The sequence below is a fragment of the Archocentrus centrarchus genome, unplaced genomic scaffold (genome assembly GCF_007364275.1).
Source record: "Archocentrus centrarchus isolate MPI-CPG fArcCen1 unplaced genomic scaffold, fArcCen1 scaffold_52_ctg1, whole genome shotgun sequence".
Taxonomy (NCBI): domain Eukaryota; kingdom Metazoa; phylum Chordata; class Actinopteri; order Cichliformes; family Cichlidae; genus Archocentrus; species Archocentrus centrarchus.
The window spans coordinates 807,916-923,633 of NW_022060274.1; the positions used below are offsets into that span (position 1 = coordinate 807,916).

Consider the following 115,718-nt stretch of genomic DNA (forward strand, 5'->3'; position numbering starts at 1 on the left):
TAAAATGTAGCTCCAGGGCTACGTAAAAAAACATGGTATATCATGATATTTCCAGGTCCCACTATTTCTGTGTAGATTCTCAGTCATCCAGGTCATAGTAGTCTCTGGAGCTTGAAAAAGGCGACTGGACTTCTTTTTGTTTCTTGAAGACGTTTCACCTCTCATCCGAAAGGCTTCTTCAGTTCTCAACCAAATGGTGGAGAGACCCAGGTATTTAAACCCCTGTGGGCGTAGTCCCCTGGAGGTGGTTATGACCCTCTATTGAGCATGTGCGTGAACACATGTGCCCAGGTGTGAAGGGGGCGTGGGTCCCCTTCCCCCGCTTACAGTGCTGTCCTGAGCTCCCTTCCCAGACGTCTCAACCCCCATTCACACCTTTGTTCCAGTGACCTCAATAGGCCACAGGAAACAATGGAGCGGAGTCCTAAATTGGTTTCAACTGAAACCACTGATTAAATATGACCCACGCCCCCTTCACACCTGGGCACATGTGTTCACACACATGATCAATAGAGGGTCATAACCACCTCCAGGGGACTACGCCCACAGGGGTTTAAATACCTGGGTCTCTCCACCATTTGGTTGAGAACTGAAGAAGCCTTTCGGATGAGAGGTGAAACGTCTTCAAGAAACAAAAAGAAGTCCAGTCGCCTTTTTCAAGCTCCAGAGACAGGTCCCACTATTCAATTTCAATTCAATTTTATTTATATAGCGCCAAATCACAACAAACTGTCGCCTCAAGGCGCTTTGTATTGTGGGTAAAGACCCTACAATAATACAGAGAAAACCCAACAGTCAAAACGACCCCCTATGAGCAGCACTTGGCGACAGTGGAAAGGAAAAACTCCCTTTTAACAGGAAGAAACCTCCAGCAGAACCAGGCTCAGGGAGGGGCAGTCATCTGAGGGGAGAGAAAGACATGCTGTGGAAGAGAGCCAGAGATTAATATCAATTAATGATTAAATGCAGAGTGGAGTATAAACAAAGTAAATAAGGTGAATGAGAAACAGTGCATTATGTGAACCCCCCAGCAGACTAGGCCTATAGCAGCATAACTAAGGGAGGGTTCAGGGTCACCTGATCCAGCCCTAACTATAAGCTTTATCATAAAGGAAAGTTTTAAGCCTAATCCTAAAAATAGAGAGGGTGTCTGTCTCCCGAATCCAAGCTGGAAGCTGGTTCCACAGAAGAGGCGCCTGAAAGCTGAAGGCTCTGCCTCCCATTCTACTCTTAAGTATCCTAGGAACCACAAGTAAGCCAGCAGTCTGAGAGCGAAGTGCTCTATTGGGGTGATATGGTACTATGAGGTCTTTGAGATAAGATGGTGCCTGATTATTCAAGACCTTGTATGTGAGGAGAAGGATTTTAAATTCTATTCTAGATTTAACAGGGAGCCAATGAAGAGAAGCCAATATGGAAGAAATCTGCTCTCTCTTTCTAGTCCCTGTCAGTACTCTAACTGCAGCATTTTGGATCAGCTGAAGGCTTTTCAGGGAGCTTTAAGGACAGCCTGATAATAATGAATTACAATAGTCCACCCTAGAAGTAATAAATGCATAAATTAGCTTTTCAGCATCACTCTGAGAAAGGATGTTTCTAATTTTAGAAATATTGCGCAAATGCAAAAAAGCGGTCCTACATATTTGTTTAATATGTGCATTGAAGGACATATCCTGGTCAAAAATGACTCCAAGATTTCTCACAGTGTTACTGGAGGCCAAAGTAATGCCATCCAGAGGAAGTATCTGGTTAGACACCATGTTTCTAAGATTTGTGGGGCCGAGAACAAGAATTTCAGTTTTATCTGAATTTAGAAGCAGGAAATTAGAGGTCATCCAGGCCTTAATATCTTTAAGATATTCCTGCAGTTTAATTAATTGATGTGTGTCATCTGGCTTCATTGATAGGTAAAGCTGAGTATCATCTGCATAACAATGAAAATTGATGCAGTGCTTTCTAATAATACTGCCTAAGGGAAGCATGTATAATGTAAATAGAATTGGTCCTAGCACAGAACCCTGTGGAACTCCATAATTAACCTTAGTGTCTGAAGAAGACTCCCCATTTACATGAACAAATTGGAGTCTATGAGATAAATATGATTCAAACCACTGCAGTGCAGTACCTTTAATACCTATAGCAAGCTCTAATCTCTGTAATAAAATGTTATGGTCAACAGTATCAAAGCTGCACTGAGGTCCAACAGGACAAGAACAGAGATGAGTCCACTGTCAGAGGCTGTAAGAAGATCATTTGTAACCTTCACTAATGCTGTTTCTGTACTGTGATGAATTCTGAAACCTGACTGAAACTCTTCAAATAAACCGTTCCTCTGCAGATGATCAGTTAACTGTTTTACAACTACTCTTTCAAGAATCTTTGAGAGAAAAGGAAGGTTGGAGATTGGCCTATAATTAGCCAAGACAGCTGGGTCAGTGATGGCTTTTTAAGTAGTGGTTTAATTACAGCCACCTTGAAGGTCTGTGGTACACAGCCAACTAATAAAGACTGATTGATCATTTTTAAGATTGAAGCATCAATAATTGGAAAGACTTCTTTGAACAGTCTAGTAGGAATGGGATCTAATAAACATGTTGCTGGTTTGGAGGAAGTAACTATTGAAGTTAACTCAGAAAGATCAACTGGAGCCAAAGAGTCTAAACAAATACCAGCAGTGCTGAAAGCAGCCGAACATGAAGAATAATCTTTGAGATGGTTATGAATATTTTTTTCTCTAATGTCTAAAATTTTATTTGTAAAGAAATCCATGAAGTCACTACTAGTTAAAGTGAAAGGAATACTCGGCTCTACAGAGCTCTGACTCTTTGTCAGCCTGGCTACAGTGCTGAAAACAAACCTGGGGTTGTTCTTATTTTCTTCAATTAATGATGAGTAGTAAGATGTCCTAGCTTTACGGAGGGCTTTTTTATAGAGCAACAAACTCTTTTTCCAGGCTAAATGAGCATCTTCTAATTTAGTGAGACGCTATTCCCTCTCCAGCTTTCGGGTTATCTGCTTTAAGCTGTGCGTTTGTGAATTATACCACGGAGTCAGGCACTTCTGATTTGAAGCTTTCCTTTTCAGAGGAGCCACAGTATCCAAAGTTATACGCAGTGAGGATGTAAAACTATTGACGAGATAATCGACCTCACTGGGAGCAGAGTTTAGGTAGCTGCTCTGCACTGTGTTGGCACTGAAGAGCATAACAATGAAGGAATTAGATCCTTAAACTTAGTTACAGCACTTTCAGAAAGACTTCTACTGTAATAAAACTTATTCCCCACTGCTGTGTAATCCATTAAAGTAAATGTAAATGTTACTAAGAAATGATCAGACAGGAGGGGGCTTTCAGGGAATACTGTTAAGTCTTCAGTTTCTCTGCCATATGTTAGGACAAGATCCAGAGTATGATTAAAGTGGTGGGTGGGCTCCTTTACATTTTGAGAGAAGCCAATTGAATCTAACAATAGATTAAATGCAGTGTTGAGGCTGTCATTCTCAGCATCTACATGGATGTTAAAATCACCCACTATAATGATTTTATCTGAACTGAGCACTAAATCAGATAAAAAGTCTGAGAAATCAGACAGAAACTCTGAGTAAGGACCAGGTGGACGATAGATAATAACAAATAAAACAGGTTTTTGATTTTCCCAATTAGGATGGACAAGACTAAGAGTCAGGCTTTCAAAAGAATGAAAACTTTGTCTGGGTCTTTGATTAATTAATAAGCTGGAATTGAAGATTGCAGCTAATCCTCCTCCTCGACCTGTGCTTCGAGCATTCTGACAGTTACTGTGACTCGGGGGTGTTGATTCATTTAAACTAACATATTCATCCTGTTGTAACCAGGTTTCTGTAAGGCAGAATAAATCAATATGTTGATCAATTATTAAATCATTTACTAATAGGGACTTGGAAGAGAGAGACCTAATGTTTAACAATCCACATTTAATTGTTTTATTTTTTGGTGCAGTTGATGAAGCTGTATTATTTATTGTTTTTGAATTTTTATGCTTAAATAGCGTTTTGCTGATTTTAGCTTTGTTTTTTGGTGGTCTGGGAGCAGGCACCGACTCTATGGGGATGGGGTTTTGGGGGGATGGCAGGAGGAGAGAAGCTGCAGAGAGGCGTGTAAGACTGCAGCTCTGCTTCCTGGTCTCAACCCTGGGTAGTCAGGTTTTAGGAGGGTTGATAAATTTGGCCAGATTTCTAGAAATGAGAGCTGCTCCATCCAAAGTGGGATGGATGCCGTCTCTCCTAACAAGACCAGGTTTTCCCCAGAAACTTTGCCAATTATCTTTGAAGCCCACGTCGTTTTTTGGACACCACTCAGACAGCCAGCGATTCAAGGAGAACATGCGGCTAAACATGTCGCTCCTGGTCTGATTGGGGAGGGACCCAGAGAAAACTACAGAGTCCCACATTGTTTTTGCAAAGTTACACACCGAGTCAATATTAATTTTAGTGACCTCCGATTGACGTAACCGGGTGTCATTACTGCCGACGTGAATAACGATCTTACCAAATCTACGATTAGCCTTAGCCAGCAGTTTCAAATTTCCATGAATGTCGCCTGCTCTAGGTGGCACTCTAACGTTTAAGGACTTTATGCATATCATTGTGTTCAGGGCAGGAGGCTTGAAAGTATGACGCAGATTGGGCAATGTGACTTTGAGTTCCAGCCATTTTTGTCTTCATGGCAAAACATCGAACTTTAAAAAGTAATGTTTGGGGCCGGAGTGCCCTTCTTCAGATTTGTGACTAGAGGAAAAAAAGGAGTCTACAAAAGGAGTGCTGTGTAAAGAGATAAAATACTTAACTGAAGAAAAATACGCACATCCAAAAATTAACCACGGTTCTGGATCCAAGCAAAACTCAAACAAAAAAGAGGAGGTCCACACACCAAAGAGCTCCTTGGAAAATTTTAATCCATCATAATGTTAAAATAGTTGAAGTCTGAAGAAGGACACTCTGGCCCGAAACGTCACTTTGCCCTGGTGTCCATGCCCCTAACCTCAAACATCCTCTTCAAACCATCTCTTATAGATACAACCTTTCTTACGTGGTCTAGAAAAGGCATAAAATGTGTGGGGACCTCTTTGTAAATGGGACATTCATTCCTTTTGATCATTTGGTAATGGAATTTGGTTTACCAAAGTCACATTTTTTCAGCTATTTACAGGTCCGGGATTTTGTCCGTGCACACTTTCCTTTATTTCCTTTAAAGCCAGAGGTTTGCCCTTTTGATGATACTCCTCCTCTGATACTCAAATCCGAGTGGTCCGGTGTTGTGTCCCAGTTGTATGCTGTCATTCAAGCCATAAAATGTCCATCTCTTTGCCTTTAAAGATGCAGTGGGAGGAGGACCTAAACATAGAATTGACAGATGAAATCTGGCAAAGGGCTATACATAAAATATACACATCATCTATATGTGTTAGGCACAGATTAATACAATTTCCATCCATCCATTCTCTTCCGCTTATCCAGGGCCGGGTCGCGGGGGCAGGAGCCTAAGCAGAGTAGCCCAGGCTTCCCTCTCCCCAGCCACCTCCTCCACCCAAAAGCGTTCCCAGGCCAGCCAAGAGATATAATCTTTCCAGCGTGTCCTGGGTCTACCACGGGGCCTCCTCCCAGTGGGACATGCCTGGAACACCTCACCCAAGAGGCGGCCAGGAGGCATCCTAATCAGATGCCCAAGCCACCTCAACTGTCGATCTCCCGCTCCCTTCTCCCATCACTCGTGAACAAGACCCCGAGATACTTGAACTCCTCCACTTGGGGCAAGAACTCGTTCCTGAGTTGGAGAGGGCACTCCACCCTTGTCTGGCTGAGGACCATGGCCTCAGACTTAGAGGTGCTGATTCTCATGCCGGCCGCTTCACACTCGGCTGCAAACCATTCCACTGCGAGCTGGAGGCCACCCCCTGATGAAGCCAACAGAACCGCATCATCTGCAAAGAGCAGAGATGTGACTCTGAGGCCACCAATGAAGAAGCCTTCTGCCACCTGGCTACGCCTAGAAATTCTGTCCATAAAAATTATGAACAGAATCGGTGACAAAGGGCAGCCCTGACGAAGTCCACAACCCACAGGAAACGAATCCGACTTATTACCGGCTATACGGACCAAGCTCTCACTGCGGTTGTACAGAGATTGAATGGCCCGCAACAATGGGCCAGACACCCCATACTCCTGCAGGACCTCCCAAAGGATACCCCGAGGGACACGGTTGAATCCCTTCTCCAAGTCCACAAAGCACATGTAGACTGGTTGGGCAAACTCCCACGCACACTCAAATATCCCTGAGAGGATAAAGAGCTGGTCCAGCGTTCCACGACCAGGACGAAAACCACATTGTTCCTCCTGAATCCGAGGTTCGACTAACAGACGGACCCTCCTTTCCAGCACCCTGGCATAGACCTTTCCGGGGAGGCTGAGGAGTGTGATCCCCTGAAAGTTGGAGCACACACCCTCCGGTCTCCCTTCTTAAAGATGGGGACCACCACCCTGGTCTGCCAATCCAGTTGCACTGCCCCAGATCTCCACACAATGTTGCAGAGGCGTGTCAACCAAGACAGCCCTACAACATCCAGAGCCTTCAGGAACTCAGGGTGACTCTCATCAACCCCAGGGGCCCTGCCACCAAGGAGTTGTTTACCCACCTCAGTGACCTCACCCCCATGATGGGCAAGTCCCCAGACTCTGCTTCCACTACAGAAGACGTGCCAGTGGGATTAAGAATGTTTTCGAAGAATTCCTTCCACCATCCGACTATAGCCTCAGTTAAAGTCAGCAGCACTCCACCCGCACTATAAACCATGTGAGTGGAGCACTGCCTGCCCCTCCTGAGTTGCCTGATAATTTGCCAGAATTGCTTCAATGCTGTCGAAAAGTTTTTTTCCATAGCCTCACCAAACTCCTCCCACTTCAGCCACTACCCAAGCCGTGTTCCGCTTGGCCTGCCAATACCTGACAGCTGCCTCTGGAGTCCCACAGGCTAACCAAGCCTGATAAGACTCCTTCTTCAACTTGATGGCTCCCTTCACCTCCAGTGACCACCATCTGGTTCAGGGGTTACCACCACGACAGGCACCAACCACCTTGCAGCCACAGCTCTGAGCAGCAGCCTCAACAATGGAAGTGTGGAACATGGTCCATTCAGACTCAATGTCTTCAGCCTTCCTCGGAATGCTGTCGAAGTTCTGGCGGAGGTGGGAGCTGAAGATCTCGCAGACTGGGGCTTCTGCCAGGCGTTCCCAGTGCACCCTCACAGCACGTTTAGGTGCGCTAGGTCTGTCCAGCATCTTCAGTTGACAGCTCAGCTCCTCTCTTCACCTGAGTGTCCAGAACGTACAGCTGCAGATCTGGTGATATGATTACAAAATCGATCATCGACCTGCGGCCTAGGGTGTGCTGGTGCCACATGCACTTATGGACATCCTTATGTTTGAACATGGTGTTCATTATGGACAAACTGTGGTTTGCACAGAAGTCCAATAAAAAGACACCATTTGGGTTCAGATTGGGCAGGCCATTCCTCCCAATCACGCCCCTCCAGGTCTCAATGTCATTGCCCACATGAGCATTTAAGTCTCCCACCAAGACAATGGAGTCATCAGATGCAGCACCCTCAAGCACCCTGCCTAGCCACTGCAAAAAGGGTGGGTACTCTGAACTGGCATTTAGCACATAAGAGCAAACAACAGTCAGGACCCATTCCCTGGCTCGAAGCCGTGAGGAACCAACCCTCTCGTCCACCAGTGAAAACTCCGATGTACAGACAGCAAGCTGAGGGGATACAAGAATACCCATCCCAGCTTGCCGCCTCTCACAGAGGGCAACTCCAGACTGGAACAGAGTCCAGCCCCTCTCCAGGAGACTGGTTCCGGAGCCCCGGTCATGCGTTGAGCCCAATTATATCTAGCTGGTATCTTTCAACCTCACGCACTAGCTCAGGCTCCTTCCCCACCAGAGAAGTGACATTCCATGTCCCAATAGCCAGTCTCGATAGCCGGGGATCGGTGCGCCAGGGCCTCCATCCTTAGCCATCACACGACACACACTGCACCCAACCCCTACGATGCTTCCTGCGGATCGTGGGCCTACAGGAGGGCAGGCCCATGTCATCTCTTTGGGCTGCACCGGGCCGTGGACCACGGGTTAATGCCTGGCCACCAGACGCTCTCCCTCAAGCTCCCTCCCCAGGCCTGGCCCCAGGGTGCAGCCCCGGTAACCCTATCCCAGGCAGGGTAAACAGGTCCCTTGTTGGTATTTCCATGGGAGTCTTTACGTGGGCTTACAGCTTTAAATGTGCACCCCACCTGGTGTTCCTGGAGAGTGAAATGTTGGAGGCTGGGGGGATTGGCAGGGCACAAGGGTGTGGCTGGTCTGGATGACTCGAAGTTTATCTCAGAATCCTGGCTCATCCCCGATGCTGCTGTTCAGCTAACAGGCCACAGCATGTATCACTACAACTGCAACACAGAGTCCAGTAAGAGCAGAGGAGGGGGACTTTGCATCTACACACACAATGACTGGTGCAGAAAGAGCAGAATGACTTACACCCACTGCTGTCCCAATCTAGGTGGCTTTAGTTTAGGAGGTAGAGCAGGTCACCTGCTGATCGGGCATCCTGTGGGAGGTGCTGCGGGAGTATGGGGTGTCTGGCCCATTGCTGCAGGCTATTCAGTTCCTGTACAAGGTCACCTACCGATCAGAAGGTCGGCGGTTTGATTCCTGGCTGCTCCAGGCTGCATGCCAAAGTATCCTTGGGCAAGATACTGAACATCAAGTTGCTCTCTGATGCAAGCGTTGGAGAATGAATGTGTGTGTGAATGTTAAACAATAAAAGCACTTAGCTTAGTTACTTATGGAAGTGCTTGTATGAATGGACAAATGTAAACATGTTGTATAAGCGCTTTGAGTGCTCAGACAGAGTAGAAAAGCACTATATAAGAAGTAGTCCATTTACCCTTCTATCTGCCCAGAGAGCTCACTATAGTGGTTATAATAGCAGTCTACATCCCACCCGATGCTAACGTTAGCGTAGCCCTATTGGTCCTGCATGATAACATCAACAATCTGATGCAGGCTTCAAAGAGACTTTGGAGCAGTGAATCTGAGGGAGCCTGGTTCCTGGGCTGCTGCCAGGTAGGTTCACCTGAGACTTGTTGGAGCTGGACTAGTCTCAATGCTTCCATCTGTTTCCAACCCAGATGGCTAAAGTGTGAAAAGCTGCTTGATAGGTTATTGTAGGTTCTGAAATGTTAAATGTTTCTTCAGTGTTTCTGTTTGGAGTATTTAGTTCTGTTTCACTGGTTTGGGTTTTCCGCTGTGTTCCTGCCTCTCTGTGTTGTCAAGTCTGTGTTTCTGTTTCTTTGGTTTCACACTTCCTGGTTTGTTTTGCCAGTCTCCTGTTCCATGTGTGTTGTGTTCTGTTTTGCTTCTTCTTGTCTCATTACTGTTATTCTGTTCACCTCTTTTCCCCGGATGTTTCCACTGTTGTCTCGTTACTTCACGTGTGAACATTGTCTGTGTCTTCTTCAGTTTGTTGTGTCGTTGTCAATGTTCCCCTCATACTGTGTGTTCTTCGGTTTAGTGGTTTCCCTCTTGTATCAAAGGCAGGACTAGAGTCAATAATACTAATGGGGACTCCAGTCCTGCCTTGGTTTGGGTTTTTGTATTTTTGACTCTGATCTTCAGCATTAAAGCTGCCTTTTGCGTTAAGTTTGTTGTCTCCACATCCTGCACTTCTGTCCAACTGCCACACAGCCATCATATGACATCTTGTACTTATAGCACTAAAAGGCCACACACTGCTGCTCGCAGGCTCAGAACTTGTTGGTTGTTCCTTGTACAAGACTGAAGACTAAGCAGTTAACAGCATTTTTATTTAATGAGGCCTCTGTTGAGATTCTTATTGATAATCACTTCTTTTAGTTATGTTTTCCTTTATTCTATTTTGTTCTGTGTATTTAATTGTTTTTTCTTGCTATTAACTGTATTTTATTTTCTATTTTACTGTGACTATTCCTAGTCTTTATTATTTTGGTTGTACAGCGCTTTGTGACATTATGGCTGTGAAAAATATTATAAATGGACTTTACTTGCTTACTTGGGGTGGCTGTAGCTCAGGCGGTAGAGCAGGTCATTTACTCATTTGTAGGTTGTTGGTTTGACCCTTGGCCTCCCCAGTCTGCATGCCAAAGTGTCCATGTGAAGGATACTGAACCCCAAGTTTCTCGCCGATGTGTTCATTGAAGTGTGAATGTTAGATAGAAAGCACAAAAGTGCCTGAGTGAATGGGTGTCATGTTGTAAAGAAGCACTTTTAGTAGAGTAGTAAGGTGCTGTATAAGAACCAGACCATTTGCTGACCTTCTTTTGGGTGTTAGACAGATTTCATGTCTGCATGTGCACTAAGGACCTGTATTCAGGGCATGGCTGACAAGCAAACCTAGAGCAGGAAAACTTGCTCAGGGGCAGTGTTAACAATGTACATAAACGTCTGTGTACAGATTAAATATTTTGAGATGCAACATATTAAGTAAGTAAGTGAAGTTTAGAGGTGCTGATTGGTGTATTTTTCACTTTGGGGCAGAGCTAAGCTAGTTATTTCCACATTTTATCCATATGATAAGCTAGACTAGCCATAGTTTGACTATAGAATAGTCATGTTCATGAATAGTATGTTCATGGCTGAACATATCACTATGAAACTGAAGTCTGTCTGATTTCATGCAAACAGCCTGATCATCTAATTTCAGCCTTTTGTAACCTCTGTACACTTTAGCAGTAATGTCACCAGCAATGGGTCTGCACACAGTGCTGGGTATAAAATATGACAGTTGTCTGGATAACACAGTGATGTATGAGGACTGAACTCAAAGGGGAACCTTAAGGGCTCATTCATTTGATTAGATCGGTTTGTTGAGTTAAAGTCTTGCGTTTTTCAGCAGAGGTCTATCTAATTAATACTTTTGTGGGCCTACTTAGTTCTTTACATAGCTTGCTTTCATTGTTATGTATTTTTGATGCCATTTTGGGTTCAAATAGACCCACTTTTTTGTGTCTATGTGTCCTTTGGCTGCTTGGTCACATGCAGGCAGGCTGAGGGGTGGATTAGGTCAGCAGGAACAATTCGTCTGTTAAATAATAAAAGAGAGCTTATGTAACTGCAGGTTAGGGTGTGAAGTTAGGCTGATCAGTGACTGCAGGGCTCATAGTAAGTGGAGTACTAAATGTTCCTCCTATTCTTCAGGAAACAGAAATTAGCACTTATGTTACTCATTAACTTCTAATTTCTCCTTTTAGTTGGTTTCTACAACAGTCAGTAATTAAACTAATGTAGTCTCTGTCTCATTGCTGTAGGTCACCTTTTTTTTTTTTTTTTGGAAACTGGCATTTTGCACGTGCTGCAGAGGAATCTAAAAGTTACAGCCAGTACAGGGTTGACTTAAACTTCCTGTGTAGACTTCAAAAAAAGCAAAACAGGACAAAGACAAAAGTCTGAGAAAATGCATCTGCTTCTCACTTGATTTATTTCATGAGAAATTTTCCTAAGAATTTATGCTCCAGCGTACTAGTTTCAGTGTCATGTGTTTCTTATTCATTCACCCATTTTCACTCTTATTGTTAATCTCTGGCTCTCCTCCTCAGCATGTGTTTTGTCCTGTCTCCCTCCCCTCAGCCCCAGCCAGTCACAACAGATGACTGCCCCTCTGAGGTCTGCTCTGGATCGTTCCCTCTACAAATTCCTCAGAGCGAGTGAAGCCATGGCCCCTCCTACATGTGAGCCACAGTGACCTCCAAAACTGTGCTCAAAGGACAATGGCTGAATGCATAACAACATTCATGCATGCGCCATTCCCTACACCTCTGCCCCACTATAGTGACCCCCCCCCCCCCCACACACACACACACACAGAGCAAGAGACAGCAACAGGCTCTTTAAGGTATCAGGAAAAATGTATATTTCCATGTGTTCTATAGCAATAAAAGCAGTCTGAGTCTATGGTGCTGTTTACACGAGACCGTTTTCATTTTGAAACGGTGTCGTTTTGATGCGTTTCGGTCTTACGTTTACACGACAACGGTGTCGTTTTGATGCGTTTCGGCCTTCTGTTTACACGACAACAGAGTGAAAACGATGTGTTTCAGAAACGGGGTCCAGAGTGGAGCGTTTCAGAAATGCACCGGCTTGCGTTTTCGTGTAAACACTTGAAACCGGGATGATTTGAAAACGCTCGACTCGCACATGCGCACTATGGTTGCGACGGCCACAGTTTTTCGCGCACGCGCAAACTGATAAACAGTACTGGTGGATTCACGAGTGCTTCTTATGCTTTTCCTGTGTTTTTACCGTTTTGTAATTCAGCGTTGTGTGCAGCAGCGATCCAACCTCATCATCGGTCCACACAAAACCTCTCACATTGGCCGTTTTGTAAGTAATGAACAATTTGCCGCACTACCTACTGTGTCACTCCACGCATGCGCGTCTTGCATAAACAAACTTTGCAAAGAGAAAACCAACGCCAACTTGTGGCCTGGCATGAGAACTACATCGTTTTCATCGTTTCACATGTCCTCGTGTAAACGCGGATCGTTTCTGAAACACCATCGTGTAAACGAAAGGCTGAAACGCATCAAAACGACACCGTTTCCAGTGAAAACGGCTTCGTGTAAACGGCACCTATATGATTGGCTGTGTGGCTGAAGGTTACCTGATTCAGTCTTAACTGTAAGCTTGATCAAAATGGAAAGTTTTAATCCATTCATTCTCTTCTGCTTATTCTTTTCATGGTCACAGGGGGGCTGAAGCCTATCCCAGCTATAACAGGACAAGAGGAGGAAACGGCATCGTTTTGATGCGTTTCAGCTTTCCGTTTACACGATAGTGTTTCAGAAACGATCTGCGTTTACACGATGACACGTGAAACGATGAAAACGATGTAGTTCCCATGCCAGGCCACAAGTTGGCATTGGTTTTCTCTTTGCAAAGTTTGTTTACGCAAGACGCGCATGCATGGAGGGACACAGTGGGAAATTGTTCATTACTTACAAAACGGCCAATGTGAGAGGTTTTGTGTGGACTGACGATGAGGTTGGATCGCTGCTGCGCACAACGCTGAATTACAAAACGGTAAAAACACAAGAAAGCCACAAGAAGCACTCGTGAATACGCGAGTACTGCTTATCAATTTGCGCGTGCGCAAAAAACTGTGGCTGTCGCAACCATAGTGTGCATGTGCGAGTCACCCCGTTTTCAAATCACCCCGGTTTCAAGCGTTTACACGAGAACGCAAGCCAGTACGTTTCTGAAACGCTCCAGTCTGGACCCCGTTTCCGAAACACATCGTTTTCACTCCGTTGTCATGTAAACGCAAGGGCGAAACGCATCAAAACGACGCCGTTTTCATTTTGAAACGGTGTAGTGTAAACGGGGCCTTAGAATCACCAGTTAACTTAACCCCACTAACTGCATGTCTTTGGACTGTGGGAGGAAACCCACGCAAACACAGGAACATGCAAACTCCACACAGCAAGAGGCCCGGGCCAAGGTGGAATCAAATCCAGACCTTACTGTGAAGCAACAGTGCTAGCCACCACACCACTGTGCTGCATGCCTTTAATCCTAATCTTAAAAATAGAGAGGGTGTCTGTCTCCTGAATCCAAGCTGGGAGCTGGTTCCACAGAAGAGGGGCCTGAAAGCTGAAGGCTCTGTCTCCCATTCTACTCTTAAGTATCCGAGGAACCACAAGTAAGCCAGCAGTCTGAGAGCGAAGTGCCCTGATAGGATAATTAAAGATCTCATTGTACCTGAGGTCCTTAACATATCATGGGGCCTGGTCATTCAAGATTATGTGAGGACAAGATTTCAAATTTAATTCTGGATTTAACAGGAGCTAATTTAACAGCTCACCGCAGCACGGTGGCGCTGCGCTGCCTGCGCCACCGTGCTGCGGTGGCGCAGTGGTTAGCACTGCTGCCTCACAGTTAGAACAACATCTGGAAGGCCTGGGTTCGATTCCACCTTGGCCCAGGCCTCTCCCTCTCTCTGTGTGGAGTTTGCATGTTCTCCCCGTGCTTGCGTGGGTTTCCTCCGGGTACTCCGGTTTCCTCCCACATTCCAAAGACATGCACTTACTGGGGTTAGGTTAATAGCCTACCCTAAATTGCCCATAGGTGTGAATGACAGCGTGAATGTGTGTGTGAAAGGTTGTTTGTCTCTGTGTTGGCCCTGCAACAGGCTGTCGACCTGTTCAGGGTGTACCCCGCCTCTCGCCCTATGACAGCTGGGATAGGCTCCAGCCCCCCCGCGACCCTGAACAGGATGAGCGGAAGCGAATGGATGGATGGATGGATGATCTTTCTTTTTAGTCCCTGTTAGCCTGTTAGTCCCTGAGCTAGCGAATAATAAGGTCATGGCATGTTCTGCTCCACCAGCATCATTTGTATCTACATCATTTGCATCATCTTGTCAGCCACCTGGGCCATCTGCATCATCCCCAGTGCTGCCGGCAGCCATGCCTTCAGAGTCTTCTGTGCAAATTGCATCATCCCAGCCTGTGAATCCAAAGCATCCTAAGTGTCCTGAGTCTTCAGAGTGTTTCAAGTCTTCTGTCCTGGGCCGGGTCTGCAGAAACAGCCCTGCATGCCCTGCAAAACCTGACTGTTTTGAGTATCCTGACTGTCCTGAGTGTGCAGCCCCGGTCATTGGATGAGACAGCTGCACGCTCTGCATAGCACCCTAAGGGTTTTGGGCCCTACTCTGTCTGAGAGTCCTGAGAGTCTGGAGCTGATGAGTCCCCCATCCTCTCAATCGTCGGCCCTGGAAGAGGTCCCACCATCTTCACCCATGTTGGCCTCCAGTCATGCCAACTAAAGATTTTCGCTTCCAATGCTGGACTGCCACTGACCCTGCAGTCGGCCTCCTTTATCTCAGTCTGCTCCACTGGACCCCTGAACTGTTTGAGAGTGCAGGTTGTCTCAGCCAGGGCTGAGAGGAAGATGTAGTGTGTTTGTTTGTAAAAGTGGCAATACAGTCCAATACAGTGCAAATAGATATAAAACTGTTAAAGGTCCTCAGTACTCAAGCTTGAGCAAAAGTCCAAATTGCTCAAGCCAGAGTTTTTAAAAGCAGTGCTAAAGTCTACAGCACTTGAAGGGTTAACTACGTGCAAACATTGCACAGAGGATCTTCGATTTACAGCAGAGCTGTTGTAAATAAAGCAGGAAAGTGATTACTGTAGGGTCTTTACCTTACAGTATAAAGAGTCTTGAGGTGACTGTTGTTGGCACTGTATAAAAATTGAATTGAATTAATCTGATATATCTGTCACGTTTCCAGGGGTACAGTTTGTTTTTAAGCCCTGAGTTTTCCCTGTTTTCCCTTCTGACTCCAAGGTTAATGTGATGGGTGTACGTATTTGGGATTTTTGTAAAGCTTGATTAAAGCCAGTTCTTCGAGTTGAGCCTATCTCCTGTTCTTGGGTCCTACCCTGCCTGCCACACAGCTGACATGTTCTCCCGTGTCTGCGTGGGTTTTCTCTGGTACTCCGGTTTCCTCCCACAGTCCAAAGACATGCAGTCAGTGGGGTTAGGTTAACTGGTGATTCTAAATTGCCCATATAACATACACTGCCTGGCCAAAAAAAAGTCACCACCTGGATTTAACTAAGCAAACAGGTACGAGCCTCCTATTGGATAATTACTGCAAGGTCAATTATCTTTCAGCTGGCAACAAGTTATTTAACCCCAACTGGTGCACTGAGTTGCTTCTCATTTCTTAAACAACCATGACACAGACACATCTCATGGGTGTGGAAAAGATGTCAGTCTGTTTGAGAAGGGTCGAATCACTGGCATGCATCAAGCAGAGAAAACATCTGAGGAGATTACAGAAACTACTAAAATTGAGCAGAACTGTCCAACACATTATTAAAAACTGGGAGGTAGTGGGGACCCAATGTCTTTGAGGAAGAAATGTGGCTGGAAAAAAATCTTGAATGATCGTGATCGGCGATCACTTAAAAGTTTGGTGAAATCAAATCGAAGAAAAACAACAGTAGCACTCAGGGCAGTGTTTAATAGTGAAAGTAAGAGCATTTCCACACACTACATGAAGGGAACTCAAAGGATTGGGACTGAACAGCTGTGTAGCCTTAAGAAAACCACTAATCAGTGAGGCTAACTGGAAAAAAGGCTTCAATTTGCAAGGGAGCATAAAGATTGGACTCTGGAGCAATGGAAGAAGGTCTTGTGGTCTGATGAGTCCAGATTTACCCTGTTCCAGAGTGATGGGCGCATCAGGGTAAGAAGAGAGGCAGGTGAAGTGATGCACCCATCATGCCTACTGCCTACTGTACAAGCCTGTGGGGGCAGATCTGGGGTTGCTGCAATTGGTCAGGTCTAGGTTCAGCAACATTATGTGCTCAAAGAATGAGGTCAGCTGACTACCTGAATATACTGAATGACCAGGTTATACCAGCAATGGATTTTTTCTTCCCTGATGGCACGGGCATATTCCAAGATGACAATACCAGGATTCATCAGGCTGGAATTGTGAAAGAGTGGTTCTGGGGGTATGAGACATCATTTTAACACATGGATCGGCCCCCACAGAGTCCAGACCTCAACCCCATTGAGAATCTTTGGGATGTGTTGGAGAAGGCTTTGCACAGTGGTCAGAATCTGCCATCATCACTGCAAGATCTTGGTGAAAAATTAACGCAACACTGGATGGAAACAAATCTTGTGACATTGCAGAAGCTTATCGAAACAATGCCACAGTGAATGCATGTAATCAAAGCTAAAGGCGGTCCAATGAAATATTAGTGTGTGAAGAGAATGGGTGGGTGGATGTGTATGTAGTTTCTTTTCCACAATGGTATTTTCCAAAATAAAAAAAAAAATCTGTACTGCTTTTTAATCAACTACTGAAATATAGATGACTAATTAATTTTGCCAACACTGTAAAAAAAAATCTGTAGGTTTCTGGGGTTCTCAGTACATAATCTGGCTGCCTGTGTGGATTCGGCTCAGTACAATGGAAATCGTTGAAAGTGGACCTGATAATAAAGACTAATGCCTGACTGTCACTGATGGAGCCCACTGCTACTTCCATCAGTAGTGGGACATATTGGAGATGGAGCACTAAAATAGGCCACACATACTGTTCATGCTGTATGCGCAGTAACCCTGTAAGCCTGTCAAAGCAATGGATTCTTCGTATTGTCAGTAAATGTGCCAATTACTGCTGTGATCCATCCCAAAAAGTGGATTCAAACGAGCCTCTGACAAACCTTTTTATCCCTCGTAGTGATGCTGATGTTTTATTCAATCACACGGGGATGACAGTATTGCCTCATAAACAGGAAACACATAAATAGACTCCATTTCCCATGACCCTCTGCAACCTTACCCTGTCAGGAGGCCCTGTTGTATACACTGAGATGCAACCTTTTCCCAACAGAAGACAGCACTATTGCTGCCAGTGTAGAAGCTGCCCATTTTATGAGCAACAAATGGATGGTAATGACAGTATCAGTACAACGGCACTGTGTGTGTGTGTGTGTGTGTATAAAGGGGAGTTGCTGTCCCCAGGCCAGGCTCAGCCCATTAGCTGAACAGCAGGTAAATCTGGTTCCATTAGCTGCTTCTAACTCAGTGTGAAATGCAGTCTGGTTTTTATGGTAAATGGACCTTAAAGCTCAAAAAGCTTTATTAAGGTGTTTTTTCTTTTAACAAATGCACCACCAACATCATGAGGGCCAGCGCGAGCACACAAGAATGAATGTATGCAAATGTAAAATAGTCACTAGAACACTACAGAAAACTAAGACAGAGAGGATAATCTCAAATATAGGTTTGTGTAGTTTTGTTTAGGCCTGAATCGTCTGAGAGAAGCAAAATTTTCATACAAAATGTTTTAACAATTTCTTCCAATTGTATCTTTCCATCAATCAACTCATTAAAGGCTTGCTCTGCAGTAACTGGACACAAAATATGACTTCTAGCAGAACATTGGTATAAAGGATTGTAGTAACAGCATCCGCACTAAATGGAAAAGTCAGAATTATTACTCTGAACAAAGAGAAGCTTTCACAGCATCACAGCATGGTCAGACTTGTTGATTTGATTTACTGGATCTAATAAACATGTTGCTGGTTTGGAGGAAGCAGCTACTGAAGTCAACTCAGAAAGTCTAAATACCAGCAGTGCTGAAAGCAGTCAAACATGAAGATATATCTTCGAGATGGTTATGAATATCTTTTTCTCTAATGGTTAGCAACACACACACACACAGCTGTCTGACTCCCTTCTCCTAACAGCACAGCCACAGTGATGGAGGACAGCCACCTGTGGGAGAGATTTATTGATTTTTATTTTTAGATTGGTCTAAACTATAAACTCCAGATAAAAGCTGAAGCTGCTCCACACAGTATTTGCTCATCACTAATGAAAGGAACTCTTAATGCTTCAGCAGAAGATATTTTGGACAGTTTGATGCTCCCAACTTTGTGGGAACAGTTTGGGGATGACCCCTTCCTATTTGGTGTGGAAAAACTCTCCTGACCTCAATCTGAATCTTTGGGATGAACTGGAGCAGAGACTGTGAGCCAGGCCTCCTCTCCAACATCAGTGTCTGACCTCACAGATGTGCTTCTGGAAGAATGGTCAGAAAACACTCTCCTAAACCTTATGGTAAGCCTTCCCAGGATAGCTGAAGCTGTTATAGCTGCAAAGGGTGGGCTGACATATTAACCCTTATGGCTTAAATATGTCACTCAAGTTCACGTGCGTGTGAAGACAGATGAGCTAATACTTGTGGTAATACAGTGTAGCATTTTCACTCATCCAAGTCACTTTGTCGATCTGAAGATGGAGTACAAACTCCCTCTGGTGGTCCTCTGAAGCAGACAGACCAGAACCTGCACATTACATCAGCAGAACATCCTGGACAGTGAATGCAGAGGAGCACGAATCCTTCTGTAGATTTCAACTGTGAGCTTGTATAACGTAATAATGCAATAATGTAATCTTTGACAGACATTTGGCTCCTCTGACAATTCAACACTACAGAAATTCAGAGACCACCTTTACCATTGCAAACTTGTAAAATGACATTTTTCTTCAGTCCTGCAAAGTTGTGCAGAGCACATGTACATGTTTGAAAACTGAATGCAGAAGAAACAGGCCATGAGCATTTTCCAGGGAAACATTTAATTAGAATTTCCAAATTTTCTAAGGACAGGAACTGATAAAACAAGACTGATGTTTCTACAGAGGAAAATTTCATCAGACTCAGCCAAGAGTGACGGCTCCATGGCTCCTTTTTCTGTTTTTAAATATACATGAGAAGTGGCACCCCCATGCTCTGAAGAGCAGAAGGAGCTGAGGACATAAATACAGAAAACTGCTGTGCGCTGTAGAAGTTTGGGGGGGTGTTGCCTCTGGAGACTGCAGCTCAGTGAAGTGGGCGTTACTCTGAAAGACCAAGCTTCTTCTTCAGGGACTCTGGCATCTCAGGTGGAGGGGGGCGGGGCAGGCGGAAGTACACCTTCACAGAATCATAGATGAACCACTGCAAGGCTGTCAGAGTACCAATCATGATGATACGGGCAAACAGACCCTTCCACACACCTGAAAAAGACAACAGACACTTCTCAGCTCAGAAACGGTGGTTCAGGTCACTGAAGCACGATTAGATGATCTCTACATGTTTAGTATGTTAGCAGTGCATGCACATGCATTTTTGGATTGGAGAATACAACTGAAACTAAACAGCACAGGTACACGGATACATCTACAAGACAAGCTGCTGTACAGAAGAATGATCGAGCCACACAGTCATCATCTAACCCTACTTAAATGTAAAACAACCACAACCAGTGAGCAAGTCAAACTAAATATTTCACAATTACAGTTTGTTCTTCTGTACTGCTCAATGGAGTGACTGATATATTTCCAGCAGCTGTAGCTCCCTGCCTGATGACCGGTGGGTGGGGGGACAGGTAGATTGTACACACAATGACTAAAGCACCACCAACTATACAGCAACAGCTGCTGAGAACCTGTGTTCCTCCAGAGGTGGAGGTAAGTAATGTGTCAAGTCTCGGTTCACATTGCAGCTGCTGCAGAGATGACTGAAATAAGGCTGATACAAACCTTTGGGTCCAAGCCTCTTGAGGACCTGCATAGCAGTGCTGCCCTTCTCTTTGTTCAGCACAGACACCACAGAGTCAGCAGGGTGGGACACGATGGCACAAAATACTCCAGCTGCACACAAAGACACACATAATTGGTTTTCTGGCCTTAAAGAGCAAAAAGAGTTCCTCAAAATACAGGATATCAACCAGCAGCAGTGCAGACATCCTGATACTCACCGATGTAACCAGCCACAAAGGTAACGACCAGCTGTTCAGGTTTGCTGCACTCACTGCGGGGCTTAGGAACAACATACTTGTAGAGCATCTCCACAGTGCGCTCGAAGCAGGCAAACTTCATCATGGTGTAGGGGATCTGCCTCATCCACAGGGGAGCCACACCTTTATAGAAACTGGAGTTCCAGGACAGAACAAACAAGGAATGAGCTCACAGAGGCACCAAGCACTGGAACTTTGTATATACATATGTAACTACCAGGGGAGACCAGTGCCTAGTCCCTTATCTCAAAACTAGTCTTTCCTCTGGTCCCCAATGTAGCCTACACATTTAACCAGCAAAACCTACCAAGAAAAGAATACTACAGCAAAGTATGAGTGTTTTCCTAATGTGATTTAGTGCTCCAAACCGTTCAGTGCTTTTTCCACCACGAACTCACTCATACCACATTTCCACCGCCAGTGCTGGTCTCAGTGAACCAGTGAAACGCTTAACGGGCCTGCGTTTCCACCGCGCTTTGTGAACTGATCCTTTATGTGTGAGTGTGGGCCCGAGTTGAACCCGTTTTTTGGCCGAGCACTGAGTACGTCTACGGTGGAAAAACCGCTGAACAGTTCAAATACTGGCAGCAGCACCCAGTCAGTGGAAAAAGGGCCTCAGTGCTCGGCTGAAAAATGGGTTCAGTTCCAGCATCGTACACTAGCTGGTCTGCAAGCAGCAGGGTGACTGCCATCTCGACGTAAAGTTTTCCACCGACGTTTCACTGCATGGTGTGTATTACAGGAGAAAATCGATGTGATCTTCTCAGCTGTGAATTGTGTTCGCTGGTTCCTTGGAACTGGCACCAGCACTGGCACTTTTCAGTGGAAACATAACAGACACACACAGAGCTAACAAAACAATTCCAGTTTCATACCCGTGCAGAGACCTTTCATACATACTTATCACCAAGTATGACATGAACAGAAACCGCACATGAACTCAAACCTCTACATCGCTGCAACTACATCAAGTGTGTCCGCCCCCCAGGCTCGCAGCACTGGGAGCTCCCTGCCTGATGGCAGGGTTGCCAGTGCAGCAGGTGGGCTGGGGGACAGGTAGACTGTTATTGCACACCAATGACTCAAGCACCTCCAACTGTACAGCCAGGAAAGCTGCTGAGGAGCTCTGCTCAAAGAACAGTGCCCTCCAGAGGTGGATCTAAGGAGTGTGCTGCCATTACAAACTGGGTTTCTGTTTAAGTATTCAGTCTAGTATTTTAAAGTATTTACTGAGAGTGACAGGGTCACTCCATGTGACAGAAACTTACGCCCAGAGGCCCTCCTCTGCATACATCTTGGGGGCGCACTCTCTGAGGGTGTTAGCGTAGCCCGGCTGGGTCTGGATACGAACTTTGGCAGCCTCCATGGGAGCCAGAGCAATGTCAGCAAAGAACTCTGCGCTGGCTGAGGCAGCCAGATACAGGGAAGTCCTCCACAGGTAGGTATTCTCCTGTTGGGTCAGATGCATTAGTGGCAGCGAAAAGGAAGCCACAACAATCTAACACTAAAGTCTACACTGGAGCTGGCGCAACATATTCTGCAAAAGAATTTGGCAACTTAACTCAAAGCAGCTTGTCTGGACAGGTTTATGCTAAATAAAGTGTTATAAAGCACTATAATAACCAGTTCATTTACCATGCTGTATACATTAGGTGAGAACTTTACTGGACCGGTAGAGTGTTACTCCTGTGATAGTAGTTGTGTGTAGTAGACACACAACTACTATCACTGCACAGTTTCACTTTCAGTGACACTGAATCATTCATTACTAGGGCTTCCTAGTCAAGTGTCATCAAGTACATGGATAAAAATCACAGACAGCACAAATCACTAATTGATTAAAAAGAATATCCACTGGTGTGAACTCCAGCGATGTGCTGAGGATTCACTGTGTTTACAAGTCTCACTCAGATGTTCCCGTATCAACAGCAGAAACAACTCAATGCCGTGTGTTCAGCACAGCAAACAGATAACAGAGCAAACTGTCAGCAACTGTGTTCCACTCACCTCTCCTAGCAGGTCACTGTAAAGGATCTTGAAGACTTCATAGAATCCAAACTTGCACAGCCCCTGCATGGAGTAGCCAATGAAAGTAGGGGCCCAGCCCTTTGCCAGACCTCTGAAGCCGTCTTCCCTCACTGTGACTGCGAAGCCATTGCCAATGCTCTTGTATTTATCAGGATTCACCTGAGGAACAGAAATGCTAGAGTAATCATGCCAGGTCTGTTTGGGATGGGGTGGGTGGGTGGGTGGGGGGGGGTATAAGGCTACAGCTGGTTTAGAAAGGTAATGTGTCCAAGTGCTCTGGGTGAATAGCACCAAAGATATACCTGAATCAGTGAAGCAGAGGCACCATTTCATATTCCAGTGATTAAAATTTCCAACAATACAAGGTGACTTTGTTTTAATGTCAGGCTGCTGTTATTAAACAGATTTTGGTCTAAAAGAAAGCTGCTGTTAAACTTGTCTCCATTTTTCAGCAGTTTCTGTGGTGCTCAGTTTAAATCCTTGTATACTCAGGCTGCAGACTCAAGGAGCAAACAGCTGTTGAGCGTTTGTTTGCTCATTCAGTCGCTGAAATTCTGTTTAATTTTAATACCATAACTCAGGTTATTTTCTGACCTACTCTTTTATTAGTCCCAGGAAGTCAGAGGTTGGAGGAGCTGCTGTCTACTGTGAGGTTCAGCTTCCATACAAACCTGCAGACGGCACTTGACAAGGTCGAGGGGCACCACTGCTGTGTGTGTGAGGCCGCAACTCAGGATCCCCCCAAAGCCACACAGAGCATAGTACTTTGAGGAGCCAAACTCGCAGCTGACGTCCTCTGTGGTAGAAGGGAGGGGACAAACAGACATGCAGCATGCAGGATCACATGCAACACAGGACAAGAATCAACACACCAGAGGCAAATAATGGAAGGAACTGCCACCAGACTAAGTAAACGTAGATGATTTTTCTCATCACAGGTCACATCCGGAGACCGTCTCAATGCCTGTACCCTTCCATTATGGATGCCTCTGTCACCAACATGCCACCATTTATTAGAACAATATGACCAAATCAGTGTAAAAATTCAGTATGAGCTGTCAGGGTCTACAGCAATGTTTTGCAGTCAGGTCATTCCCTGCAAAATAACCTCCCCTCTGAATCCTTATCCAACTCAGAGCACAATCTTCTAGCATGTCCTACTGTAGACGCAGCCAACGGCTCCTTTTCTTAACAGAATTGAAATTTCAAACAGTCAATATGTACTTTTACTAATCCAATGTGACGCCAGATAGAAGAAATGCTGATTTGAACATTCCCTGGCAAAGTGAGTCACAAAGGCTAAAACAAATGCAAAACATCAGCAAGATCCCTCAACTCTGATTTAAAAACACAGCTTGATTAAACTTAAAACATAAAATATTCATTACACATATAAAACCCATCTCTTATCACATGTCCTCTTGACTTTCCAGTCCTGTTAATGAACAGGCAGTCCATGTGATTCGGATACGTGCTGAACTGAAAACACTCTCCCTCAGACCTGCTGACCTTCAGACACTAGTCCTCTTCTGTGGGCTGAGGGGGTTGAGGGTCAGCGAGGTGGGCAGGTGGCAATCATTTAACAACAGCGATGCAGAATCATGCAGCCATGTTACAATCACTCCAACACACCAGAATCATGGAAATTAGTGACAAACACAGGTTCATCAGACCTATGCTGGTGCCAATTCTCCCATGAAAGGGGTGGATTTAAGGGGAGAAAAAAAAAAAAAAAAAAAAGGACAAACACGGTTATGGTAGGTGGGGCGATGATGGTACCAAGGCACATCGACAGACCTGCATTCTGCATTTGACCAGATCGAGGGGAACGACAGCTGTGTGTGTGGTGCCACAACTCAGAATCCCACCAAAGCCACACAGGATGAAATACTTCTGTGAGCCGAACTCACAACTGTCTCCCTCTGAAGAAACACAGGATAGTTTTTAAGAACAGGGCACAGGAGATCTGAGAAAGGACGAAGTGAACTGGATATAAAACCTGTCATCTGGAGGCAGCTTCTTTACAACCTGCAAAGATCTAACATTAATCTGAAAACAAGCTCTTTGATATCCTTCTAGTCTGACCAAACTCATTTCAAATGAAGCTACAAACACTAAAACAAACTGCTCTTTATAAAAACAATAACGACTGAAGGTCAAATGGCTTTTTCTAGACTGAATAAAGTTTAATAAGCAGGTTGAAAATGTAAAAGTTGTGCCGGAGACTTGCTGGCCTTTGAGAACATGTCAGCATACACCTTGATGACTCAAATAAGGACACTACTGTACTTCGCACCCTACAGTCATGCTGCCATCAGCTTTTAAAAGGTGTCCAATATTTGTGGGTGACCCCTGTGCAGCTTAGTCAGGGGTCATGCATTTGTGGCCTAGTTTATAATCTCTGCTCATCACATTCTGAAACAGGCCAAACACCCTGCGCTGCTCTGCAGAGGCATAGCCTGCTGTGTCCTTCCGTGTCCTCCACGGGCGGCCTGTGCGGAGCAGGTCCGACTGCTCCAGCACAAACATCAACACCCGCTCATGACCATCTAACCAGCCTACATCAGATACAGCGCGGACACGGACTTCTGCACACAATAATAAGTACAACAATAAATAATTTGGGCTGCAGATCAGTACATCTGTTAGGCTATGCTAATGCAGCTAACGCTAGGCTTGTAGCGAGGCTGCGGGCTCTTTACCGTCTGCGACGGCGGCTGCCGCCAGTCTGCGGGTCGTCTGTCCCTCACGGCTCCGGTGGGGTTCTTCCACTTTCTGGAGCGCGAAGAGGGGAGCGCTGAACGGGTTGGCCCTGGCCAGCTGCGTCAGTGAAGTCGGGTACATGGTGTAGTGCTGCCGGCGGAGCTGCGGAGAGCAACAAGGTTGAAGGTTTGCTAACAGGTAACACAATCAGCCCACAGGTCACGTGCTGCTCAGCTTAGCCTGACCGTCCACAGAAAGCCCCATAACCTAAAGTAGCCTCTCTCACTCTCACTCACACACACAACACTAAACTGGAACAATCACCAGCTAATGTTAATACAAGTCACGCTAACAGCCGGCTGTACATGAGCTCAAAATGCCGGGCCGCCTGGGAGCCCTCCAGCTAGCAGCGCTCTGACTGCTATGCTACATTAAGCTAAGTCGACCTCTCCGCGGTGGAGGCTTCACCACAGACACACAAACGGAACAAATTGAGCTCTCAACACGAGGCACACTTTAGCAGCAACACATCCATAAGAAACAGCTCGTCACACATTATTTCCTCTGTGCGCTTTAGATAAATAACAGCACTCACTCTCAGTGTCCTAAGATGGCGCCTCCGCTTAGCTGCAACCGGCTGCTCGAAGAGGCCGAATGACCTCGCGGTAAAACAGTTTGTCCTTTCGTGACGTCAGCAAGGCTCATGGGCGGGGCAAACTGTGGGTCCCGGAAGCGGAAGCCGTCTTGTCATAGAGGCGGAGCTTGTCGGGAAGTCAGAGGTCGCCGCTGAAACAGGCTGACCCTGTTCGTGTCAAACTTAGCACAAAAGTGAAGTAAATGTGTGTTTGGTGATCATTGCTTTGTTGTAATGATGCTTCTTGGCCGTAAATCTGATCCTGGTGGATCAGCCTGTTTAAAGCTGCCACATTTGGAAGGAACATGAGCAGCAGAGTTCAGTATGTGGGCTGCACCTATTAAACACTTGTCTGCCAATGCCACACAGCTTATTCTGCTATAGACTTTGGTTTTGAGCTTCTGGTATTCCAGCTGCTGTCAATCAGGATTATCATTGTTGGAGGTAATCTCAATGCAGAGATGGTTCTGCAACCAGTGGCAATCCCATCCCTCGCAGTCTGGGACTGAACTCTATTCTCCAAGAGGACAACGCTCACCCCCACAGAGCATGTTTATCAGAGACTACCTCCTGAATTTGGGAGTGGAGAGGATATGATGGCCTGCCTGCACTCATGATTTAAACCTCATTGAACAGATGTGGGATTAGCAGGGCATAGATAAACTGTTAAATTATTTCTTCAGACTTCAATCATCCAATCCAATAAATGACACCAAATCAGAGTCAGCAGCAGAATAAGCTGTTTGGCACTGGCAGAGACGATTGAGCAAGTTTTTCATGGGTGCAGCTCACATACTGAACTCTGCTGTGGCAGCATTTAAAGGGAAATAAACAGGCTTTAAATCCAGGATCAGATTTACTGCCAAGAAGCATCGTTACAACCAAGAAATAATCCACCAATCACACATTTCCTTTATTTTCAGTATTCATGTTAAATAATGTTTCCACATGAGTCAGTCAGAAGTGTGTTGGACAGAACAGGGACCTATCAGTGGAGTACTTTTTGGCTTATGCTTCTAGTCCTGCCATAAGTAGTAAGAGTGAATCCCCCTCCCTCAGAGGTAACCTTCTAAGCAGCTATCGATATTAGACAACAAAGAGCGCAGTTTACTTGGACCACTGAGTGAGCCTGTGGAGCTCCACAAGGATCATCTTTGGAGTGACACTTGTTTGATCTGTGAATATGTCTGAAACACTAGCATGTTTAAATCAGGGGCTGATTTTAAAGTGTGATTAGAAAGGAATCTAAATGTAATGTTTAAACTCAAAATACGGCCTGATCAAAATAAAATCATACAGAAACGAAGGCAGACTGAGTCGTGGTGTTTGATTAGTGTCCTTGTGTTTAATTGCTGTTATTAGTACAAACAGATAAGGGCTGCTCGGGTTCAGGGATAGCTCGAGTGTTTGCCACAGACGACATTCAAGTTGTAAGCAGAGCTAAAAGGATTTACTGATAAAATACTACAGAAAATAATTTCTTATAAATTACTTTTAAACTTACTAAAGCTCTCATTTGATGCTTGTCATTACTGTAAAACTGTAAGCTGACTTGTTTTAAACTGGAAAGGCCCTGAGCATGACTCAATGCATTGATAACTGTCTGGAGGAAGATTGATAACATGTAATTATGGGCTGAAAATAGGTAGCGTGTGACAAAAAACTGAACCAAATATAGAAAATATGATTTAGGCAAAAAATACAAATTTATGTTAAAAAGGACTCACGCCATTATTTTAAGAGGGTGATGAAGTACATTTAACTCAATTAAGTTACAGGAGTGTCACTATCTCTGGATCACTGGCTTTAAATTTACATTTAACTTTTACTATTATTAGTATAATTATATGTTTATTACTGTAATTAATGCTCTTGCTATTATTGCTCTTATGACCACTACTACTTGATTTCAAATGCTGTGATGGAGGAATTTCCCACATATGGGATAAATAAACAAGTTAAATGGCTTTACTCTTTAGCTTTGGACGTTTGGGATTTGCTGCCCATTCACAGTTTAACTGAATCACCACTCTCTCTGCAGTATTGATCAGAAGTTCATCAAACTTACACATAATGATCAGCTAATGGGTCTTCATCCAAACGGTGTGGTTCTCAGCCCGTGCAGCACAACTAACCCATGACAGAAACTGATCTTTCTCTCTGTACTTCACACATGCTGTGAACACCCTGTCGGTGTCGATGGAGTGGGAGCTGGATGAGCTACGACGTCATGGACATTGTGGTCTCAACAAAGTCAACATGCGGCACACTAGCATTAATGTTTCCATTATGGCAGCTTTGAAACAAATTGAATGGTACTTATTCTTCCAAACTGCCTGTTTTAGCTGTGAGTAATGGGTTATCTGTGCCTCACCTAGTTTTTCTGCTGCTAGGTGTGGGAACAGCTGCCTGAGCACCACCTGCAGTGAGAGTCTAGCACAGAAACACAGGGCAGAAGCAAAGAGATGGAGCTCAGTCATTCTGAGCAGAGCTGCCAGTCCTTCACATCAGAAGGAGCTGGTTAAGCTAGTTTGGGCTCTGACTGGGATTCCTCCTGGGTGAAGTGTTCCAGGGATGTCCCACTGAGAGGAGACAGCAGACACAGGACACGCCGGAAAGATTACATCTCTGGAGCTTTATGTGGTTCACATGTTTCTCAAATTTTCTGATTATTGCTAAACATCACTGCAGATATCATTCATTTCAACTGATAGACATTCATGTTACAAATCCTCTAAAAGAAGCTGCAACAAGGAGTGCAACGCACCAACTACCAGCTCACAAAGTGTTCTTTCAGGTGCAGTGATAGCATCAGTGTTTATTGACTGGATATTCAATATTTGTGACAGTGAATACATTGTTGAGAAGAACATGTTTTGGAATATTACATTTTATTATAAGAGAAGAATAGGAAAATATTGGGTCAGGTTTAAAAAAGTTTAAGAAGCATCTGAATTGTAACAGCAAGCCTCCCTGTCTCAATAACAGAGATGGTCCAAGGTAGAAAACAAAATTACAGGTTCAGACACCAAAGCTGTTAATGACCCACAGAGATGCTGAGGCACAGTGTAAAAAAAAGTCACACACACATTCACACCATGTAGGTAGGACTAAAAGAGAAGGCAATAGAAAGTGAGTCCTCATGATTCTTTGAAAGCTGTGTGGTTGGCTTCATCATTACCTGAGGTCAAAGGTTAAGGATAAACCACACACAAAGACAGGGCTGCTGTCTGCTTTCACAGCGTGTCACAGAGGTCCATGAGTGTCTCTGAAATGTGCTTCTTCACACAAGACTGATTCAGAACTGAAGGCGAGAAAAGAAAAGTAAGTTTTTGATGTGAGGAGCAAATGCAGATTCACACATAAACCTGAAAGAAGAAGCAGACTGGCTCTTTTTCACTTCTCAGTCTCCAGCTGTGCTCTCTACGCTGTGCTGTCAGTCGCCACCTCGGTGCCTGAGGTCTGAAACGGGCTCATGGGGTTAGTCTCCATGGCCTGGTAAATGAGGAAGAGGAAAGTGGCCACAATGGCCAGCAGGAAGAGCTTTATCCACAGAGACATGCTGTGGTGCGCTGCTTTGATCTGACCTGCAGGGCGAGCTGCAGCCAGGAGCCCGGAGGACATGGTTGGTGGGGGCAGGCTGGAGACTCTGTTTGCAGTGTAACTCTGCACGTAGGAGGAGCTGCTGGTCTTGGTGGTTTTTGGAGAGTAGAGGCTGTTTTCATCACTCCACGGGTCACTGGATGTCAAAGGGCGCCCGGCTGCTCCTCGGATGGGGCGTCGACAGGTGGCACTACAAAAAAACATTGAAGAGTTCTTAATTCTTAGAAGTCTGTGTTTCACAGAGACCTCAGTTCACAAATGTCATACAGACTGGCAGGTAACTCAGTGAAAGGATGCAGTGGGTGGTGTCAGGATTATTGCCTTTGATGGTTTGTTAAGTTTATATATGACTGTATAGACTCTCCTCCTGAACAGGTGGGTTAATCTGATCTACCATTGTCACACATACAACAAATATTAACATCTATATGTTTTTCAAAAAGATTTATTATAAATCCCAATTCTTTGGATTTCTTTTCCTTATATATTATTCTATTCGTTTTATGATGCTCCTGCGAATGTGAGGTCATGGTCTTCATTAGTGTTTGTTTCATGTGTGTCGGTCAACACGTGGCGTCCACATGTAGATTTACAGCCATGAACCTTTGTTTCCATGGAGGAGGTTTGATGGACTCCAATAAATGTGGAATGAAGAATTTGAATTTTTTGTGCTGCAGCGATGACTTATGTTACAAACCAAGAACAGGCTGTCCACTTTGACTGTGTCTCTTAAACAAAAAGACACCGCCCTGAAACCGCTTTTTAGTTTTACTTTCCTCCATTGTGCATGTTTCACAAATCTGATGCTAGTTTTGTGTGTGCACTTATTTTTGCACAGGATAAGAACATTTTTACACACACACACACACACACACACTGGTGAATGATGCCCAGTGTCCTTTAGTGAGACGAGGACAAAGTAGTGACGTCTGGCCAAATGCAGTCACATCTGGAGAAAACTGGGCTTGTTTTGCAGCCACTGAGTCGATCATCGCCTCCTCTTTGTACCAAAGCAGTCTAGTGTGTGAGGTCACCTGTCTCACAGCTAAAGCTCGGCCCAAACTGGGTCATGCAACAAGACAATGATCCTGAGCACAGCAGCAAATCTACAACAGTAACAACAATGTAATCTGTCATGTGTTCATCCAAGGTTTTATTTAAATTTTAGTTGTAATGTATGATTTTTTATTATGTCCTCATATGTAGAACCTTAAACTGAATGAAGGTGCACTCTTTCACATGACTAACCCTTTACTCTTCTTCACTTTCAACATTATATACTAGCTAAAGTAATCATTTTATCTTTTGCAACCCTGTCTAATGTTTCAATCAGTTCTGGGGTTCAAAGTACACAGTGCATGTCCTTTCTCTTGTCCTAAGGTTATAGTAATATAACACCAGTGAGTATTGGCTCAAAGCATCCATCTTCATTTACAGTAAGAACTCAACAGCTGACTGCACTTACATGATTCCCGTTGGACTGCTCGGATTAGGAAAGAGGTCTTTCAGAACATCCTTCTCTGCTTTCAGGATTTGGTCACTGGCTGCGATTTTCTCCACCTACACACACGAGAACAACCAAGGAGAGCAGGATTTACATGAGAATTTATTGATCTAATTATCTAATTACTGTGAGGTGTAACCCTCTGCCTCTAAAGCCTGTCTCACCTGCAGTTATCACCCTTTTTAACAGTGGATCAGTATCTAATAAATTATTTATTCTTAATAATATTGTCACCTCTCAAAAGTTTTGAGAGTCTTATGTTTCACTGAGACTTGGCTTGAACCAGGGGCCTGCTGCCCACCACATTATAAATCAGGCCGTGGTCGGGGAATAGCAGAGGTTTAAGAGTCAGTTAACTCCCAGTTCAGTGTGAATATCCAGTCTGCTGTATTGATTTCTACAACCTCCCAAATTCCTGCCATGACGTTCTGAAGCAATTCTCTGATCTTCTCTCATCTGTTATTAAAAAAACTCATTTTGGTAGGTGACCTTAATCTTCACATTGATGATCCCTGCCATAGAATTTCATTTCATTCAGTGCAACATGTTACTGTCCCCACATATAATGGTGGCCACACAATGGATCTCGTTTTTACTTTTGCTTTAGCTATAAACTTCTTGCATATGTCTGATCACAAAGACACTGTTTTACAGCCAGTGTTTCCACCCAGAAGAAAACCATCTAATCTTTAATGAGCACTCATCAGCTGGATTTTCAGCTCTCCTGACTAACGTCACTGCACCAACACATTTTTCAGATATCATTGACTTAGTAAATTGGTTTAATAGTGCATGTATGTTTATCAATTCTGGACAGGATAAGAAAATAAGAATAACTTTATTGATCCCAGAGGGAAATTCATATGGCTGACAGCTCATCTGCTATTTGTATGAGAACTGAAAAAACTGATGGCTGTGGGTACAAATGATTTTCTGTATCTCTCTGTAGTAAAACAGTGCTGGTACTGGTCATAAAATTCGAATATCATGAAAAAGTTGATTTATTTCAGTAATTCCATTCAAAACTTGTATATTATATTCATTCATTGCACACAGGCTGATATATTTCAAATGTTTATTTCTTTTAATTTTGATGATTATAACCGACAACCAATGAAAACCACAAATTCAGTATCTCAGAAAATTAGAATATCACTTCAGACCGATACAAAAAAAGGATTTTTAGAAATGTTGGTCAACTGAAAAGTATGAACATGAGACGTATGAGCATGTACAGCACTCAGTACTTAGTTGGGCTCCTTTTGCCTGGATTACTGCAGTAATGGCATGGAGTTGATCAGTCTGTGGCACTGCTCAGGTGTTATGAGAGCCCAGGTTGCTCTGATAGTGGCCTTCAGCTCTTCTGAATTGTTGGGTCTGGTGTATCACATCTTCCTCTTCACAATAGCCTATAGATTTTTTATGGGGTTAAAGGTCAGGCCAGTTTCCTGGCCAATGAAGAACAGGGATACCATGGTCCTTAAAGCAGGTACTGGTAGCTTTGACACTGTGTGCAGGTGCCAAGTCCTGTTGGAAAATGAAATCTGCATCTCCATAAAGTTGGTCAGCAGCAGGAAGCATGAAGTGCTCTAAAACTTCCTGGTAGACGGCCGCGTTGACCTTGGACCTCAGAAAACACAGTGGACCAACACCAGCAGATGACATGGCACCCCAAACCATCACTGACTGTGGAAACTTTACACTGGACCTCAGCCAGCGTGGATTCTGTGCCTCTCCTCTCTTCCTCCAGACTCTGGGACCTTGATTTCCAAAGGAAATGCAACATTGGCTTTGATCAGAGAACATAACTGTGGAGCACTCAGCAGCAGTCCAGTCCTTTCTGTCTTTAGCCCAGGCGAGATGCCGCCTCTTGTTCAAGAGTGTCTCGACATGAGGACTGCGACAGCTGAAACCCATGTCTGCATACGTCTGTGCGTGGTGGCTCTTGAAGCTCTGACTCCAGCTGCAGTCCACTCTTTGTGAATCTCCCCCATATTTTTGAATGGGTTTTGTTTCACAATCCTCTCCAGGGTGCAGTTATCCCTGTTTTTGTACACTTTTTTCTACCACATCTTTTCCTTCCCTTTGCCTCTCTATTAATGTGCTTGGACACAGAGCTCTGTGAACAGCCAGCCTCTTTAGCAATGACCTTTTGTGTCTCACCCTCCTTGTGCGAGGTGTCAAAGGTCGTCTTTTGGACACCTGTCAAGTCAGCAGTCTTCTTGCAATAAATCAACTTTTTCATGATATTCTAATTTTATGACCAGCACCTGTATATGTTACCCTTGAGCCTTTTGCTTAACAGCTTTCTATCATTGCTATGCAAATGATACACAACTGTACTTTTCTGTTAAGCCCAACAACCTTCAGAAATTCAGAATCTGCTTTAATATCCTGTTACTAACACATGAAGCTCTGCATGGACAGACCCCAGCTTATATATATGAGAGCTACTGAGACCTTCTCGCTGTGGCCAGCCTCTCCAATCCTCTAACCAGGGTCTCTTAACTTTCCATACTCTAATTTTAAAACCAGCCTGCTGAAAACATAAAGGTTAGATTTCCCTTAATCATTTCATGTATGTAAAGTGTTTATGTTGGGATGAATGTATGACCATATGATTGATGATGTATCTGTTTATGTGTCTATATATTTGTAACATATATGTGGCTTTAATTCAAACTGAAGGGCTTCGTAAGTCAATGTTTTGAAATGTGCTATAAAAATAAAGTTGATATTATTTCTGACAGTACCATCAGAGAGTCAAATTACACACCCACATCATCTTTGTGGGTCAGTTTGTTGACTGTGTGTTTAATGTCCTGTTTATTGTCAATAACAATTTTTTATTTTGTTCTCTGCTAGCAGCATAAAACAAATCTATCTAAAATTTTAACTTTGTTTTGCAGATGTTAAATGAAGAAAAGGAAATGATATGAAAATACAGGTTTTACTAAATCTGATTACATCAATGAGAAAATTAGGACATTCACAACTGTACCACTGTACTTACTGAACTCAGAATAGCAACACTGTTTGTGTAGAATTAAAATGGGAAAAACACACACGTCACATCAGGTTATTGGAATTCACATGGCCTCAACTCAGCAGGTGCATGTGAGCTGTCTGAGCAGAAGGAGGCGCTGTTGGCACATTCAGAAGCGCAGTGCTGGATCACAGCAGAGAGGTGAGCTCACAGTGCTGTTATTTTTCAAAGGAGTTTAGTCACACGGCTCCATAAGGCCTTTGGTTCTGGGGGAAATGTTATTGGGCTAAAACTTTATTGTTTCGGGTGTCTCGTGACACGAACACATTAACAATCATCAGAAAAACAAATGGACAGACTTCAGAGCTGTCGAAGAGAAAAGCAGCTAATCCACATCATGTGCTTTGAGTCTGACATGCAGCAAGCAGGGCTGATCCACCAGTCCCACAGTGAGCTGTGTGTGACTGCACTCCAACCAAATGAAGGCAAAGATTAATGCCAGTGTCAGAGGAAACTGTAATTAAAGACAGCTGCAGGGTGTCCCGTCCTACCTGCTTTATTACACTCACTGCATCTACTTCACTCTACTCTGTCCTGCCTCTCTTCCCCCTCAGCAGATGACTGCTGCCCCCCCCCCCGAGCCTGGTTCTGCTGGAGGTTTCTTCCTGTTAAAGGGAGTTTTTCCTTCACACTGTCTCCAAGTGCTGCTCACAGGGGGTCGTTTTGACTGTTGGGTTTTCTCTGTATTATTGTAGGGTCTTTGCCTACAATATAAAGCACCTTGAGGCGACTGTTTGTTGTGATTTGGCGCTATATAAATAAAATTGAACTGAACTGTTTTAGCTTTTTCCTGACAGACATACTGGTCTAACTGCATCTTTGATTTCAACATTTTATTAAAATCTTCTTTTATTTGTAAATTTCCCTCTTGAACTCCTTTTCACACAGCCACTTTTATTGTGAGTCCCCTCATCCCCAAGCTCATTTTCAGGAACGTGAGACAAACACAGAGCTTTCAGTCATCATGGAGAGTTGCAGGTTTTCGGTTGCCCAGCACTGAAAGTCCACATGGCCAGTGCAAAGCTACAACCATGACAGAGAGTGATAACAGTCACAGCAGTCCCTGTTAACTAACCTACACAGACCTGTATTACCACACACTAGCACAACACTTACATTTGCACCAACCAGTCCAAGTGGTCTCCGTTTGTTTTGCAGGTAGTGGCAGATATAGAGTGTAAAGACAGACAAACTCACTGTTAACTGAGTAAATCAAATGTGTTTGTTGAACAGCCCATCTCAGGATTGTAGCCAGAAAAATTTCACAGGCCTGCGCGATCGGGTGCCAACCCTGCATCTTACCGTGTTGTGCTGGCTGCTGTGGGTGCGGGTGGTAACGGGGGTCTTCCCTCTGCTCCTCACTGGTCTCTCCACCACAGGAGCTGGCTCTGGTTCCTCCGCAGGCTCTGGATCAGCTGCTATAGTCACTTCTGGCAAAATGCAATATCACCACACATTATATCAGTTAGCCATTGTACAGCAGGGCTCTGCACAGTCTAGTAATGCAGAAACAAACTAATAGTTCTCTTTAGTGCTAATTGTTTTCCAAGGTGTGGCTCAGTATTTGATTTCTGACCCTCCACTGGCTCACAGGCTAGCCTATTTCATAGACCTTTTCATAGCCACAACACCGTTGAGCCAAACAAATGGAGGACAGACTAGAACATTGCCTCCTCTACTGTGCTCCAAGCACTCTTTAAGCCACAGCAGCCCTCTGCATACAGATGCACTGAAGGATCCTTCTTACCGTCCTCCTTGTCGCTGTAGAGGTCAGACTCTGGGTTGCCATTGTGGCTCACTTGTATGTCCGTGAGAATAAGCTGTAGTGGCAGCTGTGGAGGACCTTCATCCAGCAGCTTCTGTAGCTTCTTCTCATACAGCTTCCGGGTGGATGCTGGCAGGAAAAGCACAAGAGTGCGGTTTTAAACCTGCATAGAGACCTACTCTATGAATGGCAGTGAAATCATGTACTGATCATGTGCTGATCTCTCTTGGTCAGATAACATCACAGCTGTTATCAAGACGGCTCAGCAGCAACTTCACTTCCTGAGGGTCCTCAGGAAGAACAACTTGGACTCAAACCTGCTGTTGACCTTCTACCACTCATCCAGTGAGCGGTAGAAGGGAAGAAACGGTTCTGGAGTCTGTTTGTTCTGGCTTTGACCTGCTGCCCTCTGGCAGGAGCTACAGTTTCTTCACCAGAGCAATCACCACCCTGAACTCACACACTCACCCACTGTGACTGTGCAACACCCACATCTCTGTGCAATATTATATCATTCATACTGAACAATACCCATCACTCCTATATTGTGTAATATCCAATATTTATTCACCAATACTCACCATCTTCATCATTATATGTATATACTTATTTTATTTCTTACAATGTATATATTTTTATACATTGTTTTATTTTCTGTATATTTTTAGAAGTTCTATTTTATATTTTAGAAAGTGTGACTTCCTACTGCATGGCACTGAACAGGAGTGACCCTCCAATCTCATTGTACATTCTGTATAATAACAATGAAGGCATTCTATTCTATTCTATATATTTCTGTGTAGGTTCTCAGTCATCCAGGTCATAATATCTCTGGAGCTTGAAAAAAGGACGACTGGACTTCTTTTTGTTTCTTGAAGATGTTTCACCTCTCATCAGTTCTCAAACCAAGAAGGTGGAGAGACCAGGTATTTAAAACCATCTTATCTCCACTTCTAAGCAACACACCTCATCACATTGAAAACTCAACAGATTTGACCAACAAGGTCGACAACCTTACACTGGATCCAGATGAAACCATGGTGTCCTTTGATGTGGTTTCATTTTTCATTTGCATACCCACAACTGAGGCAGTGGAGACGATCAGCAAACTTTTAGATCTCTGCCTTACCACAACATATTTCAAATACAGTGATGGATTCTACAGACAGAAGCATGGATGCACCATGGGCTCCCCAGTGTCTCCCATTGTAGCCAACCTTTACATGGAGGAAGTGGAAAATAAAGCTCTTGGTTCTTTCAAAGGGGTGGTACCTAGCCACTGGTACAGATATGTGGATGACACCTGGGTCAAAATCAAAACCCAAGAAGTAGAAGCCTTCACTGACCACATCAACTCAGCGGATAAAAATACAAGGTTCACCAGGGAGGACACCAGAGATAACAGGTTACCATTCCTGGACTGTGGGGTGCTTATTGAGGAAGGTGGAAACCTCAACACTGAAGTGTACTGGAAGGCCACGCACACAGACCAGAACCTCCACTTTGACTCCACTCCACCCACTGGAACATAAACTTGGGGGGATCAAGGATCCTGCAACACCGGGCAGAAAGTGCTCCCTCAAAAAGCCCTCAGACTGGTTCATCCCAAGGACAAACCTCCCCCCCCCAAACACAAGATCAGCAATGTAGTGTCTGCTGTCCAGTGCAGTGAAGCATGCTCGGACCTTTACATTGGAGAAACCAAACAGCCTCTTCACAAACGAATGGCACAACATAGAAAAGCCACCTCGACAGGACAACACTCAGCCGCACATCTGCATCTAAAGGTCAAAGGTCACCGTTTTGAGGATGTCAATGTTCACACTTTGGACCAGGAAGACAGATGATTTGAAAGAGGAGTAAAAGAAGCATCTATGTCCACTGTGAACAACCATCATTGAACAGAGGAAGTGGATTATGTCACCAACTTTCCCCCACTTACTGATCCTGAGCTCCCTCCCCAGGCGCCTCAACCCCCATTCACACCTTTGTTCAGGTGACCTCAATAGGTCACTTGATACAATGTGGCAAAGTCCCAAATTGGTTTCACCTGAAACGACTGATTATAGTGACTCACGCCTCCTTTCTCCTTGGCACATGTGATTATGCACATGAACAATAGTGGGTCACAACCACCTCCAGGGGACTGCACCCACTCGGGTTTAAATACCTGGGTCTCTCCACCTTTGGGTTTGAGAACTGAAGAAGCCATTCGGATGAGAGGTGAAACATCTTCAAGAAACAGTCGCCCTTTTTTCAAGCTCCAGAGACATGTACATGTACATTAGCACAGTGTTGTGAAAAAGTATCTTCCCCCTTCCTGATGTTTAACATACACTTAAAGAGAGAAATTAGTCTCAAAAAGGCCTCGGATGTTATATCATGTGGAAGAGTGAATGGCCAATTCACATACAAACACAATGCAACAACGAACACACATCACTGAGAGGACCCTGGTTCAAATCCTCGGGCTGGCATCACTGTGGGTCCCTGAGCAAGCCCACCCCCCCAGGTTGCTCCCCGGGCGCCCTTTGGCTGCCCCCTGCTCCATGCTGTGCTGTGTGTACTACATACTCCATGTGTGTGATGGGTTAAATGCAGAGAATGAATCTCACTGCATGTATATGTATGTGACAAATAAAGCTCTTTCTTCTTCTTCTTCAAACCATCTTACCATTGTACACATCAAAACCTGAAAAGTGATAACCTTAATCTGAATTTTAAATAAATTTGTAATAATTAGTCAACCGTGAATAAATTCCAGCACCTGGATGAGACAAAATGTTCTTCCATGGCAGTGAAGTGTCCCCTTTACTGAGGGCAGATGGTAGTTCAGTCTTTAACCTGCTACTTTCTCTGCTATGGTGAGTACTCACCCACAATCGGCCCCACTTCCACTCCATGCTTGAGCAATTCGCCCCTCAGGCTCTCATCAGTCAGCAGCGTCACATCGAGCTCCGCCGGTTGAACCTTGTCGGTTTTCCTGGTGGCTTTCTGTGGGAAAACAGCAGGGCAGCCCGGTCGGTACACAAAACAACTAATGAGAGTCAGATCAGAGGCAGTCATGGATCACTTTAGCCCTGAGGTAAATTAATCACAACGCAATGACAAAAGTCAGGCAACACAGTTTTGTTTCTGGGACTGTGCTGTCTTTACTCAGTAAAAGCAAGCGAAGCTCTTCTCCTATGATTAAGAAGCCAGCCCAACTCCTGTGTGCAGCATTCTGTCCCTGGATTGTTGCTGTTGTTGTGGATGAGTTCATGACTTCTGAGACTGTCTGTTTCTTTATAATCGTGGGGCTATAACTGACAGCCTGGCTTGTTTCACTCTGTGTTGAGTAAATTACAGATACACTTCAGTACTTTCATATAACTGTTCCATTAACCCAGATTTAAACTGCCTTCGTCCATCAGTCCAGAGCCGAGACAAAAAGTGAGACAGCAGATGTAGTCAAAGCTGGAAGACGAACTGGATGTAGAACAGCAAAGGTACCCGGAGTACTTTTATCTCTCTCCAGTCAGTCAGTCAAAACTGCACTGCATTTACCTATAGCTCTGAAGAGCAATTAAAATAAAACTAATACAATATAAACTATAATAATTAAATTCAATTTGACTTATATAGCGCCAAATGACAACAAACAGGTGCCTCAAGGTGCTTTATATTGTAAAATAAAGACCCTACAATAATTACAGAGAAAACCCAACAGTCTAAACGACCCCCTATGAGCAGCACTTGGTGACAGTGGGAAGGAAAACTCCCTTTAACAGGAAGAAACCTGCAGCAGACCCAGGCTCAGGGAGGGGCAGTCTTCTGCTGAGAGGGGAGAGACAGAGATTTAATACCATATGATGCATCTGCTAAAAATCTTGGTGACCTTGACCTCAAGGTCAGAGATCAAGTTTTCTGAAAATCTTGTGAACCTGATAACTCAATAACAATGTCACCTAGGATTTTCAAATTCATACCACAGATGCATCTACTGAAAATCTGAGATGAGGTAGTTTTTACCATAATAAAGCCAATCTCATACAGTGACGGTATTCACAGTGGTTTATATTTATTATGATTTTAGCATTTCTTACTCCTGGTTCTTTCTCAGCCACTTGATGTGGAGAATAAAGTCACTAAGAGTCATATGAACCTCATTAAGATCTATGAGGCCTGGAATTATGTGTTCTAGACCTCGTGCTTCCAGGGGATCTGAGCCACCTAAAGATGCTAATGCCAGGAGGCAGAGGGTTTTTTTAAACCTCACTATTTTGCATTGTGCTGTGGGTTAGCTCACAGTTTGACTTGCTGTCACAGTACAGCATCCGTGCTAAATAGCTGCCAAAAGTGTAATACACATGGTATTTACTTCCAAATGCACTGACCTATGGAGTGTGTGGAGAATCATATGTGGCCATGAACAGAGTGGTTTGACCCAAAGCTATGAAGAAACTTGGGCTTTCAGCTACACAAAGAGCTCTGCCCACTATGACACGATTGCAGGCTTTTCTGCAGTCTTTTAGAAATAAGAGGTCCCTGCTGCACTCAGATTGTACCTGAGCAAAATATTTAGTCCATGTTTATTTGATCTGCTCCAAGGCAGTCATCTTTGGCTCTGATCCAGTGAGGAGGCACAGCATCATGTGAATGTACTGGCTGCACAAGTAATTTCCTGTAGGCTGGCGTGTGAGGGACAGCTTCAGCCCTGCATACTAGGCTGAAATGCCTCCAGCTCCTTCAGACACTGCCGCCTTTCCTTCAATATTTCCCCTCTCTGGGCACCTGCTTTTTAGGAAATTAAAAAATGTGTTTGTGTACACGTGTGACTTTTCACTTTTCACTCATCATCTGTTTAAAGATGACTCATGAAAATAAGTATCAATAAAATAATGAATCCTCTTCCATATTAGTCCTGCATTAAAAAAAACAAACAAGTTTTTGGTTGTGGTCAGTGACAGCAGTGTTTTCTATAACTTACAAATCGGTAAGCAGGTCTGTGTAACTGAAAGCTCATTAAACAACTTTCCCCAGAGAGAAACTGAGCCAGCTGAAGGTCCGAGTTTAAAAGTGGTCAGAGTGGGACCAAGTGCCAATGACTATTTCTCCATTTTGCCTTCTGTCCATTTCAGCGTGTCCAAGCGAGTTTCCATGTTATGGCCAGGCTATTTAACGAGTGAAGGAGCAGCGACGTTGGCTCCTATTTTTTTCTCCCATTAATATCAGCGTTCATTCTGAATAGTAAACCTTCATGAACTGAATCATCTGTAAACTTTTCAGCTGTTTTGGACAGAAAAATCTTTTTCATTTAAAGAACAAGAAAGCCTATTCTGAAGGGAGGTGTTGAAAGGAGCAATGATGATAACTGCAAACACTCTCTTCAGAGACGAGAAGAACGGTCCTGGTGTCATCTCCACTCTCTACGATGTCCAACTGGGGGAAAGTACGATGGTTAGAAGGGTGTCAGCTACGTCTGAGAGTTTGACAGAGCAGCTGGACCAGGATCTAATGAAGTGCAGGCGGTTCAGCATTCAGTGTGATCAGTCTGTGGATAACAGCAGTACATCGCAGCTCATACTGTTCATGGCCAAAGCCAAACAGCACAGGATCTTCAAGGTGCTATTGGAGGAACTTCCAGCTGAATATGGTGACCTGCTGCTACACACAGGAATCCGATGGCTCAGCAGGGACGAGTTTTACAGTGTTTTTTGTCACTTTGGGCTGAAATCAAAGAGTTCATTGAAACCAAGGGGGAAGACACCTCCCTGCTCCAGGACACTGAGGGGATACTCGACCTTTAACTCATATCACTGGGAAGCGGAACCATTTGAACTGTGAGCTGCAACATAAAGGTAAGACTGTTGCTGACATAAGTGCTGTAAAAGCGTTTAAAGCTAAGATGAACATTTTCTCTGTGCAGTCAGCGCTGAATGGCGATGTTTGTGCATCTGGGGCTTTGACAAAGCCGCAGAGAGGAACTGAAGTCAGAAACAGACCTGGGCAAGAGTTTGAGAACAGCTTTAGGGACTTTGATCAGCTTGAGCCATGTGTGTCCTTCATTTCAAATCCTTTCATGCAAGTGGACATGACACGCACTACTGAGCAGCTCAGTGCAACGTTGAACTTGATGCTGGACAGGTAGAGACTGAAATCCTAACGCTGCAAAATGAGCTCCACCTCAAAGCCCATCAGGGTGCACCAAACCTTTGGTGCCTTGTAGATCCAGAAAAGTCCACAGATGGATGCACAGCAGCTGTGAAAGATGCCTTTTTGGTTCAGCCTGTCTCTGTGAATCAGCTTTTTCTGACATGAACTTCATCAAGAACAAACAGAGAACACACCTTACTGATGCACATCTCCAACACTCACTCAGAGCTGCAGCGTCAGATTATCCCCCAGCTTACAGAACACTAGCAAACAGCATGCACTGCCAGGCTTCCCACTGACACACATTTACAAAGATGCTGTCAGTGAGACTGTAGTGCTGTTAAATATTGTGCAAAAATGTGAAAAATAATTTGTTCAAAAACTGTAAGAGATGTAATAATTTGTTAAAATGCTTCTGATTTGGTGATTAGTACAAATGTGGTGATCAATGACAGAACTGATCATTTGTAGAAACATGGGACAGCATTCATGATTAGTTCAAAAATTTATAAAGCTTTGATTGTTACTTAATGATTTTCTAAAAAAAAAAAAAATTAGTGTTCATTTGTACAAAATAGGACAGGTTAAAATGTTTAAAATATGTTCATACAAAACTGTCAAATATTTACAAAAATATTAGATGTGGTAACAGAAATAAATACTGTTGCATTTTAAATATATTTTTGTCATTTATCATTAATAGGAATGAATAACACTAACGTGAGCAGTCCCTTCAGATATGTTTTTATTATTAATATCGCTATAAATTAACGTGAACTGTGCAACTTTGTTACTCGGTAAGATTTGTATCAAATAAGTACTTCCTCGTATTCCTCAGTACTCTTGAAGTAGCTCTGAGTGTCTAAAAGGTTGGAGAGCCCTGCTGTAGAGCATTTTAGCTGCTAACGAGGAGACTGAAGGGAGTAACCCCCCCACCCCACCCCACCCCACCCCAAAAAAAACAAACAAACAACTGAAAGAGGCTGCAGTGAAATCACAGAAGAACAATGCAAAAGCTCAGTGGGTCACAGGCTTGATGCAGCTGTTGTAAGCAAAGGATTTGCAACTAAATATGAAGTCTAGATATGTTCCTGGTCACTAATTTCTTAGTTGACTAAACAAGGTGGAAAATGAGGCTGATGAACTAGTCTAAAACTATGAAACACTCAGATATCAAATTAAATGTGAGAACTATTTAATCGACAATGTCAAAAACTGTAAACAAAGTTTGTTCTATAATTCATGACACCCATCTCAGTAAAAGTTAAAATTTAAACCATAAATCATCCATCCATCCATTTTCTTCAGCTCATGTGGGGCTGGGTCACGGGGGCAGCAGCCTAAGCAGAGAAGCCCAGAAGTCTTATTCTGATCCTTCTGCTGGCATCAGACGACGGTGCTGATCTGTGTATCAGAGCCAGATATAAATACCTGGAAATAAAAGCTGAGATGTTGAGCTTAAGTCTTATATTCATCTTTTAATGTCTACAGCAAAAATAAAGGGCTGGCCTCACAGTTCCAGTACTTTGGGAGGGGTGTGTGTGCTGTGACTGAACAAAGTTGGTGGAGGTGGAGCAGCACCTCCAGCCTGAGGCACCAACCCAAAACTATTCACAGCAATTGTTTACACTCTCCAAGTGACTGTGGTCTTTAAATGAACAAGTGGGCCTAAAAAAGAATGAAAGAAAAAAAAAAGAGGGAAGAGAATGTGAGGAATTCAATGGTGAGGTCAGGCCATGGTTCACAGCGTGATATCAATGGAGGGCACATGGAGAGGCAGTCTTCTTCAGTATCTGGCCTCAGCAGGGCTTGGTCTGGACGTGTGCCCAGCTGTTTCATAATCGCAGCAGCCTGCTCCGAAGAGCGGAGAGGAGGAGGGGAAAAAGTGCCTCTGCAGATCACACCCTGGCCTTTAAAGCCAGAACTGTACTACAGAGCTCACTGCAAACTGACAGACCGCTCACAGTCCTGGATAGAGTCTGATAGCTCATATTAGAGCTGCTGCATGCTGAAGGTTAGCCTGAGTCTACTTCGTCCAGATGAACCTGTTTGCATTACTACAGTCTTCATGTAAATCTCATTCACACAGACTTTGTTCAAAAGAATAAACGTCATGAATACACAGACTCACACTGAGCAGCCTCTCTGACTCAGAAATGTCAGGAATGAATCTACAGGCTGCTTCCCCACCAACACCATCACCTCTCACCTGCAGCCAGTTACACACATACGCACGCACGCACACACACAGAGCATGAATTCTTCCTCAGAAAAACATTTCCTCAGTGAAGAGGCTGAGCATAAATGAAACAGCTGCAAGAAAATATCTGTCTGCTGCAGCATTCCAGCTGTGAAACTGCAGTAAAAACACACTCAGCAGCACACAGTGGCTCACAGTTTGTCTCCCACAGAACATCCTCACAGGAACGGCAGAGTTAGAAACAACACGCTGAAACACTCCTGATCTCTGGATGACTCCATCCTTCTTCTCTAACGTCTTACTGTCTGCACTTTAGCATCGGTAAACCACGAGCCCTCTGAACACTGTGAAAATGTGTACTTTTATCAAACTAAGAGCATACTTACACCAAAAAAACTGCCTTATTTGTAGTAAAGTGGGTATGCAGCCACACTAACGCTAAAACTGTAGACACACAGCCAAGGATTACTGTTTAGGTTCTTATTTGCTACCTGATCATGAAACTACCTCAGAGTCGTGTTAGTTTTAGAGCCAAGCTCAACACATTTTCTCAGAAAACCTGGTGGCCCAGATCAATTGGGAGGCTTGCATCAGGAAGGGTATCTGGCATAAAATCTTTGCCAAATTTCTCCATGAGAATATGGGACTGTCATGTAGGGCTGGAGCAATAAGCTGAACTCAACACCCAGGAAATGTCTCAGGCGCAGGCTCAAACCCATCATTAAAGCCCAAAATGAGTGTATGTAAACTGAGCACAGCGGTACACGTACCAGTGATGTAAACATGCTATAAACAAGCTGCATCGGGTTTGGGGCCCCGCCCCAGCACTCCTCTTACAACACCGTCACATTACCTGACTCATATTGGATTCTTTCCAGCTGACAGACTGCTTTCATCAAACAGGCATCGCTGCACAATCGATCAGTGAAACCCACCTGCTCTGTGACCTTCACACACTTCTTCTCATTCATCAAAACTGAAACCTCATGAAAGCTGGATCATCTCCCACACAAACAGACCTGAGCTGAGTACAGCCACTGCTCCTAACTGTCCCCATGGACCCGGCCTGAAGCTGCTTCGTGCAGCAGCACACCTCTACTCACTGTCGCTGCTCCAAACTACCAGCAGCAGTGACTCACAGTCTCCTCCCACTAACATATAATTTTTCAGTTGCCAACTTTTTGGCTCACACTGATCATTCAATCATCAAGTACACACCTCCCTGCTCTAAAACAGGCTGGATCCTCTACACACACTGCTCCAGATTTGGTTTGGAGCACTCTCAAAGTTCAATATAAATAAAGCTATTTAGCAGATCATGCTGTTCCCAATCCATCACAAGACAGTATTTATCTGTCTGTGTGTCATCAGCACAGACAGATAAATACTGTATAGATCCTGTATAGGGTGGCTGTAGCTCAGTAGGTAGAGCAGGTCACCTACTGATCGGAAGGTCAGCGGTTCGAATCCTGGCTACTCCAGGCTACATGCCAATGTATCCTTGGGCAAGATACTTAACCCTAAGTTGCTCTCAGACCGTTCTGTCGGAGTATGAATGCGTGTGAATGCTAGTTAATTAAAAAAAGCACTTAGCTTAATTAATGATGGAAGTGCTTGTATGAATGGGAGTGCATGGGTGAATGCAAAAACAGGTTGTATAAGCGCTTTGAGTGCTCTGATTGAGTAGAAAAGCGCTATATAAGAACTAGTCCATTTACCATTTACCATCCCACAGGAGAAATGACTGAATAATATCATCTACTATAAAAACAACATTAGTAAATGTAAACAAACCACAGGCTCATAGTGAAGGCCTTAATGTGAGGCAGGGCAAAAGATTTTCATATAAACAGTAATAAAAGAAAAATGCCAAAAATATGCCCGACACACTGTATTAACCCCCTTATTGAGTGGGCAGCATTTTTCTATTTTTAGTAACAGTGACCTTGACCTTAGTGACCTCATGTACAGTCCCAGCTTGATCTGCTCATGAAGTTTGGTAAGTGCAGGCTGAGCAGTTATTGAGCTGACACTTCAATGGACGCCGCCTGCCACGGGTGATCACATGAACACATCGTTTCTCAACAGGCGTATGAAAATGAAGTTAAAAGAAAAAGCAAATATAAAATACATGTAGAAGTCAGGATCACATTCCAGCCCCATTTCATAACACAAAAACCAAATGATATTCTAATATAACATCATATTCTGATATACAAATACATATCTTTAACATTTCTTCAAATACCACATCCTTGAACAGACATTTCCATGACAAATTAGAGAGTACTGCACTCTATCCATAGGTGTATACTACATAATGTCTTTCTAATAATCTATAACAATAAACCAGATATGACGCATTCATTCAAGGTAGTCACATCATATTATACTCATGTGTACAGTAAATGGTAAATGGACTGGTTTTTATATAGTGCTTATACAACATGTTTGCATTCACCCATTCATACAAGCACTTCCATATGAAACTGAGCTTAGTGCTTACTGTCTAACATTCACACGTTGGAGAATCTTGCCCAAGGATACTTTGACATGCAACCCGGAGAAGCCAGGAATCGAACCGCCAACCTTCTGATTAGTAGGTGACCTGCTCTACCTCCTGAGCCACAGCCACCCTCAAGGGACATTACCACCCTCAGGAATATTAGTACATAATGCACCCATACTACATAATCTGCTGATATCAAGGCATTATGTATAACATCACTATAATCATAAGGCAACCTTATGCAAAACATAATGCAAGCATGTTTACATTTGAGCAATATTGCTGAGCAGTAGGTATGGCTTTAATATTGCTCAATGATGAGTCATAGTCTGTACTATTTATGTCCATAAGACATCCCTGACCAGCATGATCGACAATGCTCAGCCAATCAGAAGTTGGCATCACAGGCTAATCAATAAGGCTGCAGCCTGAAAATCATATTCTTATAAACAGACCAGCTCTTTACCTGGAAGTTTCTCTCAGCTACTGCCAGCTGTTCAGGGACCGAGGTCAGCTGCTACATATGAGAAAGAGGCTGCATATCATTAGCATATATTATCATAGCATTAGCATCCTGACATCCTCCATGTAGTACATCAGAAACACAACTAAGGTGTACAAAGAGTACTAAACATCTAGGAATATGAATATCATGTTGCACACATAACACGACACACCAGGGTTATAATAGTTTTGGATTTTACATTATAGTTTAGTTTTTATTCATTTTTCCTTTGTTTTCTCTAATTCAGTTAGTTTTGGTTAGTTTTCAGTGATTTTGCGTGTTTTTATTCGTTTTTTCTTTTTGGTTTAATGCTTAGTTTTAGTTTTTTCACACGATCAAATGCAACAGTGACTATTGTGTAATAAAAACTCAACAAAAGATACCGTTTAAAGAAGTGTATTCAATAACCAACTGTTCACAAGACAGCAGGACTACGTGCTAAACGTGTGTAATATTAAGGACACACATGAACATGAAGAAAAACAAACTCCAACACCCAATAAACTCTACAATAAACTCTACAATAGAGTTCAGCATCAGTGCAGTAGATTATCAACACCTACATGTGGTGTTGGACAAAAACAAACTCTTTGAAGGAGTCAAAGCTCAAATCCAGCTGCATCCTGATGTTATGAAGCTGCTTCTGGTTTGGAGCTAGCTTGGTTAGACTTGCAGGGTCTTTGCGTCTCTGCTACACAACCTACAAGTGTCCGACCTCATGTCCACATTCATGCTTGTGTAGCTGGATTATGTATGTTAATTTCCTTGTGGTCCTGTGCTGGTGTTTTATGTGCGGTGCCGGCTGGGACTTTTTTAGGTCCTCGCTCTTTATGCTCAGTTTTTTGGCTGCAAACATATTTGTCCCTGTTTTTTCACTTTCTTCATTCCCTCACGTCCATTCCGATAGTTTCAGCAGCTCCCTCCAGGAATTTGCTGACATTTGTGAGTCCTTATACTGATGCTTTATTATTCCTGATTGTTATTCTCTGACTGATAAATTCAAACACTGTGGTGAAAAGCAGCCGGAAACGCACAAGCACATGGCACAGGTTAATCACAATGTTGCGGCTGAGTGGACCCGACCTCATGTGTCTCCAGAGGTGCATCAGGTTACGTCATAGGTTCAGAGCAGTTTCTGTTCTCAGGTGGACTTTGGTGTTGGTGGATTTTTCCTGACAGAGAAGCGTTCCGCACATTTTTCATCATCCACAACAACACACTGGCTTCTACACACAACAACACACTGGCTTCTACACACAACAACACACTGGCTTCTACACACAACAACACACTGGCTTCTACACACAACAACACACTGGCTTCTATCTGTGATATTGCACTCAAAGAAACTCCATATGGGACTCGGCAGACCGCTGCCTTTACTTTGCAGACCAGCGCAGCACACACACACACACACACACACACACAACCGATGGCGCTCCCAACTTAAACTGCTAGAGCAGAAAAAATGATTTCCTTTTAAATAAAATGACAAACACGAAAACTAAGTCATTTTATCTATAATTTCAGTTCATTTTTGTTTTGTAAACTTACAATACAGTTTCAGTTACTTATTGGTTTTTCCTTTTAATTATAGTTTTTATTTATTTCAGTTAACAAAAATGTTTTTTCAATTTCAGTTTTTATTATTTCCTTTGTTTTCGTTAACTATAATAACCCTGTGACACACACATGCCAAATTTCATGGCTCAACTCAACTTTTTCTTCCTTGGAGGACAGACTGGAAAGTTAAAATGTCACAGACAGATGGACAGACGGACAGTATGACAACAATATCCACCCGCTTTATTTTGTGGGGGAAGGTAATAAAACCCAGTTGAGCCGAGTAGGTACTAATGGAAATGAGGAATAACTGTTCCAGTTACTGTGCCTGCTGCAGCTCTGCAGACAGTCTGCACTTCAGCCGGCTGTAACTGATGTCTGAGCACAGGATACACACACACACACACACACACACACACACACACACACACACACACACACAGCATGTGTAACCAGATAACTGAACTTTTTTTTCTTCTGCATGGAAAACCAACATCAGTCCCAAATCATTCCTCAAAGTACTGCACATAATCAAATATGTCACGACACCAAAGAACATTTTATGCATGTCTGACTGATTATTACACTGACTGGTTTCTTCTGTCACAGCAAATCACTTCATGAATCATATCAGATGGCTGACAGTATCTGCTGATATTGGCCTGCCACATATGCAATGCAGTGTTTCAAAGTACTTACTTGGAGTACCTCTCAGGTACACTAACAACCATCCAAGTATTTTTTTGTAATTTATTTTTATGCTTTCATTCATCTGGGACAACAACGCCATCAGTCTGGGCGATCCCCTCCTCTGCTTCTAACCAGGCAGCTCTACCGTTTCCCCGCAGGCCGTCTGCTCAGGTTGCTGCTGTAGTCTTTGTGCACTGTGATCAAACAGACCCAACTCGATCGTGTTGGACAACAGCTGGTAAAAGTAGTCCTTATTCAGCTCTGAGATCTGCTGCAAGCTGGAGGGCCACCAGAACCCACAGCAGGTAAAGAGACTGTGAATCTATACTGAGTTCTCCAAGACTGAAGACCAGCACAAGAACTACAGTCACCAGCTGCAGTTCTACAGGGAACCATCCATCAATTTCTCTGATTATCAGCTGATTATCACTGTTATTTACTGTCACTCTATTATCCCTTTATCTTCTTTCACTCCCCAGGCTCGGGGTGGGTGGGAGTTACACCCTGGACAGGTCACACAGAAAGACAGACATTGATGTCCACATTCACACCTACAGCCAGCTTGGAATCACCACTGAAGCTGACATGCATGTCTTTGGACTGCTCAGAAATATGTGGGCACGCTTTCAACCTTCAGCGTGTTTCAGGGGAAAATCTCCGACCTGCTCCCACTGTATCCGAGGATTATTGCTGTTCTTACTAAAGCAGAGGAGGAATGCAGAGGAACTTTGTCCCTGCCTCTAACTCAGTGACTTTAAGTTGGGAGCAAAACATCTGCAGCTCCTCTTCAACAGAAACTGCGTTCATTCACAAACAAGCTCAAAACACAGCAGCATCCACATCTGTACTCCATCACCGTCTGGATCTGGCTGTGATTTCACTTCCTGCTGCAGCCGCTAAAGCTGCCATCCAGGTTCTCATACAAGCCAACCAGTTGCTACTGTTGCTGTTATGATTGTTGCTGCTAGAAACAATGAAGCCAGTGTTCCTGTGACAGGCTGCGTCTGAAGCAAAGTGGGGAAACTTTGTGGGGAAGTGAAACCCATGAACTTGGTTTGTGGGAAGTGCCATTCACGAGACTTTAGTGTGAAACTACATGTGCAGAGTGGTATTCTGAGGAGCCGTGAAAGCGGCCGGTTTGTGTGCACTGAAGCACAGCTGCACTTCATGCTGAGTGTGTTGCAGTTTGAATGGTTTCTGAGGGCCTCTGGGAACTCTGCTTTAAACATTTACAGGAGTTTACAGACGAGTAATCGGCTGATCAGAAAATGAGCAGATTTAGCAGTGGGGCGCTGCATCCTCGCTGCTGTGCACAACTTAAACGGACACCAAAGTTACTGAGAGTGTTAGAGCGCACTTACTCTGCCGGAGGAGCGGCTTCTGCCGGAGAGCTCGGGTGGAGGCAGCTCCTCGTCGCTGGAGAAGGAATCCAGAGCCGCGGCCGGGACGCGCCGCTCGTTCTGCGCCGTCAGATGCTGCAGATAAAGCTGCACGTACACGTCCTTGGTCGGGTTGCCGCTCGGCAGCTCCACGCTGTGGGCCAGCAGTTCGCTCTTTAGCTTCTCTTTGGTGAGCACAGACGGGTCTTCCAGGTACTCCGGCATTTCTGCGTGCGGACGGCCGGTCAGTGAGCCAGCAGCTAGTATCGAGGGGGGCGACAGAGACGGCGCCCACAGCGCCTCCTGCTGGATCGAACCGAGAGCAGCGGCGCTGCTCAGCTTAGAGACGCCTCAGAGGAGGGAAAGGAAAGGAAAGGAAGCGGACCATGACTGCGACTGACTGCCGCTGCTCTCGCTTCCTCCTCCGCTCTGAAGGACGGAGAAACAAAGAAGAAATGGGAGCCCCGGAGCCGCCTTGACCGGAAGTAGGTAGCGTGACCCGTCGCTGTCGCCTGTTAGTGACGCTGGTCACTAAACCCCGCGGAACATCGCAGGGATCAGTTCATCAGTACACTGTTACAGACATCGGTGCTTATGTTAGTTTCAGATTGAATTAAAGGTTTTGTTGTAGCTCCAGAGCGGCTCTGCTCATTTGAAGCCTGAAACTAAACGTACCAAAAAGCTGCATTGAAGCGACTTCCTGCATATCACCAGAATCGTTTTGTTTTTCAGGAATGGAGTCGTTTGTGTTATTGTTCACTTAATGAAAGGCTGCCTTTAGTTTTAGAGCTAAACTTTACCCGTGTGGAAGCTGGATTCTCCAAGTCTCTGAAACAATTTTATACTAAAAGCAAGAAGTGTGTAACTTATATGTATAACTGTTGACCCAATGGTTTGTGTTCAGGAAGGGAACAGCCCGATGCACAACAGCATCACAATGACAGGTTATTGATCCTTTCAGAGTCTTCAGGAACCACAGATGGAAACAGTCTGTACAAACGGACCCAGCTCATCTCAAAGAGGTCAAATCAAATCAGCAGTTTTTTCTTAGTGCGCTTGTTTATTTCATCGATGGGCACAAATGAAGACAGAAACCAAACATGGAAAATAATTTCTTCTCCTTTGTCACTAAACTATATCTGCTTTTATTCAGACACTGAACTTTAGATACTCAAATAGGACAACACCAGAAAATACTCAAAGCAACGTTTAAGAAATGAAAGCCTTTTAACTTCAGGACAAACTTACAAATTCCTGTTACCATGAAGTGAAAACAAAAGCCTTGGTCCAGCTCATTAAACACCTCCACACTGAAAGCAGAGCTGATGATGGCGGCGTGTGGTTACAGAGGGACGATAAACATGTTTAAGGGCACAGACAGAACTGGGCTGATCAGAGAGAAAGCAGGCAGCAACAAGCTCACACTCACAGCTCTACTGCTTTGCTCTGCAGCCCATACTGTCCACACCACTGTCAGCCAATGTGTGTGTTAGTGGGTGTGCGGGACTGTTGGTCTGACAGACAGGCCAGTCTTAGTATCCACATCAGCTCCCGATGGATGAAGATGCCCTGGACTGTGCTCCGATCGATGTCGTCAGGGTTCCAGATGTGGCGCTTCGTCCTCAGGCTTTGATCTCAGGGGTGGAGGCGTACAGCTGCTCAGCGCTCTCTGTCCCCAGGTCCTCTGAGGATAAAGACAGCACGGAAATGAAGGAACATGTGATACATGGATACAAGGCCGTGCAATATGATGACATGTTGGATGAAATAAAATCATGAAATAAAAATGCATATTGTTTCATATCCTCACCCTCTTAAAATAATGGCCTAAGCCGTTTTCTAACGAAAGTTTTATTTTTGCCTAAATCATCATATTTGCAATGTTGGGTTCAGTTTCTTGTCTTTTCTGAACAAAATGACCGAGGCCATTATTTTAAGAGGGTGCCGATATAATCTATTGTTTATTTTGCCATGTCTGATATGCTCCTTCAGCAGTCACTGTTCACCAGTTGAATGACAGTTTGCAGTCTCAGAAGGCCCCACATGGATGCATAACTCTCCAACTACGTTCATCACTGGGATGAAGAGCTCAGTTACGCCTGCGCCTTTAGCGGAAACAGAAGTAACGGTCGAGGGTGAAGACACTGCACCACCTGATGAAGAGGTGCCTTCAGAAGCTAATGCTCTTCTTGGCTGAGCAGTACTGTACATTCATCTCATCGTCACCACCTTCATCACATCAGTACTGCACAGCTACATAATTCATCATCATCATTGAAGTTGTAGTGAGCGAGTGGGAAAGGTTTATAGGAGTGTGGGAAAGGTTTATAAAGCCTTAAAATATATAAATAAAATAATACAACGCTGCTACTTCGTGGATTTTCACCTGTCGTCTGGTCTGTGGAACATAACCCTGTGACAGGTGAGGGGTCACTGTATAACATCAGGATGCAGCTGGATCTGAGCTTTGATTCAAAGTTCAGTTTGTTTTTGTTCATAATGTCACTGATGTTACACCACATGTGAACTTTATTGGGCACTTATTGGGCTTCTCCCTGTTGATGTCTCATGATGTTCATGTGTGTCCTTAATATTACACACCTTTAGCATGTAATGCTGCTAACGTATGAACAGGTTTTTTAAAAACGTATCTTTTTACACAATAGTCACTCTTGCACCTGACAAACTATGAAAAAAAACTACAACTAATACTGAAACTAATGAAAACTAAACTAAGCATTAAACAAAAAATAAAAACAAGCAAACCCACTCTAAAACAGGTTGAATGGGTCACCTACTAATTGGGAGGTTGGTAGTTTGATCCCTGGCTGCTCCCATCTGCATGCCAAAGTACCCTTGAGCTAATACTGAACCCTGAGTTGCTCCTCATGCGTTCGTCACAGTGAATGTTAGAAAGTGTGTGTGTGTGTGTGGATGTGTGACTGAGACATGCTGGATAAAGTGCTTCCACTTGTACCACATTTCACATTAACACAGTGATGTCACTTGATCCATGATGATGTTCACTGAAAGCATTTTTCATGTTTGTGCTCAGAGGTGGAGAGTTACCAGGAAGGACACACTTCCACAGGCCGTAGGTTTTTCCCACCGCCGTCTGCCACAGTCGGAGCGTGCCGTCCTCAGAGCCGCTGGCGTACAGCTCCCCGTCAGGACTGAAGCGAACACAGTGCACGGGACCGAAGTGACCCTTATAGGACTCTGCAGGCAGAAGAGCAGCAGTAATATTAAACAACAAGAAACCACGCGCTGCAGTTTGCCTCATTTTACCATTTCTCATCTATTTTTTTGGTCCTTTATATTTTAATGGAATAAATGCAATCAGGGTTCAAACTTTTTATTTTTTTAATTTAGAAATAAGGCTCAGGGTTAATGCTCCTTTAAAAGCTTACAACCCCACACACACACACACACACACACACACACACACACACACACACACACACACACACACACACACACACACACACACACACACACACACACACACACACACAAAAGAGATCTAACACTGTCACACCTACTTGGTTCCATGAACATATTTGACATTACTGTAGTTGTGATTATTTATTTTTGCATTTAAGAAAATGTTTTCTGATTTTACTCTGGCTCTCAAACACAGGTGTGGTTGTTTTGGCAGCTACTCTGCAGTTAAACCATTCAAACGGAAACCAATGAGCACAGTTTTCCTCTTTGAATATTTACTGTGGTTCATTAATGAGATAAACTTGCTTATTTGATCATTCAATGCAATGATGAGAGAATACTCAATTACTAAAATAATGGATACCTGCAGGTCTGGACACTGCAGCCACCCACTGTGGAACCATTTCACAATCATCTTCCTCAATGTGAACCTGTGAGGACTTTAAATATCTCATCATCTACAGTACACAATACACGTCACCAAAACAGACCCATCAGTCCCCATCAGTGAGACCCATCACTGATGGGGACTTCCTCCACCATGGATACAAATATAAAATACATGTGGAAGTCAGGATAGCATTACAGCCCCACTCCATAACACAATCCACCGAGCTTAGTAAACACAGAATACATATTCTAGGTGTGATGACATCCTCCCACTTTATTCTGTGCAGGAGGATAAAAATGGGCCTGAAATCACTGCATGGGCTCAGGACCATTTTCTGGAATCGCTGTGGTCACTGTGCCATCCACTAGTGCAGGTTAAAGTGACCATCACATACAGAAGCAGCCATATGGTCCAGAAACAGCACGTCTCTTGGCCAAAGCTCATTTAGAACGGACTGAGGATCAGTTTAATTAAACATCATTTTTGGAGAGCATGGACAGCATGTCCTCTGGACTGAAGACAAGAGGGACCATCCAGCTTGTTAAGCGCCTGCTTCGGTGATTGTATGGGGGGTGGGGGGGGTACTGGTGGAACTGGCAGCTGGCTCACCTGGAAAGGCTCTATCATACCACGCTTCCACCGCCGAGGTGCCGGTGCTCGTGCCAGTGCTGGTTTCAATGAACCAGCAAAATGCTTAAGAACGGGCCCGCGTTCCCACCACACTTTGTGAACTGCTCCTTTACATATGAGTGTGGGCGGGTCCTCGTCTGGATACAGAAGCCGAAGGACACAAACGTGGGAGAACACGCTCCCCTTTCTTGTGCTGAGAGCACATTTTACGGTCCAAACCAAACTACTGCAGCATCTGTGTGCAGCACAGAGGGAAACACAGACAGCGATTAGAGCAAGACGACAAGTACGCACTTTGTGTCCTTTTATCTGTGATATGAACTGATACAAAGCAGCAAGTTCAGCCTTAGAGCCCAACCTAATTCACAACCATGAAAATCATATCACTTTTCTCCTGTAATACACATGTAATATAGTAGAAACTTGATGTTGAGACGGCAGAGTCACGCCCTTCTACCGCTGCGTCACACGTTCTTGGTTCCAGACCAGCTAGTTCACGGTGCTGGAACGGAACCCATTTTTCGGCCGAGCACCGAGTGCATTCACGGTGGGAAAAAAAACGGTTATCCAGTGTTTGAACGGTTGAAACACTGGTACAGGCACCTGGTGGGTGCAAAAAGGGCCACAGTCAGTGCTGAAAGGCATATACAGGTACATGTGCTCCAACCAGGTGGCGTCTGTTTCAGGGACCGGCTTCATATTTCAGCAGGACGATGTTAAACTGCAGACTGCAGCTGTTCCAGCAGCACAGTTTCATAGTGAAGAGTGTGAGTGCTGAACAGGCCTGCAGTCCAGACCTCTGACCAGTTTAGAACATCTGGAGCATCAAGAAATGAAAAAATAGAGCAAAGCAGCCCCAGGACTGCTGATTAGCTCCAATCCTCTGACAGAACAGGACAACATTCCTCTCACAAAGCCCAGCAGCTGCTATCCTCAGGTAGAAGGTATCCTGAGGTTGGGTTTATTACATTTCCAAATCACTGTTTTGTTATTTACATTTCAAAGAGCTCACCCAGTTCTTCCTTGGTGCTGTAGTCAAATTTGTAGAGCTTGAAGTCGTCACCACCAGCAACAAAGAAGTCCTTCTCTGGGTGCAGCGAGGCTGAGTTGATGGACGCCGGGGCCTCCACAGTCTTGATCAATTCCAAGCTTGACGATTAAAAAAAAACTACATTAAATTATCATCCTGACAACTGTTCCTGATAACAATGATCAGACAGAAATGTTCAGGTCACCTTCTCCTACAATGATATAATGAGCCATTGTGTATATGAAATAAGGTTAGTAATGGAAATTAGCATTAACACATGGAGGTGGAGGATCACCTCTGTCACATTAGAAATGCTATTTTGTTGTTTGTTAAGCAGAAGAAGAGACTGATGTGACTGCACGGTGAGAGCAGCGTACCTCAGAGCGTTGTAGAACGCGATGGTCTTTCCGTATGTGATCACAAGAATCTGTCCATCAGCCACGTACTCCATGCTGCTCACTGACGTGTCAAACGTCAGGGTTTTCACCTCCTCCATGGAGCTCCTGTCCCAGAGCCTACACACACACACACACACACACACACACACACACACACACCGAGGTTAGGACATGCACAAAGTTACTGGCATGTCTACTGTCAGAGAAGTGACATGTAAGAGAGGCGAGTGAATATGTGACAGCACAGTCACAGTAAGGATGGAGTGAAGGCAGGGTGTGGGGGCACTGACCGGATGGTTTTGTCCTCAGCAGCAGAGAGGATCTGTTTGTCATCGTTGCACCACAGAGCCTTTTTTATGGCTGAGGTGTGACCTGAAATCTCCTGTGGAGCTGAAGGGACACACACACACCTGTCAATCACAGTTCATTGTTCATCTGTCCTGGCTCAACCTTTGACCTCTTGGGTATAAAATGTCAGAAGATCCTTTCTCTAAAACAAACTGTTTGGAGAAAGGTGAAGGAGGGAAACTGTGGGAGGGCAGTATAACCAACAGGTGCCCAGTGATGTGTTACAATGCTGTGTTAAAGCAGCTGTAAATGGAATCATTTTGTGGCATCTTTTCAGTGTGTACACTGTGTACTCGTCCCACTGTGACCTGTCCCACTCTGAGCGCCTTACTTTGATGCTAATGTGTTCCTGGCTCACTGATACTTTAACGTGTGCATCTACATGGAAATCTGCATACTCGTGTTTTTCTGCAGCGCGCTCACTCACCTGCATCAGGGTTGCTCAGATCATATAGGCGCAGCAATTTGTCGTTTCCTCCCGTCAGCAGACAGTTGCTGTCCTGACAAACAGAAGCAAAGATTCATGGGAAGCACTTCAATCACATGCAGACAATGACAGAGTGTGGGGGTGCATGTGTGTATGTGAGCCTGTGCAGATGACACAAAATCCAAAATAATTCAAACTTGTTCAGTCCTTGTGTAAAATCATTAAACGTGTTTGCTGCACCAGCACTCACTTCAAACAAATCCTTAGAAGCTCAAAATTAGCATGACATTTGTGTGCATGATGGAAAATTCTGACCACAACTGTGTGTTTACTGAACATGTGTTCACTGTGAGGCTTTCAACTCTGAGCAGGATTAAAAAGGCTGGATCAGAAAGGCACTTCTCTATGAGTAAATACAGTGTTTGGATATGAGGATGGATAAAATGATCAAATCCTAAGTGTAATTTCTAATTCTGCTGTCGGTGTCTGCATGAATCTCAACACACAGCGTGAGCAGTACAGTGTAAACAAGCAAAGAAACAAATCTGACACAGCAGCATGACTTTTCATCATCATCCAGGAAGTGCACTGACCTGAGTGAAGTTGACAGTCTTCACAATATGTTTGTGTGCCAGCGAGAGGACCTCGTCTCCGCTCACAGCGTCCCACACCTTTCTGCAAAGCACACAAGGCTGTGAGAAAACACAGCTAATAGGAAGGAAACACTCTGGCATAGCTGTGATGGATGATTCTCTTCACATGCACCAACATATCAGCGAGACACTAAGTGCTGCTAAATGTCATCTTTACTAACTGGATGTTCTGTCACTTCACTTTTGTGGCTGAATAACAAAAATGTCTGCTTTGCTGGAACGAGGACCAAATAACGAATTTCCCAATCATCACTAAATGTTTTCATTTTCTTCAGCTGCCTCCTGTTGCTCTGCAGACAGCAGAGATCGATCACCATGGTATTGCAAAGGCTAAATTAGGCCCAAGCCAAATTGCCCACAGCATTGGTGACTGATTATTTATTTGCATTAATCGGCATGAACCCAAACAATGGTTTATCTGAGCTTTTTAATGGAAATCTAGTTAGTGATCAAATCACATGACCCGAGGTTTGAGAGCACATACAACACCACACTGCATGCATGATGAATTAGTCTCAAGGAGGTGCACTGCTTCTTTTAGGCTTGGTACATGACAAACAGGCTGCAGTCGGCTAACTCCACACTCACGCTGTGAAGTCAGCGGCGGCGGTGGCAGCTTTGGTGGCGTCTGTGTTCAGAGTGGCTCCCCAGACAGCGCCCTTGTGACCCAGAAACGTTCCTATCCAGTCCCCTGTGTCTCCCTGGCGCAACATGGGCTTGCCATCTGAGGGAGAGAAGCAGGGAGGGTGTGAGTGTCACAGTGTACAGCAGAGCCTGTGCAGGCCTCGAGCCTGGCTGGTGACTGTCTGACAGCCGCTGCTCACTCGGGAACGATGAGTCTTCCCTGACCAGCCAACAAGTGGGTTTAGGTTGCTGTGTGCTGTTGCTATGTGAAACAGGTTGCAGTGAGATCGTTACAGTTGCCCACAAAAGAAACACATGGAAGACACTGACTTGTGTGCAGTGATGGCCTGCCAAAGGTTTTCCTTCAAAGTAAAAGTCATGCCTTTTGAAATGTGTTGATTTTAATGGTAAGGCACAACTTTTACACTGAAGGGAAACATTCCTCATTTCCAGTTTGTGTCTCCCTTTTTCAAGTTTCCTTACTGCTTGGTGAATGCTGAGTGTTTGCAGACAAGTTGCCATCTTCCAGGCAAACTATGAGTGACCACGGCAATCTGCTAGCAACCAAAGCAATCACATTTTCTGTGCAGCTCCCTGTCTGCAACTGATTCCACCCAGCAACCTCCAGAAACCATCAGAGAAGACACATTTTCCCCTGGAGAACAGTGGTTGTCAGGGAGCTGCTAACCAGTCTCTAGGCATGTGTGACTGAGTCTGAGTCAGCATCACAGTGGCTTCTTTCACAGATGCCCGTAGACTTGCTGACAATGCCATTTGTTAAAATGTGTACACAATCAAACTCCAACCAGATGAATAAGGTTCAGAGAGAAGCAAGTTATTTGTTAATATTCACGTTATTATACAGAAAATCATCAATGTCTGCACCTAACAAATTCGCACTGTTTGTTAAACACTATTCAAACAACTGGCTCAGTGTTAAAGAGTGTTTCTATGCAGTTTGAACACATTTTCCCATATTTTTCTAATTATTTCATAGTCTGTCAAAAATAATAATCCCCTTCATCTCAGTGAGTGTAACTTCACTGACAGCGAGCAGCAGAATCAGGAACTACTTTCACTCTACAGGCATCATCTCAGCAACATTTGTAGAGCAAACTCAGACTCAGAGCACACTGAGGTCAGGATCACAGAGGACACAGTCGATACAATATGATCAGGACGCAGATCTTTCTCACCATCGAGAGCAATTTTAAAGCCAAGAATAAACACACTCTCAGACACATACATCTGCAAGCAGCTTATTTGAACCTCTGTGCTGTCTAAATGTTTATCCTGATTTGAGCTGCCCATCTGGCAGTGGTTTCAGACACTTATACAGGACACGGTGACCACCTGATGCTTCACTGACACAGGTGGAAGAATCTGACGGCCGATGACTCATTTGAAATGGATCATTCTCATTGGTGGGCCTGAGTTTCCTCTCTCTCGATTAGTGGACCCAAGACAGGGTTTTCACTCTGTCTGTCAGACAAACTGTTCAGTTAGCTCATTTATCCGCCTGTGGGTTCGTGTCTGTTAGCGTGGACACAGACTTTCAAATAAGCCGCAAAGCAAATCATCCGTTTCAAGCAGTGAAGCTGGCCGTGTGTGTGCATCTATCACACACACACACACACACACACACACACACACACACACACACACACACACACACTAAGAGCCTTTTAAACACACACAGAGAGCCACATACACTGAGAGGAAACACGGAGCTCTCTGAATGGAGAGCAGCGTGTTGTTAGAAAAAGCTCGTATTAGAGCAGCGGATACTGCAGTCTGTGCCCGCTGCTCTCACCCTTGCAGGCGCTGATCAGGAAGTAGCCGTAAGGAGTGATTCCACTGAAGGCCAGGTCCACCACAGGCCGGGTGTGACCGGAGCAAGTGAGAGGAGTCTGTCTCATCGCCATGGTCCTCCGGCTGGCCAGGACACGGTTCGTACCGACGGGGGAGACGGTCTGATGCTAGCCGCTAGCTAGCAAGCTGGGTATGCTAGCGAGGGAGGGCGAAGCCGAGACACCGAGCTCGCTGTGCGGCTATTTCCCACCGGACACGCGGCTACTGAAAGTCGGTACGAACTAACTGTGGAGCAGCTTTGCCTTCCACGGAGGAGCGGCTGTCGTGCTAATAGCTACAACATTGCAACTAACTAGCAACGTGCGACGCGGCCTAACAACCACACATGACGATGTTGCCGGTGTGTTCCGCCACTTCCGCTAACTGCACAACACTTCCGCTTGGATGCCTTTCATAGTAAAAGCGTCACCAATTCAAACTGAGCAGAGCTGAATGAATGAGACATACATGGGAACACATAGCTGCATATCTGTCTTAAGTATATGAAATCATAAGATTATTATAAGATGATATTAGGCTTCAGTAGTCCTGTGCAGCGCTCTGTCTGTGATATTAAATAAAGTAGTTTTCATGAGTCTTGTTCGGAGTTCAGTCGTTTCAGTCTGTCTCAGGTTTTGGCATCTTTTACTGATTCAGCTCCAGCTGTGAAATGAAGGCAGCGTGGAACAAAGAGCTTCAGGGTGTTTCCGCTCCTGCCGGACCGAACACACAAAACCATAGACATACATATGCATATGTGTCTATAGACCGAACTACACATCGAGACACACTAAGAAATAGGACTTGTGCTTCCCGCTTAGGGACCCGGCTGTCAGCTTGCTTTGTCCTCATCGTGCCACAGTTTCCAGACTTTTCTCCTCAATTTTTCCGGAAACATTTCCTTCTTATTCGTTCGGGGTTGTGCGCTAAGCATCTTCTAAAAGGTGCAATTAAATGTCACTTCAAAATTGTGAGCAATATTTCAAACTACACGCTGATACCCGGTATTGATGCAGTATCCTATCAGGTGACCGTGAGCTGTGATTCTTTGTAGTTTTTCTGGAGATTCACGCAGGTCTGACACCGAGAATAAAACAGAATTATTAAGAACTCTTTTCTGCTTTTTAGCCTTCATGAAGCAGGAAGACTGCGTTTATCGACTCTCATCTGCAGAGGGTGCACTCTGCTCGTGTAGCGCGGCGTCGATCCTGCGCACGCTCAGTCCGCAGCTGCATGACAGGGACACAGGGACGTGCCTTGCTTCGCGGCCGCGGGCAGAGATGGCGTCCTGATGCCGGTGAATAAGCAGAAAAGCAGAGCAGAGGGAGGGGGCGGGATGAGAGGAGCGCCAGTAGCATCCCAAGCTTCAGAGGAGGACCGTACCCGTCATGGCTGCAACGCTTTAAGGAGACCTGCGGATGTTTTTCGGTCCTGATTGAGCTCCGGGACGTTTAAAGCACCGGTGTGATTCCTCGGGGGAGGCGGCGGTGGGGGTTTGTTGTCTACCTCAGCCTTTTCTCCCTCTGGCGGGGCTCTCTGCTAGTCCGACGCAGGGAGGAGAGGACAGAGGGAGGGAGAGGGGCGATGGCTGCTGGTGGAGCAGGATGCGGGGACACGGTAGAGGAGTATCGTGCCGAGGTGGAGCGCCTGACCCGGGAGCTGGCGGAGGCCAACCGCGAGAAGATCCGGGCGGCGGAGTGTGGACTGGCTGTTCTGGAGGAGAACCAGAGCCTAAAGCAGCAGTACGCCGAGCTGGAGGCCCAGCAGGAAGCTCTGAGAGTGGAGCTGGAGCAGCTGCAGGAGGTGGGCTCAGCAGGGGTATGGCTCCTTACTCGAAAGTCATGCAAAGTCATCATTATGATGATTAGTCACGATGTAAGAGCTCCCTATCGTCTGCACTGCTCACAAAGCGGTTAAAGAAAAATCATTTCGCGGTGTGCTTTAAGCAGACTCTTCACCTGTAGGTTCACCTGGTGGACACGCCCAGCTGTGTGTGGGTCACACAGCCTGCACTGAGATTAAACGCGGTGCAGTAATGCAGGCTGATACATGTTTCTGCTCTTTTAGCACTTTAGCGTTTTATTCTGTTTGTTTAATCAGCAGTTATTTCACACAGTACAGACTTTTTGACCAAAATGTTCCAGTCACCCCCATAAACCCTCATTTATTCATACACTACTCAGAAAACAAATAATTGAAGGAAGACTTTTTAAAACACATCAGATCTCAATGGGGAAAAATCCTGCTGGGTATCTATACTGATATAGACTGGCTAATGTGTCAGGAATGAAAAGCTGCCACATCGTTAGGTGGAAATGAAAATGATCAACCTACAGAGGCTGTATTTAAAGACACCCTGAAACTCAAAGTGAAAATGATGCAGCAGACCAGAACATTTAGCCCGAATTTCACTGCAGCAGCTTTAAAATGGAGCTCAGTAGTTTGTATGACCCCCCACATGCTTGTACGCATGCCTGACAGCGTCGGGGCTCCTAATGAGACGATGGATGGTGTTCTGGGGGATCTCCTCCCAGATCTGGACCAGGGCATCACTGAGCTCCTGGACAGTCTGGGGTGCAACCTGTTGGTGTCAGATGGACCAAAATATAATGTCCCAGAGGTGTTCTATTGGATTTAGGACAGCGTGGGGGCCAATCAATGGTATCAATTCCTTCATCTTTCAGGAACTGCCTGCATACTCTCGCCACATGAGGTCGGGCATTGTCGTGCACCAGGAGGAACCCAGGACCCACTGCACCAGCGTAGGGACTGACAGGTCCAAGGATTTCATCCTGATACCTGATGGCAGTCAGGGTGCCGTTGCCTAGCCTGTAGAGGTCCGTGTGTCCCTCCATGGATATTTCTCGCCAGACCATCACTGACCCACCACCTCCCCGGTCATTCTGAGCAATGTTACAGGCAGCATAACGTTCTCCATGGCTTCTCCAGACCCTTTCACATCTGTCACAGGTGCTCAGGGGGAACCTGCTCTGATCTGTGAAATGCACAGGGCTCCAGTGGTGGATCTGCCAGTTCTGGTCTTCTATAGCAAATGCCATTCAGGCGCCACGGTGCCGGGCAGTGAGCACAGAGCCCCCTAAAGGATGTCAGGCCTTCAGGCCACCCTCATGAAGATTGTTTGTGGTTGTTTGGTCAGACACATTCACACCAGTGGCTGCTGGAGGTCCTTTTGTAGCTCTGCAGTGCTCATCCTGTTCCTCCTGCACAAAGAAGCAGATACCAGTCCTGCTGATGGGTTAAGGACCTTCTACGGCCCTGTCCAGCTCTCCTAAAGTAACTGCCTGTCTCCTGGAATCTCCTCCATGGTCTGAGACTGTGCTGGGAGACACAGCAAACCTTCTGGCAATGGCACGTATTGATGTGCCATCCTGGAGGAGGTGGACTACCTGTGCAGCCTCATGCTGCCTGCATTGACATTGACCCTAGCCAAATGCACAACTAGTGAAAAACAGTGTTCTAGCCAGCGGTTGATCTGAGAATTTCACCAATTTGCTATCTCTCTAATTCTGCAGTTAGCAAGTAGGCGCAGCAGTTAGCATTAGCAAGGAGATACACCTGGGGGGGCAAAGATGAGGAGGAAAAATGTCAGCGGATTCCACCTGTAAAATTAGTTTGGGGGGGTTGTTTCATTGTTGCCCCTCTAGTGCACCTATTGTTAATCTCTGTGAATTGCCACATTAGGGCAGTTTGCAGAGCTATGTTATGTGGGGGCTTTTGCCCCCTTATATGGTCTCCCAAGGCAAATTGGTCCTGGGTGGGGGGACAGACAAAGAGTGATTTCAGTGACCAAATCAGCTGAAACTGATATTTAACTGACCAGAGCAATAATCCCAGAAGTTTAATGAAGTTAAAAAGTGTTCCTTTATTTTTTTTTGGGCAGCATATTTTTGTTTTTAAGCAGCCAGACACTCTTGGATTTTTTTTAGAAGGTTGTGATCAGTAGTTCTTCAGCTGTTTTGAAGGTCTTCTTTGGACATTGGCTGCTTTTTCACTCATTTTCAGTCCAGTCCATATACCTGACCATTTTTTTTCTTTTTGCCCATAGCAGCTTTATTTGACAGTGAGTGTAGAGAGACATGCAGCAAACTGCGACAGGTCGGGATGCGAACCTGCGCTGCCTGCTTTCTGCCTTGCAGCATATATGGTCACCTGCTCTTCCACTGAGCCACCCCAGTGCCCTACCTGCTCGTTTTGACAGGAATGTTTTGTACTTATTAAGCCACTGACCTATGAATCATTCCAGCATATAAAAGCTCCAAACTCTCGAGAAGAACAGATAATTTACAGAGTTCTAGCCAGAAAACATTTTCAGCCTGCTTGCTAAGTAAGTGATGTGAACATTTAGGACTGAATTAGACTTTTGCCTCAGGTCTTTGCAGGACCTACGTAACCGGAAATCACCTCTGAAGCCTACATGGTAATCACAATCCTTGTGGATGTGTAGTTACATTTCTCGAGAGGTGGACGTTAGGTTACCTCGTTTGTTACAATGTAGGGTTCAGAGGGGATTTCGGACTGATGCAGAACTCTTAATTCAGGCCTATAGACCCTTTTACAGCCTACATCATCAAAGAATGTGCGCGCATTTTGGCAGCGGAAGTGAACTGCTACTCCATTCAAATCAGTAAGAACAACGAGTCTTCACAGCGTTTAAACGTGATTTAAAAGTGATATCTGCATCAAAATGTTTGGCTGTTGCACGTTTGGCTGTCAGAATTTCTACTCTACCAAAACTGGACTGATGTTGTACCGAATCCCACGGGATCACGGCTGTTTGAGAGAAAACAGAGGCATCTGTGGTTGCAAGCCATCAAATGTATTGATAAAAATTGGACTGAGGACACGATCAGAAATATTCACGTTTGAAGCGCCCATTTTATATCAGGTAAAGTTATTTATCTTCCGTTGTTTATACCGGGATGTCAGGTATCTAAAGTAAACAGCATTAGCTGGTAGGTTATTTGGCTTTTAAACTGTAGTGTGGCTATTTACAGGTGAGGCATCGCTGGACTCAGAGTCCTGATGTTTAAATTAATATTTAATCGCACCATAGATTACAAAATGCAGTGCCAGTCAAAAGTCTGAGCAGACTCACATATGAATGGTTGAGCATGTCTCACAGTGTGACTGGAACAGTATATATTTTTTTCATTGTAAATCAATAATATCTGCAGTCGGAAAATTATTAGCAAGCTACAAAAGCAGATTGACGAAGTATTCACGCTGCCATGCAGGTACAATCCGCTGTGAGGATGTAGTTCTCTGACTTGTTTACAGTGACCTGAGCCTCATACACAGCGCTCCTGTTTCCTTGTCTTTGACTTGGAAGAACTTCTGCCTTCAAGACACAAAACTCCAAGTCTGTGTCAGGATATTTGATGTTCGGTACACGCTGCAAACAACATAATTGTAAGCATCCAGTGACTTCTATGTGCTGCAACTTCTCTCCGGTGTATACGCTGGGTGTCTCCATCAAATACACGTATATATCTGCCCACGGATACTGGGCCACTTGCTAACGTACCACAGGGATTGGAGTCGGCTGCCGGTGGTCAAAATAAATTTTTGCAGGTAGTTTTCACGATCTTTCGTTGATAATCCCTTCTCATAGATTGAAACGATATTGAACTCCGCCGTACTTCCGTTTCCAAAATGCGTGCGCATCGCTACCTACGTCATCATTGTTTACAAACAGTAAAAGGGTCTATTAGATAAAGCAATAATTTTTTTTGCATATAAATGACAAGGTTTATATTTACATATTTACATATGATGCATTCAATGTGTCCCAGAGCACTGTTTCCTTCCACTAATGGGTTTGCAGAAATCACATAAAAAGTGTACACAACAAAAACATTATAGTCAAGATGTTTTACCGATCTGATCAGATGTTAAAAGCACATCCTACATTCGAATATCCGTCATCACATTTTTAGGACAAGGCCTTTCACAGCTTCAAGCCCAAAATTGTCCTTTGAGCTCCCTTTTACCTCTTCTTCCCCCTCGTGTTCACGCTGGTCGCCATTTTGCTTTCTGCAGCCCTGTGAAATCAATTGTGAACAGGACCGTCTTGAGATTGCGCCTGCACATTGTGAACAAAACTGGCTTTGCCCGGTGGTAGATTGCAAAATGCTGTGAAATAATACTACAGTGCAGCGATCTAACGAGAGGAAAAAAAGTCAGTCTGGTATTGGCGACGGGTCGGAGTGTGGGGGTGCACGCTTGCTAATTGAAGCGATAGCGAACCGGTGAAATTCTCAGCCCAGCGCAAGATGACCTCAGCAGTGCTGGGCGATCAACCACTGGCTAGAACCCTGACTTAGCAAAAACGATTTTAAATGGTCTCTTTAGACACTTTATTGTTAGCAGCCTGTCACAGTCAAATGGACTTACAGCACCATTCTAGTTAGTTGAGCACTCAAAGTGCTTTCGACTGCATCACACACACCATCACACACACATTCCTACAGCACTTTTATCTATGTGTAAGTGCTTTCAAACATCAGGATCAGTATGTTATTCCCAAAGAGCTGTTAGCTAAAAACTTGGCACATCTCAGCATGGTGAGCAGCATGTCTTTCAAAAAAATTGAGGACACTGGATGAGTGAAAGACAAAAGAAGAAGTTGCAGACCTAAAAAACTATCTCCAACAGTTGATCAGGATCTGAAAGTCATGTCCTTAAGAAACAGGAAAGAAAATCCAGTAAAGATCTGACACAAGACCTGAGAGATGCATCTCCTGTTCACTGAAGCCTCAGTGGTCTCAGAAATGATCTCAGTGGAAGGGTGGCTGAAGTTCTTAAGGAAAGGAACCAGAGAGAACAGGCTGAAGTCTGCCAAGAACTGGACTAAATCCGGGCCAAAAACAAAAGCCAAAGATAACACAGTCCAGCTCTTGTAAATGGACTAGTTCTTATACAGTGCTTTTCTACTCTGAGCACTCATACAGCACGTTTATATTCACCCATTCATACAAGCACTTCCATGTGTAACTAAGCTAAGTGCTTTTTATTGTCTAACATTCACACACATTCATGCTCCAACGCTTGTGTCAGAGAGCAACTTGGGGTTCGGTATCTTGCTCAAGGATACTTTGGCACGCAGCCCGGAACAGCCAGGAATCGAGCCGCTAACCTTCCAATTGGTAGGTGACCTGCTCTTCCTCCTGAGTCACAGCCACTCCTTATGCCACACCCCTTGTTGTGGAGAACTATTCTAAAAAATGTCTGATGGAGCGATGAATCCAAATTTGAAATGTTTGATTGGTTTATTGTCAGTATTTATAAGAGAGGTCAGCAGAGAGGTGCAACAGTGAGTGTCTGCAGCCTTCTGTGATGGAGGCTTGGTCATAGTTTGGGGCTGAAGTTCAGCCAGTGGTGTTGGAGATCTTGTTGACATTTATGGAATTATGAACACAGAAAAGTATGATCAGATATTGATCCGCCTGGATGTCATGTGGAAAACGTCTGATTGGCATTGGCTTCATTTTTCAGCCTGTCCGTGATCTCAAACACACAGCCAATGCACTAAAAGCATACCTGGATAGGAAAGCACACAATAAAACACTATCAGTCATGAATGGGCCTCCTCAGAGCAGTGTGGGATCATCCTGACAGAGACAGGCTGGAGAAATATTCCTGAAGACTGCCTAAAGAAACTACACGAAAGCTGCCTCAGAGAATTCAGACTGCGCTGAAAAATAAAAGCGGTCATAGAAATATTGGATTTCAAGCTCATTAGAATTCTACAGGCTCTATTTTTGTTTTCATATTTCCATGTACAGTGCCCTCCATAATGTTTGGGACTAAAAAACAGAATTGCCTCTGTACATCACCACAGTGGATTGTAAGTCAACCAATCAATATATGATTGAAGTGCAGACCTTCAGCTTAATTCAAGGGGTTTTATACAAATTTTGCACAAACGGTTTAAGAACTGCAGCCATTTTCAGAAGTTTCTGTACAGATTAGTGTGTACACACTGTGAATGAAGCCCAGTAACAAATTACAGTCACCTTCACCAACTCCTTTGGCCAACTGAGGGCAGCACAGAAAGACACTAAACACAACAAAACTGGCACCTCATAAAATCTGTGTTTTTGTGTCCACATGTGAGATCAGTATTTGCTCTCCTTCAGTCATTGGGCAAGATACTGAACCCCCAAATGTCCAGTCCATCCCTGTCTGAGTGTGTGTACAACAAAGTGCTGCATGAATGAGTGAATGTGGCTTTTTGGGTAAAAGTATTTGTAGTGGTCAGTAAGAGTAGGAACCTGCTTTATAAATCTCACCCATTTACCAGAAATAGATGTTCCTTTATGACTGTGTCACTTTACCAGCTCATCTCTCATGTCACGCTGCAGTTTGTTGCTGATCCGATGGAACATGGTGGCTTTATTGGAGCTTTAAAAAAAAATAAATCAAACAACTGCCTGCTGCTGCTGCTGTTGTTGCAAACAGGGGTTATTGAGAGCAGTGTGAGCTGTGTGGAGGCTGTGAATCCAAAAACAATGACCTTAAAGATGCTGGGATAATTGGGATAGGGGGAACTCCAGGTTTGCTGAGGATTCTCGTAGCTTCTTTCACATCACAGTAAGTTGTGCAACTTTGTGCTACCATAAAAATGTTGATAGAATTTGAAGGAGCCATCAGGACTTTTCACCTCCTGCAATTTGTTTGTCTTTGGCTGACTGTGGCGCAGGAGGTCGAGCAGGCCAGGCAGCAGGTTAGTGGTTCGATCCCCGGCTGCTCTTTTGTGCATGCCTTCAACAAGATAGTGAAACCTGAGTTGTTCCTTATGTGTTTATTGGAGTGTGAATGAAGATAGAAAGCAGTTGGATGAATGAGTGTGTGTGACTGAGACATGCTGTATGAAGTGCCTTGAGTACTTGTGCAGAGTAGAAAAGTGCTCTATAAGAACCAGTCTGTTTACTTTAATTGTAGAGACACTTAAGTACTACACTTTATTGTTAAATATATTTTTATAGTATTATCTAGCACTCACTTACCAGTTTGTTAATATGGACAGGACGGGAAGCTGAGGGTTACTTCCTGAAGGTCTCTGTGTGTGTGTGTGTGTGTGTGTGTGTGTGTGGGGTGGCGCGTGTGCGTGTGCCCTGCATGACCTGCATGACCTCATGTGTGCGTACCTTGTATGACTGTGTGGCCTGAAAACAAAGTGAGTCATTTCAAGTTAAATTAACTAGAAATTTACAACAAATGAAATGTGAGCATTTCTGTGGTCAGTCCATCAGTTCAGAATCAGGCAGTTCAGTTCTTCTAATAAACCTCTGTTAACAGCAGGAACCATCCACTAAAGAAACAGTGTCACTGCTTGAGTCTCATCCACATTAATGATGCCAGCAATAGATACAATCAGTAAATCATATTGTATTTGTGTTTCTTTTATGTCCATGAAAGGGTAATGTTTCTTTCAGCTGCACACTTGAGTGATGAATCTATAAAAGATCCATCTGTCCATTTTGTGATGGTTGTCGGGGTCTGGGTCATGGAGCCAGCAGTCTTAAGTAGAGCTGCCTGACCTCCCTCTCTTCCAGCTCTTCTTCAGGGGGAAACTGAGTTGTTCCAAAACCAGCCAGAGATCTCCTCCCAATAACACCCTCTCTATTTTTAAGATCTATATTCATTACACATAAAGTGAACTATTTCAAGGCTGTAATTCTGCAGCTACAGTACTGACAGGAACTAGAAAGCGAGAGCATATTCTTCCCATATTAGCTTCTCTTCATTGGCTCCCAGCTTAGATTCAGGAGACAGACACCCTCTCTATTATTAAGATTAGGCTTAAAACTTTCCTTTATGATCAAGCTTATAGTTAGGCTGGATCAGGTGACCCCGAATCCTCCCTTAGTTATGCTGCTATAGGCCTAGGCTGCTGGGGGGTTCCCAGGATGCACTGAGTGTTTCTTTTCATTCACCTCTTTTCACTCTGTCTTTACAATATGAAGCACCATGAGATGGCTGAGATATATAAATAAAACCGAATTGAATGTCACATTCTTCCTAATTCAGTTGCACTGGCTCCTGATTAACTTCAGGGTCCACGTTAAGATGTTAAGAAGTTTTGAAATATAAAGAAATGAGGGGTGCCTCAAGACTTTTGCACAGTACTGTAATATATATTCAGTAAAGGTTGTAAAGTTTGTACCTGAAGTACTGAAGTAGCCCTGTGGATGCTGAGAGCCCAGAAAAGAACTCCTTCCAAACGCCAGCGTGAATGTGTGGGATGTGTGACAAGTGAATGGTGATGAAAAATGTAGTGAGTGCATCAGTGCAGTTGACGAGGCTAAAAACAGAGGAGGACTGAGTGGTTCTCGGAGACATTCAGTTATTCCTCTGTGATGTCATGCAGCCAATGGGACCCTTCCCTTTATGGCTTACAATCACCAGATATTTCTCGTCAGCTTACTGCCACCCTTACTCACCCTGGTTTCAGATGTAGTGGGATGGATCCTTTTTTTTCTGCATTTACTTTGGAAGAAAAGTCTACATGGCAACAAAAATCATCTGAAATATGGTTCATTTCAATGTTAGCATGAGAAGCTGTGATAACTTGGTTCTGCTCTCTGTCAGTTATGAAAGGGCCAACCACAAGCTCAGGTACACTTAAAAGCAGACTTGAGGTCTAAAAGATGCATGCCTGCACAAGCGTTTGCAGACACACGCACACAACTGGAGAGGATGTGATGAATTATTCATTAAGTATGAGGCCATGAGGGTTTCATGATGATTCCTGAATAAGACAGCCGTGCATAAAAATTACTATTTGTTTTTAAGGCGCTGCACGGGTTAGCGCCTTCTTACCTCTCCGATCTTATAAGCCTGCATACTCCCACTAGATCACTGAGGTCTGCTGAGCAAATGCTCCTAACTGTACCGAGGTCAAGATTAAAGCACAGAGGTGCTCAGGCCTTTGCAGCTGTTGCTCCAAAACTCTGGAACAAATTACCCCTTCATATCAAGACCTCTCCTACAGTTGACACCTTTAAAACCTGTTTGAAAACCCATTTTTATTCTTTGGCTTTTAAGTCAGAATGAGTCCTGAGTCCTGGATGCATTAGTGATTATTGTTTTCTTTTACTTGTGTTTTATTATTTTATGTTTTTTGTTTTAACTGTCTCCTTATCATGTGTTTTAAGTTATTTTATTTATTTTAAATGTACAGCACTTTGGTCAACTGCTGTTGTTTTTAAATGTGCTTTAGAAATAAACTTGACTTGACTAAAAATGACCCTATAGGTTGTTTGTGCAACAGCTTATTGTAACCCATAATTATGTTATCTTGTTAAATGGCCTCTAATGGTTGCATCAAATGATTAAAATGACTTCTGTTTACATTCAGGTGATGGTGTCCTCTTGTGGTCATAGTAATTATGATGGGAGCAAAGAAGGTGGTACAGTGAGGTACAGCCACATGAAAATGAAAGGTTCCCTCTTTTAGTTTAAGGTTTTATATTTATCAGGACATAAAAAAAATAATCTGGTCGTTGGCAGGTCTTAAAATTATTTAAATACAACCTATGATGAATAACAATACATGATATATTATATCGAATTGTTATTTATTTAATGAAAACTGTGCCGAAGTTGCACTAAAACTGAGTACACCCTCAGTGCTTCCATAGGAATTAAATGGACTGGGTCTTAAATAGTCTTTTTTTATCCTATTTTGAGCACTCAAAGAGCTTTATATAACATACCTCATTTACTCATGCACTTTCACACACATTTATACGCTCACAGTTGCATCAGTCTTGTCCAAGGATACTTTGGCATGCAGACTGGAGCAGCCAGGGATCAAACCACCAACCTTCTGATTAGTAGGTGACCTGGTCCACCCCCTGAGCTACAGCCAACCTGTAAGAGAGAGTAAGTGGCAGCCAGTTGCTACTAATGAAATGCACTTGGATAACTGATCCAAGTGTGAGCACATAGGTTTGGGCAGTTTGCTCTCGTGGAGTAAATACAGTGATCTTGGAGAAGCAATTGTTGCTGACCATCAATCTGGGAAGGGTTATAAGATCATTTCCAAAGAATTTAAACTCCATCATTCTGCAGAGAGAATGATTATTCACAGTTGGAAAACATTCAAGACAGTTACCAAGCTTCCCAGGAGTGGATGTCCCAGCAAGTTCACCTCAAAGACAGACCGTGCAGTGCTCAGAAACTGCAAAAAACCCTAAGAACTCCATTTCGGACTCTACAGGGCTCAGTTAGCATGTTAAAGGTTAAAGCTCATGACAGACCAATTAGAAACAGACTGAACCAGTGTGGCCTGTGTGGAAGGGTTTCTGGGAGAAAGCCTCTTCTCTCTAAAAGAACACGGCAGCACAGCCTGGCTTTGAAAAGCTGCATCTGAACAAACCGCAAGACTTCTGGAACAACGTTCTTTGGACAACGAGACCAAAGTGGAAACGTTTGGTTGTAATACAAAAACCAAACACAGCACATTAGCACAAACACAGAAACACACCTCATACCAACTGTCAGCACGGTGGTGGAGGGCCGAGGATTTGGGTTTACGTGGCAGCCTCGGGACCAAAGTGATTATCGTTAATGAAAATGAACAAAATAACAGAAAATGAAAAAACATTTTTGTTAACTGTAATAAATAAAAATTATAATTAAAAGGAAAAAACAATAACTAACTTAAACTGAATTGTATGTTTACCAAACTAATTAAAACAAACTGAAATGATAGATAAAAAGGATTAAATTGATCCGCCAGACCGGAGGCCATATTGCTGCAAAGGTTTTGGTAACAATTCTGTGACCCCTTTGGTAGATCTGGGCTGTCTGGCACAGTATCTCAAGCCAACAATCACAAACTTAGGCGTTAAAATAGATCCTGACATGAAGCTCGATAGCCACATTAAGGCTGTAGTCAAGTCAAGCTTTTTTCACCTGAGGCAACTGGCCAAAATAAAGCCAGTTCTCCAAAGGTGAGACTTTGAAACAGTAATCCACACCTTTGTTACCACTCGGCTGGATTACTGTAATGCACATTAGATGGATCTTAGTGGGTCCTCTATTGCTCGTCTTCAACTGGTGCAGAATGCTGCTGAGCGGCTTTTAACTGGTGCCTGCAAACATGAGCACATTTCACCTGTTTTAGCTTCACTTCACTGGCTGCCCGTTTGTTTTAGGATCCATTTTAAAATTCTTTTATTTAAATCTCTAAATGGACTTGCCTCACCTTATCTCTCTGAGCTACTACACTTACATTCCCAACTGGTCACTCAGGTCAGCAGACCAGCAGAGGTTTAAGCTCAGAGGGGACCGGGTTTTTGCTGTGGCAGCACCAAATCTCTGGAATGATGTGCCACTGCATATTAGACAGGCCTCATCACTCGTGCACTTTGAATCACTTTTAAAAACTCACCTTTTTTCTTTGTGTTTTAACACTCAGTGAAATGCTGAGTTTAAATATTTTAAATATTTTGTGTCCTTTGCATGTATTATGTATTTCTTAAGTATTTTAATGCGACAGCAGTGTTGCCAACTTAACAAAGTTGTCGCTAGATTCAGACCCCGCTGGCGACTTTTTTTCCAAAAAGTGACCAGTGACTTTAGTGACTTTTTCCAGTGACTTTTGGAAACCTGAAATCCTCCGCTGTTGCCGTGTTTTGTGTACATACAGCCTCTGTACTGCATCCATTCGTAAGCTTTAGCATCGCCAAGAGTGCCTGGCTGCAGTCAAGAGGGCGCCACCATACCGCAACTCCATAGTGGAAGTTGGTTTGTACCGTAAGTCACGTGACCTGGAAATGGGTCTTTTTCATGTTGCATGATGCAGCCGGTAGACACATAGATGCCGCATTGAGTGGGTGGGCCCGTTGCTGTGATACATCAGAGCATAAATCTATGGATTTACTGAGCTGGCTAGAATCCTGCTGACTGAAGGATGGAGTTTTGTTCATTCAGTCTGTTTACATGTTTTGTTCTTTGCACAGAGTACTGGATGTACAGAGTACACACAGGAGGAAGCACTGTGGTGAAGTCTACTTCACTGCTTCACTTTGTTATGGAGGAAAACATTAATTTATTTGAGGAGCATTATTATTTAAATATGCCAGTAGTTTATTTTTGAGCAATTTCTCATGTACATCTACAGCTGAATGTTAATAAAATTGCCTGTGAGACATTTGGGACATGTAGCTTTGACTCAGAAGTGCCTTTTTGTTTATACCTTTTATACCTTTTTTATACAATATTGAGATAGCCTATACATCGTATATCGAGATATTCTTTTTGGCCTAACCTGCAGCACTGTCTAAAACCCTGTCATGTCTGGGTTATGTGTTTAACCTTTTTATAGTTTTCTAACATTATAGTCTTTTCTTCTTGTCAAAATCAGCCACTCTGTTGCCAGTACACACATAACACCACCCCTTTCATGTGAAGGTGCAGGGGAAACCCTGGCTTAACCAGCTTTGTGTAACTGTTTATCCTGATTGCTGATGTTAGGGGAAGTGAATCCAGATAATGGAATGATACCCCGGGTATGCGGCGCTCACTTGCAGTGAATCCAGATAATGGAATGATACCCCGGGTATGTGGCGCTCACTTAGTTGGAGACAGTAGAGCATCTCTCCCACTGAAAACACTATGTCCAGATGAACACAATCAGCTTACTGGCAAGTTCATGTAAAGAACAGCTGTTGACCAAAGGGCTGTACATCTAACAGAATAAAACTTCATGTATAATTGATAGAAGGTGATTATGACTTTCATTTTTGTAACTTTTTCTCCTGGTGAACTCAGGAGAGATAATCCTTTCCTCTCCTGTCCTGTTTCAGGCATTCGGGATGGCGTACTCCACTCAGCGTAAGGTAGCAGAGGATGGGGAGACCAATGAGGAGACGCTGCTGCAGGAGTCTGCCACCAAGGAGGCCTACTACAGGGGCCGTCTTCTGGAGCTCCAGTTGGAACTCAAACATAGCCGAGCCTCTGCCTGCAGCACACAGGCTGACAATGAGCACCTGAGCACCCTGCTGCAGGAGCTCAGGGAGGTACGGGACAACATTAGGCTTTGGGTTATGGTCACATTTTAGAGAGCCACTTAGTTTGGAAGTTTAGCTTTAACTTGCTCTAGTGTTTCTATTTAAACCATCAAGAAATGATAAAGGATTCCTCGAACCTTTAGCATAGACTGTTCATAAAAGATGTACACAGCCTCTCACTGCTTAGTGAGGTCCTGATGGCACTGCGAGGTATGGACAAGGCTGTGCATTCTCATAAGGTTACTAATCAGACGGTAGGCCTTCCCCAAAGCAAGCGTTTTGACTCTAAGTGATACCATACTTTACAAAATGGTCATCATGGTGTATTTAATAAGACTTGCACGTGGCCTTTGACTTCCATACTTGAAACTAGACCATAAAACTCATCAGGAAAGTGTTTATTGAGGTCTTAGAGCAGGGGGGGTGAAGAGATGTTTTCTCAGAGACTTATGTACATCCAGACCTTTTCTAGCCAAAAGAGTGCTCCCTTCTGGTCATTAAAAGGGGTGCAGCTTATTGGCTTCACTTTTCATGCATGGGTGCTATGTCCAGTTTTTTTGTGTGAGTTTTTCACTGACTTAGTTTTGTATGCAGATGTGCTGTAATCAGTGCTTATCTTCTGCCTCTTTCAATAATATAAAATTTTAATGCAGGCTGCAGTACCGTCCTTTGTATTAGCTGTGTTGTAAGCAGCGTGCAGCTCCAGCTCTCTTTCTGTGCTGTCTTAGCAGAGCAATGAGATGTTGGAGCTACAGCGGACCAGAATGCGAGAGGAGATCAGAGAATACAAGTTTAGAGAGTCCCGACTTCTCCAGGACTATACCGAGCTTGAGGAGGAGAACATCTCTCTGCAGAAACTGGTGTCAACCCTTAAACAGAATCAGGTACAGATAACACACAAATACACACATCAGCCCGTTTAAACTGTATGAGCAGAGATGTTAAATGGTCATTGCACTTCTTAGCTACAGTTACCAGAGGAAGTTTTCTCTGTTCCCCTGCTAGCTCAGCCGTCAATCAAAGGTGTATAATGGGTTAATTATTCAGAGGGCCACAGGAAAGAAGCTCAGCTAACACAAAGAAAAGGTTCTTTACACTTTTACACTGAGTGAAGTGTGAGAATCTATCCAACAGCAGCAGCAGGGGGTCAGGAGCCTGTCCCAGCTCTATTCCCAGGTATGCCCAGACAACTACATGTGGTAGTTGCATCCAAATGCATGTCAAGTTAGAACAACCAATTAACCATGAGGGAAGTTCAGACCTCCTGCGTGGAGTTTGTATGTTCTTGCTGTGTCTGTAGATTTGCTGGCATCGTCTCGCATGCCAAGGATATGGATATGAAACAAGTTAAGCACCCAAAGTGCTTTAGAATAAAGTGCTGTGCGAATGCAGCTTGGACTCTAAAGTGCTTCTGAGTGATCGGTAAGATGAGAAAAGTACTTTATAATCAGTCTATTTCCATTCCTGTGGATATTACAGTGTGTGATGCAGCCAGTACAGTGACATCAAAGCAGCTTTGTCAGTTTCATTGATCCAGACTCTGAAACTGACAGTGACATACATGATTCAGCCGGATGTCAGTGTATTTACTAAAGTATATTATAAAAATCTGCAGTCAATTAATTATTGATGTTGATATGTGTGCCTGTTAAAAGTATATCATTTAACAGTGTGTCAGTGTTTTATATGGCTCTGTGGTTGCTGACTGGAACTAAAGTTGGATGTGACCTTGTTGTGTTTATTATTAAAGGTTCCATTTAAGTTATTTTCTTCCATTGGACAAGTGCACTTATATTTATCTATACATTTAATGAAAAGCTTTAGTGGCATATATTCACAGTTGTTTTAGTATAAAGAGTTTTCATATTTCATATTGTAAAACTGTGTTCACTATACATACCTTCCATAGCACGGGGAACATCATAGGCTGTGGACTTCCAGTATAAAATGCAATAATATACAGTTTGTGCCATAGCTGCACTGTATGGGAGGTGAAGTTGGACCCCAAGACAACAGCAAAACAAAACAAAGGGAGCAACACAGGAACAGAACAAAAACAGGGGCAAAAACAAAAAGTGGCAACACAAGGCTGGAAAACCAGTCCAAAAACCAAAAAACACTGGGGATGAGGAAGAAGAGGGAACAAACAGTTCAGGAGGGCCAAGGAACAGAACAAAAACAACAAAACAATACAAAAACACAGGAACAGAACAAAAAGCGATGGCCGGAAAAACAGTCCAAACAAAAACTGCTGCCGAGGCAGAGCGAGGCCAAAACAGGTGGTTGCCCGGGCTTAAGGGCCAAACAGCAACGTCCAAAACGGTTTAGGGGGATGCCCAGGCCAATGGGCCAAACAGTTCGGGAGGCCGTCCAGGCCAAGGGACCAGACCTAAGGGACACCATGGAAGTGAGACAGATCAGGGGGCCGACTGCAGTGCCAGTGGTGGCGATGAAGCACGACAGGAAGCTGACCGCGATCCCGGCGGCAGTGATGACGCAGGACATGAAGCCGGCTGCAATTCCAGCAGCACTGGCGAGGTGAGACAGGACAGGAGGCCGGCCACGATCCCAGCAGCGGCAGCAAGACGAGACAGGAGGCTGACCACGATCCCAGCCGCTGCGACTCCCAGGGGGCTCGGCAGGTAACTGAAGAAGGAGGCAACGGAACAGCTCTGGACACTCCGACTGAGTGGAGGCCTCCAGCACAGGACAAGAATTGGACTGGGCCTGACCCTCCGGACATTGCACTGGACGAGGCTCGGACTGAGCCGGACCCTCCGGACGTGGCGCCGGACCCTCGGGCTCCGGATGCTCGGACACAGGATGCTTGGACACAGGACTCTCAGACTGAGCGGGACCCTCGGGCTCTGGATGCTCGGACGCAGGACGCTGGATGTGCAGGCTGAGGCTGTGGTGCAGGGCACACAGCTGTCTCCTTGGACAGCTGGGGCTGCTCTGGGGATTGGTTGGGTGAGTCTGGTGGTGGTGAAGATGATGGCAGCAGAAGAGAAGCTGCTGCAGCTGACGTGGATCCTGACTGAAGAGCTGCTGAAGACTGTGGCCGCGGAGCTCCTGGGGCCGTGGAGCTGCTGCAGCTAATGCTGAAGACTGTGGGGCAGGCTGAGACACTGAAGACTGATGAGGAGCAGGCTGCCGTGAAGACTCGGGCCTGGCATCCCCCACCTGAGGAATAGGAACAGGTGCGTGAGTGAGCCTGTCTTCCTCTGCTCCCACCTGTGGAGGCAGAACAGGTGCAGGAGCGGGGAGATCAGGAGCAGAGCTCACTGTCTTTAAAGTGTCCATAGTCTTAAAACACACAGTGTGGCCAATTTATTAGAAACAGTCATTTTATGGGTCTCAGAGGGGAGAACAAGCACAACTGAATGAATAATTTCCTTGACAAAGTTCTTAGTTAAGGTGAGCAAAGAGTCCATAAGCCAGGGTTATTCTAACACCAGTCCATGAAGCCTGTGTGCTTTGGCATCCCCCTGCCCCTCACAGGATTGCCTAAACCACAGAACACACAGCCAACCTAAATTCCTCGGGGGGGGGGGGCAAAATAGTCTTACTCACAATGTGAGAGGTGTGAGTTTGCCGGTTGTGAAAAGGGAGCGGAGCTAGCAAGTGACGTGACAAGAGGTGAAGTGTCAGGCGTCAGGGACAGCCCACCCAGCCTTATCCCCCAAAGGAAAGAATGGCGAGCAATGACGTTGAGGTCCCTTTCCCCAGCCGGGACCTCCTAGGGCAAGACGAGTTCCCAGGAACTGTGACTCACACTCTGGAGTGAGCCACGGCTTCCACCTCTCCAGTTCCTGCAGGTATGCTTGCACGGTGAGGTCTGTGTGATGTTCACGTCGTTCTGTTATGGCTGCACTATGTGGGAGGTGAAGTTGGACCCCAAAATGCAGGACTCACAGACTGAACGTAACCTTGAACTTAACCTTGAACCTTGAACCTCACTGTTCCAATACTTTTGGAGGGGACTGTAGATGTTTAAGAGTGTTGTTTTTGTTTTAATAGGGAGATAATCCATCCATCAAAATGTTTGTCCAGACTTAAGTATGTAAAGTTCAGCAGGGTACCTTTGACACTTTCCACCCATTTTAGTTTTATAAATGTATAAAATATATGCATAATGTGTAACAGAAATATTTTATTCATAGAAATATGTAAAAGTAGTATTGATTTTAGTATACAATTGATGACACGAGGAATGCACCAGTGGCTTAAAATAATGCTTCATACATTTTACTGTGAATTTATCCATTATTCTACCTTTTGCTCAGGTGGAGTTTGAAGGCCTGAAGCATGAGATCAAAGTTCTGGAGGAGGAGACAGAGTTGCTCAGCAGCCAGTTACAGGATGCGCTGCGTTTGAAGGACATCTCAGATGCCCAGCTGGAGGAGGCGCTGGAGTCTCTGAAGAGCGAGCGCGAGCAGAAGAACCACTTGCGTAGAGAGCTGGTCCACCACCTCAGCATGTGTGATGTGGCTTACACTGGAAGTGCAAATCTCATGTTCACCTCCGCCCCACCCAGTGGCACTGCTACACCAACTACTCTGCTCTCTCCAAATGCAGAAGAGCCAACAAGGTGGATATTGCACATACAAGCACAAAGAGACACACACAGAACACTGATTGCAAAAACTCAGCCCTGTCTCCATGACAAAATGCATTCATACTGAAATTAAGCATAAGAAAGTGGGGATGCAGCAATTGCTCATTGATCATTTGCCTCATGGTGAATCTCTGCAGTTCCTTGTGTTAAAATGCCTTTGCTTACATTATGTCCATTTTGGGGCATTTTTGAAATCTCTTTTTCAGCCATAACCCCATTTGCACCATGGGTCAGCCACAGTCTAACAGCCAAATTAGGTCTGTTATATGCTAGTTTTTATCATTGTTTCTGCAACTTCATCTTGTGAAATAAAAATATGTGAAGCTTTGAAGGGATGTTTCTTCCTGTTATGGACACTACAGAACAACTAGCAACTGTTGCAGTTTACCCTGTGAACATTTCTCTTTTGGCAAATTTCTTTATTTTTATATACAGAAAAACTTTAAGAAATACAGCAACAATTTGGATATTATCTTGGGACAATGGAAAAGGTCCTCATGTTCCACATCAAATGCATAACATGTACAAGGTGATAAGTAAAAGTTCACTGAATATCAGTGAAAATCGTGTATTTTTAGATCTGACATATAATTGAGTAAAACATATCAAAATGTTTCTCATTTATGCATATTATTGTGTCGCATATAAGCCCTATGATGTATGTCATTTTTACTGTTAAGGACACTGCAACCTGCAACATGCTGCATACAGCTAAGGATTTCTATCATGCTCCACTTTGCTGGATGAAATCTTTTCACGCCCAATGCGAAGCAAGGTCTGTGGGGGGGCCCTCGGTGTCGAAGCCGTACACAGCAGACGTTGACGGTGGAGAGTTTTGCTAGTCACTGTGCTAACATACCTGCTAACGTTTCCTTGTTCCACCATGAGAATTAATCCAATGTTCAACATTTGTTCCACATGACTTTTCTCCCAGGTCACCCCACACACATACACACACACACACACACACACACACACACACACACACACACCTGAGAAACACTTTGAGAAACACTGCTATCTTTCTGCTCCTGCAGAAAGGTTGATTTTATATCCTTCATATCTCTGTTGGCATCTATCCATCCAGATGATGGTAACACCTTTTTGGTCATCAGACTGGTTGTGAGCAGCATCGAGAATGGCTCAGAGGACCAGTTCTTGTGTGGCAGTCCTTTCCACAGGTGACACAAGTGAATTCTGTTGGGAGGTTGAGGGCCTGATCTTATTGCCTCTGTTTCCATCTTCTCCTCTAGTCCTCACCTGCTTGTTGCAACATTCCTATCCTCTCTTGATTCCTGATCAGACTGTGTGGCTCCAGCTTCTTTTGTCTTGAGCCAGTTTTTCCCATCTGTCAGGATCAATGCCTGTCGTCTTATGTCTTGCTTGCAGACATCTTTGAATCAAAGGGCCGGGTGTCCCACTGTGTGCTGTCCCAATACAAGTTTGCCATACAGCAGACCCTTTGGGTTGCAGCAGTCCTGCATACAGTGCAGGTGTCCTAGCCTGCGAAGTCTCCATTGGCAGAGCGTGAAGTGCATGCTCAGGTAACCAGCCTGTTCATCCATGGAGATGTTTGTGACTTTGTCACACTGTGAGATGCTGCGAATGTGTTGAAGGCAGTGGAGCTGGAAAGTTTCAAAGCAGTTTTCTTGTTTTACATAGGTTGTCCATGCTTCACTGGCATAAAGAAGACTGCTGAGGATGCAGGTCTTGTATACCTTGACTTTGTTATTGCTAGTCAGTTGGTTGTTGCACCGGACTTTCTTGTTAAGCTTGGCCATAAACCCCAGCATCTTTGATGAGCCATTTGTCTAGGTCGCTGTCAAGTGACAGGTTGTTGCTGACTATAGAGCCCAAGTAGGTGAAGCTGCCAGTGACCTCAAGCCCTTGGGTGCAATATACAGTAGCATCTGCTGCTCCTGCCACTTCTCCTAAAACTGTCGAACAGAGAAAACCATGTCCACTGTTGATCTCTGAGCTTGGAAGCCACACTGGGACTCGGGGTAGATATGGTTAGCAAGAACTTGCAGTTGGTTGAGTACCACTTGGGCAAAAAAAATTTCTGCTAAATTTCTCCTACAATACTGAGCAGAGATGTTCTGCTGTAATTATTTGAGTCACTCCTGTCACCCTTGTTCTTGTATAAGGTATTGATCTTGGCATTGCACATGTCTTATGGAACTTTAGCCTCTCTAAGGCAGAGAGAAGGACCTATGGAGTGGTTCTAACAGGACTGATTTCCTGGGCTTGATCATTTCAGGTGAAATGCCATCTTCTCCTAGTGTCTTTCTGCTTTTCAGGATGTCAGTGGATTTGCCAACTATGGTAGGCTCTGCATCCAGTTCTTCTAGAACACATTGGTTGTTGATGGCATCAAGTGCAGTTTGGCTGACAGAGTTCTATGTAGAATATAGGTCCAAATAATGTTTGACCCAACGTCCCTTGTCAATGATGGTTTCGCCTATCTTAGCCCTGATGTTTCTGGTGTCGGAAGCGTGTTGGATGCTGCTTGATAGGTGACACTAGTGGTTGTTTGTACAGCAGTGAGCTGTTTTCTGTGATTTCTTGCATACAGCTCTTAAAGCCAGGAGATTTCAGTGACTGGGATCTTGCTTGTACTTGAGATGAGCCTTCTTCTTTGCACTGTTGACTGGATCTAGTTGCAAGATGCTAGTCTCAAAGCAGTCTGTATTCCTGTGTTCTTTCTTGTCGTATGTCTGTACAGCAGCATTGTAGATGGTGTTTTGAAGGCAGTTCCACCTGGCTGTGGCATTATCTATGTTGATGTTAGTCAGTGTTGTCTCAAGCATTTGTACAAACTCAGGCATTCTGGATGGGATGGCTGTGTGATAGGTGTTGATCTTTGGCTGACATTTCTTCTTTGAGTGGCAGAGTTTTTAGGTTAGAGCTTAGTCTTTGAGGCATTCAGTGAATGGCCATGCTGTGATATGTCCTTGTTTTCTGTACACTGTTAAGAGAATCGATCTGGTGATAACCAAGTCCTGTTGGTGCATAGATATACGCGATGTTCACAAAGCTGGCTGTAGTAGACAGAAGCAGGGTGAGGAAATGTTCACAGATGTCAGAGGGGGGTTCAATCACACAAATTAGCATGTTCTTTACAGCAAAGCCAGCTCTATGTTATCTGGACTCTTCTGCTCCTTTCCCGTTGCAGAAGAATGTGTAGTGATCTTCTTTCAGTGCAGTGATCTTTCTTTCACTTCAGATACAGTGTGTGTGTGTTTGTTGTAATGCCGCTATGTTGATGTCCATCCTGTACAGGTCTTTGCCGATCATTGCCGACCATAACATAACGATATTTACAGTTTTCCTGTGAATCATTTTTCATAATTCAGTTAGTGCCATTAGTGTGTGCCTGAAAATGTGATTGTTGGTTGGTTGGTTGGTTGGTTTTCCTAAAAGCTCCCTGAAAAGCCTTCAGCTGATCCAAAATGCTGCAGCTAGAGTACTGACAGGGACTAGAAAGAGAGAGCAGATTTCTCCCATATTGGCTTCTCTTCATTGGCTCCCTGTTAAATCTAGAATATAATTTAAAATTCTTCTCCTCACATACAAGGTCTTGAATAATCAGGCACCATCTTATCTCAGAGACCTCATAGTCCCATATCACCCCAACAGAGCACTTCACTCTCAGACTGCTGGCTTACGTGTGGTTCCTAGGATACTTAAGCGCTTTGAGTGCTCTGACTGAGTAGAAAAGCGCTATATAAGAGCTAGTCCATTTACCATTTACCATTTAAGAGTAGAATGGGAGGCAGAGCCTTCAGCTTTAAGGCCCCTCTTCTGTGGAACCAGCTTCCAGCTTGGATTCAGGAGACAGACACCCTCTCTATTTTAAAGATTAGACTTAAAACTTTCCTTTATGATCAAGCTTATAGTTAGGGCTGGATCAGGTGACCCTGAACCCTCCCTTAGTTGTCCTACTATAGGCCTAGGCTGCTGGGGGTTCCCATGATGCACTGAGTGTTTCTTTTCACTCTGTTTATACCCCATTCTGTATTTCATCATTAGTTATTATTAATCTCTGTCTCTCTCCCCCCTCAGCAGATGACTGCCCCTCCCTGAGCCTGGTTCTGCTGGAGGTTTCTTCCTGTTAAAAGGGAGTTTTTCCTTCCCACTGTCACCAAGTGCTGCTCATAGGGGGTCGTTTTGACTGTTGGGGTTTCTCTGAATTATTGTAGGGTCTTTACCTTGTAATAGAAAGCAGCTTGAGGAAACTGTGCTGTGATTTGGCAGTTTGTAAATTCATGTATTTATTTATTTATTGGTATATTAGGATTAAAAATCTACATATTACAATCTCTATATTCCAGTTGTCATCCTTGGCTCCCTGTTATTATTTTCTGCTCCAAATGATCCTGGTACTCAGAGAGTTTCTAGTTTCAACAGCGATTACTTCTTTGACTATGAGGACAGGGGAAGAGAAAATATAAATAAAAAAAATATAAACCACCATTCTAAAAATGTACAGTCAGCCTTGGAGGCCAACAGCATACATTAGCACTGATATTTATACTCACAGTGGGTTGAGTGACAGCTCTAAAAGACCTGCTCACAAATATGTCTAACTTTCTACTTGCTACAAGGGAGGAAAAGGATCTTAAAGCCACTGTTCTCTGCTCTGATCCACCAGATGTAACGGTCACCTTCAGGGTGGCTCAGGAACAGTGACAGCTGTGGGTTCAGTGCACAGGGCTAATGGAGAGCACCGAGGGCAGTGTCGGAAAACTGAGGGAGCGACCACATCAGACCTCTTCACTGAGATGAACCTGACAGAGATTCAGAAGCTCAAGCAGCAGCTGATGACGGTGAGTTCTAATGCAGTTGTGCAAAACAATCGATAACGGCCTTTGAGGTAAATTACTGCATACATAGAAAGCACCGCAGCCAGATGTCACTGTGTCACTGACATTGTAAGACTAGGTGGTAGCACAGCATGGGGGCACAGCACCTGATCCGTGAGGCGCTAAAAGCTGGCTGGGGCACCAAACAAGCTGAAAGAAAATGTGACAAATTGGTACAACCACTATGGATGGAGACTGGGAGTCCACCATTGCCTATCGTATACACCCTTGCATTCTTACTGTACATCCCTCCTGGGGAAGATGTCAGAGAGCTGATAACCCAGATCACCTGGCCAGGCTACATGAGAGGACAGTCCTTCTAGAAATCCAAGGCCACCAGTACCTCCAGTACTCCTGTGGTGATGTTTCAAGAACCCCCAGTGGGTGGGGAGCAGTTCCCATAGTGGCCAGAGCTGATAATGAAGGAGCAGTGGCATTGGGGTGGGTAATGGCCGCATGGCCTTTGGACTCCTGCCTCTGTCAAAATGTAAAGGAGCCCACCCACCACTTTAACCACACTTTGGATCTTGTACCGACATATGGCATAGAAACTGAAGACTTGTTTGATCATATCTTAATAACATTTACATTTACTCTAATGGATTACACAGCAGTTTTATTACAGTAGAAGTCTTTCTGAAAGTGCTGTAACTAAGTTTAAGGATCTAATTCCTTCATTGTTATGCTCTTCAGTGCCAACACAGTACAGAGCAGCTACCTAAACTCTGCTCCCAGTGAGGTTGATTATCTCGTCAATAGTTTTACATCCTCACTGCGTATAACTTTGGATACTGTGGCTCCTCTGAAAAGGAAAGCTTCAAATCAGAAGTGCCTGACTCCGTGGTATAATTCACAAATGCACAGCTTAAAGCAGATAACCCGTAAACTGGAGAGGGAATGGCGTCTCACTAAATTAGAAGATGCTCATTTAGCCTGGAAAAAGAGTTTGTTGCTCTATAAAAAAGCCCTCCGTAAAGCTAGGACATCTTATTACTCATCATTAATTGAAGAAAATAAGAACAACCCCAGGTTTGTTTTCAGCACTGTAGCCAGGCTGACAAAGAGTCAGAGCTCTGTAGAGCCGAGTATTCCTTTCACTTTAACTAGTAGTGACTTCATGGATTTCTTTACAAATAAAATTTTAGACATTAGAGAAAAAATTATTCATAACCATCTCAAAGATTTATCTTTATGTCGAGCTGCTTTCAGTACTGCTAATACTGATCTTTCTGGGTTAACTTCAATAGTTATTTCCTCCAAACCGTCAACGTGTCTATTAGACCCCATTTCTACAAGACTGCTCAAAGAAGACCTACCATTAATTAATGCTTCAATCATAAATAATAACAATCATATCTATTTTTATTGATTACTTACATACCACAGGCTTTTAAGGTGGCAGTTATTACACCATTACTTAAAAAGCCATCACTGACCCAGCTGTCTTAGCTAATTATAGGCCAATCTCACTGTTTTTCTCACTGTTCAGGTTCTCAGTTTGTTGTAGTTTTCTATTCTGTCTTTGGATTTAGTTATTGCTTTTCATTCTGTTTTCCCTTTGTCCTTGTCCTCCCATGTCTCCGTGTTCCTGTGTGTGTATTGTGTCTGTTTCATCCCCGTGTCTTGACCCATTTTCGTGTTTAGTTTTCCTTCTCGTTGTGCCCTTGTGTTAAGTCTGCATGTACCATGTTTAGTTACTTCCTGATTTATTTTGACGGTCTCTTGTTCTGTGTACTTTGTGTTTAGTTTTGGTTCCCTTTGTCTCGTTCATCTAATTCTGTTTAGCTGTGCTACCCACCTGTTGTCACTCCATCATTAGCCCTTGTGTATTTACTGTCTGCTTTTGTCTTTGTCCTCATTGTGTTGTCATCTGTGTTCCCCACAGCTGTGTGTTCCCCTCTTTGGTGTTTTTAACCTTTTCTCCTGGGCTTGGTTGAGATTTAGTTTTTTGTAATTTGAGTTTCTTACCTTTTCAGCCTTCAGCAATAAAAGCTGTTTTGAGTTCATTTTTGTCTCCTACGTCCTGCGTTTGGGTCCACCCCTTCCTGCCACACAGCCTAACCGTGACAGAAACAGCATTAGTGAAGGTTTCAAATGATCTTCTTACAGCCTCTGACAGTGGACTCATCTCTGTTCTTGTCCTGTTGGACCTCAGTTCAGCTTTGATACTGTTGACCATAACATTTTATTACAGAGATTAGAGCATACTATAGGTATTAAAGGTACTGCACTGCAGTGGTTTAAATCATATTTATCTAATAGACTCCAGTTTGTCCATGTAAATGGGGAGTCTTCTTCACACACTAAGGTTAATTATGGAGTTCCACAGGGTTCTGTGCTAGGACCAATTCTATTTACATTATACATGCTTCCCTTAGGCAGTATTATTAGAAAGCATTGTATCATCTGCATAACAATGAAAATGTATTTCATTGTTATGCAGATAATACGCAGTTTTATCTGCCTATGATGCCAGATGATGCACATCAATTAGTTAAACTGCAGGAATGTCCTAAAGGCATAAATACCTGGATGACCTCTAATTTCCTGCTTCTAAATTCAGATCAAACTGAAGTTCTTGTATTCGACGCTACAAAGCTTAGAAACATGGTGTCAAACCAGATACTTACTCAGCAATTAGGGTTCCTAATTTACCTCAAAAGCAGTGAAATCTTCCACTAGGAATTTTTTTCATTTGCTTTACACATTTTCATTCTTTTTACCGGCTCCCCGAAGTGGAGAATGGATCTTTGTTTTTGAAATGTCTGTCTGTTTGTTAACAATATTGCAGCAAACTGTCTGTCTGTCTATCTATATCAGCCCTATTCATACCAAATTTGCATCAAAGGTGGTCAGTGACTCTTAGATCACCTGATTATATTTTTGCCATAATTGGGTCAGATGTCAAGCTTTTCTGAAAATCGTGTGAACATGATAGCTTGAGAACAAAAGAAAAATTCACAACATAAATGCATCAACTGCAAATCTTGGACAAATACGTCGAGTGGGAGGAGGGGGTGAACGGGTCTTCCCACACCCTTGTTTCCTACACCCTGCCTGGGTTGGGGGTTGGCTAGTGGTTCAGGGTTGGGTTGGAAATGAAGTTGTTGTTACACATCTTTTTTTTTGCTCCTCTGACACATCTCTCTCTTATCTGATATGAACTCTTATCTTCTTTCTTTATTAGAACATTGTAACCTCAGAAACTACCCTTTACTAATTTACACAGTATGTGGTATTCCTTAATCATGCTGCTGTGTTCCTCAGGTTGAACATGAGAAAGCAGCACTGATGGTGAGCCTGCAGGAGTCCCAGACTCAGCTGAAACACACACAGGGAGTCCTGACCGAACAACACGAGAAGACCCTCCACCTGAGCTCTGCTCTCCGCCGTCTTCATCGAAGGGTCAGTCAGGAGGCCCATGGCAGTGCCACCTCTCAACTCAACTGCCGCACTCTGATGGAGCTGGACAGAGTTGAGGATGAGGCTGAGGAGGAAGGAGAAAGTGGGGAGGAGAAGAGTGACGCTCTGAGTAAAAGTCAGGTATTTTCATACCAAACTCCAGGTCTGGAGATCCTGCAATGCAAATACCGTGTGGCTGTGACAGAGGTGGTGGAGCTCAAAGCAGAGTTAAAAGTGCTCCGTGAGAAGCTTGCTCAGTGTGTGGAGGGGGTGGCCGAGGGGAAGCCAAGGCAAAACAGTAAGCTCCAGAAACTGGAGAGGCAGGTTGCGTCTTTGGAGAAGAACTACCAGGAGGGTCAGGAGAAGGTAAGAATGTCTAATTATTGTAGGGTCTTTACCTCACAATATAAAGTACTTTGAGGCAACGGTTTGTTGTGATTTGGCACGATACAAATAAAATGGAATTGTCAGTCAGTGGAATGAGTGTTATTGATTCAGATAAAAGATTGTCTCCTCTCCTTATTGCACTGCATGCTGGGAGATTGTGTGTGTCTGGAGCTGAGTTTGGGGCATTTGATGCATTTTTCCATTTCATTTTAGATTATTTAATTGCTAATGACATTCTCAGATATTCTCCACTGAACCATCCAGGGTGTTCTCTCAGTGACAGGAGAACAATATGAGAACAACACCCCCACTAAGGCTGGAGATGGAGCAGTCCTGGAAGAGCATACTTGAGAAGGATGCAACACAACACCAATGCTTAGTGGCTCGTGGATCTAAGAACAGACCACAGCAACCTCCCTGAACAGGATCCAGTAACCATCACAGTGGCAGACATCCAAGAAAGAGTCTCACATATGAAGAGCTGGACAGCTCCAGGCCCTGACATGATACATACCTACTGTCTAAAGAAGCTATTTGCACTCCACAAGGGCCTGGCAGCACAAATGAACCAGCTGCTAGAGGCTAAGACCCAGAAATGGCTGACTGAAGGACAGGCCCGATCCACAAGGACCCCCAGAAGGGACCAGTCCCACACAACTACCGGCCAATAAACTGCCTCAGCGCAACATGGAAACTCCCGTCAGGCATCATAGCAGCTAAGATGAGCAGGCACATGACACAATACATGAGCGGGGCCCAGAAAGGAATTGGCAGAGATACCAAGGTAGCAAAACACCAGCTACTGGTAGATAGAGCAGTCACTTGAAACTGTAAGACCAGACTCACCAACCTGTGCACTGCCTGGATTGACTACAAGTAAGCCTATGACTCGATGCCGCACACATGGATCTTGGAATGCCTAGAACTATACAAGATCAACAGGACCCTAAGAGCCTTCATCAAGAACTTCATGGGCATGTGGAGAACAACACTAGAGGTCAACTTCAAGCCCATTGCACAAATCACCATCAAGTGTGGGATTTAGAAGAAGAAGAAGAAAGAAGAAGAAACAGCCTTTATTGTCCCACAGAGGGACAATAAATTTACCAAGGAGATGCTCTGAATCCGTCATTGTTTTTGATCAAATTTTCACCATGAGGAGATTGGGGAAAGGAGAACCCTATTCCCTCTTATTCAATTGACATTCCTGGCTGGCTACGTTATGGATTCCTGTGTGGTGTGGAAGATGATGTGCCTGGCCTTACCATTGATGGAGCACATACACATTTGGCTTATCGACACTAGGACTTCTCCGAATTGGACCTGGAGATACCTGGCTTGTCGTTACAATTCGGGAAGTCTAGGCAGCTGTCTGGCCTTGGTAAGGCTGCTTATGACCGAAATGCAGTAAGGTACAGACTCAAACTCAGACTCTGTATATCTGGAGCTGATTTGGAGGGATTAGATCTTGGAGATGTATGTATCTGTTTCTGCACGGCGAAGGAATAAACCAAGAAGGTTCGGATGAATTGGATTTTTTTTTCGCCACAGAGAGGTGCCAGAAAGACTAAAGGCTGTCAACAAATTAATCAGTACAGTCTGTACCAAAACAAGTCGTAGAATCAGGAATTTGGCTCCCTGGCGGCCTTGGATTGCTGGTTATCTCATTGTTCTCCAGGATGTTTTGTAAACAGATGCTCTACCCCCCGCTGTCCTGTCTTCTTCTGACCTGTGTTGGACTGATCTCCCTGACCTAGCTGCTGATGAACTCTACATCTTATCAGAACTGTTAGCTGAGGAGGGAGTTTGAGTCAGCCCCACAGTAGCCCGACCTCCCCGTTCTGTTCTGTTTGTCTTCTTGGATGGGTGTTCTGTTAACTGTAATTTCCCCATTGTGGGATCAATTAAGTATCATTCATTCATTCAAACACACATAAACCACTAGTTACAGAAGAAAAGTGAAGCAATTTTCACGGCTGTGAATCAGGTTGGGCTCTAAGGCTGAACTTGCTGCTTTGTATCAGTTCAAATCACAGATAAAAAGACACAAAGTGCATACTTGTTGTCTTGCTCTAATCGCTGTCTGTGTTTCCCTCTGTGCTGCACACAGATGCTGCAGTAGTTTGGTTTGGACCCTAAAATGTATTTGCAGCACAAGAAAGGGGAGTATGTTCTCCCACGTTTGTGCGCTTCGGCTTCCGTGTCCAGACGAGGACCTGCCCACACTCATACGTAAAGGAGCAGTTCACAAAGCGCAGTGGAAATGCGGGCTCGTTCTTAAGTGTTTCACCGGTTCATTGAAACTGACGCTGGCACGAGCACCGGCACCTTGGTGGTCGAAAAGTAGTATAATTAGTCTGGTGTGTTGGCGCTGGGTTCCTCTCTATGGGAGGTTTACACAGGGGCCTCCCATAGAGAGGAACCCAGCGCCCACACACCAGTGCAGTTACTTTTTTCCTGTTACTTGAGCGTTTTTCTTGTTGTGAATGAAACCTCAAACTAATAATTGACTTTAACTACTCTTTGCACACTTTTTCTAAAGGAAGCTAAGAATAGTGTAGAATGGAATAAAATAGAGTATAATAGCTTTATTGTCATTATACATCACATATAATGAAATTACAGGTGTTTCTTCCATTGTGCAGCAACATAAGTATTAAAGTATATAGAAATAGAGCAAAATAAGATAAATAAAACACTTCATACATATCTGTTCAAATGATATTTACACAGCTAAAGATAAATATCACAGTAAATAATACACCAATCAAGAATATGAGTATGTCTAATTCACTTCCATTTGGTTGTATTTATATAGCGCCAAATCACAACAGTCACTTTATTGTGCTTTATATATTGTGGGTAAAGACCCTACAATAATTCCAGAGAAAACCCAATAGTCAAAACGACCCCCTATGAACAGCACTTGGTGACAGTGAGAAGGAAAACTCCCTTTAACAGGAAGAAACCTCCAGCAGAACCAGGCTCAGGGAGGGGGGGTCATCTGCTGAGGGGGGAGAGATAGAGATTAATAATATATCATATGGGTATAGATACAGTAAATGGACTGGTTCTTATCTAGAACCTTTCTACTCTATTTTGAGCACTCAAAGCACTTTATACAACATGCCTCATTCACCCATTCACACACGTTCACACAAGCATATCTTTCTACAGCTATGTGCTCTCTATCTAACATTCACACTCCGATGGCTGCACTGGAGACCAACTCAGGGTTCAGTGTCTTGTCCAAGAATACTTTGGCATGCAGACTGAAGTAGCCAGGGAATGAATCAGGGTTATAATAGTTTTGGATTTTACATTATAATTTAGTTTTAGTTAGTTTTTACTTTTTTTTCTCTAATTCATTTAGTTTTAATTAGTTTTCAGAGTGGTTTTGCTTATTTTTATTAGTTTTTATTTTTGGTTTAAGGCTTTGTTTTAGTTTAGTTTTTGTTAGTTTTAGCTTTTCGTGCTTTTTCAGGTGCAAGAGTGACTATTGTGTAATAAAAACTTGACAGAAGAAACTGTTTAAAATTTTTTATTCAACTACCAGCTGTTCACAAGACAGCAGCTTTACGTGCTAAATGTGTGTAATATTAAGGACACACATGAGCAGCAACAGGGAGAAACAAAAAGGAAAATAAACTCCAAAAGCCAATAAACTCTATAATAAACCTCAGCATCAGTGCAGTACACCTACATGTGGTGTATAACATCAGAATGCAGTGAATGTTAGACAAAACCAAACTGAACTCTTTGAAGGAGTCAAAGCTCAACGCTGCATCCTGATGTTATCCACCACATGAAGCTGGTTCTGTTTTGGAGCTGCTCAGAGAGCTAGCTTGGTTAGATGCTTGGTAATTAGGTTTCAGTGCTAGGTCTTATACAAGTGGCTGACGTAGTTGCTGCATTTATGCTGGATTATGTGTGTTAATTACCTTGTGGTTGTTTGCCTTTTGTTTTATATGCGGTGTCGGTGGGACTTTTTCCTCTCTTTGGGCTTCCGTAGCCACCTTGTGCACGCTTCTCAGGTGAACTTTGACGTTGGTGGTTTTTCCACTTGAGGATGTATTTCCTCACATTTTTTCCATCATCCACAACAAGATACTCGCGTCTACCTGTCTCGCTATCGTCCTCAAAGTAACCCCATATGGGACTCTGGAAAGCAGCAGCTGACAGATAATGCTGTCAGTGGCAGTCTACCTGTGAGGCTGCAGCTGGCAATCTGCAGGCTGGAACAAGCAGCAGTGTAACAGCTGCTACTGAAAATAGTGGTAGTGATGACGCTGATAAACAGGATGTAGATGACCACAGGAACTATAAACAAAAGGAGGAAAAGAGCGAGGCTGCTGTAGGAGAGGCAGCAGGCCCAGCTCCACTGACATCGAGTGAATGTGAGAGTGAAATGGATTGAGTGATGAACGATCACACACTGTCCCAGTTTTCGGACACTGTGTCACAAGATGATGAACAGTATTATTCGTTAACAGAGATCAGTGATTTTCTGGATGATACTTTTGCTAGGTTCAGTGTTGAAATTATGGACTTTGTACTGAAACACAAGAAAGCTTTAAATAATTTTTTGCATGAAAAAGCAAAAGGGTCTTTGATCAGAAACAAATTATCTTCAATGAACGATGTTGATGCCCCAACTACTTACTTTTTTAATCTAGAAAAAAAGTTAGGCATCATAATTTGATAATGTAGGATACTTGAAGCTTCCTAATAGGACCACGGCAACCAGTCCAGCAGAGATGAGGACACTGGCCATACAATTCTACAGCAAACTTTTTAGTGTAGATACCTGCGACTCTGGTTGCACATTGGAGGGACTGCCCAAGCTGGATGCGACACAGATGGCTTCTATGGCTATGGCAAGCATCTGTTTCTCCTGGAGCTGGCTGGCATGGACATATCAGGGACCTCATCCTTCTATCAGTCTGTTCTTAAGGCACAGACCTAAGTGTTAAGAGGGACTGCTCCAAGTTGTATTGGATTGTGGGGGGAAGAGCCTGAATTCTGCAACCCACTTATTCAGTCTAGGTTACTTGGTTCTGCTAGCATACAAGGAGTCCTAGTGACAGCTGGCCTAACAAAGCTGGCAGGGTTAAGTTTGGGAGGGCAGAGGAGGACTGCTGCCATCCTCAGCCAGGAAATTAGTTTCAGGTCATTGCGTGTCCTTTAAAAGCTGGTGGAGAAAGTGGTGGCTGCCCTTTCTTCTTTCAGGAAGCACCAGCTGTGGTTTCTGCAGAGACTGCTTTTCCACTATTGTCCATCAGTGCTGCAGTAGAGGAAGAAGAACAGGGGGCCCTTCTATCTTTTAGAACATCAGAGATGGCAAATCTTCCTAAAGCCCTGAAGAAATCCTTGTATGCTGTAAGTATGAATGTTTGAATGAAGGTTTATTACTTGGTGAAACACCAGGTTCTTCTCCTAGAAGCTGCTGGTGGTCCTTGTACAAACCTCCCATAGAGGGAGGGTTGCGGGGGGGTGGCTTTCGCCTTTAGACTGTGCAGCGGTATCTCTGCCACAAACAGGCTGATTCAGGTCACTGTGGTGAGGTCTCTTCACCTCTTGGAGAGACTGGTGGCAGAGGTCTTGAATGGCCTTCTAGGTCTCTTTAAGCAGGTGTTTGGGACTCACTCTAAAGGTGAACAGATGGCCATGTTACCTTTCCTATGTTGTTTATTCATGCTGCTGTGGACAAATGGAGGAGGAAGAAGGATCTCTGCTGTCCTTCGGAACACCAAAGTTGGGCAAACTCTCCGAAGTGCTGAAGAAGGCTCTGTACCATGTGGCAGTGAAAGTCTTTAACAAGGCATTACTGACTGGTGTCCAAGAGTCCAAGTGGTCTGGCATGTTGGTGCCGGGTTCCTCTCCTAGGGGCAGCTGGAGGTCCCTGTAAAAACCTCCCCGTGGACAAATGCACTGCGGCTCTCCAGTGGAGGGTGGTGTGTGGGGCCGTGGCCACAAAAGACATCTAGCAGATTTTGATTCAGGGGCTGGAGGTCGTTGTTCCTTTTGTCTCGCTGAAGACACTTTGCAGCACCTGAGGATTGGTTGTCCAAAACTAACTGCTTTCTGTATTTGGGGGAGTGGTGGCCTAGAGGAGAAGAGGAGGGTTTGTGACTGAGAGGATGGTTCAAATCCCCGGACTGGCATGTACTGGAAAAATGGGATTTCCACCCTTGGATGGATTGAAAACCATCTGGAATTTGAGCCACCACCAAAAGCCCCAGAGTCTTGGACTGGCATTGGAATATTGAGGTGTTGAGGTACTGCCTGTCTCGACCCTCAGCCCTTGAGCAAGGCCCTTAATCCCAGTTGCTCCCCAGGTGCTCCCTAGCTGCCACCTGCTCCACATGTTGTGCTGCATGTGTGATGGGATAAATGCAGAGACTGAGTTCCACTACATGCATGTGTATGTGACAATAAAAGTTGTTTGTTTGTTGTTGTATTTTGTTATAGCAATTGTTCAATGCTTTGGGGGTGGTCTTTGATGATGGTGTGTTTATTTCTGGTCCTAAATATTCCATATCACAACATAGGAAAGTTTGTTTAGTTCATTTTCTGATAGATGTTCATTTTAGCCTGACCTGGCTTACTAGGAGGAACAAGATGCAGAGGGCAGGGTCTGTAGATGCTAGAATTATGTTCAGGGGTCTCGAGGCTGCACACACAAAGATCGTCTGTTTACTATGAAGTAGTGTCTGATCTTGAAGAGTTTGTTTCTGTGTTAATGGCGTTCTGTGCAGTGTGGCTGATGGTAGTTGTTTGTGAATCTCTGAGAGTTATCAGATAGTATGCTATTTGTTTATATAATATTTTGTTGTTTTTTTTGTAGGTATGAAATGAAATGTTGAATTAATAAAGTGCGTATTAAAGCTCTCTTCTCCTCTCAGATTTGTAGCCTGGAGCTGGAGTTGCAGGGAGTTCAGTCAGCAGCCAGTGAGAGCCAGGGGGCGCTGAACGCAGCTCAGGATGAGCTGGTCACCCTGAGTGAGGAGCTCGCTCAGCTTTACCACCATGTCTGCCTGTGCAACAATGAGACACCCAACCGTGTCACGCTGGACTACTTCAGGTGTGACTCTTTTACCACAGTTAGAGGATCCATGGAGAATAAAATAGTAAATAAAATGACTATACATTATAAGTCTGCTTTTTAAAAAAAAAAAAAAAAGTTAAAAACTTTGTTAGTTGAATCTTTGCTATCTTCTAAATACTGACATACTGTTGCAGTTTGGCAAATTTTTGTATTACTGACCTGCCGATCTAGAATATATCATAGTATATATATATAATAGTACATGCCCATGCTACAGTCTTGTTTGGCATGTTTGTGCTGTTGGCAAACTGATATACTTAATCACATGGGGGAAAAAGGGGACTGGTAGATGTTGTTTATAGCTTGCTGCTAGGTTGTTGGTACACATGTATACTGCTCTGAAAATCAAAGTGACACTTTTTAATCAGAGGATAGCACCAGGTCAGTCATTTTCATTTCCATCAAACAATGTGGCAGCCTTTCCTTCCTGACACATTACCCGGTCCTATCTGTTTAGATATCCTGCAGGATTTTCCCCCCATTGAGTTCGGATGTGTTTTCAAGGAGTTCCTTTAATTTTTTCAGCAGTGTATAATTCAATGTTTTTTTCAGGCATTCTAGGTGCAAAAATGCTAAAAAAAAAAATGGTAATTTTGCTAGGTGGTTGCTAGGTAACATGATGACTCCATAATGCAGGTACCTTCGTAGGATCGATGTACCTGTGAGGCAAGTTTAGGAGCTTCCTTCAAAGAAATGAATGCACAGACAGATTTGTGTAATATAGTAAGATGCAGATATATTGAATATTTTCCTGAATGCTTCAGTACTATCTTGAAAACTATTGGCTGTTTTAATAAAACTCTGTACATTAAGCACAAAACTTTACATCAAACCAGCAAAAAGCTAGCCCTCTCTTCCAGTTTTCACAGACTTGTTAATGTAAAGTTTTGTTTGAAGGTAAGAGATGATAATGGATGAGAGTCATACTCAGTCTGTGGCTAACGGCCAGGCTCACCACAGGCACCTGCTCCCACTCTGTCATCCTGCGTCACCTCTGCCTTCTCCTTCTAGTTCTCCTGCCCTTGTTTTTTGTTCACTGCTGTTTAAACCACATGTTTGGCTGCTGTCTGTTTGTAGTGCTTTAGCTCTGATCACTAAGCAAAGTTATTAGTGACTGTTTCCTACACGTTTTATTCAGTTGTAAACTGAGGGTGAAGCACTGAGTTGTTTGGTTGCTTTATTTTACTTGCGTCTTAGTTTGGGCAGCAGTGCTTTAAATTACCACAGGTTCTCACAGACACACTAAAGCTTCTCTAGGTAAAAACATTCAATTCACTCTGTTTTTTCTTCTAGACAAGGCAGGGGGCTCAGGGGCCTTAGTTCTAGTCTCAAAGCCATGTGTACAGACAACAGCAAAGTTCTTCTCACACCACGCCTAGCCAGACGGTTGGCTGCTGTCACTTCAACAGTCGCAACTCTGGGGGAGTCACGGAGCCCCTCGGACTCTCCATCCAAAGAGCCCCTGCACGGAGGAGAGGGGCAAAGAGTGGAGAAGGAGGGCCTTCAGGTGCCATCTGAGCAGAGCCTGCCGCCCTGCACACCTCCAACCCGCTCACCTAGCATCAGTGCCTCTTCATCATCATCGTCGTCTTCATCACCAGCCCTGGAGCCAGCTGCTGAGCTGCGCAGGGAGCCCATGAATATCTACAACCTCAGCGCCATCGTCAGAGACCAGGTACAGCACAGCGTTCATGTGGGTGATGTGACAGTGTTGTGCTTCTGTCCACTTACTGCACCTCCATCATTTTTTCCTCCTCTCTATCTCCCTCACCGATGTTCCTACATAAGATGTGACACCTCTAGTGGTCTCTCTTTCTTCTCTTGTCTTCTCATTTTTTTTCAAGCTGGGTAATATTATTTCTCTACTTCCTCTTTGTTCTCCTTTCTGGTCTCTTCTCTTCACCATCTTTTTCTCTGAAGCAGCTCCAAAATGACATAGCCCACCTTATATCCTCCTATCTCCTCATGTCCTGGCATCCTTTCCCCTCCACCTTTTTCGGCTCCTCCCCAGGTGAAACACCTCCAGCGGGCGGTGGACAGGTCCCTGCAGCTGTCCAAACAGAGGACTGCAGCCAGGGAGCTGGCTCCTCTGTTGGACAAGGACAAGGAGAGCTGCATGGAGGAGATCCTGAAGCTTAAGTCTTTACTCAGCACCAAGAGAGAGCAGATAGCTACTCTCCGACTGGTGCTCAAGGCAAACAAACAGGTGAGAGTGTAAACACGTGCTGACTACAAGTAATAGTCGGCAAAAATATTATAATAATTTTCCAGTGTCAGTGTCTCACTATATGTAGTTAACAAAAAAGTCAACTGTGATTTTTTTTTGAGCACTAAATCATCGCACCCAAGAAGCAGTGACAGAATTGTGTTGATGCAACTCTGTTGTTCTTTAACCCCAAACCATTTGGCAGTGCTTCCCAAAAAGTGTGAAGGCTATCTCCTCTTGTTCCTTCTCACATATTGACCACGTACGTATGTGAACAGAATTATTACCCCCCCCCCCAGTGTCATTTCTGAAGCATTTCCCAAGTGCTGCTAAACAGAGCAAAGAATTTTTAACACAGCCTTTCCAAACATCCTAGTTTGATTTTGGATTTCACAAAAAATGCCAGGGTCGAAATGATTATCCCCCTGATGCTAATAGTCGGTTGTGTGTCCTTTTTGCCTGCAGTCATTTGTTGTAGTGTTCAACAGTCTCGCATTTCTCCTGAGCAATCCCAGCTCATTCTCCTGTGGTGAATCTGTCAAACTCCAGATTTGATGGTTCAGCCCACAGATTATCAGTGGAATTCAAGTCAGGGCTTTGTGCAGGCCAGTCCGTAACGTTCACTTTGGTCTTCTGGAGGTTGTTCTTTAGCAGGAGCGATTTATGTTTTGGGTCGTTGTCATTTTGGAAGTCAAAGCGGCGACCCAGACCCAGTTTTGCTGCTCACTGCTTGAGGTTTTCTTTCAAAATCTTCAGATATCCTTCTTTCTCCATGATTCCTTCCACCTTAGCGAGATTCCCAGTTCCAGACCTACTGAAGCATCCCCACAGCACAATACTCCCACCACCATGTTTCACTGTGGGGATGGAATTTTTGGGTTGTACGCCTCTAGTTTGTCTCATCTCATCATCAAGGACTCTTCCGGTGTGCATAATCTTTCTCCAGGTTGTGATTAGCATACTTCACTGTGGCTTGACGGTGTCTCTTCTGCAGAAGTGGAGTTATTCTTGGCCTGGAACCTTGCAGTCTGTTCCTGTGCATGGTTCCAGTGACTGTCTTCTTTGAGACTACAATTCCCGCCTTGGCTGAGTCCTTCACTGGAGTCTTGGCAGCTGCTCTTTGGACACATTTCTCACTAGTTTCCTTTCCATTCTTTGAAATCTCTCACATCCTGCCTCTGCCAGGCTTCTTCTGTACTGTGTGGCTCTCTTTGAATTTCTTGATGATTCTTCTCAATCCAGTCCTCTACACTTGGAAATGCTGTGAGAACTTTGTGTTCTTTTTCTCAAGGCTGAACTGATGGATTTTGCTTTTGGCCTGATGCTTTCTTCAGTGGCAGCTCACTCACATTTTTATCCTGTGTGTAAACTGGAATATAACCCACAGCTTTAATTTGATTTTACAAGCAATGATGTGCTCTAACAAAGTTAAAGCACATCATTGCTTTGTCAGTTTTTCAGGGGCTAATTATATTGACCCTGATCATTTTTTCTGAAGTAACTGTTATTGTGTGCAAATAAAAATGACTGATGCTTTCTAAAGAAAACTAGTGTGCTTAGAAATGCTCTGTTAAAAAAGCACAACTTTAGCTTTGATAGGGCTGCTGATCATTATATTCCAGACTCACTGCCGCTCAGGTGAAGAGCTGTTCTTATGCATATCCTGCAGAGCTTTTTGTAGACCTTGCTGATAGAGATGATGCATATTTAAGTGAAGGCTGATTTTGTTTAAGTGAATGTTTGAAAACACCAGAAACAGATTTTACGATGACTGTGTGTGTTTAACCAGACAGCAGAGGTGGCCTTGGCTAACCTGAAGAGCAAGTATGAGGCGGAGAAATCCATGGTGACGGACACCATGATGAAGCTGAGGAACGAGCTGAAGGCCCTGAAGGAAGACGCTGCCACGTTCTCCTCTCTGCGAGCAATGTTTGCTACCAGGTCAGAGAAAAAAAACAGAAGCTACTGAAGTACCAAATTATTATTTTTTTAGGATTTCCAAAAAGTCTTCATGAATGTACATGTAAAGTAAGCTGATCAGATAAGCTCTCTGAATTATTTGAAGAATTTGAATCAGGGTTTAATGTACATCACAGCCCAGCTCAACTTCTGATGTGAAAAGTGGCCAAAAACTCAATGTGAGCTCTTCCTTTTTTGGTTTTCTCTCTAACACACTTTCTAATCTTGAGGAATGGGAGATATTTTAAGCACTGACACGATCATCTTTGTAGCTGTGTCTGGACTTTACGCTGCCACTCATCACAGCCTGAAGGCTGCAAACAGGGAGGAACTGCTCGACTGTGATGACATCAACCTGTCCACATCTCTGAAGCACTTGGTGCAACTTGTTTCACCAAACTTACAATAACTTAGACATTGCAGTAGATAATGGATAATTCTCTAACTAGAACGAGTGTGAACATCAAACTGTCTGTCTTTATTTATGCATTTTATGACTCTTCAGTTTTTTACTCCACTCACACCTCTGCTTTCTGCAGGTGTGATGAGTACGTGACCCAGCTGGATGAGATGCAGAGGCAGCTGGCTGCAGCTGAGGATGAGAAGAAGACTCTTAACTCTCTTCTGCGGATGGCCATCCAGCAGAAACTGGCCCTCACACAGCGTTTGGAGGATTTAGCCTTTGATCAAGAGCAGTCCCATCACACCCGGGGGAGCAGGCTGAGCCGTGGGAAAACCAGCACCCCCAAAGTAAGTCCCTCAACCTTGGTTTCAGCCTCCAGCCATACCCAAGGCTCCAATCCAGCTTTGGCCACTGGCAGTCTCCCCTCTAACAGCCTCGGTACTTCCACACCAGTTCCTCTGGATGATCCCTCTGACCCCCTTAGCCCAACTGTGGTGAGTGTAGCCACCGCAGCTCTGGCCTCAGCTCCCACCTCCCCCATGTCCCATATGTCATCTCCCAGTCCATCATTGCCATCAGTTGCCTCACTGAGTGGCCCTCCAGTGCCTGAGAGCCTCCCTTCTCTGGAGGCCCCCTCGTCTCCATCAGCACAGACCCCACCCTCAACCCCTCTGCGAGTTCCCCACTCCCAGTGGACACTGGGGGTGCGGACATTTGTAGTTGACTCCCACAGTTTCAGTGTCGATATCTCCCCCGCTCCTCCTCGCACCTCAGGCCTATCCAGGCACAGCACTCCACATACTCACACCTCTCCCCCATCCACCACTACCACGCCCACCCAGCCAGGATCTGCTCCCTCCTCTCCCTATCGTTCCCCCATCCTGGGGCTCAGGCGGTCCACATGGAGCCCTTCACCTCGAACTCGTCCCCTGTCCAGCATGATGCGCTCTTCGGTCCTTTACACTCCTTCCTCATCCTCCCCTTACTCCTCCCCTTACTACCCTTCTTCTTCCCACAGCTATTCACCTGCCTATTACAGCTCCTCTCCTGCTTTTACCCCCTCTAGCTCCTACCTCACCTCTGGCACCTCCACCTCCTACAGCCACTCCACACACTACACACCCCTCTACCCCAGATACTACAGTTCCTACCGGCCCCGGGAGTGACGCTCTACTGTAAGCTGTTGACACAAAAACTGCAATTCCCATTATCCTTCTCTTTTTGTCACCTAAGAAAGTGGGTCTCACAGAAAGGAGGACAGAGTGGTTTCCTGTTTCCCTGTTCCTGTTTTCCTGTGCCTAAGCCTTGGCCAGTGGGTTCTGAATGTTCAGTGACTTTGCTCAGGGATTTGACGTAAGGAGCACAATCGGCCCTGCCTTCCTTTTATCCTGAGACTGCTGACTGGTCCACAGGAGGACATTAATAAAGACTTTTTAAAGAGCATTTTTAGCATTTAGGTTAATCAGGTTGACCACAAATCCACGAACTGGACATTCATAGATGAGGCTCATGACACATTAAACACCATCCTCTATGTTCAATTTAATATCCACACTGTTTTAAATGGTAGTCACTGTCATATAATATAAACATGAACACTGTAAACAACACCCTTCAGTGCAAGCCTTTCTTTGGGTTTGAGGTGTTTTTGAGAACTTAAGGTTTGCGTAGGATTCAAACAAACTAAGTTATACTAAATCTCATTCAAAGATGTCAGAGGAACAAGTGTTTCTGCTCTGGATTTGGTAAGTCTGAGTGCTTTGTCCCAGAGAAGGGTGAGAAACAACGACGGCACATTTATGCTTAACAATTATGCTCGGTGATACCACAGGTTGTGTGGACAATAAAACGGGTCTGCAGTTGCTTTTTCCATCTCCCTCCAGAGGACTGCAGCCCATTTTCCTTTCATATTGGAGAATAAAATCATTCATGGGACAGGAATAGTGTTTGAGGGGTGCTGTTTGAAGCATACTGACTCTTTCATGCCATATTGAAACTCCAGTGCACACGTGGGGGTGGGGGTGGAGTGGGGGGTGACAAACCAGTCACCAATGCATACTGGATGGCGCATACTAGCATGGTGGGAGCCTCTTCCACAAAGGAGTCCATTAGTGCCCATCAGTCTGTTGTAGTGCTCTTCATCCAGGGTGCTCCCATGATCAGGTCATCCTTTAGCATTTTTGTCCATCTCTAGCACCACCCAGTGTTCTTCTTTTGATATAGCCATGCACTCAGCTATGCATGTTCACATGTGGATGCTCATATGCTGCAGATGTCCCTCTAAGTTAGCTCTAGGTTGTGTCTCAATAGTCTGAATTGTTATTAAAAGATGGGCACTGGTTAAATTTTTTTAAAATTCTAATATTTAATTTTTTAATTAGCAGAAGAAAAAACCTCATTCTGTGCTTAAAAAATAGATTTGACTTTTTTTTCCTTTAGTCAGTGAACCAGGTTGCATTGGGTTCATTCCACGCCTTCCCACCTGACCATCTCAGATTTGGCTGAAACAATTCCAGGGAAAGTCTCTGAAAACATAGGACTGGACTTTAAGTTTGTTGAAGCCGTTTCACCTTTCTTCTGAAAGGCTTCTTCAGGAGAAAGGCACAGGGCTTCAGAGGGAAATCTGTGTTTGTTTTTCATTTCCAAGCTTGAATTCACCTCAATACACCACAATATTGTAAGGTAAAGATTCTACAATATTGAAATGAAATTCCCAACAATCACCTGACCTTCTATGAGCAAACACTTGGTGACAGCAGTGTTAATTTCGTTGACGAAATATTTTCGTCATAGGTTTCGTCAACGACCCTTTTTTTAATGACGAAAACGAGACGATAACTAAATTAAAACCACCTGAAAGGATAAAAACGATGATGAAACAATTTTTGAAAGTGTCAATTAATTTCGTCATCGTTTTTATCCTTTCAGGTGGTTTTAATTGAGTTATCGTCTCGTTTTCGTCATTAAAAAAAGGGTCGTTGACGAAGATATTTTGTCAACAAAATTAACACTTGGTGACAGGAAGAACTCCCCTTTAACAGGGCGAGACCTCCAGCAGAACCAGGCTCGGGGGGGGCAGCTATCTACCACAAACTTCAAGTACTTTATCTACCTCACATCTACAGCAATTTAGACTTCACTGGGCATATATGTCTTTGGACTGCATGAGTACCTGCTCAAACAGACAAACTCCACACAGAAGCACCCCAGCTGGGGCTTGAACCCAGCACCTTCTTACTGTGAGACAGCAATGCTAACCACTCTACCACGTGCTGCCCTATTTCAAAGTTTTGCACAGACAGTTCTCGTGACAGTGTCAAGGTCCTGCTTGAACTCTGTTTCATAAAAGTACACACAGACATGGCACAATCAGTTTCAAGAGTCCCTAAAACCACCATTTTCCTTGATTTGACCCACAATGGTGGATTTAAAATCCATCTCAAAAGACACGGTCAGCTTTGGTGTACTAACATTTGTAGCATGTCTATGTAGGTTCTCAGTCATCCAGGTCATGGTAGTCTTAAGAGATTTGGAAAAAAAGACGACTGAACTTCTTTAGGCTTTTTGAAGATGTTTCACCTCTCATCCAGGTGGCTTCTTTGGTTTTAGAACCAAAAAGAGTCCCAGGTATTTAAACCCTAGTGGAGGGTTGGCTGAAATAGTGACATTTAGAGTATTTTTACTGCTGTCAAATGTCAAAACTGGTCAAATTTGACCCAAACAATATGTAAGGGTTAAAAAATATTATGTGCCTTGTATATTCAATTCACTTCAATTTTATTTATCTGGTAACAAAGCAAAACAGTCCCCTCAGTCACAAGATATTTACCCTGGAAACATGAATGACCTCTAACTTAAGTAGTTTTCTAGAAAATACAGTTTTACATTTCATTTATGTTAATTTTCACAATAGAAAATGATGCAAGAAAAATGCCTAAAATCACCCATGTGTTCATCCCTTAAAGGATTTTTTCTGTAAAGAAAATTATTGACAGTAGAGGAGTGAAAGTTTGCATGTTTCCATCTTTAAATAGTGTCTTTCCCCTGGATTTTTTTTAAGGTAAATCTGTGATGGTCAGTTTTTTTCTTTTTTAAATTGATTACTTGAGAAGGAATTGACCTCATCACAAAAGTCTGGAATATTTTATCTTTATTTTAATCTCAGAGAATACCTTTTTGTTCTTGAGATTTTATAGATTTATGGTCAGATTTTTTTTCCTGGAAAACTACCACATCCTCCAGAACCACATTTTTTTCCCCTGAACTTTCCACAATGCTGTGATGAGCACTGAGAGCCAATGTTAAACACGACTTTCACTCACCGCCATCTCGGCTGACTTAGTTGTAATGATACACCAACAGTGTAGCATTCGTAACACAATGAATGATTTCAGCATGCGTGAAGGCTTGCTCATGGTGCTGCACCACAGTCAGTGAACTCGACATACATCATTCATGTTATCAAACAGACCAAAATGACCGTTAGCATTATGGTGTTGCTTGAACAGGAAGAACAGATTAGCCACATTAGACTGAAGGTTGGAGTTGAAGGAAGTCTGAAAAGAACTTACGAGTAGGTCGATATCTTTTTTTTTTTACCCAGTATAAGCACTTGATATAAGTGCTTGATTGACAGATGGTGTAAATCTTCTCATGTGATCTGAGTTGACAGACAGGTATTTTGGAAAGTGTTTGAGGGGCCTTAAAAGTTCTACTATCTGCTGTCCTGGCAGGTACCACCTGTGCAGTACTTATACAGTTTATCTTAATACCAAATACCTGCTCTGGCTGATTGCCTTTGCCTGGACACAAACAGTTAATGTGCTTCCTTTATATGTTATTCCTACACCTGTACCTCAGGCTAAAATGCTGTTTTAATGTATTTGTCTTTGGCTTGGATTACTCCTCACTAATACCAACTCAATGTATGTGTGGATACTGTCGGGTCAAAAATCTGGAGCCAGAATGATAAACTTTGTGTGGTGTATCACTTGTGGATCCAGCTTTTTAGATCCAATTAAAAGTAAAAACACTCAGAAACGATGTTTGTTGCAGTGCAGTTTATTGAGCTTCTACAAAAAGAGCCGAGTCAAATAAAGCGAAGCGACCCTGCCGCACGAGCCTTCAGTACAGGTGTCAGCGGAGGACAAAGAGACGAAGAAGGGAGAGCACTCACTTATAGAGGTATATAAACTCCTCCTGACTTTGTTACCATAATAGGAAACAAGGATACAAATGTGCACCAGCATACACACTAAGTGAATATTAACATGCTTGTTAAACTGTGAATCACAGGCATAACTCAGCATTTCTCGTGTGTTCGGCATGCCTACTACACAACACCTCCCCTCAGGGTTGGGGCCTCCCGGTATTTACAGTATGACAGCCTCCCTTCGAAGCCAGTCTGTTGTGCTGGGGCCAAATATAAGGCACAGCTTCCTGAGACCTTTAAGTACCATGATTTTTTTCTTTATGTTTGACTGACTTTTAGACACTTTTCTAAAACTGTAAATGGACTAATCCTTTTGCAGACAACTGTCATAAGATTTTTTGGAAAAGTATCACAGGGCAAAATCTCAGACACTGCTGCTTTCTAGATTTCTGATTTGAATGTTTTTGACATAATCACTGCACATCTTGTTTATTTTTTCCTACTTTAAGCTGCTGGAGTTCTGGGTCTACAATCTCTATTTTAACCAAGCAAATGGCATTTATAAAGCAGTGTGTGTGAGGAAATTACAATAACATAAGTTGGGGGGACTACAATAAAAAGGGGAACTACCCTGGATGATCACTTTCTCAGATATTTACCCCACTGTCAGCACTTGAGCTGATGCTTTTTTTTAATCATAGCTCAATAAATTGATGTGTGTTGTGAATCAGAAAGTAGGAACAGAACATGCTTTCACTGCAGGGTTTCTAATACTGAGCAGGACCACATCAGTGCCCTCCTCCTTTTTACTCCTTCTCAGCCGTTGAGGTCCACTCATTTCAGACAGTAACAGGATCAACATGTACTTACTTGATACTTGTGGACTGGCCTGATCTGGAACAACCATGCTGCATATAAATGTTCTGCATCTCTGTCCCACCAAGCTTTCAGTCAGTTCATAAAGTGCATCACAGAAATTATTTAAGAATAACAGCTCATTTAATGGAAGGAAATATGGTTATCTACTGTAAGGTGGGAAAGCAGACAAAAATGTGATTTATCACTCTGTGTTGGGGAGGGCCAAACCACACTCCAGGAGAATCAATGCTACAAGTCATTTTCAGTACAGAAGTGAACTAAATAAAGGCCACAAGAAACAGGAAAAGCCAACAGTATTGTCAGCAATGCTGCAGGTTTATCACTCAGAGTAATATTTACCATGTCATATAATCTATCACTTTCATTCATCTAAATGGCATCCATAATGAAGTTCCTGCAAAGCTGAGGTGAATCAAAAGTGGACTCAAGTAGAGGATATTAGGAGCTGGTGTGGGTGTAATCTGTATGTTGTCTTAGTTTAAGGAAACCATTTTCTTCTCCTCTCTGTGATTCCCCACATGTACAGACAGACAGACAGTTCCTAACTGGTACAATTTTTGTTCAGTTTTTATAGAGGGAATTTAAGACATTCACACTTGTGACATGTCGGAACAGTAATTTACCCCTCCCTGACTGCCCCTCCCTGAGCCTGGTTCTGCTGGAGGGAGTTTTTCCTTCCCACTGTCACCAAGTGCTGCTCATAGGGGGTCGTTTTGATCATTGTGTTTTCTCTGTAATTATTGTAGGGTCATTACCTTACAATATAAAGCACATTGAGGTGACTGTTGTGATTTGGCGCTATATAAGTAACATTGAATGTAATTAATTTGCTCCACTAATCTTCCTGGAGGTTTGGCCCAGCTGTGGAAACCCAAATCACATTAATTTCCTGGAGGAACCTTTACCCTTTTGAAAGATATTTGATAATATCTCTTGGGAACTTTACATTTCTGGAACTTGTGGAAAAGGTTTAGATTCAGCTAAAGGAAGGAAAACCAACGAATAATTAGTAGAAATCAGTGATATACATGAAGCGTCTGTCTAAAATCTATGGAAGACCCTCTTACTTCCTTATTGTGAAACATCTTGGAATTGCTCTGTTTTTAAGACAGCTACATTAACATCATAACCATGAAATTCTTGCAAATTGCCATTGTACCATTCATATGGAGAAGCAAATGTGTTCACAGTAATCTGATTGCTCATTTTTTTCCTGTTCGTGATGGGTTATAAGTACATCATTTCCTCTCCATTTTAGGTTGGCCTGAAATGAATAAATGTGGCTTGACCAGATATAACTGAAATAATTCAATGCAATTTCATTTATATAGTACCAAATCACAACAAACAGTCACCTCAAGGCACTTTATATTGTAAGGTAAAGACCCCACAACAGGATGAAATTGGAGGGCCACATGATTCAGATGTCCAGACAGAAGGAATTAGAGCTTGAAGGTTATGAACTTGAGTCTGGATAACTAATGGATAAGGGAAAGATCAACAGGTCTGATAACATTTATCAGACCTTAAACCCCCATCATACTTGAAATACCCACAGCCTTTTAACACCACAGGAAACTATAGAAATTATATATGCACTTATTCATATCTCTACAACTGTGATACCCCCCACCACAACCAACACTACAAAGTACTTTTGCTAAACACAGAGTCAAAATATAATGCTAAACAGGGAAGGCAAACCTGAGACTTTTGGATTCAGCCTTGTTTTACTCAAGTCACGACCATGCCGTGAACCACTTTTATCAAACATTCAATTTAATTCTGTTTATATAGTGACAAATCACAACAACAGTCACCTCAAGGTGCTTGTATTGTGTGTTTTGTAAGGTAAAGACACTACAATATTACAGAGAAAACCCCAACAATCAGATAACCCCCCCTGTGAGCAAGCACTTAGTTAAAGTGAAAGGAATACTCGGCTCTACAGAGCTCTGACTCTTTGTCAGCCTGGCTACAGTGCTGAAAACAAACCTGGGGTTTTTCTTATTTTCTTCAATTAATGATGAATTGTAAGATGTCCTAGCTTTACGGAGGGCTTTTTTATAGAGCAACAAACTCTTTTTCCAGGCTAAATGAGCATCTTCTAATTTAGTGAGACCCCACTAAATTTAGTGAGGTTATCTGCTTTAAGCTGTGCGTTTGTGAATTATACCACGGAGTCAGGCACTTCTGATTTGCAGCTTTCCTTTTCAGAGGAGCCACAGTATCCAAAGTCGGACGCAGTGAGGATGTAAAACTACTGACGAGATAATCGACCTCACTGGGAGCAGAGTTTAGGTAGCTGCTCTGCACTGTGTTGGCACTGAAGAGCATAACAATGAAGGAATTAGATCCTTAAACTTAGTTACAGCACTTTCAGAAAGACTTCTACTGTAATAAAACTTATTCCCCACTGCTGTGTAATCCATTAAAGTAAATGTAAATGTTACTAAGAAATGATCAGACAGGAGGGGGCTTTCAGGGAATACTGTTAAGTCTTCAGTTTCTATGCCATATGTTAGGACAAGATCCAGAGTATGATTAAAGTGGTGGGTGGGCTCCTTTACATTTTGAGAGAAGCCAATTGAATCTAACAATAGATTAAATGCAGTGTTGAGGCTGTCATTCTCAGCATCTACATGGATGTTAAAATCACCCACTATAATGATTTTATCTGAACTGAGCACTAAATCAGATAAAAAGTCTGAGAAATCAGACAGAAACTCTGAGTAAGGACCAGGTGGACGATAGATAATAACAAATAAAACAGGTTTTTGATTTTCCCAATTAGGATGGACAAGACTAAGAGTCAGGCTTTCAAAAGAATGAAAACTTTGTCTGGGTCTTTGATTAATTAATAAGCTGGAATTGAAGATTGCAGCTACTCCTCCTCCTCGGCCTGTGCTTCGAGCACTCTGACAGTTACTGTGACTCGGGGGTGTTGATTCATTTAAACTAACATATTCATCCTGCTGTATCCAGGTTTCTGTAAGGCAGAATAAATCAATACTTTGATCAATTATTAAATCATGTAGTAATAGGGACTTGGAAGAGAGAGACCTAATGTTTAATAATCCACATTTAACTGTTTTACTCTATGGTGCAGTTGAGGATGTTATATTGTTTTTTTTTTTGTGAATTTTTATGCTTAAACCCTGGGTGGTCAGGTTTTAGGAGGGTTAATAAATTTGACCAGATTTCTAGAAATGAGAGCTGCTCCATCCAAAGTGGGATGGATGCCGTCTCTCCTAACAAGACCAGGTTTTCCCCAGAAACTTTGCTAATTATCTATGAAGCCCACGTTGTTTTTTGGACACCACTCAGACAGCCAGCGATTCAAGGAGAACATGCGGCTAAACATGTCGCTCCTGGTCTGATTGGGGAGGGGCCCAGAGAAAACTACAGAGTCCCACATTGTTTTTGCAAAGTTACACACCGAGTCAATATTAATTTAATGACCTCTGACTGACATAACTATGTCTTTAGTGCCAACAATAATTGTTTTATGAAATCTATGTTTATCTTAGCATTTTCAGGGGTCCTTTTTTATCGCATGCTCTAGCCCCTGAAACATCAACACCAGTTTGTGTGTTCCCCATGACAAAGCTTATAATTATATCGTGTCTGTGACGTAGTCACATACATTTAAGAGATTATGTGCCACCATCACAAACTGTAATAAAATTTTTCACTAATGTGGACAATAAAGTTATTCTAATTCTAAAGATTTTGGTCAAGTCACATATTCTGTAGGATTGTGAAGAAATTGTTAGTCTATCTGATTATGTGGAGAGATTTTTATTATTGTAGGGTCTTTACCTTACAGGATACAGCACCTTGAGGTTGTAATTTGGCCCTCTATAAATAAAACTGAATTCTATTGAGAGAAATAAAATGGAGTTAATGTTGCCATACTGGGGGTTGAAAGTTTTAAGATGAGTCTTACTTTAGATTTACTAGATTCAATTACTATCACGTTTCTATATGAATTCTTAAATGAGTTAGACCCACCATGAGGGATTCCATCTACTTAAGGGAAAGAATTCCCTTTGTTATCTATTCTCTGCAGGGAAAATATTATATATTTTATAGCTTCCATCACTTCATATGATTTTTCTTGAGTTTTACTTTGCTTAATTGCAGAAAGGGGCCTTGTGGCTGCGCAGCTTGCATTTAAAGTCAAATGATTTCTTTGAAATTTATAACCAAAATGCCAACCTCCTTCTCCAGTATCATGCTGCAAGGCTGAATGTAATACACAAACCTTTCTTTTCAAATTGTGATCATAGTGGGTCTCTGAGCATCTCTGAGCTAATGATCTGCTGTTGCCGTACCCAGACTGTTAAATGTCACTGAATGTGTCCAATGCCTGTTTGCTTTCTGACCGCTTTATATGCAGGTGTATATACCAAAGCTTTAATTGTACAGTGTTATGTAAATATATATTGTAAATATTAATGAACTAATACTGTGTGTCATTCTTTGCTATTTATCACTGCTGAAGTCACTCACATTTGATAAACTTATTTCCATGAATTTTATTTGTATTTAAATGTATGTAGTTCAGCCTCTTTATGATATACTGTACCTGTATATATCCACTGTTAATCTTATTTTCCATTAAATACTAAATCCACCTTTACATTTATGGATGTGTTGGTAAGTGTTGAATCTCCTCCTGCTGTTGAAGTCTTTATTATTCAAGTGGTTAAATGTGCATAGATGTGTTTTGTGTGCATCTAACAGTGTCAGTCTTTTGCAGATTGTCAGTAGCCTTCTGCCACAGTGCCATTCCTCATTCCCTGCTCACAGCTGAGGGTTTGGCCTTCTTAGCTCTGATCACAGGTAACAGCAATATCACACTTACACTGAATATTAGTTTTCCCCAGTTATAGAATGTTATATTTATCATATGTTTTTGAGTGCTTGAGCAGAAAAACGCGGTCTAATTATTTTACATTTTCGACTTAATTTACCATGAAGTCAAAAATGTAAAATATTGTCATATGCTTCTAAAGAAAGATTGAATGTTGCTTATAAAGCAGACACTGAAAGCAAAGACATGTTGAACAGAGGATCCTGTTTTCTAAAAAAAAAGGGTGAACTTCATTCCAGAAAAAAAAATCATTCCAGTTCATTTCCACTGGCTCTTCTTCCACATAACTGATTGGTCTTTTGGTTCTGTGGGAAGTTTCTCTGAACTCCAAAATCTGAATATGTGACCTGGTAAGAAGTGAACCAACTTCACAACACTGAAAAGACGGGGTTAAAGCTAAACCTACTGACTGAGAAAGGAGCAACAGGTCCAACAGTCTTTTTTGTAATTGGCTGGTGCCAATATATTTCCACTCAGTGCACACTAAAAGTGCTCCTCTACCATTTTGGCATTCAGGAAAGCCAGATTGTATTTTTACAGCTTCAGGTTCTACTGAAAACACGGCCAGTGTACTTGCTGAGCTGCAAAGACTTAAACTGTACATGTTCACAAGAATATGTGTTGTAGATGACTCCCTTCACATTTGCCTCTTTGTTTATCATATGGCTTTACTTGGTTACGTGCTCTCATGAAAGCTTACCGTACTATTTAGCGGCCAGCTGCTGTCTGGCTTACTTAATGTGAAACTAATGTGTTTTGCATTATGTCTCAACAATGGTTTCTAACTCACACTTTCTTATTCTCAGCAGATGCCTGTAGAGTCTTCATTCTCTATAGAAAACATCCCAAAATACCAATCTGTGATACTGTCATCCCAGAAGAACTGCTCAACACTTTGTGCAGAAGGCAAACCTCAACTGTTCCACAATATCTCTACAGAGAGTGCCTTGCTCACACTTTGAAGAATCAAAAATAATACTGAGACAGTTTCTAATGCCAGGAGAGCCACAGTACCTCTTTATGTTTGTATTAACCCATTCAGTCTGGGCGTTTTCGGTTCAATTCAATTTTATTAATATAGCACCAAATCACAACAAACAGTCACCTCAAGGTGCTTTATATTGTAAGGTAAAGACCATACAGAAATTACAGCAAAAACCCAATAATCAAAATGATCCGCTATGAGCAGCACTTGGCGGCAGTAAGAGAGAAAAACTCCCTTTTAAGAGGAAGAACCGGGCTTGGGGACGGGCAGCCATCTACTGTGACCGGTTGGGGTGAGAGACAGGACAAAAGACACACTGTGGAAGAGAGCCAGAGAAGAATATAAACAGAATAAAAAGAGGTGAATGAAGAAGAAACAGAAGAAAGCGTGTATAGTGTAAATAAAATTGGTCCTAGCACAGAACCTTGTGGAACTCCATAATTAACCTTAGTGTGTTAAGAAGACTCCCCATTTACAAATTGGAGTCTATTAGATAAACATGATCCAAAACACTGCAGCGCAGTACCTTTAATACCTGTAGTATGCTCTGATCCAGTGTTTCCCAACCACTGTGCCGCGGCACATAAGTGTGCCATGAGAAATCATCAGGTGTGCTGTGGAAGACTGTCCAGTTTCACCTGACTGGTACTCTAAGCAAATGGCATGTAGTGACAGGCGGAACAATTACATTCTCTTCCACTCGTCACTCGTCTTCTTGCCACAGGTAATAGCGATGGATAAATATTTGAAAAAATAGTCAATCTGACCTGGGTCCTGGAGAAAATTCCAACCCAGACAAAGGCCCTAGCATGAGCAATGGTCAGAAGAAGAAATCAAGACAATACATGAAAGTTATCTTGCCTTTGGATTCTTATACTGGGGAACCAACCAAGCCAATTCCACTATGCCTGGTAAGTAAACTGAGTAAACTGAGACTAGATTTTCATTATATTTCAATAAATATACTTTTCGTGATATTTTTGTTTGGTGGTGTGCCTTGTGATGTTTCTAATGTGAAATATGTGCCATGGCTTAAAAAAGGTTGGGAAACACTGGTCTAATCTCTGTAATAAAATGTCAACAGTATCAAAAGCTGCACTGAGGTCCAACAGGACAAGAACAGAGATGAGTCCACTGTCAGAGGCTGTAAGAAGATCATTTGTAACCTTCACTAATGCTGTTTCTGTACTGTGATGAACTCTGAAACCTGACTGAAACTCTTCAAATAAACTGTTAGCTGTTTTACAACTACTCCTTCAAGAGTCTTTGAGAGAAAAGGAAGGTTGGAGATTGGCCTATAATACTGCATGCTATTCAGATCATCTGGGAAGCAATAACATGCACTTAGAATTAGTATTCTCACACCATCTCTGACACCTCTCTAAACATTTTTGTGTGATTCAAATTGATTTCAGAGTATGAATTAACCAAAACATTTCAGCAACACATTATGTAGCTTACATATCCACAGCGTGATCATTATCATCATCATAAGAAGAATAAAAATATTGTCCTTGCTTTCGCATTTCTTCCATTACATTCAGCATGAGGAGATTGTCCCTACATACCTGCGGTGACCATCAGTAAACCTTTGTCAGAGGTGGGGATGGGTGCCGCAAACCCTCAGCTGCTGCTTTCAGTCTGTGAGCGGTTCAGCCTCCAGCTCTCTGCTCCCCTCCAGCGCTGCTTTCCCACTCCAGCAGCAAGATCTCATCTTAGAAACGACGACTGCATCCATTTCCTCTAATGTCGCGCCCCTCACTGGTGTTCCTCATCAGTGGTGCCACATTGCTTCTTAGGAAGTAAATGTCACATAAAAGGAAAGCCCTTGCTTTGGAGTTGTGCAATAATTTCTACCTCATACTGATACAAATATATGACCACCTACACAATAGCAATTTATTAATTACAAAATTATCTTAATTTCTTTAAGAGGGCCTTTGACTGTGAGCTCAGGCCTCCTAACAGATCATTTTTATGGCAACCTGCCTCCTGTTGGAGATTGTAACATGTGGCTGCAAAAAGAAAACACCAGAAATGCAGTAAATGCTCTTTACTCTAACCAAGTCGTGTGTCATGTAATGCAGTAAAATGACACACAGTAGTGGAAAATGTGAAGAGACAATTCCAGGTTATCACATCCACATCTTCAAAGCTGGGTTTCTGTCCATGTGGAGGAAACTGAATGAATTTTAGAAAAACTGGGAAAAAATATCCCAGTAACTTACTGTAAGCCTGTAAGTGCCATTAATTCTATAAGTGAAAGACCATCCACACTGTGAGAATGAGGATAGCACAGTGAAACCACAGGATTAAGGTGAGGCTGTAGTTTCCTCATTGTTCAGCTCTCATGTTTTTGCCTCTCCAAACGAGCAAAGATGCTACTCTGCAGTGACGTGCAGTCAGGGGAGGCAGGTGAGGCACGGCCTCACCTGTCATCGTGGAAATATAAAATTAAAAAATAAATTAAATGCTTATATTCATTCAGTGATTTGTATTTTAAAGTTCTTTTCCATTTAACTACACCATTTTTAGATTAGTTTTTTCAAAATCGTTGAATTTTTGCATTTGCCGGTCAAATACTAAGAGACGAACGGTGAGGCACCAGCCCGGCGAGCCGCACCACGGATTGCGCAATCCGTGGTGCGGCTCAGTATAGTCATTGCCAATGACTACTAACTGTGCTGGCATGCTATGCAGTGAGACCGGATTACTTTCCCTTTGCATGTGGCTATTAAAATGTTCTAACTCTTTTACTATATGAACTAAATTTCCATATTTTAGCTGGTGTATATAATGCACAGTTTTTTTTTTGTTTTTTTCATTAACAACTGTATGTGTGTGTAATGCATTCTTGTGTTGAGCGATCATGAAACTGCTGCGAAGAGACACTAGGTGAGGCATGCAGTTCTCGTGCCTCATGGTAGGGGGCGCTGGTGATCCCAGGGACTCTACGACTCCTTGGCGGCAAGCTACCATAAACAGTTAGCAAGGCCAGTTAGTTTTTCCTGTTGCTTGGCCTTATGTTCAACATGGAAGATTACATAACTCAACTGAAAGAATTTTCTAAACTGGACTTTCAATCGAAGCAGAAGATAATAATTAAAGGAAGACCAACACCGGAGCTAAAAGGTTTGCTTCAGACTATGTTAATGTTAAACAAAACAACTGTTGCCAGTCAAATGGTGAATAAGCTATATGTTTGTAAATCTGATGTGATGACGTCAGTGCCTCACCAGTCACGACCCTCACCGCACGTCACTGCTACTCTGTATCACCCAGGAGTGTCTATTTTCATTTTCACTCACTGTTTAATGAGCTTAAAGCCATGAACTGTGT

The 115,718-nt window shown here is 43.7% G+C and overlaps 4 protein-coding genes and 1 non-coding gene across 7 annotated transcripts; 1 reads left to right on the top strand and 4 right to left on the bottom strand.

Moving 5' to 3' along the window:
* Positions 1–19,211: 19,211 nt before the first annotated feature.
* On the bottom strand, positions 19,212–25,908 carry slc25a3a (solute carrier family 25 member 3a). Of its 2 annotated transcripts, none has more exons than XM_030725281.1 (8): positions 25,759–25,908; positions 25,163–25,325; positions 24,258–24,382; positions 22,440–22,619; positions 21,701–21,882; positions 20,394–20,566; positions 20,176–20,286; positions 19,212–19,650 (listed from the first exon to the last, which is right to left on the bottom strand). In XM_030725281.1, the coding sequence occupies exons 2-8, from the start codon at positions 25,302–25,304 to the stop codon at positions 19,490–19,492; spliced, it is 1,074 nt and encodes a 357-aa protein (XP_030581141.1). In that variant the 5' UTR covers positions 25,305–25,325; positions 25,759–25,908; the 3' UTR covers positions 19,212–19,489. The 2 variants fall into 2 exon arrangements, with proteins under 2 accessions (XP_030581141.1, XP_030581140.1); XM_030725280.1 differs by lacking the exon at positions 24,258–24,382 and adding an exon at positions 23,132–23,256 and having other exon boundaries at positions 25,759–25,907.
* On the bottom strand, positions 21,405–21,605 carry LOC115777412 (small nucleolar RNA SNORA53). The gene has a single exon (XR_004019616.1). It is a non-coding gene; the product is annotated as a small nucleolar RNA SNORA53 (small nucleolar RNA).
* Positions 25,909–28,409: 2,501 nt separating the features above from the next.
* On the bottom strand, positions 28,410–51,175 carry tmpoa (thymopoietin a). Of its 2 annotated transcripts, none has more exons than XM_030725277.1 (6): positions 50,679–51,175; positions 38,592–38,709; positions 35,698–35,844; positions 35,253–35,380; positions 30,866–30,960; positions 28,410–29,590 (listed from the first exon to the last, which is right to left on the bottom strand). In XM_030725277.1, the coding sequence occupies exons 1-6, from the start codon at positions 50,919–50,921 to the stop codon at positions 29,221–29,223; spliced, it is 1,101 nt and encodes a 366-aa protein (XP_030581137.1). In that variant the 5' UTR covers positions 50,922–51,175; the 3' UTR covers positions 28,410–29,220. The 2 variants fall into 2 exon arrangements, with proteins under 2 accessions (XP_030581137.1, XP_030581138.1); XM_030725278.1 differs by lacking the exon at positions 50,679–51,175 and adding an exon at positions 44,986–45,121.
* Positions 51,176–51,904: 729 nt separating this feature from the next.
* strap (serine/threonine kinase receptor associated protein) lies at positions 51,905–60,875 on the bottom strand. The gene is made up of 9 exons (XM_030725279.1): positions 60,455–60,875; positions 58,606–58,741; positions 57,958–58,039; positions 57,365–57,437; positions 56,880–56,979; positions 56,569–56,706; positions 56,174–56,310; positions 53,766–53,915; positions 51,905–52,380 (listed from the first exon to the last, which is right to left on the bottom strand). The coding sequence occupies exons 1-9, from the start codon at positions 60,564–60,566 to the stop codon at positions 52,319–52,321; spliced, it is 990 nt and encodes a 329-aa protein (XP_030581139.1). The 5' UTR covers positions 60,567–60,875; the 3' UTR covers positions 51,905–52,318.
* A 1,201-nt stretch (positions 60,876–62,076) lies between these two features.
* On the top strand, positions 62,077–102,004 carry LOC115777397 (protein bicaudal D homolog 1-like). The gene is made up of 11 exons (XM_030725302.1): positions 62,077–62,310; positions 75,333–75,545; positions 76,265–76,420; positions 79,823–80,127; positions 84,809–84,983; positions 88,287–88,787; positions 95,714–95,892; positions 97,210–97,591; positions 97,928–98,122; positions 99,912–100,063; positions 100,621–102,004. Exons 1-11 carry the CDS (start codon positions 62,077–62,079, stop codon positions 101,648–101,650), a joined length of 3,522 nt encoding a protein of 1,173 aa, XP_030581162.1. The 3' UTR covers positions 101,651–102,004.
* Positions 102,005–115,718: the final 13,714 nt, after the last annotated feature.

What these genes read in the sequence shown, in the direction of transcription:
- tmpoa (XM_030725277.1), bottom strand. Translation starts at nt 50,921, where the DNA reads ATGCCGGAGTACCTGGAAGACCCGTCTGTGCTCACCAAAGAGAAGCTA. An exon ending in ACAGCAGCCAGCACAACACG is followed by an intron (nt 30,961 to 35,252) that starts GTAAGATGCAGG and finishes TCGTGTGTGTAG; the next exon opens with GTGGAGAAAATCGCAGCCAG. An exon ending in AGCAGTCCAACGGGAATCAT is followed by an intron (nt 29,591 to 30,865) that starts GTAAGTGCAGTC and finishes GTTTTTTTGTAG; the next exon opens with TGCCACCTGTCGACGCCCCA.
- LOC115777397 (XM_030725302.1), top strand. Translation starts at nt 62,077, where the DNA reads ATGGCTGCTGGTGGAGCAGGATGCGGGGACACGGTAGAGGAGTATCGT. An exon ending in AATGCAGAAGAGCCAACAAG is followed by an intron (nt 80,128 to 84,808) that starts GTGGATATTGCA and finishes CTGATCCACCAG; the next exon opens with ATGTAACGGTCACCTTCAGG. An exon ending in ACCAGGAGGGTCAGGAGAAG is followed by an intron (nt 88,788 to 95,713) that starts GTAAGAATGTCT and finishes TTCTCCTCTCAG; the next exon opens with ATTTGTAGCCTGGAGCTGGA.
- slc25a3a (XM_030725281.1), bottom strand. Translation starts at nt 25,304, where the DNA reads ATGTACCCGACTTCACTGACGCAGCTGGCCAGGGCCAACCCGTTCAGC. An exon ending in GGCAGCCGCCGTCGCAGACG is followed by an intron (nt 24,383 to 25,162) that starts GTAAAGAGCCCG and finishes GTGTTTCTTCAG; the next exon opens with AGGGAGACAGTTGTGAGTTC. An exon ending in TGGTCAAATGCAGAATGCAG is followed by an intron (nt 22,620 to 24,257) that starts GTCTGTCGATGT and finishes TCTGTTCCTCAG; the next exon opens with GTGAATCCTGATAAATACAA.
- strap (XM_030725279.1), bottom strand. Translation starts at nt 60,566, where the DNA reads ATGGCGATGAGACAGACTCCTCTCACTTGCTCCGGTCACACCCGGCCT. An exon ending in GCTGAGGACAAAACCATCCG is followed by an intron (nt 56,707 to 56,879) that starts GTCAGTGCCCCC and finishes GTGTGTGTGTAG; the next exon opens with GCTCTGGGACAGGAGCTCCA. An exon ending in GTGGAAGTGTGTCCTTCCTG is followed by an intron (nt 52,381 to 53,765) that starts GTAACTCTCCAC and finishes CTTTATCCTCAG; the next exon opens with AGGACCTGGGGACAGAGAGC.